This window comes from Thamnophis elegans, chromosome 3 (assembly GCF_009769535.1).
Source record: "Thamnophis elegans isolate rThaEle1 chromosome 3, rThaEle1.pri, whole genome shotgun sequence".
NCBI lineage: Eukaryota > Metazoa > Chordata > Lepidosauria > Squamata > Colubridae > Thamnophis > Thamnophis elegans.
The window spans coordinates 122,143,879-122,288,057 of record NC_045543.1 but is presented as its reverse complement, the minus strand read 5'-3'; the positions used below and the strand labels follow the sequence as shown (position 1 = coordinate 122,288,057).

The following is a 144,179-nucleotide window of genomic DNA, read 5'->3' as shown; positions in this document are numbered from 1 at the left end:
TTTTTTACACTTATAACTGTTACAGTATTCCCATGTTCATGCAATCAAAATTCAGACTGGCACCTGGCATGTATTTATGATTGCTGTAGTACTGTATCCCAAGGTCATGTGATCACCTTTTGTGACTTTTTGATAAGCAAAGTCAATGGGGAAGCCATTTTGGCCAAAATTAGGGAAAGCTCAAAATATTTTACAGGTAACATTTAATGCCTAAAAGCAAGCAAACTCTGATATAAATTTTATGAGTTTGGAAAAAAGAACGTATAAGAAAGAGGTTCATTGTATTATACGTATGGTCTGGTAAAGTTATTCCACATTATATCAAGACTCTGAAAAAATGGTCGATAATTGACCTATTTTTAAAGATAATAGAAATCACACATTGAAACATAGAAAGTTGATATACTCTTATTGTTTGCAATCAGACAGGTAGTTTCTGGAGAACAGGAAGAATCTGAGTATTTCCATATGGTAGAAAATATACTGGAAAACTGGTTAAATGGAAAAGTTAACCAATGGAGCAAAATATGATTTTTACTTCACTGGTTTCAACATATATCAACAATAAAGGCATAATGATTGTCTAGTAGACATTTCCAGACTTCTAGACAATATAATTAAAGGTTGTAAGTATTTTGTTTCTGCATATACTCCATAGCATTATTAATGCATATAAATAAAATGGGGAGTAAACCCATCTACAAGAAGAAGAAATAATTAGCCTGGTCTAGTTTATCTTTCCCACTGCAGTGTATATATTGCCATCTAGTGGCTAAATCGTTTTAAACAAGTAAATATGTCTTATTAATTCAATGCTTCCCAAACATTTTCCTTTATTACCCCAAAACTGCTTATTAGAAAGTCTTATCATATTTTGAGAGTCAATCCCAAGTCCCTTCATTCAGCACCATCACAACTTTGAGTGGTCATCGAACAAAAAGTCATAACTCAGGGAATATCTGCATTATAGAAACAATATCATTGAACCAGTGGCGAAATTCTATTTTTCCCATGCCTGTTCTGTGGGCATGGATTGGTGGTGTGTGGTGGGCGTGGCCTGGTGGGTGGGGTGTCATGTGATTGTGTGGGCATGGCCAACTTTTTTTTACTTTTTAAATAATTTTTTAAAGTTAAAAATGCTAAAAAAGTTTTTAAAAGTTCCAACAATCAGCTGTGTGACTATCAACCGTGCCTCACGATAGTCCGAACTTTTTTTTAGCATTTTTAAACTACCGGTTTGGGCAAACCAGTAGCATTTTTTTACTATTGGTTCGGGCGAACTGTCCCGAACCGATAGCATTTCACCCTGGCATTGAACAACTTTTATGTCATGTTAACAAATTTCCACTGGCAATGTCACCAATTTTGTCTAATATAGGAATACTTTGGGAGATATTCAATATATTTTGGTACATGTGGCAATACGGTAAGTCAATTTAAATGCTCCTATTGTGATGGGTAATGTCTTTGTGTCGTTACCCCCCAAAGTACCCACTTTTATCCAATTTTCGGTAATTATCCTGGCTTGGGAAACACTGCACTAATAAAATAAAATTATCTACTGGGCATCATTTATTTCTTATTGTTAATAGGCTTATTGCAACCAACTACTACTTCCTTCCAAGTAAATGTGTGTAAGGTCAGAAAACAATAGTAGGATACATGATAGGATAGAAAGTAAGTTATTTATCTACTCAACCATGAGTAAGTATCTACAAATCTCAAAAGCAGTTTTAAAATGAAAAAGTCCTTGTTTGCAAAATATTTAACTCAGTACTAGGATGACAAGATGCAAGAGGCTTTTCCTGGAATGGCTGGTAATTCAGGCCACCACCTGCACACACAAAATACTGTTACTTCTGTTAATTTAGGAGTTTTCTAAAAATTACTTGGTGTCAACTCTTCGGTTTATAAAAAAAAATTCCTAAAGAAATGTTTACATACATTGGGTCTTTAGTTACAGTTAGTGCTCAACTTACAACAATTTGTTTAGTGACCACTTGAACTTACAACAGCAATAAAAAGTGACTTATGACCATTTTTCACACTTACAACCATTGATACCTCCCATGTGATTTACTGCACATTCAGATGCTGGACAACTGGTTCATATTTGTGATAGTTGCTGTGTCCCCGGGATCATGTGATATCTCTTGCAACCTTCTGACAAGCAAAATCAATGGGGAAGCCAGATTTACTTAACAACCAAGTTACTAATAAGTGCAGTGATTCTTTTAACAAATGTGGCAAGAAAAGTTGTAAAATGGGGCAAAACTCACCTAACAAATTTTTCACTTAACAACATAAATTCTGCTGAGCTCAATTGTGGTCGTAAGTCGAGGACTACCTGTATGTACTTAGGACAATTTGCAAAAAGAATCGTACATCTAGTTTTAGATTCAACAACCAACCCCATGTTTCAATTTTAAACAACAAAATTTAGAAGCATGTCAAATGAAGGACAGCAGTTTCCTTAGAATCTATCAGATCTACTGTTCTCTCAACTTGGCACTGTGACGGTAGGAAAGAATTCTTGCTCTGAAGTTTGCGTCATATTTTTTGGCACATTGGAGCTAATGGGAAGAAAATGGTGAAAGAACAGTGTCTATAAAGAATGAGTTGCTTCAGAATCTCTTCTATCATGATTTTGACCCTTCATCATCTTTCTCCCTGCACTCTGAAACTCTACCTATAATTTTAAAACCTATCTTGATGACTTCATTTTTATGCCCCAGGAAAGTTAACTGACAATATATATTCTTATATTAGAATAGATTTTATCTTCTCTAAAATCCCTAGGCATATGTGCATTTATTATTAAATTACATTCTTATTTAACATTTGGAGAAGCTGAAGTTTTTTTAAACTAATGCAATCCGAAGGGCCCCCTTGTATCTATTTATTAACTAGAAATACTATGTCCCACATGAAAGCAATTAACAGAAGATGTATACTTACTATAAATACACTTTCCAGTATTGAAAAGGAATTGGTCATTAGCACCCAGTAAACCACCATGGCTCCAATAAGGGACACCAGTGAAAATAAAAGGCTAGACCATTGACCAAAAGATCCAAAGTAATATTTGCAAACATCTGGGAATTCCCAAGTTGAGGTATCTACTGAAGCTGAAAAGAAGAAAAACAAGATATTGATTTAATTCTGTGCTACCGTATTTTTCAGAGTATAAGACGCACCGGAGTATATACAGTACCGTATATACTCGAGTATAGGCCGACCCGAATATAAGCCGAGGCACCTAATTTTACCACAAAAAAACTGGAAAAGTTATTGACTCGAGTATAAGCCTAGGGTGGGAAATGCAGCAGCTACCGGTAAATTTCAAAAATAAAATAGATACCAATAATGTTTTTGAATATTTATTTCAAAGAAAAACAGTAAACTAGCGGTGTATTCAATGAAATACTTCACTCACCTCATGATGCTGATGTCCCGCTGTGATGATGATGTCCCGTGCAGCCGCGGGAGCGATGTCCCGCCTCCTATGACACACGGCACAGTGATTCCTATCATTGGATCACTGTACCAGAGGAGGTGGGACATCGCTATGTGGCTGCTTGCCATAACAAGGAGGAGGTGGGACATCGTTGCAGAGCGGCAGGAGGGGGAGGAAGGGGAATCGTAAGACAGCCCTGCATTACATTAGAACGTGAGGGGGGGGATGGTGCGGTGCGCGCTGCGCGGCAAACTGACACAGAGGGAGGGGAAACTCACAGGGGCACTGGGCCATTCACGAGTGTCACCCAGCGGCATGGCCCCGCCCCTTTTTCTCCTCCATTTTGGGCAAATTTTTCACTGACTCGAGTATAAGCCGAGGCGGCTTTTTTCAGCCCAAAAAGTGGGCTGAAAAACTAGGCTTATACTCGAGTATATACAGTATGTGTTTATGTATGTATTTATAGATACATTTATAGATTTGAGAACCATCAAATATTTGACTTGTATATCTATCTATCTATCTATCTATCTATCTATCTATCTATCTATCATCTATCTATCTATCATGACTTATTTAACATTTAGAAAAGCTGAGGTTTTTTTTGAACTAATGCAATCCCAAGGCCCCTCTTGTATCTATTTATTAACTATAAATACTCTGTCCCACATGCAAGCAATTAAAATAAAAATGTATACTTACTATAAATACACTTTCCAGTATTGAAAGGGAAATTAGTCATTAGCAGACCCAGTAAACCACCATGGCTCCAATAAGGGACACCAGTGAAAATAAAAGGCTAGACCACCAAAACTTCAGCTTCTCTAAATGTTAAATAAATCATATAATTTATATACATAGGAATACCAGTCAAATATTTGATGGCTCTCCAATCTACAAAATGTACATAAGGGACTAATTTAACATTTGGAGTTGTACATCCTGCCAAGTTTGAGATAGTCAAGTTCAGAGGTGGTATTCAGCAGGTTCTGACCAGTTCTGGAGAACCGGTAGCAGAAATTTTGAGTAGTTCAGAGAACCGGTAAATACCACCTCTGACTGGCTCTCCCCCATTTATTCTCTGCCTCCAGAGTCCCAGCTGATCGGGAAGGAATGGGGATTTTGCAGTAACCTTCCCCTGGAGTGGAGAGGAAATGGAGATTTTACAGTATCCTCCCCCTGCCACGCCCACCAAGCCACGCCCACAGAACTGTTAGTAAAAAAAATTTAAATCCCATCACTGGTCAAATATATAATCTGATAAAATCAGAAATGATGTAGGAATTGCTCATTAAGAAGTTCAGGAACATTTCACTTATTATTGGGAGACAAACTGTTCATTGCTACTTCCCTTTTCATATATTATTTTTGGAAAGACCTGTGTATTCTAAAATACGCAGAGAAGAAGATAGTCCTGTGGTCAGTAAAACTGCACATCACTGAATCATGTTCTTAAGTGTACCAGGAGGCTCACACCTACTTTCATGAAACATATATATTTACTAAAGTGGTACTTACGTATCATTGACCTGGATTTCACAACTCTGTAGCAACAATAAAGAGTCAGCATGCCCATCAGCGGAATAATACAGATTCCAGTAGTAAATCCAGCCTGTTTGAAAATTAAACATTTAACTAAATGCTTATGCAAATTGTGGCATTAATGCAAACTCTTATGCCACAATTTACCAGACAAAATTTGTCCTAAAATAGAGACACAAAATTGTGTTACCTGTTTTATTCCCCAGGGAATACTTAATATAGATGTACCCATCATTGTATTCCAGATCATGAATCTAAGTCAGGGGGAAAACACAAAGAACAACCATAAGAAAACTTGCACGATATCTGAGGCTAATTCCAATATTTAGACTGCATTTCAAAATAGAATACTTTAGATAAATAAATGCAAGCAGAACACTTCACATACATTGTTACTATACTGGAATTTTTGCCAGAACCATCAGTAGAGCTATCAATTTTGCAAGCGGTGCCCAAAGGACTATACACATAGATTTCTTCTGGAGCAGGAAGAACATGATCAGGAGCCACCTAACAAAAGAGAGGAACCCATGACATTAGTTCAGACTAAATCTTTAACATTTCTTCACAAGTCTAGATATGGGAAGTTGGGTTATAGTCATTCTGACAATTTTCAGACCTACTGCTACTTTTTTGACTCATAAAAAGGAGTCCATCCAGGCTCAGATTAAATCCTACTTTCTTTTCGCTTTGTTTGACACAGAAAGAAATTGGTCTATTTATCTCACTCCAGAAATTTGTCAGTTCATCTAACTCCAATGGGACTGCCCCACTTGCGCAGGCACAGGGGAGATACTGCAAACCCTGTTGGCCAAGGAATTCTGCCTGGTGGGGTTCAGGAGAGGAGCCTTTACTGTTATGGCTCCCCTCCTTTGGAACATTGTAAGCCTCGAGTTGAGATTTCTCTCCCCCCCCCTCTTGGCCTTCAAAAGGGCCTTGAAACATGGCTCTGCCAAATGGTCTGGTACCCTGATGGGACACGTCATATTGGAGATCTTTAATGAACTGGAGAAGAGTCTACCTCCACCCCAGAGGTGACATTCAGCAGGTTCTGATCTGTTCTGGAGAACCAGTAGCAGAAACTTTGAGTAGTTCAAAGAACCGGTAAATACCACCACTGACTGGCCATCTATTCCTGCCCCATTTATTCCCTGCCTCTCGAGTCCCAGCTGATTGGGGGAATGGAGATTTTACAGTATCCTTCCCTGCTACACCCACCAAGCCACGCCCACAGAACCAGTAGTAAAAAAATTTGAATCCCACCACTGCTCCACCCATTTTGTTTTTGCTTCCTTCCTTAGACATCATTGTTAATTTTACTGTTAATATTATCATTTTAATACTTTGCATTGTTATTTTATCTTGCTGTAAACCTCTTGGAGTCAACTGATGGTGAGATGGGAAGCATATAGATTTAATAAATAAATAAATAAATAAATTTAGACTAAATATAAAATTACTCAGTCCTGGCTCAGATTAAAACTGGTAGACCTCAATTGCCATTAAGACTAAATATAAAAATTACTCAGTCCTGGCTCAGATTAAATACTGGTAGACCTCAATTCACAACAGTTCATTTAAGTAACCATTCAAAGATACAACAGCATTGACAGTTACGATCTTTGCAGCATCCCCATGATCATGTGATCAAAGTTCAGATGCTTGGCAAACTAGTTCATATTCATGACCTTTGCCTGTGTCCCAGGATCATGTGATCAACTTTTGCAACTTTCTGACAAGCAAAGTCAACAGGGAAGCCAGATTCACTTAACATCCAGGTTACTAACTTAACTGCAGTGATTCACTGCACTTAACAACTGCGGCAAGAAAAGTTGTAAAAGGGGACAAAACTCACTTAACAACAGAAATGGAGCAATAAGTCAAGGAGTACCGGTACTTTTTCTTTTGTCTGACACAGAAATTGGTCTGTTCAACTTTACGTTGAAAGGATTTGCTCTGCTTTGAAATCGGCTTCTCATATGTTATTACTAATGAAATATGAAATTATTTATGAAGTCACCTTTAGTAATTTTATGTAGAGAAATATGCAGATTCTCATACATCTACTTTTTTTATAATCCATTTTTTGACAAACACAATCAGACATTACATCTTTCTTTCCAATATACAAATTGATTTTAAAAAAAACAAGCTGAAAGGACCACTCTTAGGCCATGCAGAAAAATCAGATTATATCTGATAGAGTATTCCTAGTAGAGATTAAGTAATTGAGAAAGCATCCAGGTCTGTCATGGCTTTTCTAGCTAATATAGTTCAACTTTTATTCACCAATGCTCTGTCAGAAGGCGAAGTGAGTCTGTTGTAGTAGTGAATCCGCTTGTTCATTGCTGAAGCTTCATCTGTTACTCTCTGTGCATCATCGCTGACCCTGACAATGTTTGTTGGTTCTACGTGGAATGGCCTAAAATAAAATAAAAAATTGAATACTGTTTAAGTCAGGATTAATAAGGGGTCAGTCTATTACTGCAAATTGTAACAAACAGCTATCCTAAAAAGAATTTTTATGCATTTATATCTTTAAAATGACAAGCACATTAAGTTACTGAAGTTCATTATATTTTAAAAAACAAGCATGTTCCCAGATATCTCAATCACATAAAGGTCCATAGATAATTATTTTAGAAGGTTCAGATGTTATTTGTGTAAGCTTTCTCATATACAGTTGTCAGGCACGGCACACTGTCCTTTTTTCATGATCTTAAAACCCAATAGCCTCATTCCAAAATATAATAAAGATCTCTGCAAAATGCATTACACCAGGGCAGGGGTAAAATGAAATTTTTTTGCCCACCAGTTATGTGGGCGTGGCTTGGTGGTGGTGAGTGTCATGTGACTGGGTGGGCTTGGCCAACTTTTCCCCACTTTTTAAAGCATTTTTTCCTGCTGGTTCTGGCGATTAGGCAGGAAAAAAATGCTTTAAAAAGTGGGTGGGGGGAAAGCTTCCAACGATCGTGCGGCTCACAGCTGATCCGCACGATCATCAGAAGCTCTTTTTTTCACTTTTTAAAGCACTTTTTTCCTGCCTATTCGCCCAAACCAGCAGGAAAAAAATGCTTTAAAAAGCAGCGGGGGGGGGGGGGGAGGGAAGCTTCCCATGATTGCACCGCTCACAGCTGAGCCGCACGATCCTTGGAAGCTTTTTTCGCTACCAGTTCGCAGAACCAGGGACAATCATCCCTACCGGTTCGGCCGAACAGGAGGATTTCAGTCTTGCACCAGGGATGTTAAAACACGGCCAGATGCGTCACGCGCTGGCCACGCCCCCCTGGTTTAGCAAAGGGGGGGGAGTTGTGATATGTCATGTGATAACATGACGCCATGAGTTTGACACCCCTGCATTGCACTGTCAGGATTGACCACCATAGTAGTACTGACACAATGCTCTGAATTCCAAACCAGGCCAATGTTTCTCAACTGTGGCAGTTTGAAGATGTGCAGACTTAAACTCTCAGAATTCTAAGAATTCTTGAACACATATGTTCAACCTGCCAAAGCTGAGAAACACTGAATCAGGCAATCATTTTTATAAATGGATTGCACATGGTTAGAAGATGAGCGTGAGACAGAAAAATCAGTTAATCATATCAAATAACTATGAGCAAGTAAGTCCTACAAGCCAAAGAATCTTGTAAAGTTGGACTCTCAGTTAACGTTATATTTTTGGCAGCCTAATTAAAAAGGCTCAATTGCTCTGGATTATTTGCGTGAATCTACCCACCATCTATTATGACAGAACAAGAGCAAAATAAAAATGACACTCTTGTGTTGGCCACAGAACATACAGTTCAGTGTCTCTCTGGCTGACCAAAATACCATTAAGGTTATCCCTGGAGCAACAAATAATATACATATATGGTCTGTGTTTGAGGAAATGGAACAATCTACGTTAACATTTTGAACATGACGGATTAAATGTCATTCCAAAAATATTATCTTAAAATTCTTCCAATATAAGGTAATGCAAATTGTTTACCCCAAACAGCCTTATACAGTTTGCCACTGATTTCATAGCATAACCTCTCCAAGTAGGGCTCACTTTACAAATACAAGAACAATCATGCCTAAAATGATGTCAGCTGAGACACAGATTTCCTAGAATATGGCCAACTCCAGCCTACTTTCAAGATTCCTATGCTTCTTTTGTGCTTCTCTTCTGTAGCTAACTCTTCTGTAATTTCACACCTGTGAATGTCTAACTTGATTAATCACATCTGAAGCATAGAGTGATGTCAAAGCCCTCCTATGCAGTTTGGGGCTTGCAAAGGGTTTTTTGGGCATTTGCAAATCATCCTCTGATGCTGTAGCAATGATTCAGGAAATATACATGTGCAAACTTGCACTTAATTTGGCTTTACAATAAGTTTCAGGGCTTTGGATGCCTTAGATTTCCGTAACTTTTAACTGCTAAAAGCTGAGTAAGTTTTAAGAAATCTTCCTTGTGTATGCAGAAAATTAGATGACTTTGAAACAAAAATACGTGTAATCAATTTCTAAGAGGATAGTTATAATGCTGATTTCCTTAAATTATGATAGAATAACAGAGTTGGAAGAGACCTTGGAGGTCTTCTAGTCCAACCCCCTGCTTAGGCAAATGATTATCCATCATCTTCTTAAAAACTTCCAGTGTTGGAGCATTCACAACTTCTGGAGGTAAGTTGTTCCATTGATTAATTGTTCTAAGTGTCAGGAAATTTCTCCTTAGTTTTAAGTTGCTTCTCTCCTTGATTAGTTTCCACACATTAGTTCTTGTTCTACCCTCAGGTACTTTGGAAAATAATTTGATTCCCCCTTCTTTGTGGCAACCCCTGATATATCGGAACACTGCTGTCATGTCTCCCCTAGTCCTTCTTTTCATTAAATTAGACATACCCAGTTCTTGCAACTGTTCTCCATATGTTTAGCCTCCTATCCCCTAATCATATTTGTTGCTCTTCTTTGCACTCTTTCTAGAGTCTCAACATCTTTTTATATCGTGGCGACCAGAACTGAATGTAGTATTCCAAGTGTGGCCTTACCAAGGCCATTATAAAGTGGTATAAAATTATATTTTCATATAGAAAGTCTCTGGGAACTACAGTCTCAAGTCCTTAGACAGGCCCCATTTTGGGGAAGGCAGTAATTCTCTGGTTCTCCTGCCACAACCACTGTGTCACAAAAAACTCATAAATCATGGTTTGGAAGACTACAGTAGCTGGCTTCATTCAGCCCAAAGCAAACCTACCACATTGTGGTTTAGAATATTGCATGAAACAGCACATGTTGCACTCAATGTGCAGGTGTTATTAAGCTATAATGTTGCTTGTTTGGTTTATGATTTAGCTGTTTTATGAAGTAGCTATTGTGATTAGTAAATTTTACAGGTAAACATTTCATATAAACTCAGCTATTGGCTGTGTCTGCACAATATGCTTGGAAATTGTTACAACAGCAAAAAGCCATATTAGGTTATACTCCCTTCCTGCATATTAATGTATTCTCCAATCAAGATGTTAGGTTTATCATAATAATTGAATTCTAGCTATTTTTTAGATTCATTTATTATAAGTTATATCTTAGGACTGTGGAGGGTACAGTATTGAGTTGAAGATAGGTAGCTATTTGCTGTATCAATGAAACAGAAAGCTCAGATTGCATTTAACTTCAATTCAACATCACAGTCTGCCTTATAAACATAGCAAATGGGATTTATTTAACAAATTGTTTTTAAAACTCTGGCTCAGGTTAAACAGAGAACCCAATCATTCGCTGAGTATGCATAAAACAATAGGCTAAAATATGGCTTGGCAATGTAATCCTAGAAAATTGGACATGGTTGTGATTTGGTTGTGTAAAGTCAGACACTTAGGGCTAATTCAGTAAACTCATCACACTGATTGAAAGTTGGAAAGTTGGAACAATTAATGGTTGTATTCGGGCAGGAAATGCTTCTGCGCATGTGCAGAGGATCTGTGATGACATCTGGGCTGGTGTGTAGAGTCTCCCACCACCGCCACTACCGATTTGCCCAAACGCGGCGAACTGGCAGAATACTATCTCTGGTTGTATTGTATTTTACATTCAGCAGGTACCCAGATGGAACATAGTTGCTACCCTATACTGATTAAGGCAGTGATGGCAAACCTTTTTCACTTCGGGTGCCAAAAGCACATGTGTGTGCATTATCATACCCATTCATGTGCCCTCACCTATAATTTAATGCCCCCCGTGCTGTGCCCCCTGCGTATATGAATGTGACCCCCTGCTGCCCCACGCATGCGCACACGTCTTTCTTGGAGCCCGGGGAGGGAGAAAATAGCCTCCCTGCCCCTCTGGAGGTCCTCTGGAGGCAGGAAATGGCCCGTTTCCCGACTTCTGGTGGGCCCATTTTTCACCCTCCCCAGGTCCCTGCAGTTTTCTAAAAGCCTGAGGAGAGCAAAAACAGTCTCCCCCACCCCCCAGTGGTCCTCCAGAGGCCAGAAATGACCCATTTTCAGACTTCCGGTGGACCTGGTAGGTCAGTTTTTCACCCTCCCCAGGCTCAAGGCTTTCTAAGAGCATGGGGAGGGCAAAAACGTCCTCCTGCTCATTGAAGGCCCTCTGGAGGCCTTCTGGAGGGCTTCTGGAGGCTGGAAATGACTTGTTTTCTGACTTCTGGTGGGCCCAGGAGGTCCATTTTTCACCTTCCCCAGGTCCCAGCAGTTTTCTTGGAGCCTGGGGAGGGCAAAAATGGACTCCCCTATGCCCCCCGGAAGTCCTCCGGAGGCTGAAAATGCCCTCCCAGAGCCTCAGCACGAGCCCTATACTTACCTGGTATTGCATGGAGACTACTGGGAAGGGAAGGGCAGTGTGGGCGGGCCAGCTGAAAATCAGCTGGCCAGCGCAATCATGCATGCTGGAGCCTAGCTAGGACAATGGCACATGTGCCCGCTGATATGGCACTATGTGCCATCTGTGGCACGCGTGCCATAGGTTCGCCATCACAAGTATAAGTTATCACTATACACTTAAATTAAGATATAATGAAAGAGCATAAAATGAAATAAATAACATTAAGATGAAGGTATTATATAACCAGGTTTATTTAAAAAGATGAATACTGCTAAACTCCAACTATCCATATTACTATTGAAATCTATAAAAACATTCCTTTTCACCTTTTGCTTTTCAGATCTTCTGGGTTGAACTGAATATTAAGGATTCCGAGATCATTTCATCACTCCCACAGGAATTAGAAGAGGAGTAGCATCTTCCTCCATTAGAGAAGAATGTTTTGCACTTTCTATGTTGCTAAAAATGAAATTGATATATTGTTAGAAGGGATTGTCTTTTCATTTCTATAAAGTTTCCTCATACAATGAAATAAAGTTGTAGAATTAAATTTCCCCTGAAAACACACATTTATGTGTGACTTGATTAAAAAGGGGCTGTTTCCCTAATTGTATACTCGGAAATGAGAAGGAACTTTTTATTGTAAGGTGTTTTTTTTATAAATGCACCCTATTGCTGAATTCTAGCACAGAAATAACTTTTAATAGCATTTTTTTAAAAAAATAGGCTAAGATAGTTGGATTCATAAATGTGCATTTAATAAAACATTGGGAACATTTGTACAGCCCACTAAGCCATAATGGCTGGATTCACAGCATATTAAACTGAAACCAAGGGTAAACCCTTTTATAATTTAGCACAAGATGCAAATCTGTTGCCAACTTTAAAAGACCGAAGAGGCAATACTATTACTTTTCATACTCCAAGGTTAAGATAGAACCTGACTGGGTTTATAATAGTGTTCTTGAACCCTGGCAACTTTAAGATGTATGGACTTCAACTCCCAGAATTCCCCAGTCAATACGCTGGAAACTGAAGAATTTTAAAATTGCCAGGTTTGAAAAACACTGGTTTATAGCAAACCTAAGTGGTTCCTCAGTGGTCTGAGGGAAGTTCAGAAATTGCAAGGTATCAGTGAGGCAAGAACTTCTGGAAATCAGAAAATCACCAGACATAGGTTTGGTAGAATTGCTGCCTTTCCAAAAACCAACACCAACGTTAATCTGTTTTCAATCACAGTGGAAGATTGGTGGCAGGGTGTCTGTGTTTGGCGGGAGGAGGGGGGGGGGTTAATTCTCTTAACAAACGTCTCACCTAACAGAAATTTTGGGCTCAATTGTGGTCATAAGTCGAGGACTACCTGCATATGCATATTTATTATTGACATTCTAGAAGCCACTGATAACATTGTTAGGCTACCAGGGAAATGATTTAAAACAATATAGAAATGCATTGTTACATAAATAATTGTTACTTTAAGCGTTCAGTGGGACAAACGTGTCTCTATATTGCAGTTCAAGCAGTGGGAAATCAACTCTATTGCTTTATAATGAGAAAATTATACTTACTATTAAAAGAGTTGAAATATAAACTGTGAAGGGTACAGTATCTAGCTAAATGAGTTGAAAATAGTAGCTATTTGCTGTATCAATGAAACAGAAAGCTCAGATTGCATTTAACTTCAATTCGACATCACAGTCTGCCTTATAAACATGGCAAATGGGATTTATTTAACAAATTGTTTTTAAAACTCTGGCTCAGGTTAAACAGAGAACCCAATCACTCGCTGAGCATGCCTAAAACAATAGGCTAAAATATGGTTTGGCGATGTAATCCTAGAAAATTGGACAAATAATACAGATCTAAGTATGATTTGGTTGTGTAAAGTCAGACACTTAGGGCTAATTCAGTAAACTCATCACACTGCTTGAAAGTTGGAAGAAACAATTAATGGTTGTATTCGGGCAGAAAATGCTTCTGCGCATGTGCAGAGCATCTGTGATGACATCTGGGCTGATGAGTAGAGCCTCCGACCACCGCCACTACCGGTTCGCCCAAACGGGGCGAACTGGCAGAATACCACCTCTGGTTGTATTGTATTTTACATTCAGCAGATACCCAGATGGAACATAGTTGCTACCCTATACTGATTAAGGCAGTGATGGCAAACCTTTTGGTGCCAAAAGCCGTATGTGTGCACTATCATACGCACTCAAGTGCCCTCACCTATAATGCCCCCTGTGCTGTGCCCCCTGCGTATATACATGTGACCCCCTGCTCCCCCCGCATGCGCAAACACCTTTCTTGGAGCCTGGGGAGGGCGAAAATAGCCTCCCCTGGCCCTCTGGAGGTCCAATGGAGGCAGGAAATGGCCAGTTTCCCGACTTCCGTTGGGCCCATTTTTCACCCTCCCCAGGTCCCTGCTGTTTTCTAAGAGCCTGAGGAGAGCAAAAACAGTCTTCCCCCGCCCCCCAGTGGTCCTCCAGAGGCCAGAAATGACCCATTTTCAGACTTCCGGTGGACCTGGTAGGTCAGTTTTTCACCCTCCCCAGGCTCAAGGCTTTCTAAGAGTATGGGAAGGGCAAAAATGCCCTCCTACTCCTCGAAGGCCCTCTGGAGGCCTTCTGGAGGCTGCAATGACCTGTTTTCTGACATCTGTGGGCCCAGTAGGTCCTTTTTCACCTTTCCTAGGTCCCAGCAGTTTTCTTGGAGCCTAGGGAGGGCGAAAATGGACTCCCTTATGCCCCCCGGAAGTCCTCCGGAGGCTGAAGACGCCCTCCCAGAGCCTCAGCACGAGCCCTGTACTTACCTGGCATTGCATGGGGACTACTGGGAAGGGAAGGGCAGTGTGGGCGGGCCAGCTGAAAATTAGCTGGCCAGCGCAATCATGCATGCTGGAGAGCCTAGCTAGGACAATGGCACATGTGCCCGCTGATATGGCACTATGTGCCATCTGTGCGTGTGCCATAGGTTCGCCATCATGAGTATAAGTTATCACTATACACTTAAATTAAGATATAATGAAAGACCATAAAATGAAATAAATAACATTAAGATGAAGGTATTATATAACCAGGTTTATTTAAAAAGATGAATACTGCTAAACTCCAACTATCCATACTATTGAAATTATAATTAAACATTCCTTTTCACCTTTTGCTTTTCAGATCTTCTGGACTGAACTGAATATTAAGGATCCAAGATCATTTTCATCACCTCCCACAGGAATTAGAAGAGTAGCAGCATCTTCCTCCATTAGAGAAGAATGTTTTGTACTTCCTATGTTGCTAAAAATGAAATTGATATATTGTTAGAAGGGATTGTCTTTTCATTTCTATAAAGTTTCCTCATACAATGAAATAAAATTGTAGAATTAAATTTCCCCTGAAAACACACATTTATGTGTGACTTTATTAAAAAGGGGCTGTTTCCCTAATTGTATACTCGGAAATGAGAAGGAACTTTTTATTGTAAAGTTTTTTTTTTATAAATGCACCCTATTGCTGAATTCTAGCACAGAAATAACTTTTAATAGCATTTTTTTTAAAGGCTAAGATAGTTGGATTCATAGATGTGCATTTAATAAAACATTGGGTATATTTGTACAGCCCATTAAGCCATAATGGCTGGATTCACAGCAGATATTAAACTGAAACCAAGGGTAAACCCTTTTATAATTTAGCACAAGATGCAAATCTGTTGCCAACTTTAAAAGACCGAAGAGGCAATACTATTACTTTTCTTACTCCAAGGTTAAGATAGAACCTGACTGGGTTTATAATAGTGTTCTTGAACCCTGGCAACTTTAAGATGTATGGACTTCAACTCCCAGAATTCCTCAGTCAATATGCTAGAAATTGAAGAATTTTAAAATTGCCAGATTTGAAAAACACTGGTTTATAGCAAACCTAAGTGGTTCCTCAGTGGTCTGAGGGAAGTTCAGAAATTGCAAGGTATCAGTGAGGCAAGAACTTCTGGAAATCAGAAAATCACCACACATAGGTTCGGAAGAATTGCTGCCTTTCCAAAAACCAACACCAGCCTTAATCTGTTTTCAATCACAGTGGAAGATTGGTGTCAGGGTGTGCGTGTTTGGGGAGGTGGGGGTGAGGGGGAGGTTAATTCTCCAAACCACTCAACATTATTTGATTGTACAGAATCTGCAGCTGGTTCCAAAATGGCAAAGAATCTTGTATACAAGCTGCAGAGATACACTACAGAGAAACATCATTTAAAACCTCTAGTGCTGTTGGCTGTACAGGTAGTTCTCGGCTTACAACAGTAAGTGTGTTCTGTACAAAGTTATAACGGCACCGAAAAATGTGACTTATGACCGTTTTTCACAGTTACGACCTTTGCAGCATCCCCATCATCATGTGATCACAATTCACATGATGGCTCATATTTGACAAATGCAGTGTCTTGGGATCATGTGATCACATTTTACGATTTTCTGACAAGCAAAGTCAGGGAGGAAGCCAGGTTCACTTATTTACTAACCAGATTCACCGGGTTACTAACTTGTCAGCTGCAGTGATTCACTTAACAACTGTGGAAAGAAAGGTCATAAAATGGGGCTAAACTCACTTAACAAACATCTCACCTAAACGAAATTTAGGGCTCAATTGTGGTCATAAGTTGAGGACTGCCTGCATATGCGTATTTATTATTGACATTGTAGAAGCCACTGATAACTGGTGGCCCTCCAACTCCGACGGACCTTGGATGAAGCAGATTATCTAGACCCTTTTCAGTCTGGTTTCAGGCCTGGTTACTCCACCAAAACCGCTTTGGTCGCACTGACTGATGATCTCTGGTGGGCCAGGCACAGAGGGCATTCCTCTGTCCTTGTGCTCCTTGACCTCTCAGCGGCCTTCGATACCATCGACCATAGTATCCTTCTGCGACGGCTGGAAGAGGTGGGAGTAGGAGGCACCATCTTACGGTGGTTCTCCTCTTACCTCTCCGACAGGTCGCAGTTGGTGTTGGTCGGAGGACAGAGGTCGACCCCTAGGCCCCTCAATTATGGGGTGCCGCAGGGGTCGGTCCTGTCCCCCCTCCTATTTAACATCTACATGAAGCCACTGGGCAAAATCATCCGCTGGCACGGGATTAAATATCACCAGTATGCGGACGATACTCAGTTGTATCTGTCCGCCCTGTGCCAACTCAGTGAAGCGGTGGAAGTGATGTGCCAGTGCCTGGAAGCTGTTAGGGTCTGGATGGGAGTGAACAAACTTGCACTCAATCCTGACAAGACCGAATGGCTGTGGATGTTGCCCCCTAAGGACAGTCCATCCAGTCCGTCCTTAACCCTGGGGGGAGAAAAATTGCCCCCTCAGAGAGGGTTTGCAATTTGGAGGTCCTCCTGGATTCGCACCTGACCTTGGAACACCACCTGTTGGCTGTGACCAGGGGGGGGGCTTTGCCCAGGTTTGCCTGGTGCACCAATTGCGGCCCTATTTGGATCAGGAGGCACTTCGGACAGTCACTCATGCCCTCGTCATCTCAAGACTGGATTACTGTAATGTGCTCTACTTGGGGCTGCCCCTGAAAAGTGTTCGGAGACTGCAATTAGTCCAGAATGCAGCCGCACGAGCGATTCTGGGTGTGCCAAGGTACACCCATATCACACCTATCCTCCGTGAGCTGCACTGGCTGCCCATTGGCCTCTGAGCACGATTCAAGGTGCTGGTCGTCACCTTTAAAGCCCTACATGGCCTAGGATCCAGGTATCTGTGAGACCGTCTTCTGCCACATACCTCCCTCAGACCAATAAGATCGCACAGGATGGGCCTTCTCCGGGTGCCGTCAGCGGGACAATGCCGGCTGGCGACGCCTAGGAGTAGGGCCTTCTCTGTTGCCGCTCCGGCCCTGTGGAATGAGCTGCCCCCTGAGATCCGGGCCCTACCCACTTTCATGGCCTTTCGCAAAGCCTTTAAAACCTGGCTTTTCCGGCAGGCTTGGGGCTGTTGACCCCTTGATTGAGGTCCAGCCCCTCCTGATTGGGTGTTTGTTGTGTTTCCCTTTTTAATCTTGTTGTGTCCAATTGTTTTTAATAATTCTTTTTAATTTTTTTCATTTCTGTAAGCCGCCCGGAGTCCTCCGGGATTGGGCAGCATAGAAATCTAATAAATGAAATGAAATGAAATAACATTGTTAGGCTACCAGGGAAATGATTTAAAACAATATAAAATGCATTCTTACATGAATAATTGTTACTTTAAGCATTCAGTGGGACAAATGAGTCTCTATACTGCAGCTCAAGCAGTGGGAAGTCAACTCTATTGCTTTATAATGAGAAAACATTATACTTACTATTAAAAGAGTTGAAATATAAACAGTTTTTAAAAGAGAAATGGCAGGCTATAAATGAACATTCACATTCCAGAACAGAAAGGACACAGCATATTTTAACTGGAATAAAAACAAAATACATACATCAATTAAGTTAAGAGGAAAAAGCAAGTCATAGGAATCAAAAAGTGACTAAAAAACTGGAGTTGACTAAGTCTCTGGAAAAGTTACCCTGACTTTATTGAGCACTTTTTTTAACTGGAGAATTTATATGCATGTTTCTACAAAAAGAATAAATAGGATTTACTAGATCTAGGCTAGAGAAATCTAATTAGTGACTAAATTTGAAGTTTTCTATATCTTTGTGCTGCCATCTGTTATGATAGATTTTCTGAATGTTCACAAGTAAAATCTATTAACCCTAAGAAAAATTACTGCTTGGTTCAACACTAATGTGCACACACAGTTTGAATTTATAGAGGATCTCTCTTTTTTTTGTACAAAATTACTTTTATAACTTCCTAAATCAGACATGCCAAACTGTTGGTTCTTCGGGATCAGGCATGGCACACAGCCATTATGTGAACTTCTCTGGCTATTCAAGGCTAAGATTAATGTATCAAGAAACAGATATGCATCTTACACTACTGCTTCTTGCACATTTCCTAAAATGGACAGATTGATGTTCTACTGCAAATTTGCTGGGTGGAAAGGACTGGCTGATGAGTATACAACTTTTAAACACGTTTTTCTTTTTCATCCTTATTGCAACACAGAAGCATGGAGAGGTATGTCAGAAAAAAAGATTCCTTGAAATTTGGGATCATACTGATGGACAGCAAAGAAAACCTGTTTTTCTGTTCCACGTATTAAAACATTTTGGAGGTTATTTTTGTATAAAGGTTCAGCTTTTGCTTGAGGCACATTTAAGCATGATGATTCCAGAATTTTGAGTCTCTGTTATTTAAATCAACTTTAAGGGATTGAAGCCATCTGAAGAAATTCTTTCAATTATGCAACCATTTTTTTTTTTGCCTTGGCCCTTTGTGTCCAAAGTTCCAATACATTGTGCTGGGGACTCGAAAAGCTAAGAAAGCTTTATATATTTGCCATTAGGAAAACATGTACTGAAATTATGGTCTCATCTCAGACTTGGTTTTGTATAATGTTCCCTCCAGGGGAATGCTTCTAAATCCATATTTCTCAAACTTGGCAAAGATGTGTGGACTTTAACCCCGAGAATTCCCCAGACAGCCATGGGGATGGGAATTGAAGTCCACATACCTAAAAATTGTCAAGTTTGAGAAACACTGTTCTAAATTATTTTACTTCAACTCATCTGAAAGCCTAAGCTTCCTTCTGTCCAAATTACAGACACTCCACACAGTAGTGCGACATCACTACAGTGGTGCTGTGGCTTACAACACAATACATACAAATTATATAATGTTTGTTTTCTCTAAAAACAATGTCTTGGTATCACTGCACTAGTGAGTATAATTTATTCCTCTCAATATGAGTGGAAAGGTTGGATTCAGAGACTCATCACCTGGAATTTAGTCCAGTTTGAGCATTTTTAAATTTGTCTATACAGACATGCATGTCACCACAGTTCTTCATTGCCATAAAGTCATTTTTAAAGCAGAATGCTCCCTCTTGCCATCTCATCTGATAGATCAAGCCTGAACAATAACCAGGAAGAACTGAAAAACCACTGGCCTGAACATTTGTCCAATTTACTCAACAGACTGTCCACAGTTTATCACAATGTGTCACAGCGGATTCCTCAGCAGCCAGTCTTAGATGCCTTGGCTTGCCTTTCTTTATTGAATGCTGACTCTCTGTAAACCGCTTAGAGAGGGCTGAAAGCCCTATGAAGCAGTATATAAGTCTACTGCTATTGCTATGCTATTGAAGAGATCAGGAAAGAAATCTTGCAGAGCAGCTCAAATAAAGCAACAAGACAGGATCGACCAAGCCTTAAACCCAAATACCTTGCAGGCATTCCAAGACTTTTGGTTCACAAAAGAGACGCCTTATGACTTCACTGACACTTTCACTGTGGCTCACTATAAAATAAGGGAAGCAAATCAGACTGCAGAAATTTCAGAGGTATCTCACTATCCATACCCACTCAGCTATCCATCAGAGACAAGATCTTTGCTGGCATTCTCCTGAACAGACTTGCCACTGTCTCAGAAAGGAATGTCCCAGGGGAGTGTGGCTTTCGGTTCCACCACAAAACCGCAGTAGACTAAAGCGCGCTCGACGAAAGCGCATACCTGACGTCATCACAGCGCGACGAAAACATCACGCTGTGAGCGGTAAAGTTAAAATTAACGTGAAAACCTTACCCTAACCCACCCAAACCTAACCCTAAACCTAACCCTAACCTAACCCTTACCTAACCCTAACCTAACCTAAACCCTCCCTTAACAACGCTAAACCTAACGCTAACCCTTAACCTAACCCTAACCCTAAACCTAACCTAATAACGTAACCTTAAACCTAACCCTAACCCTTAACCTAACCCTAACCCTAAACCTAACCCTTACCTTTACGTGAATCGGCTTGCTTTAAAAGCGTTTTTTAAAGCACCCTTTTTTCTCCGCGGTCATACGCGCTTTAATTGGGTGCGCTTTAGTGGACCGCGGTTTTGTCGTGCCACGTGGCTTTCATCCAGAATGGAGTACAACAGACACGCTATCTATTGTGAGGCAAGTCCAGCAGAAGTACATCCAGCAGAACAAGCCCCTTTACTCTGTCTTTATTGGCCTGACAAAGGCATTTGACATTGTAGACAGAGAGGCTTCCTGGATCATCCTGAGACGTTGTGGAAATGGAAATTTGTGAAGTTCATCCCATTATTACATGACAGAATGATAGAGCACGTTCTTTATGAAACAGGATTATGTGCTAGCCCCAATCCTGAGTGGATGGCTCTCTTTTTGGCCTTTGCTAAACTGCCTCCACAGTCTTTCAAGAAACCTTCTGACTGTGTGCTCTCGTGCACAAAGACAGCAATCTACAGTTGTTACTGAATAAATTCTCAGATGCTGATATGCTCTTACGTCTGATATCAGCCTAAATAACACTGAAGTACTAAATAACAAACTTGTAGAACCAAAGGTCACTATTAACAACACTATTAACAACAGCCCAGCTGACAAATGTAAACAACTTCAAATAGGTGGGAATCATCATCTCAAACAATGGGTCTTTGAACAAAGAAATTGACTCCAGGATCAGCAAGGCCAGCCAGGCACTGGGGCAGCTGCATACTAGCGTACTCAACCAACACATATCTCCACAAAGCTAAAACTCTACAAAGCTGTGGTTATCCTTTTTTTCTATATCCATATAGGAAAAAAGGGATAATGAAAATAATTGGAAAAAATTCACATATATGCTCTCCGTTTCATCCTTGGCATTCTTTGGCAGGACTGTGTCTCCAACTTGGAAGTTTTGGATCATGCAGATCCACCAAAACTGAATCCTTAATTAACAGAGGTCAGATGAGATATGTGGGACATGTCAATGGAGCAGATGACTACCATATGTGTTGCTAGATGCTCTATAGTGTGCTAGAATCTGGGAAGACATCTTGAGTTTGACCATACATATGGATGGAAACTGATCAAGGAAAGATTCAACCTAGAAATAAGAAGATTTTCTGACAGTGAGAACAATTAATCGATGGAACAGAAGTTGCCTTCAGAAGTTGTGGGAGCTTCATCACTGGAAGCTCTCAAGAAGAGACTGGACTACCATTTGTCAGAAATGGTGTAGGGTCTCATGCTTGGAGGGGGGTGTTGGACTAGAAGACCTCCAAGGTCCCTTCTAACTCTGTTAATCTGCTAAACCCTATCCCACTGTGACAGCAGCTGAAGGATCTAGAAACTGCAGCAGCTGGGGAGCCCTGTCTTATGAAGCCCCCAATGATTTTGAAAACAGGCATTGTCAAAAACTGAAAATTGTGAGCAGCATAATAGAACAGTTACTACACCAACAGTTACTACAACAATGGACTTCCAGTGTCCCCATTGTGCGAGAGTCTGTACTTCTAGACTGGGACTGCACAGCCAACTCCGGGTCCAGAGATGGACAACACATGTCTCCTTTGCACTCGGACTCTACCATATGATCTAATAAAAGCACATTAACTAGCACATTTCCTCCTCCTCCAGAGGGACTACCACTGTAAACTAAACTAGCAGCAACCAATTATGTGCCGACAAGTCGTTTTCAATTCTAGCCACCACACAGATTTGCTTCATGAAAACTAGCGTCCAATCACTAAAGTATGCTATCTTTAATACTACTACTGAGCACAATGCAACACAAATATTCCCAAAGATTCACTTATTCTCAATCGGAGAATTAAACACAGAGCGTATCAATTCTTGTAGCCACCTGTGATTTTAAAAGCTCTTAATTTGGGGCTAATGCCTTAGCTATGTTGTTCAATACCTTTTTTTGTCATGACGTGTTCGAAATCAATTTTATCGGACGGTACGACGAACTGACACCCAGAACATTAAATCACCTCTATCCAATGCAGGCTCTCTATTTGGAAGTGTATGCATTTTTTTTACCGAGTCTGGAGCTTGATTGTCGCCTCGTCTTGGCATCTCCCAAAAACAGGAAGAGCTATTGCTATTGTAAGCACAATGGGTCGCACGCTCAGTCTCCGGCCTTATATTAGCACTTTCGGCACGCAGCTTCACAAATCCTCCACGATTGCCATGGAAAACATAGGACTTTACCTTAGAGATAAAAATTAGAATTGCTCACTCTGCCTGTATGGAGTTAAGCGGCTACCGTAGAGATAGAAATTGTAGACAACCCATGCCATTTTCTCTTTTACATAGTTAAAGAGTTCAGTAAGTATTGCATAAGAGTTAATGGAGCATTAGGCGTCTGTTGAGAGTTCATTTTTAAGAGAGTTTTTCTCAACAACTGTAAATACGGTAGTTTTCACCAACATAGAAAAAATAGTTATATATTCCTTTTATTACTCTTTCCAACAGGTTAAGAACGTTTCAGAAAAATCATGTAAGGAAAGTCAGGACCATCAGGGCACAGCACAATTAAACTAGATTTTATGTAAAGAGAAAAGCTGGCAAAAGAAAGATCAAACTTGATAATGGCTTTGGTCCGGGACCACATTTAAACAACAACCTCTCATCCTGTGTAAGAGAGAATTGGGCAGTGAATTGCAACATTGTCCCAACGTTTACCCTTCCTCTTCTAACTTGATCAAGAGTAAAGCTATTTTTAAGGAATTGGAAAGAATTCAGAAATCATGCTTGATATGCTTTCCCTGATTTTATTATAATAAATAATAATTCCAATTTTGTTGTTTGTTAAAAGGGAAGATAACTATTTAGTTTTAATGCATACAGCCTATGTAACTTTGTGCAATTGATTTCATAATAGAATATCAGTACTATTTTTCCCCATGGCAAGATGCTAGACAAGCAGTCAGGCTTAAGTCCTGCTCACAAACCTTCAGTAGAGCAGTTGATTGATCATTGAAAATAAACACCAAGAGTTAGGTGATCAAATATGTCAATCAATGCACTATTATGTCTGCTAAGTTTCCAAAATAAGATAAATGTATTAAGTTTCCAAATTGTTTTATTCAGGAACATTATTAGAATTCCCCAGAAAATCCTGATGGTTAAATATAATTTAGTCTGCATCACAAAAGACTTGGAAAATTGAATTATATCCAGTAAAATTGTTGGACTAGATTTATGAAATTGTAGTGCAAAAAATTAAGAGAGATCACAAGTAATAAAATCTATAGTAACCCAGTTGTAGGTTTACTGTTGCCAAGACAGCACAGCCTAAAGTTGAAAAGGCACTTTATTCTCCTAGTGTTGTCCTGAATCTGACTTATTACAAGCCTGCTAAAAACTAGAAAAGAGACTACAGAAGGCTTCAGACTCATGTTCTCCCCTCCCAAATATTCCAGACTATGTGAAGGCAAGTCACATTGGGATTCTGGGAAGGGATATATAGAGAATATTATGGTCCATTAACTATCCACTGTAAATGTCTACTTGCTAACCTATCCTCTGCAGCAGTTGATCCAAACGAATCACACATTACAAATAATCCATGCAATGGATAGGAACAGGAATGAGTGCAAAGTAGTGTTTTTAAGAAACCTACAGTAAGACCATCATTATCAATCCATCCCATCATTATGCATAAAGTAGAGGTAATGCCCATATTTCCTAACCAGCAATTGGGGAGTGGAAACACTGGGGAGAGGTGCAACTACATGTAGGTTAGGATAGTATCACGCTACTGGTGCCGATGGAGGCAGAATTGAGTGGCTCTTAGACTTGATTTGCCGCAGACTGAAAGAAAGTACATTAAAGTGGCAGTTTGGGTGAGTTTTGGGGAAGAAGAGAAGGACAAAAAATGAAAGTGGCTATATAGAAGGGGAAAGGGGGCTGGCATGGGAAGAAGTATTACGTTTACTAAAAGCTGTCCCCCTCAACATTAATCTGCTTGTTTGGGAGGGGGAGTTCGTCCATAAGAAAAGTCAGCATGAGAACGGGAACCACCGTGCTCTTGGGGATTGGTATTCCACGTCCACCGAAATCCAGTGTTTATCAACATGTCAGTCTTCTTTCTGCGGACTCAATCCTAGCTGATGCAGAGACCATAACCCAATGTAGCCAGGCAACATATATTCAGGCAATGAACACATTCAGTTTTGGAAGATACTGCCCAGGAATGCATTTGCTCAGTTCTTCACGGCATAGCACTTTCTTTGTACACCTGGCAGGTTAAAAGCAATTCAACATTTAATTTCATTCTGTTATAATTTTCCAAAATTGTCAAGTTCTATGATATGAAAGCAAACATCTATTCTGTTATTTTCAGAATATTGCCATAACAACACAAATATTTTGTTTCCAAGAAGTTTCCTTTTCAAGTTTACTTGTTTTTAGAGCCTTTCCTCAGCCTGGTGCCTAACTGAACTTAAATAGGTGAATAGGAGTCTCTTGGTAGCAAAAAAAAGCAGCATATAAATTTAATAATAAAATAATAAGTTATAACCTGGAGATTGTGAGATATAGAGGTTACTATATATCATAGTACTTTTAATGGAGCCCTTCTCTTCCCAAATCATGTAGTCAGTGAGGAATAAATGCATCTTTGATCAATTGAAACAGTGTGACTGAACTCCTAGGTCAGCCAAATTGGTCATGAGAAAAACATCAAGAGTACAGACTGAGGCAATATTCTCAACAGTCAATTTGTGATTAAAATCCTTAGTTGGGCAAGAAAGAAAAAAGCTGCTAATAGCTGCTTAGGTATGTCTGCATCAGATTATAATCTTGAAGAGTTTAGTACAGGTAGTCCTTAACTTACAACAGCTTTGACTTTACAATAGGGACCATTCAAAGCAATGGTGGGTTATGGATCCCGTTCCAACTGGTATGGTTGGAATGGGCCCGGTGTCATCCACATGGACGTGCGTAGCGTGCGCACATGCATCTTATTGTCCAGCAATGCCTCTGCAACACTCCAGCTGCTCAGTGGAGCGTCATGCAGGCACTGTATGCATCATGCGCAGAAGCGCCAAAGACTTTAAAGACAGGTAAGGAGCGAGCAGGCAGGTGGGCCCTCCGGAGCACCGTACCGGAATAGTACCCAGTGCTCTGCGCAGGCTCTGGTATGCCCATACTGGGGTACTGCTTGCAACCACCCATGGCTCAAAGTTAGAATACACTGAAAAAGGGACCGTGACCGTGACCATTTTTCACATTTATGACCATTGCAGCAGCCTCATGTCATGTGATCAAAATTCAGATACTTGACAACTGATTCATATTTATGACCTTTGCAGTGTCCTGGGATCATGTGATCACCTTTTACAACATTCTGACAAGAAGTCAATGGGGAAGCCAGATTCACCTAACAACTGTTACTAACTTAACTGCAATGATTCACTTAACAACTGTGGCAAGAAAGGTCATAAAATGGGCTAAACTCACTTAAGAAATTTCTCTCTTAAATTTTGGGCTCAATTGTGGTCATAAACTAAGGATTAATTTACTAAAACATTTCTATAATATATACTAGTTTTGTACATGGGAAATTTAATTGTAAGAATATGCATTAACAGTTAAAATGATTTTTACAGTATTTGAAAAAACAATCTGATGTAGAATTTAATATGGAAACCATTTTTGTATTAAAGGTCTACTCATGTGTACCACAGCCAAATTTTAATTTCTTAACATAAACTCTTGGATGATTTCTAAAGGATAAATTATTAACTGACTACTTAAATCTATTTTTTTCATTTTGATATGTTTCATATGGTGTAATATTGTTGACAACACCACATTTAACTTGAAATGTAATAATTTGTGATGATGCAAATGATGCAAAATCTGCTCTAATGCATAGAAGTAAACTAGCATTATCCCAAACATTTGTAATTGGTTTAATGATTTTAAACTTATTGTCTTTTTATTTTGAGCTTTCATACTTCTGCTTTTTTTCTTTAAAAGGTTTCAAATATTGTACAAAACAAAGTGTAGAAAGATTTCTGACCAGCTTTTCAACTCAGCACGGCCATGTTGATTGGCCATGATAGGAGCTGACATCCCTCATAACTGTAAGTCATTAGGCTGAGAATATATGCTCTTTCAGAACTATGGTATTATAAAAAAGGCTGGAAGTTGATATTTTTAATTTCTCTTTCTATACAACTGTTAGAGAACTTAGAGCTGTATTATAAAAAATACTCATTAGGAAAACTGAATATAAAAATGACAGTAAAGTATATGAAGTCAGCATACAACACTGTTAATCACTTCCCAAGAAAACTATTTTAGAAGTGAGAAAGATGAAGGAAATTTCCCAAAACAAAAAGTTACAAGGTCAGCCTTTAGTTTTTAACCTGTATAATTTGAAGTACAATCTACTCATCCTTGAGTCCATTGTTAACCCAATTACACTGGTGTGAAATTTGCTATCTTCCTCATTGATCCTTATTTTAATATTATTTCAAGTCACTTAATTACCACCCGAATAATGGTAATCATGTAATGAAGTCTAATACTTTGCAGAATTCTTGAACTCTGCAGATGATCTAGGAGTCCTTAAAATTAGAATCCCTTTATATGACAGCCCTGTGAATTAAACAAATATTTCATTGGGGTTAGAAGCAAATAAAAAATTATATAAATTTGAGTAACATTTAGGTAAAATATAATTATAATTAACTTAAATTTAAAACTTAGTAACATAACAAAATCAAAATTTAAATCTTTTTTAATGGAAGGATGAGATGCTTAGTTTTGCATAATGTCTGAAATAGCTACGCTTATTTGGATCTTTGTTCTTTATAGAAGCAAATATAGAAAATCTTGAATTGGTAGTGGTTTGTCCAGAGAATACTTCAGCCTTTCCTCCTCACTGTTGTTCAGACAAGTCACTAACTACTCAGGTACAGCAGGAACAAATTTTGATTAGATCCATTGCATAATTGGCGAGACTCTCTCAAAGAAACTGTGTTGGAGCTTTCCAGTAGCTTTGCTTGAACACAACTTATGTAGCAGAATAAGTTTGATCATACTCGGCTTTTACCTGTACAGTATGGCTTATCCAGGCAGAGTGGAAACAAGCATGTGCAGCAATCTACCTTTGTATACGCAAAGCATCAGGCTGCACAAGTAAAACTAGAGACGTGTCAAAACTTTCTTCTCCACTTCTGCACATAATAGTGACCCATATCTAGATGTGTGCTTAGTTCGGATATCGAACCAAAATGTGTGTCCAGACTTGAGACCAAAGGTGTAGGAAAGGAACACATGTCCTAAGCAGTTTTCTTTCAGAAAACTGAAAGAAAACCTAAGGCTATTGAGGTAGTTTGTCCACTGTCTCCTGCAACCCTTCCCTCAGATAACAATGTTGTTTAAAGTGCAATACAACACATCCTCCTGGCTGATCTCCCCAGTTGCCCTAAAGAGAGATGGGGAAAGGGACAAGTGAGCAGGCCATTATTAGGACTGAAGCCAGGATCCCAGGCGTGGCTATGGGGATGTAGGGAAAACACAGCAGTGGAAAAATTGTTGGGTAAGCTGGCACTCAGCTCCAGAGGAAGAGGCATACCAGTCTTGTCATAAATAGTCACCTCTTTAGAACATTTAGGATTTTTGCAGGTCTTCCAAACAAGTGGCTTGTTTTGGATTCATAGCAAAGCACTTCTTCTATTTTATGCCCACTCCTACTAAAAATATTTTTCCAATTATGATTTCATAGAAGCCACTGCCCCACAAACACGGTTGTTAATCCAGTTAATTTACTTAACCTTTAAATAATTTAATCATATAGATTACAGATTGAGTTGGAAGGGACCTTATAGGTCATCTAGTCCACCACCACCCCTCAAGCAGGAGACCCTATTCCGTTTCTGACAAATGGCAGTCCAATCTCTTCTTCAAAGTCTCAAATGATGAAGCCCCCACAACCTCCAAAGGCAAGCTGTTCCATTGATTGATTGTTCTGTCAGAAAGTTCCATATTTCTAGGTTGAATCTTTCCTTGGTCAGTTTCCATCCATTATTCCTTGTCTGGTCTTCAAGTGCTTTGGAAAACAACTTGACCCTTTCCTCTCTGTGGCAGCCCCTCAAATATTGGAACACTGTTATCTTGTCTCCTCTGGTCTTTCTCTTCACTAAACTAGCCATGCCCAGTTCTATAATCATTCTTCATGTTTTAGCTTCTAGTCCTGATCATCCAGGTTGTTCTTCTCTGCACTTTTTCTAGAGTTTCAACATCTTTTTTATAGTATGGTGACCAAAACTGCATGTAGTAGTACTCTTAAGTGTGATCTTACTAAGGCTGTATAGAATGGTAGTACCTCGATTGTATCCCTATGTTAATGCAATTTAGGATTGCATTGGCATTTTTGGCTACCTGCTGGCTCATATTTAGCTGGTTGTCCACTAACACTCCAAGATTTCTCTCACAGTCACTACTATGAAGACTGGTTTTACCCAGTTTATATGTACTTTGGTTTCTCTTACCCAAGTGTAGGACTTTACTTTTCTCTACATTGAATTTGATTTTGTTAGATGGGCCCAGTGTTTAAGTCTGTCAAGATCCATATGAATCCAATTTTTGGTACACAACGAAACACATTAGTTGTTATTTGTTACATCGAGCACTAGTTTAAAAAAAACAGTTAAGAGAATCCCGTAGACCTTATAGTTCGCTAATAAATTATATGATGAATGAATATAATGAGTAATTATATAATTATGAATAACATCCCCGTAAGCATTCAATTTTAAACCCGTAAGCAAAGGGAACCCTCGGCCACACGACGGGCATGCCTTCCTTACACATCGACGAGGCTCGGGGTGTGGGGGGAATGCTCGAAGAGCAAAATCAAAAAATTAACACGCCGCTCACCCTCCTATGTCCCCCTCCGCGGCCCTTGGGGAAATTTGCTCCCAGGTTTGCGAAAAGCACGAAGGCCTGCTTGAGACCCACCCCCCCTCCCGCTTCCCCAATTCCCTGGGCGCTTCGGGCAGCCGGCGCAGAGACAATTAAAGAGGCCGCGGCAGCTGCAGCGGCGGCGACGGCTAGTTAGCAACGTCTGGAGCACGTGTCGACGAGGCGCTACGTCGCCTTAAGGCTCGCGCGCCGTTAAGGTGGGGTTCGAGGCTGTTCTACGCTCCAACGAGAACCAACAAGGAGCGAAGGAGATACAGCCTCGCTGCCTTTGGGCAGGTCTCTTGTCGCCGGGTGGCCTCAGAAGGGGGAGTGGAGCGGCTGCCAGGCAGGTTGCCTGGTTTTTGGGTTGTTGTTTTTTTGGCGGGAGAGGAGCAGCAGGAGTAGATGGCAAAAAGGGGCCTTCTGTTAAAGGCAGAGCGGCGACTCCGAGTTGGTGGGAGGAGGTCTCCCTTCGGCCATATTAAGGGCTGCGCTTTGCCTCTCCTCGGTTTGACGCTTCGGCTGTTTTTCTCTCTTGGCAGGAAGACGTGGAGTTGGCCGGCGCTGCCATGGGTGACGAGAACTGGGATACGGAGTTTACAGAAGATGTTAGTAGAGAGGGAAGCCGGGCCTTGCCGGTTTTCCAGCCCAGCTTCCAGAAGCCGGTGGGTGTCTCTGGAAGTTTTAAAGCGTGCTTCGTTTTTCCAATATTTGGGTCAGATGCGCGCTGACTTACTCAGACTAGTTTTTACAACGGGTGGGGAGGTCGGTTGAAATTTGAAGCCCAGTAGAAGGATTACTGAACAATTCGTCAAGTCGGGGAGGAATAAGTTCTAATGCCTGGTTCCCTGTTATAAGTTTCCTATTAGAGATTCACCCAGTCAAGGGACGCTGGCGCCTAATGTTAATGATATAATTATCCACACTTCCTCAACTTCAGAAGGTGGTGGTTTTACTATAGGCAATATCCCAGAACTCCAAACCTGCTTTTAAAATGTTCTGGAAACTTCCGTCCCAAATTCTGGGATTTGAATGACTTTGAGTGGCATGTGGTTATATTAGCAAACCATTGTAGATTACTCCTTTGTAGTCTAAAGTGTTCTAAATCACTTTGCCACTTGATTCTCCTCCTTTGTGGAACAAAGAGTAATTTTACACCTGCTTTCTGTTTCAAAACAAATTGCTTGATTAGAGGTTTAGATTATAATTCTATTCAATTTGTTTGGGAATGAGCCATGATTCCAAGTAAATGACATTTTTTTTGGCTATATAAATTGCTGTTTCTAAGCCACTGCATTGTTACCAGTAATCACAGATGGATAGGGAAAGAGAAAGTGTAATATTAATTATATTCTCCAAGCTGGACTACTTAAGGAAATAATTATTCAAAATGTTAAAAGCCAAATTCTGTTTAAGCCAGATGTATTTATTATATTTACAAGATAACTGACTTTTAGAAATTTCTTCACATAACTGTTCCTGTGTGGTCTGATTCTTTACTTCATCTTGTAGGGCAGCATATCCATGAGAACAAATGAAAGCTTTTGCAATTTCACTCAGAGTATAAAACAGCCAGGTATGTGTTAAAGAATATAATAATGCACGTTTTGAAGAAAAAAAAAGATGGTTGCAAATAATGAAGTTTTAATACTTGCAAGCCCTTATATAATATGGCCATGACAGTCCTTTTATGACAAGGTGGTCTCAAAATTACATTGTACACACAAGCCCAAGAGTTGGGAGGGGTGTGATATTTAAGTTACTGGTTAGTATTGTGCTGTTTCCTTTCAGTTTTAAAATGAAATCATTTTGGTTGAAAGAAAATTCATCTGAAGAGTTAGAAAGTAATATATCTTTGTCGAAGATGCATAATGTTTTATGGACTGTGAGATGTATTTGGTCTTCAAGTGTATGTTGGAGATTGTCTATCAAATGTAATAACTCGGTGGCAATTCTGATTAGTATTAAGTACAGTTACAAAAATGAACTTCCTTTTATCACAATTGAACCTTCTAGAGATTTGCTGGAGCTGTGTCTAAGGTTGTTAGAGGACATATGGAGCTTCAGTCCTGGTTCTGTAATTTATAATCAAGAGAAGAGAGAACATGTATGAGAAAATGTGTGGCTAAGTGATTTGTTCATACCACTGAATTGATAATGTTTTACTTAAAATTAATCTCAAAATAGTTTAAAATTCAAACAAAAGAAGCAATAAAAGAAAAAAGCAGAAAAGACATTCTAAAATATCACAACAACAGTAGCTTATTAAAATGCTATGTTTGATAGCAGAAAGAGAATAAAATGTCATTAGGTGTACCTTTCTGCTGAAGGCATTTGAAAGTTGAGAAGTCACTGCTGAAAAATCACTCCTGTTCCCAGGGAGTCCCAGAACAGGCCTCTAAAGAGGATGTGAGTAAGAACACAGAACTTAGGATGTGAGTAGGAACACAGAATTTTGAAGGAATTCTTAATAATGAAGGGGTTGTAGATTAAGAAACAGAATTTCCTCTTTTTTTCTGTGATTGCAGTTGCTTATTTTTGGTTTAATAGGTGTTGGGCCTTTGATTTTTCTGGTCATGATAGAGATTGGGAAAGTGGGGAAAGGGTTATATATGAATATACCAATGAATCTGGTGAATCGAAAACTTATGTGCTGCTTCTTTCCATACCTGGAAACTAAATGAAGTGTAGGGGAGGGGAGGGCATGATCTGCGGATTCTAATTCTATGCATCACAGTAAAACAGAAATCAAGTTACTACCAGCATCTTGTCTTTCCAATTTAGGCATCTTGCCAATTAAGAGATTGCCTTCATGTATGGCTCCATAAATCACAATTGTCCTGGATTGCAGAATCATGCACACCATGTTATTGTATTCTACTATGCATGAGTCCAGGGTGCGTTAAAACATTGAAGTACATCAATTCAGCTTTACAAGCAAGCTATGAAACAAGTAATACAATGATTTTGTATAAAGGAAGGAATACATGAGTTTGGGATGCTTGCTAGTAATTAGCCAAAGTTTAGTTAATGAAAACCAATGTATCTAAATTATGGTTTTGAGTACTTTTTTAAATTGAGCTTTCTATACTCTACTCACATATTATCCAAAACCTAATGTTCATTTAATGTTGGTACAAATGTAAATTCTCCACTGCACTTTGCAAACCAGGGTTATGGCACCAGATTGATATAGCCAGCTTATTCAGCATACAGATACTAGCAATAAATATGTGGACAAGATGCCTGTGTGTAAATATACTTTAAATGATATATGCAATCTATATACAGAAAGTAGTTGCAGAATCTAACTTAATTTTAGAAATTCCAGTGAGTCTTAATGTAGATGATGGCTGCTGATATAGGAAAATCAGTGTAATCAGTGCTGCAACTAACTATACCTAGATCCTTCTTTTACCAGCATTGAAACTTCATCCATTGAACCCTAATTTACTTGGAAATAAGCAGTAACTAGCTGGGTAACCATAGAACATTGGAAAATGAAACAGGCCGAGCAATTATACTTAACTTGTAAATGATTTTACATGTGTGAAAAAACTGACTAGAAATGCACTTAACCATTTAAAATATTTATTATTATTATTTATTTTTATTCTTTTTATTAGGTATCAGAGAAAACCGTAATGGTGAAGAGAAACAAACAGGTGGATTTGGAAGTGGAAGAATTTTTGGAAACAGAGGTATACTATAATGTAAAACTTTTATTTGTCATTTACAGAAAAGATTATTGATAGTGTTTGTTTAATGTGTTTTAATAATTTTTCAGTGAGGCCACTCCCTTGCTAATCTACATTTTTGTGCTTTATTTTTTTAAAAAAAAAAACTTAATATGACACTTGGTATTTTTCTCTTTCTTTCTTCCCTTTGCCCTCCCCTTCTCCCCTCCCCAGTGTCGCTTTTTGTGAGATGGGTGGCCATATAAGTTTTATAAATATTTTTTTAATTTGTATATAAAAATATTTTAGAGACAGAAAAAGGGAGCTGATTTCTTAAAGTTTGAGTACTTCTGATAAAACAATATTTAGTGTAAATCATAAATGAGACATATTTTTGCATTTGTGTTTACATGTTGTATGAAACTGAAAATACTGTTTCAAATTGTGAAACATTCCATTCCATTGAGTTTGGTGAACTGTTTCAGATTGTCCACAGTTCGACCTAAACAAATCTGCAGGGAATCTTGGAAGATCTTATGGGGTGAGCAGCGCTAGGCTGGTGTGTGCCACTCCTCTGCTTTTTCTATGTGCTGACCATCTCTTTTCTCAGCATCTTCCCTTCCTTGTCTCCCCTCAGCTCCAGTGATAGCACAGACCCGTTGGCTCACTTGTCCTCCCTCTCCTGTCTCTCCTCCACTGTTGCCAATGTCCCTGCAGGCCATTTCCAGAGAACCCCATCAGCCTTGCTTTCCTTTGCTTCTATCCCCCTCTTGCATGGAAGAACCATAATAGTCTCTGTATAAAGTAGTTTTGCTTGTGAACACATATCTCATTTTAGTCATTAAACTCATAAAACCAGATGTTTCTGCATGAAATGTTTTATGCTCAGAATTTATTATGTAATTAATTCCTTCTGTTCCATCTAAAAGAACTGGCTTTATTTCCTGTTTTAATTTACATGGTTTTGGTGTATGTGGAAAAGAATGTAGATTTTAGAAAATATTTTCAACTCTAGAAAATATGTCCAAATAAATATATCTACTGCTCAGAAAAAATCATGACCTAAATAAATAATACAAAATTAAGAAGTCAGAAAAAAGGATAATTAATATGGGTACTACTTTAGAAATCTGATTTTCCATAGTTATTTAATTTTTATATAGTTTGAAAAAAGAATATCATTGTCAGCTAATATTATTATTAATTTTGTATAACTATACTAGGAAATGGGTTTGAAGAAAGAAAATCTTCAAGTTTTGTAAGAGGTAAGATTACAAACCTGAATCAAGTAATAATTTCCAATCCAGCTAACAGTAACCCTCTACGGTGGAATAAAACAATTAAAATTTGAATGTTACTAGAAAACTTGCATCTAATATTAGCTGTATCACAGCTAAAACAGTAAAATTACAATTGAATTCATGATGATCTATGTTCATTATCATAGGCAGGCATAGTTGGGTTAAAGCTACTTTATGAACCACGGTGACGCAGTGGTTAGAGTGCAGTACTGCAGGCTACTTATGCTGACTGCAGTTTGGCAATTCAAATCTCACCAGGCTCAAGGTTGACACAGCCTTCCATCCTTCCAAAGTGGGTAAAATGAGGACCCAAATTGTTGGGGGCAATAAACTGCTTAGAGGGCTGTAAAGCGGTAGTAAATCTTAAATACTATTGCTGCTTTAGCAACGTAAGGACATTTTCATTATTTTTAAAAATGTTAACTAACAAAAATATTTTCCCTTTATTAGAGATGGTCTTCAATTTCAACCATAATGGATCCTGCCCACTATGGTCGCAAGTTGTGATGGTTGTTAAGTGATATGGCCACTTGATCCCCTCAATGACTCTTATCCCTGCTCTCCCCTATGTAGTTTTTAGGTGGAGAATAGGGTACTTTAGGTGAGGGACGCAGTGTAAACCCTGGTGCAGGCCCAAACCAATCTGCCCTGGTCCTCCCCCACATCCTAATGTACCCCTGTGTTCCACTTCTCACCTCTTGGGGTCCTTATACGCCTAGGGCCGTGATGGTGAACCTATGGCATGAGTGCCGGAAGTGGCACACAGAGCCATCTCTCCAGGCACACCAGCCGTTTCCCATTACTCTTCTGGGTTTTGGCGCGCACATGCCAGTTGGTCTTCGCGCGTATGGAAGCATCGGAAACCAGAAGAGCAGCTCCCTGGTACACATGCACACTCCAGGAAGCAGGTCTTCCGGTTTCTGGCACATATATGCATGCTGGCCAGCTGGTCTCAGTGCATGCATGTCTGCCAGAAACCGGAAGACCAGGTGACCAGTGAGCATGAGCATGCTGGAAACCGGAAGCTCAGCTCGTGTGCTGGGGAACGGCTCTTCCGGTTTCTAGTGGTCCTATGTGTGTACACCGGGGACGGTGAATTGCTTTTCTAGTTTTCCGTGCTCCCCCACCCGCGTGCGTTCTGTTTCAGCACTGGGTGCTGAAAAGGTTAGCCAACACTGGCCTACGACATGCCTTTTTACCCCACTAGTCCCATACCCTCCTCCCCAATACCTGTCACTGATTCTTCACTTAACTATATGTTTGCAGCTTCAGAGCTTGTGGGGGTAGGAGGGTAGTCTGCTCCATTCCTTGGCATTCATGCAGACCACATGCCTGGAAGTTAGTGCCATTTTCTGAGCGGTTTACAAATGTCAGAATATTGCCCCCAACAATTTGAATTCTCATTTTACCAACCTCAGAAGGATGTAAGGCTGACTCAATTTTGAGCTTGTCAGGATTCAACTCGGCTGTAGGCAGGGCAGAGTTAGCCTGCAGTACTGCATTCTAACCACTGCAGCATGACAGCCTAGATAATTAGATAATGATCTCTAATGATAAAAATCTTTGTGGTAGCATTGCACTTTATTGTAATTTTGTTTTGTTTTTTCTTTTAAGAAGCACATCTGGTTTGACTCATACCCATTTTGCATGTTGGGGAGTAAATAGTACTTTATTAAATGTTTGAAACTGTGCTCCAGGTGGTCCTTTTCCACTATATTGGATAGAGGCTGAGTTCATACACCAGATTAGCATATGATTGCTGTATTGCTGAGTTACCCAGTTACATAGTTTTGAATAATGCTTTTACTCATTAACCAGCTCACAAAGCATAGTTTACAAACTCCAGTTTACAAATTAAACCTGATTTGGTTACCACTGTTAGTTTTTATTTAGTCTTTCTGAAGCAAATGATTTCTCCCCCACATTAGGTTTTCAAAGAATGAATGATGACAATAGTGTTCTTCGTAGACCTGGAAGAGGATCATTCAGAGGTGATAGAGGAGGATTTGGGCGATTTACAAGTAAGTATTATAGTTTGGAATAATTCAAACATTGCGTGAGCCAGAAATTTCTAGAAATGAATGGTAATTAGTATTGCGCCTAAGAAACATTTACAAATGAATACCTGCTAAAAATATATGTGCTAAAAAAAGTAGAAAAATATTGGACTGGAGTTTTGAGGCTTAAGAGCTTGAGAATTGTTGTAACATGTTATGTTAGTTAAAATGTATTGAACATCTTTTCCATGAAAAATGTAGCATGTAAGACTGAATAATCTTTGATTATTATAGCAGATGATGCAAATATGAAACAAGATGGAAGACAAAATTCTGTCGGCTTAGGTTTTAAAAGAAGAGGCTTTGGTATTCCATCAGGTAAAAATTAATGTGAAATTTTTTTATGTTCATTTTTTCTGACTTCATCTGAATAAAATTATTGGCAATTGATATATTTAAAAATGCAAAATAGTGGAACAGAGATGAGATCATAGATAAGTTCAAGTTTTTGTGAATTTGGAAAGAGAAATCTGGTATAATGCAGATGTTCTACCACTACAGTTTTCTTTATTCTTGACCATACATTTTCAAAGTATGCCAAATAAATTAAAGTACAGAAACATCTCAACAATGTAAATGAATGTTGTAAACTAATTATGATTATAATTTGTTTATCACAGTCAAAATCACATTATTAAAACATATGCATTTTTTCAGGTGAATTTGAAAGTAGAAGAGAATTTGAAGCCAGAGGTAAAAATAATTTTAGTTTATGTACTACCTATTGCCCTCTTATCTGCTTCTGTTATTTTATGTTATTTTCAGCAGATATGACCTTTGTTATCTGGAAAGCAACAATTTAGATGATAGAGACTCTTTTTATAAAGAACACTTGTGAATTCAGTTTATTGCTTGATTTTTGAAATAGAGATTTAACACTAGAAATTTGTGATATTTCTGTGTGTGTGTATTATTCCTGAACATTCCTTTTCTGTTTCATTTAAAATTCTTAATTTGAGAATGATCCATATAGCTCCTATATAACTTCAAAATTCAGTTCTGCTCTTTGTAACTTAACAATTCTTTTAACAGGGGACTACAAAGAAAGCAGTGAAGAAGCAAATGTAATGGGAAGAAGTAAGTGTGTTTTGAAAGTAAACAAGTTTTAAAGTTCCTTCTATGTCCTATTTTTTCCCATCCAAATCATTTTTTATTTCATCAATAAAGGGATATGGAAATCAGATGGTAATGCAGGAGAGGTGGTATTGTAAATATGTTATATTAGAAAGAATGAAAGCAGATAAGTTTTTGGCTTCACATACAGAACTTTTTGAGAATCAGAATAACTTTCTTGTATTTGCAGATCCAAAGGTGACATACGTACCACCACCACCACCAGATGATGAAAATAGCATCTTTGCACATTACCAGACAGGAATAAATTTTGATAAATATGATAATATTCTTGTGGAAGTTTCAGGGCTTGATCCTCCACCAGCAATATTGGTTAGTGAATGTTTAAAATTCTTGAGAAAAATAAAGAGCTGAAGAAAACGATAGTAGTTTTTAAGCTCATCAGAGTTTCACAATTTATCAATAAGCTTTGTAATTAATTGGTGAAGAAAACAAGGTATCTAACTTATTATACATTAGTAACTTGAGGGGAGGGTTAAGGTTGTGCATGAGATAGGAAAAAAATGTTTAAAACCAAAACCAAATTTTTGCAGCCCACATCTTTTATTCCATTTATTCCACTTCCAGTGTTCTAGTGCTGCAGGATCCATATGCCTAGCCCAAATCTTTCAAATTTGTCCCTCCTTTTCCTTCAACTTAATCATCTTCCTTCATGGTTTTAAGAGTGTCTTCCCTCCCTTTCTCCATGCCAAATTATGGGCCTAGCAACAGCAATAGCACTTAAATTTATATACTGCTTCATAGTGCTTTACAGCCCTCTATATGGGTCCTCATTTTACTCACCTCGGAAAGGTGGTAGAAAGCTAAATCAACCTTGAGCTGATCAGGGTCAAACTCTTGGCAATGAGCTGAATTAGCCTGCAATACTGCATTCTAACCACTGCACCACCATGGCTCCTATTCCATATTGCAGTGGCCAACCTGTCTTCAGTGATGGGCTGCTGCATGGTCACAAGGGTTCGGCGAACCCTTAGCTCTGATCGCTGGCTGGGCCTGCCCACCCCCCCCATGTTCTATGCTACCCATTTATACCTTACTTTCTGGCTTGTTGGCTGTCCCAGCTGTGTTCAGCACTGCCCCTGCTGTTCTCACTGGAACTGCCTGAGCTGATTAGGATCTGGTTTGACGCTTCATTTCTGTCTCAAAGGGGCCCATGTGAGTGAAGCGCACGTGCACACCCACAACCAGCAAAACCTTGCAGCCCACCTCAGCCTGTCTTCCTTGGAGGCAGTACAGAATGTACAATACAAAATAGAAAATACCTACAATCAATAACTTCTGATTAAAAATGAAAATATATAATTAGTGCAAGCCTTGTCATTAAAATTAACATAAAATGGATTGTTGTTTGTTCTGATTCTGTGAAGAATTTTAGGCTTTTTTTTTAGCTTGCTTTATGAGGCTATGCATGGGGTTATGGTTTGAAGTAACCCATAAAACATTGAAGTTGTGATATGCTAGTGTTTTAAAATTATACTTTCAGCTTTGCTAATCTAGTTTTCTATTTAATCCATTTTTAGAACTTTGAAGAAGCTGGTCTGTGTGAAACCTTAATAAAGAACATAGATAAAGTTGGATATTTTAAACTTACTCCTGTGCAGAAATATAGTATTCCTATTGTGCTGGCAGGACGTGACTTAATGGCCTGTGCACAAACAGGATCTGGAAAAACAGTAAGCGCACAATACAAAATTCTGTTGAGGTTTGGGGTGGATTTATTACTATTTCATTTTTTTTTATTTCAACATTTAAAGTTTTTAAATTAGTGACTTGGTCCTTTGTATTAATATTTCATTCTCAACACAGCTGCAGTTTTCATTTGTGAAATATTTTATTAGTGAAAACACTAAAATTGAAATTAATATATTAGTTATGAAAGTTTATGATTGAATAACAACTTTAATTAATTGGAAGCATTTTAAATTAAAAAATAAGAATATTCTTGATATTTGATGTACTTCTTTAGTAAGCTAATATAAAATTCTTAATGTTTAAATTAATTCTTTTAGTATGACTGGACCATCTTTGTGGCACAGTTTTCTTAGTACTGTTTGTGAATCCCTTTTCATGATAATGAGATTTATAACTAAATCATAGTTCTTTGACATTAAAAATTAAGAAATCCTCATTGTTTGAAAGTAGATGTTGGACCTTTATATTTTAGGGTACTACTTAATTTTTTTTAAAATAAACATCCAAAATTGAATTAGAAAAATGTACTTTTATTTAACTTTGTCATGTACTGGAAGTGCAGCATTTCTAAATTGTAATATATTTGCCCTTTAGGCAGCTTTTCTTATACCAATTTTAGCTCACATGATGCGAGATGGAGTGACTGCCAGTCAATTCAAAGTGGAACAAGAACCAGAATGTATAATTGTAGCACCAACTAGAGAACTGATAAATCAGATCTTTCTGGAATCAAGAAAATTTTCATATGGGTAAGTGTGTAAACTAAATCACAATGGCTGAGTGCTCCCACTAAAGAAGAAGTGCTTATACGTATCTACTCAATATGTATCTAAAGTTAAAATGTCATAATGGTTGCGAACACTGGGAACCTGTCTTGGATTGATACAGTGGGATGTATTTGCTTAGTTAAGCGATTTTCCATCTTTCTGGGAGTAACCAAAGTTGTTGCTGATTCATGTGCAAATAATCAACATTTTATTGTTATATGCAGAGGTAGTTCCAAATCCTGGTGTTACCAGTTCACTACGTTCGCCCGAACCAGAAGTAACCTACCTCTAGTTATATGTAATAGAAAAAGCTGAAGCCATACTTAGAAATAATAAAGAAATTATAAGTATTCACAAGTTTATAATAGTGCAGACTGGGCTAGAGAAAGGTACACAAATGAATCTGGCTAGTAAAAAATAGTATTTATATATATTCTTACATAATTGTACTCCTATATTATCTTAAAATAATATAATTGGGTCCACTACTTAATTTTAAATTTGGACCATCAAATGTTGTGGCTTAAATATTTCAAACAATCAAAGCAATATAGTATTAGATCTGTTACTATATCACAGAGATTTAAGGCTTCGTTATTAATAGTAATACAACATGTGTTCACTGTTTCTAACTCTATATTTTAATTATATATTTTCTTGTTAATTAGAACTTGTGTAAGACCTGTTGTGATTTATGGAGGCATACAAATGAGCCATACAATTCATCAGATAAAGCAAGGCTGTAATATATTGTGTGCTACCCCAGGAAGACTTTTGGATATCATAGGCAGACAAAAGGTAATAGCTCTGGGTCACCATGAATAGAGTGAACATTAAACTTTATGACTGTTCAAACTTCAGAGTTAACACTGTTTTATTGCAAGGGTTAGATACAATTTAAAACAAGTTTTTACTGAGGAGGTTATGGAGATGAGTTAACAAATTCCAAATTGATTCACAAAAAGGTACTTGATATGTGATAAGGCCAGTGATAAAATACAGATTTTGTTAAAGCTAAAAGGGTGAGAACAGATTCTCACCATTACAACATAGTGCTGTGATTTTTTTTCAAGCTAGGTAACATGATTGTTCATAGAGAATTATCTGTAGAGATTCTGACTCTCCGGAATCTTTACTGTGTTTGCTAATCCTACCATCCAAGTTCATTTAACATAAACACTTAAATAGATTTGATACTTATCTGGAATGTTGGACATGTAAAATTAAAGGGAATGAAGAACCATAGAATGATTTGTATATGAAGGAAGGGAAGGGCAGCATATGAATTATGGATAAAATGAATCTTTAATTATTAAATACTTTTATTTTTAAGAAATATAAATCATAGTCTCAAAAACGAACAGCAAAGTTTTCTCTACTGACAGTGTAACTGAAGGAGGTTACGTTGGTTGCTTCATTTCTGTACTTAAATGGTTGGCCTATGCCTCTTCAGTATTCCTGTGGTATGGTAGATACGTTGTAGGTGTTAATATAGCAGCATCTAGGTATAATTAATCGTTTGTGTGAGATGTCTTTTAAGCAAAATACGGGAAAAGATGTAAGGTTTTATATCTATATTTATATTTATATTCCATATAAGTTTGAAGACTAGTTTGAGTTTGTGCAGCTATCACAATTATGCATTCTTTTTTTCAATTTTTTCTTTTATATCTGATTTTTTCTAAAAGATTGGGCTCAGCAAATTAAAATATTTGGTGTTAGATGAAGCTGATCGTATGTTGGATATGGGATTTGGCCCTGATATAAAGAAATTAATTTCATCTCCAGGCATGCCCTCAAAAGACAATCGCCAAACATTAATGTTTAGTGCCACTTTCCCTGATGAAATCCAAAGGTATGTATTAGCAATTCATTTTAAAAATACAGTTTACAAGGTGTAAATTTCAGATAATTTATTCCAAGTGAAATCACAAATACACATGCTACCTTGCTAAAATTTTGAATCACGATTGCTAGGGTTTTTACATCTACTTTATTTAATCTTGGAGGAATTGACTCTTCATAGAAAGCAGCTTCTGAGTTAAGTAATTGTTTGGAAGGGTCCCTATTATTTTTACAAGTCATATTTGGACAATAACTTTGCAATTTAAATAGTATATTTATAGAAGTGGCTACTGGTATTTTTACATACATTTTACTAACTACAAGTAGTCCTTAATTTATAGCCGTTCATTTAGTTAGTTACTGTTTGAAGTTAGAATGGCACTGAAAAAAGGGTTTTACATTTTAGGAGCCATGGTAGTGCAGTGGTTAGAATGCAGTATTGCAAGCTAATTCTGCCTACAACCAGGATTTCGATCCTGACCAATTCAAGATTCCGAGGTCAGTAAAACGAAGACCCAGATTGTTGGGGACAGTATGCTGAAACACATTTGTTAATTTAGTAAACTGCTGGAGAGTGCTGTAAAAGCATTATGGAATGATATATGTCTAAGTGCTAATTTTAAAGTGCTATTGCCATTTTCCACACTTAAATTGTTGCAGCATCCTCATGATCAAAATGTGGATGCTTGGCAACTGGCATATTTTTATTAAGAGTTGTGGTGGCACAGTGGTTAGAATGCAGTACTGCGGGCTACGTCTGCTGACTGCCGGCTGTCAGCAGTTCGGCAGTTCAATTCTCACTGGCTAAGGTTGACTCAACGTTCCATCCTTCCAAGGTTAGTAAAATGAGGACCCAGATTGTTGGGTCAATATGCTGACTAAATCACTTAGAGAGGTCTGTAAAGCCTGTGAAATGTATATAAGTCTAAGTGCTATTGCTATTTTGGTTGCATGTCCCAGGGTCATGTGCTCACTTTTTTGATTGAATAAGCAAACTCAATGGGGAAGCCAAATTCCCCAGCTTAATAATCTTGTTACTAATTTAACAACTGCAGTGATTCACTTAGCAACTGTGATAAGAAAGGTTGTAAAGTGGGGCAAAACTCACTTAATTGTCTTGTTTAGCCACAATTTTGTTTTGCTTGAATGTGGTTGTAGGTTGAGGATCACCTATATAAAAACATTAATACTGTCGATCCTTCTCCCTCTGGATGCCCTACTTCAAAATAATTTAATTTAATTTTACGGAGGCATGGTGGCACAGGCAGCTGAAGGACTCCTGCATCTGCCAACCAGAAATAGTCGATACTCTGTCAGTTGTAGTCCTGCTAGCATTGCAGGATGGGGTGAGGTCCCATTCCTTGCTTCCAGCTCTTGCCCTGCCCACCCAGCAGCTGAAAACATTATTGTGAGTAGATAAATAGGTGCCACTTTAGTGGGAATGTCTAGCTGTGCAGGAAAAACAGATGCTGGACCTGTTCGGACATGAGGTGAGGTCGGCAAAAGAGTCCTGGAAGATGTCATTAACCTGAATGCCATTAGTCAGATGGTGCATGTTGGTTTTCCCCCATGGTGCATCATGAATAAATGTGCAGGTGGGAAACCAAACTGTCAAATGCATTAAACATAGATGCATTTTATCTAGACATTTTTGGTCAAGAAAGGTTTGTGCCACCGCTCAGAAGGTCCTGTAATTCATTATACTCCAACATGTTTCAAGCTCCCTTTCTTCAGTGCAACTTTGCTTCTTAGGACTTGATGATATCCAGGCTGTCAAGACTATTCTGTGAAGTGTAGTTCACCTTGATATATGCATGCCATATGAAATATATAAATAAAATAAAACTTAAGTTTTATTTCATTGTTTAAAGGCTTGCTGGAGAATTTTTGAAGACAGACTACTTATTTGTTGTTGTTGGACAAGTAGGAGGAGCATGCAGTGATGTTCAGCAGACCATACTTCAAGTTAAGCAGATGACAAGAAAGAGAAACTTGTTGAAATTCTTAATGAAATAGGTACTTGAGGCCTTGTAATTGAAATATATTTTTTAATGTTACTAATTATTAAATTGATACAAAGCTGCCAAACGTGTAGTGTAGCATATCATTGTTCAATAATATAATATGTTCAATATGGATTCTCCACAATGTTCTTTTTCTTCTCCTGACCAGTTCATTGTATAGTTCTAGGGTGATCCATCAGTTTTTAGGAAATAAGTTTTCTGTGCTAAAGAAGGTTGCAGGCTGTTTCAAAAAGTTATGTAACGGTTGTTATTATAACAGAACCATAGGAAAACCCCATTTTATGAATGATCACTATAATGTCTCAGAACAACTATCATCACTGAGATGAAGTTGTGGGAATGAAGTTGAAGGGAGTATGCTAAGTAAATATCGGAGTATTTATATTTACATTTTTGAAGGAGAGTAAAACATTACTGTCCTGCTTTATAGGCAATGTACGAACTATGGTGTTTGTGGAAACAAAGAAAAAAGCAGATTTTTTGCAACTTTACTTTGCCAAGAAAACATATCAACCACAAGTATTCATGGGTGAGTAAATTGTGGAGTAGGCAACATTTTTTGTAACACTGAAAATGGAATTTTAGAAGAAATTGGTGGTCATGGATGGCTTCCATATTGGTTGCCAAGGCCAATTATGATAATTCTGCTTTCAGAGGTTAAATTGGTAATTATGTTTCTTGTCACTTTTTACTAGCCAAAAATATGATGTTGCCCTTTTCCGGGGAGAGATGGAGATATTTCCAAGTACTTGGTTGCAGCTATTCATATTTCTCATTTCTAATAATGGTTAGGCTCTAAATAGAACCCAATGAATTCTTAGCAATGTAGAAATAAATGTTTCTTTTTAAAAAATTAAATAATTTTAACAGCAGGTGGGTAAGGAAGCTAAGAGGGGTTGTGGTGCCTTCCATTGATCTAAACCAAAAATAACCATGAGCTAGTGATTTCCAGAATATTAAATCATTTTTTTCGTCTTCCATTGAGTCGTTTCAATTCCTAGGGCCTGAGGTATTCCACATTCCTTGTCTCACTACTGTCACAGGGCTACTGAAATGCTTAATTAAATTGTGAAATTGAAAAAGGTAAACAAAACAAGTTATCTGTTAAAATTGATTTGCAAATTAAAATTTTTATTCTATTTTTAGTGACCGGGAACAGAGGGAAAGAGAAGAAGCACTTCATTATTTTCGTACTGGAAAATGCCCTGTTCTTGTTGCTACATCTGTAGCAGCAAGAGGTCTGGATATAGAAAATGTTCAACATGTTATAAATGTTGATCTTCCTTCCACAATTGATGAATATGTTCATAGGATTGGACGAACTGGACGTTGTGGTAATCTAGGCAAAGCAATTTCTTTCTTTGATCCTCAAGCAGATAGTCCTATTGCACAGCCCTTAATAAAAGTGCTCGCAGATGTAAGTGTCTTTCATTTCCCAATTTTTAAATAGTTTTTAAACAGACAATAGTACATATGTAAGTAATAATGCAACTTTCCTTTTTAAGGCTCAGCAAGAGGTTCCAGCATGGTTAGAAGAAATTGCTTGTGGTTCAGGTGGGATTGGTTTTAGTAATCCAAAGGGAAATGTGTTTGCAGCTGTTGATTCCCGAAAGGTAACTTTTAAATAAACCTGGTTCTTACCTAAACAGTGGTTAAGTATTGTAATTTTGAAAGACCCCTGGCTCCAAACAAATTCGGAACCTTAAAATATTTCTCAAACTAAGGTAGAGAAATATTTGTGGCCGTGGATATTGGAATAGGCATAGATGAGGAAGCAAGCATTATAGAACAAGAATAATAAGGAAAGTGATGTATGTGGAAGTAACCATTTTTAAGGTTCTTTACACATATATTGTTAAAGTGGTCGGTTAAATGATAATATAGGATATACAGCAAATATTAAGTATTCTTAATTTTGAAAAAAAACAATTGGGGCAACTGGACTAGAAGTCTGATGGAAAATAGTAATTTTTAGGGCTTTTATAGACAAACCAAATGCATTACTCTATCAGTGGAAGCTGATTGAGCATCACAATACAGAAATGGGACTTCATAGTTCCTTGTATTTCAGGCTATCTGTGAAAAATGTTGAAAGGTTGTCAAGTAGGTTAGAGAGCAAGAATGTAAAAGTACTGACGTGGCATTTAGGGCCACAGGCCACATGCAGCCAGCGGGCAGTCCCAGTTTGGGAACATTGGAATTGGGGTGCAGGGGTGGTGCAGTGTTAGTGGCAGGAGTGAGGCAACATGTCAGGACAGCAACGGCCTTCCACAACAGTCCTACTTTCTCATGTGGTGCCTTGGGACAATTAATTGCCCACCTCTGTTCTAATACAATCTTGAAAATAAAGATAGCACACTGTTTCCTGGCAATATACAATTTTCTTTGTTTTATCTGAAAAATCTGAATTCCGTTTCATGTAGGTTTTCTGTAACAAAGACAATCATCACAGTGGAGGATTTGCAGCATCGAATATACTTGTAGCAGATGAGTCCTGGGATTAAATTCTACCCCTGGCAATAGAACAACGTTGTACTATACAAAATCTTCTAAACAGAGTAGTTTTGGGAAAACCTGATTGGATTCTGGCCAAATGTATTTGATTGTCTATAATTTCAGTGGAATTTACTTCTATGTGTTTAGGATTATTATATGTTTAAAAAAACTATTGATGTTGTTGCCTTTCCCTGTTAAGAAAAGGTTAATTTCAGGCATTTGAGTTCCTTATTTAGCAAATTTAAGTTTAATGGTTGTGTGAAATAACACAATTTGTTGTAAACGACTGTTATAAATGACTGTAGAAATGATTACTAAAAACTTGTAATCATGTTCTGTGCTGTGGATTTATAGAATCTAGCTCAATTCTGACAGTGCTATTGGGAATTGTTGATTTAATAAATATTTTAGGATTACATGATATCAACTCTAAAAATACAAACTTTCTTAACATTTATCAGTTATTGATCTGCAACCTACACAACATACATTGCATTCACAAGGCAGAAGAAGTGTATTCAAGCAACTTGGAACTAAGGAGAAATTTCCTGACAGAAAAATTAATCAATGGAACAACTTGCCTCCAGAAGTTAGGAATGCTCCAACACTGGACATTTTAAAGAAGATGTTGGATGTCCATTTGTCTGAAGTGGTGTAGGGTTTCCTGCCTAAGCAGGGGTTTGGACTAGAAGACCTTCAAGGTCCCTTCCAACTCTGTTATTCTATTCTATTTTGCTTTATGCTGGTTATTGTAAGCAAACTTATTTGGAGTTTACTGAGTCATCATCCATTTCTTAGGTACAACAACGTTGCATAGGCCTAAATTGCTTTGTGAACAAGAACTATTCAGATACTTTTAAATAATTGGTATATTTAAAGTTGAAGGGTACATTTTTGAAATGATCTTGATGAAATCTCCAGACAATTATTTGATGCACTGAAGTGGCTCACTACTGCAGTGAATTTTTCTACTGTTGTTCTTCAGGGACATGTAATTTCTCAATAAATTGATGTATCTGAGGCAGAGCACTTTTTTTCCACATATGTAAGAAGATGAAAGTAGGCTGATGGAGAAGATTGGGGATAATTGGTAACATGTAAAGTCACCTTGCGGTGAGATGATCTGCAAACAAATTTAATAAACAGTAAGTGGTATATTGGCCAGTTTAGGACTTGATAGTCTATCTCTTAATGAGAAGAGGAAGAGTATAATTCTGAAAAAAAAAGATGCTTCCTTTTCCAGTCTTAGTTGATAGTTCTCAGAAATGAAGACAGTAAAGAATGGAGTTTAGGGCCATTAGTTTAGGGATTAAATTTAAAGCCCAAGACATGACAACTGAAACTAATGAGATTAAGTTGGCAGGAAACCTACAAGTAGCGAACAAGGTAGCCTTTACCCCTCCCTTTTTTTTGTCCTGCGTTGCTCAGTTTGATCATTTTAGATACCAAAACTATTTGCTCAATTTAATGATTACCAACTTTGGTACGACATTTTCAGTGAAACACTTAACTCACTCTTAAAAGTTTTCTTTTACTCCAGAGATTTTGTATTTAGCACCATATACTCCAAAGACATCTGAATGTTTTAAGAAAAAATCTGGAATAGTTTGAAAAATGAATTCCTAGATAATTGGAACGTATTGTTCTGTTTCACACCAATTTCAGAGGAGTCTGCATCACTAAATTAAAGAACGTAGGTGATGTGACTACTTGCCAGGTAGAATTTTGAGGGTATATCCATCCCAAGCAATCTGGAACTTCGGTGGTTGACTATGGTCGGAGATTTAAAAGAGGGATCTGAAATGTTTGGGTCCCCTAAAAGATAAGCTTCAGCTGTGATACAAGTTAATTGGACACCCTTTGGCTTTGGTTAGCATGACTAATGAGATGGAGTTATAGATATTTAGAGAACTGCTTTCCCTAAGAAAGAGTTAACGATTTTTTTAAAAAATTGTGCATTGTATTATGGAGTATTTGGGGTTTGGATATGAAAGTGTTATTTCGTTAGGATTGCTTATCTTTTTTCAGTTTGTGGATGAAATAAAGATTGTTAGCATGGGCACCTGTTGGGAGGAGAATCTGTGTGGAAACAGCATTAGTTCATGGATGGTCTTAAGGGTAGAATAATCTGAGAGTGATCTGATTTGCAGAGGATGGTAAGCAAGGGCTGCTGGTGCAGAAATGGGTGCAATTGGCAAAGCCCCTCCTATGCATGGCTGCTACCTTAAGCAGGAGCTGAGAACATAAGAGGACCCCTAAATTACAAAACCAGTTCTGAGCAAGGGGGGAAATACAAACTCCAGAGCCAGTGGTGGAAAATCTCTGAAACCAGGTTGAGAAGATCCAAAACCCATAATCATTCAACGCGACATCATGTGACTACATTGTTTAATGATGGCAATCCTGGCTTTTCCTGTGGCAGCCATAAACAAATCCCACCAGTCGATAGGCAATGATGCACCCTGCTCTAAGCCATCCCCAACTTGGTCCAATTTGAAGCATCTCAAAAATGGTCTGCACAATTAAGAGAACAACTGATGTGTGACCTTGTGCTGTTTAAAAAGCCTCCAAAGCATTGTAAGAATGGCAAGGCTTGTCACTCATGGCCTGGCATGGCCAGTATGCCAGTGAAAGTCAGCTGAGGGCAGCAGAGCCAGTGGATTGCAAGCTGGCAGAGGTGGCTCCAACTTTTGTGTGTGGCAATGGGATGGCTGGTCACAGTGTGGGGCTTGAAACAGCACTCTTTCTTTGACAGTGGCACTGGGACTGAGGAAGAGGCCCGGAACCAGTGATGGCGAGCTGAGACTTTGAGATCCCTGGACCTCTACTTCAGCTGGGGCATTGAGCTACCAAGGATCACCATTGTGCAGGGTAGTCAAAAGGGGAGAGATGGGGGCTGCAGATAGGCAGGAGAGGGACTTGAAGTGCCTAAGCAGTCATGTGGGCAGGCACAAATTTTGATCGCATAACCTCATGGATGCTGCAACAGCCAAAACTTCGAAGAGTGGGAAAAAACACCATTTATTCAGTGCTGCCGTACCTTCAACTGGTCACTAAATGAATGGTCATAAGGGCTACTTATACACACAGACTCTACATATTGCAATTTACACTGCAAGAAGGAAATTGATATGATGCAATTCTTGTGCCATATCCGTTATCACATGTTGGCGATCCTATTTTATCAACAGCCACACAAAAAAGTGCTCCTAAGTTTTGTCCAAACCAGTTCCTTAGATTTTGAAGCCATTATGTTCTTCTGCTTGGATTTTGTTTGCCTTCAGTTTTTCCCTGGAGGATTAAGTGAAATATGCTGTATTTTTCCTGGTATTACATCACATGTTCAAAATATTCTAACTTTCTCTTTTTTATGGTTTTGATTATTTCCCTTGGCCTTCCCAGACTTATCACCTCATTTTTAATTTTGTCAACCCAGCTTATACATAACACTTGCCTGTAAACCCACATTCATCAACATTTCAAATACTTATGGATGCAATGCCCATAGGTATCTAACCATATTCTGTGAAAAAAGTGTTACTTTTGTTTGACAGTATTTTGAAATTTATATAAATGTACAAACTCTTGTTAGCAGTAATGAAGTCATATCACTCTGCCATAATATCATTTTATTTAATTTTGCCTCAGTGTATAGTACAAACCTGGTTGTTTAGTTTAGTATATTATGCGCAACCAGTTGATGACAAAAATAAGATGTATACATAATTAAGTCTAAAGACAAAAATCTTGAAATCAATTATCCATCCATCCATCCACCCATGGTACAGTAAATGTAACTGGGAGAGGCAATCCCTCAACTAACCTGGCCCCATGCCATGTAGGGTTTTAAGGCTCAAAACCAGCATCTTAATTTAAACCCCGGGAGCAGATGCAGCTCATGAAGCTGAGTGTAATGTGTACCATTCTAGGAGCACAGATAACAGTCTTTGCCACTGCTTTTTGCACTAATTGAAGCTTTCAGATACTCTTTAAAGGGAGCCCCACCTAGAGTGTATTGCAATAGTCTATTCAGAAGGTGACTATGGCATGATTAAAGACTCCTAATAAAGGAACAGGCACAAGCAATCCACATACTAGTTTCTTTTGTATATCCACTGTAGCATCATTTTCCATTTTATTCTTTTAGGTTGTAATTTTTAAATCCACTTTCAAATCAGTCTCAATCTTGTTAAATAAAACTTATTCCTCTTCCATAACATCTTTTAAACACAGTCTGTCTATAGAGGCAGAACCTCTTAATGGCTGGGTCAATTCAATATGTACTACAATAAAATATTTCTGGGTCTGGAGAGCGAAATGTTTGAGAAACACTGCTATAGGAAGAATACTGCAGAATCTGTGCTGATTTTCTTTTCCCTTTTGTGCTAATTATTATTTTTCTTTTGGTTATGCTTTCTATCAATTTGTGTGAACTGGGCATTGACTGGCCTATGCTTTTCCTTGGGTTCCTTTAAAAAAATTAATGTTACATTGACTATCTCCCGTTTTCTGACACAGTCCCAAGTTCCATCTCTTTTTCTAGCAGGCAGCAATGTCACTTTTGAATATTTGAAGTCCAGTTGCCTCCTGAAAAAAAAAAAACCTTTGGGACAACCATCAAGACTTGGTTGACTTCTCACAGTACAATCTCTGAAATGTCTTAGCACGTCTCCCTTTGGTAAAATGTCTGGCGCCTCTCCGGATTTTTGCATACAGTGAGATAACATTCGAGTCATTTCTGAGAACTTTCCCGGGCCGAACGCCTGTGAACCGAATGCCATCAGCTGGCCCGCACATTGTGGATAATGATGAAACAGGCCCCGATTTCCCCGAAATTTAATGACACGAGGGGCGGGGGGGAAGCCCTTGGAAGAAGCGGAAAAAACAGGCGGCTTCTCGCAAGGTTGAGCCCAGAGGCGGGACTTCAGCCGCGGTGGGAAAGCCTCACATTTGAGGCTAAGTCATTTCGCCTCCCGGCTGAGAAAAGTGAAGCCGGCTCTTGCGGCGGTTGGTAGGTGAGTAGCCGAGATTGGAACAGTATTGATGATCGACTGGCTATCCGGGCGCTGAATGGGGCGGGATCTTTCACCCGAGTCTTACAGTTTTCTTACGCGTCCGGCAACCGAAGCCAAGCGACGCGTCCCTGAACTCTTAATAGCGCTCAGAGAAAGCGACCCGGCTCACTTTTGACTCTCAGCGCTTCCAAATAATTCTTGCTCACTTCCTGCCTGTGGCTTAATGCCCCACCACCAAGCCACCCCCCTCTTTTCTTCCGATTCCCCTTTTTTGCATGATCCCTTTCTGCATATTTTCCCCCTTTGCTTCTTGCTCAAGTTTTCTCGAATTCAAATTCCCTCGAATATAATCTCTTCAGAGAAACGGGTTTTTTAATCTTGCTCCTCCAATGCCGGGCGCTTTCCTTTTCTCTCTTCTTCTCCCTTCCTCTACCTCTTCCTGGACTTGTCCGAGAAAGCCTCTATTTCCAGAAGGTGCTCCAAGTTCAATTGTAGTCTTGGAAAGCTTTGCTTGCATCTCTCCATTTGGGCGTTTGAAGCGGTAGCAAACTTCGCACATCCTGGCCATTTCCTTCCAAGGTTGGATTCTTGATTTATCTTCTGAGGAGGAGGAGGAGGAAGAGAAACTCTGAAATCTTTTAAATTGTAGCCCAAAAGATATTTTGAAAAATGAGCATGAAAACTTACCTCTAGCTTTGTTCTGAGTTGCCCAAGGTGTGTGTGTGTGCCCATTTGACTGTTCCTCGATTTTTCAAATTTGAAACGGGAATTCATTTGGGAAAACTTGGACTGTATTTATGGGTGGTAATTTTGGGAATTACAGAATTCTTTATTTATTGTCCAAGTGTGATTGGACACACAGAAGGAATTTGTCTTTGGTGCATCATATGCTCTCAGTGTACATAAAGAAAAATAAAATAGAATACATTCATTCAAGAATATTAAGATACGACACTTAGTGATAGTCACAGGTTACTAATAAACAATCAAATCATAATAGGAAACAAAACAATATGAATTGTAAAGATACAAGCAACATGTTTATAGTCATAAGTGGGAAGAGATAGGTATTAGGAAGGATGAGAATAATAATAATAATACAGTCTTAGTAAATAATTTGACAGTGTTGTGGGAATTATTTGTTTAGCAGAGTGATTATAGGTAGCCCTCAACTTAGTACCATTCGTGTAGTGATGGAAGTTACAATGGCGTTGAAAAAAAGTGACGGGAGTGTTTTTCGTATTTAGGATCCCCATGATGAGGTGGTAAAAATTTGGGCACTTGGCAAGTGACATATATTTGTGACAGTTGCATTGTCATAGGGTGGGTCACATGGTAAGCATTTGTAACCTTCCCATCCAGTTTCCAACAAGCGAAGTCAATGGAGAGGGGAAGCCAGATTCACTTAATGATGGCATGTTTCAGTTAACAACTGCAGTTAACAACTGTTGCAAAAAGGGTTGTAAAATGGAGTAAAACTCAACCAGCAACTGCCTTGCTTAGCAATGAAAATTTGGGGCTCCCTTGTGGTCATAAGTCGAGGACTTTTTCAACACATCTGGAGGCCCTGTGTGTGGAAGAAGGTGCTGTAAAAGATTCTTCCTGAGGTGGTTTTCATATTCCATTAATTTGGCAATTCCGTTTATGAAACAGCTCAAATAAATTTAAAACCATTCCAGGTCAACTCAAGAATCAACAAATAAGAAACAACCTTTTATCCAGCATTTCCCAATACTATTTATTTCAATAAAAAGCAGCTTTAAAAAAAAAATCTTTACCATATTTTTCAGAGTAAGACGCACCGGAGTATAAGAGACACCAAGGTTTTGAAGAGGCAAATTAAAAAAAAAGTTTTAGCACTGTGCAGACCTCCCAACGGACCCATTTTTTAATAGTATGAATAGCCTTTAGGAGGTTTGTAGAATGCCTGGGGGTGGGGGACAAACAAAAAATGCCCCATTTTTCACAAAAACTGGCCTGTTTTTTGTTTTAAAAAATCGCATGCATAGCCTTTAGGAGGCTTATAGAGTGCTCTTGGGGGTTGGGGGGGATTGAGCAAAAAACAGCACATTTTTGGCTCATTTCTGCCCTTCTCAGCCCCCAGGAGCTCTCTGAAAGCTTCCTACAGGCTATGCACAGCCATTTTGGTGAAGGGGGCAGGGTTTGGGGAGGCAAAAAATGCTGTATTCAGTGTATAAGACGCACCCAGAATTTTCAGCCTCTTTTTTGAGGGAAAAAGGTACGTCTTGTACTCCGAAAAATATGGTAAGTTCTCCAGAAGAATTTATTGGGAAAGATCTTTCAATGACAGAGTTACAGTTGGAGGGAAAGCAGGCACGTCAATATAAATCATTTTACGAAGTATAAATCTTGTACAGGTAGTTCTCAATTTACAACAGTTCATTTAGTGACCATTCAAAGTTACAACAGTGCTGAAAAAAGTGACGTATGACCATTTTTCAGACTTTTGACCGTTGCATCATTCCCATGGTCATATGATTTACATTCGGATGCTTGACAACTGACCCACATTTATGACGATTTGCAGTGTCCTGGAGTCATGTGATCCCCTTTTGCAATCTTCTGACAAGCAAAGTCAATGGGGAAACCAGATTCGCTTAACAACCATGTTACTAAGTTTAAGAACTGCAGCGATTCCCTTACTAAATGTGGCAAGAAAAGTTGTAAAATGGGCCAAAAAGTCACTTAATAAATTTCTCACTTTGTGAGTGCGTGATCAGAAGTCGAGAACTACATGTACTGTGTATGCAATCACTTTTTCTGATTTTTTTCTTTTTCTCTTTAAAAGTGTTTACCCATCTACCAACACCTAGGTAGCAGAAGCGATAACTAGATTTGGAGGTTTATTACAATTATTTGATTAGTATTAGACATGTAAATGGAGCAAATATTTCAACACATATTTATATTAACCAATTACCCTGCCCTCTGCCAGCAGACACTTATAAAACAAGTGACAGCTCAGAGTTTTGCCATATCAATCAAGATATAACTTATTCAGAGTTAGCTCATACAAACTCCGTCTCCTATGAGGGAGTTTCCTTCAATTAGAACTTAAAAGTTGAGGCACAAGACACCCACCCCCAAAGAGCAATGACTCTGGAATCTTCTTGAGTCAGCACAAAGCTATCCCACTGATTATTTGTGGAAGACATGAATGCAGAACGTTATTCTTGGTCCAATCCCAGCCTACCTCAAAAGCAGCCTCTATCCATATTTTCCTGCTTGGCTTCCAAAGGAATATTTTTCCTTTTGGCTGACACAACCTTGGTGCAACAGTCTGCAATGTAGCCTTTGGAGATCACCTTGGCTTGTCCTGCCCCAGTTACCCTGAAGGTCCTATGAGCACAGCCCCAAGTCCCGTGATGGCAAAGCTATGGCACAGGTGCCCGAAGTGGCATGCGGAGTCACGTCTCCTGGCATGTGCTACGTCACCTGTTCCTTTTCCAGGTTTCTGGCACGCATGTGTACGTGATGATCAGCTGACCTTCATGAGGCAGTGCCAGAAAGTGGAAGAGCTGGTCTTCTACTTTTCGGCGTAAGAATGTGCACCAGCCAGCTGATCGTTGCCCATGCATGTGTGCCTATAACTGGAAGACTAGCTGCCTGGTGCACTTGCGTGTGCTGGCAATTGAAAATTCATTTTCCAGCATGTGTAGGCCCCCTGGGCAGCTCCTCTTCCAAGGTGCGTCCCAGATGAGCATGCATGCTCCCTTTTTGGCACTCAGTGCCGAAAAGATTCACCCTCACTGCCCTAGTCCCTGCCACTGATTTTCAGGGCCAGAAGGGGAGCTAAGGACTTGCGCTAGGTCAAAAGTCATCCTTCCCATTTCTCTGGGCAAGCCCTGGATGGCAAATGCAATAGGCAGATAAGTGGCCCACGGTTCTTCCAGAGCAGTGTTTTTCAACCTTGGCAACTTGAAGATGTCTGTTAAGTAAGCTCCGCGTTGGGAGAGTGAGTGCATTCAGAGAAGCGTTGTGAGAGTTGTGTTGGAGAACACACAAACCAGCTTACAGAGACACTGCAGTTTGAATAGGCCTTTACTTTTGTGGAAATAGAGATATCAGACTCCATCAAACAGTCCAAGTCATACACGGATAAGACAATCAGTCATCAATGTCTTTCAGTTAAGGCAGTGGTTCCCAAACTTGGCAACTTTAAGACTTGTGGACTTCAACTCCCAGAATTCTCCAGCTAGCTCTTCTGGCTGGAGAACTCTGGGAGTTGAAGTCCACAAGTCTTAAAGTTGCCAAGTTTGGGAACCACTGAGTTAAGGGATAATCCAAATAACATACTCCATAAACATACAAACAGTCCGGTACTCAAAGTTTGCTAGCAGTTGCAAAACTTACAATAGCTCATGGCACTTTCTAACAGCCAGCTTCCAAAACACTCAGATCAGATCAGCCCAGCATCTAACAAACAGAGCTAACAATCATTCTGGCTCCCTCTTATGGTCGATTGAGGAAAACAGCAACCAATCACATTTTACAGTATGATTTAAAGAAACAGGTACAGCATTGCTATATGATTTATATATTGCCGACCCAACCGTTAGATTATATTCCTAACAATGTGCATTCCCCCTGGGCAGCTCCTCTACCAAGGTGCGTCCCAGATGAATGTGCACGCTCCCTTTTTGGCACTCAGTGCTGAAAAGATTCACCCTTACTGCCCTAGTCCCTGGCACTGATTTTCAGGGCCAGTAGGGGAGCTAAGGACTTGCAGTAGGTCAAAAGTCATCCTTCCCATTTCGCGAATGCTGGCTGGGGAATTCTGGGAGTTGAAGTGCAGACATCTTCAAGTTGCCAAGGTTGAGAAGCACTGTCCCAGAGCAAAACAAACAAACGAATAAAAAAATTCCCCATGATAAAGCAGAGGCAGCTTTACTGCTGAGATCCCACAACAAAATCTTAATCTAAGGATGCCCACATCCTCCATAAAAATCCCCAAACATTATTTATTTCTAGTACAAAAAAGACCTGCTTCCCTCATAATCTCTGTAATTCTGGGGATTATTCTTTTTGCACTAGACATAAATAATGTTTGGGGGTTTTTCTGAAGTTTTCCACATGCTGAAAAGCATATGAGATCAGCTTTTATGGAACTATGTCTGAACTTGGTAGCTAAAACAATTCTTTCTAGCTAGCAGAAATATAATAAAAGTCCCGAGTTTTATCTTTTTTTTTCACTAAACCAGCTTGTTGTTTTTTACACAGGAAAAGGGAAAAGGCATATTAAAAGGGGCTTGTATAAGCATCCAAATTTTGTCCTAGAATTAAATGTATTATTAGTTTAGAACAGTGTTCTTCAAACTTGGTAGGTTTAAGATATGTGTTTTCATTTTGGATGTGGAATTATATGTGGAACATATAATAATATTTACAAATAGATGAGTTTGGAAATTTCTTATATCCAATTTGAGTTCCTTTTAAGGTGAAATTTGACTTAATTGCTGCTATCAGTTTATGATGTTCTGTTAAGAGGAGAGTCTAAGTGAACGTTTCTTTGCATTTCCTAGATTCTTCTTCTTCTGCTCTAACGGGGAAATATTTTATATTACAATTTTGTAACATAAATATGTACACATAACAAAACATGTTATTATTTTTCTCCCATCCTCACTCGCAGAATGGACAGATTGCTTAAACATTGATGGTTTCCTGGGTTGTTTTTCTTTGCAGCCAAGCACTTCCCCAAAAGTTTCCAACTGCAGATTAAGAAGCTCAGCTCTGCAACCTTAGTTAGCCCCAGCTGTACCTGTAATTGACAGGACTGTTTGGTTTCACACCATAGGTTTTGTCTGCCTTCTAAGTGGCTTGGGGCCATTCAGTAGTTTAGAACAGTGTTTCTCAACCTTGGCAATTTGAAGATGTCCGGACTTCAACTCCCAGAATTCCCCAGCCAGCGAATGCTGGCTGGGGAATTCTGGGAGTTGAAGTCCGGACATCTTCAAGTTGCCAAGGTTGAGAAACACTGATTTAGAACAGTGTTCTTCAAACTTGACAGCTTTAAGATGTGTGTTTTCATTTAGGGTGTGGATTTAAAAAAAAACATATAATAATATGTACAAATAGATAACTTTGGAAATTTCTTATATCCAGAGGTGGGATTCAAAAATTTTAGCAACTAATTCTCTGCCCGGTTGGTGGGTGGGCATGGCCTACTTGGCCTTCTGCACCATGATGGGGGGGCATTTTCACCCTCCCCAGGCTCCGGAGGCTTTTCTCAAGCCTCCGGGAGGGCAAAAACGGAATCCCCCAGGTTCTGGAGGCCTTTGGAGGCCAGAAATGGGGCCGTTTCCAGACTTCCGAAACTTCCAGGAAGCCCATTTTTTGTCTTCCCAAAGCCTCCTTGTGGGCCGTGCACTTACCTGGCATCAAAAATGGACCTTGGGGAGACTCCTGGGAGGGACTGGTGAGGGTAGGCGGGCCAGCCAGTCCTTGCAATTATCAGTTCGATGAACCAGATGTAAAATTAGTATTCGGTTTTCCCGAACCGATCCATACTGGCTGAATCCCACCCTTGGTTATATCGAATTTGAGTTCCCTTTAAGGTGAAATTTGACTTAATTGCTGATATCAGTTTATGATGTCCTGTTAAGAGGAGGATCTCAGTAAACTTTTCTTTCCATTTCCTAGATTATTCTGCTGTTGCTGCTGTAATATGAGAAATATTTTATATTACAATTTTGAACATACATATGTATACATAATAAAATATATTATTATTTGAAATAAACCACTTATGTAATTTCTGCACTGTTACCAAAGTTCAATGCAAATAAGTTGAAATAATTTGGCAAATATTAATTTTTAAGTGACAAATTAGTATTATAAATTATGGTTATAATTATAAAGTAAGAGATTATAAAGTAAGATCTATAATAATTTTGATTTGAAATTATGGTTTAATGTAACAGTTATAGCTGTTGTTCCATTTCTGGAATACTCCGCATAATTAAGCAATTCAGAAGTCTTACACTGTATTAATATTAATTAATTTTATTTCCCAAGGATTTGGGGATAATATACCTTTTGAAAGAGGTGGAGAAACACTGTCTGAAAAAGGACAAAGTGACCAAGGCTTCTTAAAAGAAAATAAATAGTGTTTCCTGCATGTATTTTCTAGGAAAAATAAGTCCCTAATAATATTCTTTTGTTTACTTGTGACTATAAACATCAGTATTACTCTAAGAACTGAAGGGCATTGAAAACAAGGAGAGATTATTATTATTAGCAATTGAAGCCCACATAAAATGTTCTAACTGTGGGACAGAATTTCTGCAAGTTCATTAATTAACATGACCTCAATATATTCTAATAACCTATAAAAAGTTCTATTTATTGACTTTGGAAACATGAATTTTTAATTGAATTATCTCCAAAGGAGCTTGAAAGGCAAGTCATTAAAAAACACTCACAAACTTTAATATCCTATCAACTGTTGCAGCTCCAGAACAATTTCCCTAGAACTTTGAATCTTAAAAAAATCTGAGGAAAAATAGCTCTCTCGTAGGATGCAAGGCCCTTTATAGTGTCTTCTGATACTTATGTATATAGACAGATTATATTGAAGACTGCCGGTGCCAATTCTCTATCACCCCAAAGTACAAGTAATTGTAGCTGGTAAGTCAGCCCCATGGGGGAGTATGTGAAAACTGAATGAGGACTTATTATAGGTAAAGACTGAATGTGGACAAAAAGCGACTGTCAATAACGAAAAATTCATGTAAAGCTGTATTAAATGTTTTGGGTCAAGAGACCTATTACTTTTCTTAATCAAATAATAAAGGAGGGATAAAAAAAATCTAAACGTACCAACTAAGAAGTAAAATCAGAAGTTCTGTTCTCAGATAAAAGGATAAAATTTTATATACTCTGTATATATGTGTGTGTGTGTGTAAATGTTACCTAATGACTCACCTATACATTAATACAGTCATCTTTAGAGCCAAGGTGGCGCAGTGGTTAAATGCAGCACTGCAGGCTACTGCTAGATCAGCAGTTCAGCGGTTCAAATCTCACCGGCTCAGGGTTGACTCAGCCTTCCATCCTTCCGAGGTGGGTAAAATGAGGACCCAGATTGTTGGGGGCAATATGCTGACTCTCTGTAAACCGCTTAGAGAGGCCTGAAAGGCCTATGAAGCGGTATATAAGTCTACTGCTATTGCTTTAGAAGAGAAGAGAAGAGTTGGAAGGCACCTTGGAGGTCTTCTAGTCCAACCCCCTACCTAGGTAGGAAACCCTACACCACTTCAGACAAATGGTTGTCCAATCTCTTCTTAAAAACTTCCAGTGTTGGGGCATTCACAACTTCTGGAGGCAAGCTGTTCCACTGATTAATTGTTCTAACTGTCAGGAAATTTCTCCTCAGTTCTAAGTTGATTCTCTCCTTGATTAGTTTCCACCCATTGCTTCTTGTTCTACCCTCAGGTGCTTTGGAGAATAGTTTGACTCCCTCATCTTTGTGGCAACTCCTGAGATATTGAAACGCTGCTATCATGTCTCTCCTAGTTCCTTCTTTTCATTAAACTACACATATCCAGTTCTTGCAACCGTTCTTCATATGTTTTAGTCTCCAATCCCCTAATCATCTTTGTTGCTTTTCTCTGCACTCTTTCCAGAGTCTCCACATCTTTTCTACATCGTAGCGACCAAAACTAAATGCAGTAAATGCATAAATGCTTTAAATAAATGCTTTAAATGTTCTAAAAGACCATAGGAAGCAGGTTGTATTCCTGTGAAGAAGAAAAACTCTTTTTCAGATCCTGGCCTTGAAATACATGTTATTAGTACCAAAATATTATCTTGCAGGAAAATGAGGCACAATGTTTATTGCTCCCTCCCATTTGCCATTAAATTCAATTGAGATAATTCTGTATATTAAACTATTTGATTTTCATTCTAATATTTGATCATACTTAATAAAATACTGTACAGTAGTACCACTGGCACAAACGCTTCTCACCCTGACTAAATCGGGTTCTGACCAAAATGCACAAATATTTTGAATCTGGTCATGAACACATACTTGATCAAACATGGCTGCTGCTGATTTTCCCCTTCTGTGCCACTTTTTTTATAAGTGCCAAATTTCGGATCATGACCAAATCGGGTCCAACCAAATTTATGGAACAAATTATGGTTGTGACCAGAGATTCTACTGTTTGTAGTAAATATTACAGGAAACTTAATTCCAATTTACAAATAAGAAATTGGCGGGAGGGGATTAGAACATTTGTGGTGTATTGTATGTATGTAGAATCCTGTCTTATGTTTTGTGTGAGTGTTATAAATGCTTGCGTGTTATGAATTCAATTGGCAGAGAACTACTAACATTTTATGCAAAAGAATCTAACAAGAAAACCTTACATTTTATTACAGAATGTTCAGCCTTTGCAAAATGAGCCACATTAAAGCATTCCTTTTTGTGCTTTGGAACTTGACAATACTTTGCAAATTCTGCTTAACTGGTAAATTGAATCTTTTATATTTTTCTTACCCTTGAGTTGCAATGCTAAATAAATTTGGAAAAATGATTACATTTGGTGATATTTAATTTTTAGAACTGTTAGGATCAGGTAATATTTACAACCAATATATACAACCAATTTCATTGTATACATGATGTATAATGACAATAAAGGCTATTATTACTAATATAAAAGTTGGTGGTATATCTTTCTAATAGTGATTGAGGCTAACAGCCCAGGTAGTCCTCGACATACAACCACAGTTGTGACTGGAATTCCAGTCATAAATCATTGTGGTCATAAGTCAAGGCACCAAATGGGTAGACCCAACTTTTTCTACTGTTTATATGGCAGTTTTATGGTGGTCATAAATGCAAGATCACTCTCCCAAATAGTTTTGCCATTAACCAACTGATTGTAAATCAAAGACTACCTGTATAGGTAGTTCTTGCATAGGCCTTGTGTACCAAATATGCAAAGCTACAATAGTGCTGGAAAAAAATAATTTCAGAACCAAGGCCTTAGCAGTGTGACTCTTAGTCACAGGTTCACCACTACAGTCACTCAGTGTATGTTGTCCTGTGCCTGCTGTGGTTTTTTTTTCCTCCCATGCTCACTTGCAGAGTGGAGAGATTGCTTAAACACTGATGGTTTCCTGAGTTGTTCTTTAAAACCCAGCACTTCCCCAAAAGTTTGCAACTGCAGATTAACAAGATCAACTCTGTAACCTTAGTTAGCCCCAGCTGTTAGAATTAAACAAAAGGTGATTAGATAAATGAATGAATATACGGTAATGTAAACATGTGTATTAATAGTAGAATTATATGGACTGGAGGAATGGAAAGAACATGAATAGATGTATGAATAAGAATTAAGCTTTAATTGAAATGATGATATTAGAAAAAAAATGAAATAGATATATTTAAAATGCTTTAAATGATTGTTATTGGTACCAGAAGTGTATATTGTGATATTGAATCATGAAAGAAAAAAAGAAAGGATGGAATTTTAATATAAACAGATGCAAAGAGCTAAATAATGGAAATATGAATAACAAAACAGATGGAAGATGGGAAACAGAAAAGAAATATCATTACCACGCCTTTGAAAATAATAGTAAGAGGAGGGGGGGAAGTTAAAATAGAGAGAAATAAAAGGGGAAATATATGTATATCAATATATTAGGATATATGAAAGAGTAAGAGGAAGGTTTAGAACTGAAGAGTGATAGTAAAAGATATGGGTAAATAATATGAAAGAATTAAAATGAAATGTAATAACTATGTGTAATAATAATGAATACCAATAATAAATATGTCTGTTTATATTGAAATGTATGATACTCAGGTATCACACCATTCATGCAGTTATATGTGTAAACAATATAAAATAAAAACTTGACATAAAAAAAACCCTCTGTAACCTTAGTTATTTGTTTCACACCATGGGCTTTGTCTGCCTTATAAGTGACCTGGGAACATGCAGCAGGCAACAGCTGGCACGAGTGCATTCCTTTGGATGTGTATTTCTTGTTGTGTGCCTGCTTATTTTTTTTGCAAGCCCTTCCTCTCAAATGAATATAAATGCATGCATTAATTCCCCTCTAATTATCCCAGTACCCAAGTGAACATTTCAAAGAAGGGATGGGGGAAGGGAGAAAGGAAAGCCTAGTTGGGTGTCATGTGATTTTCCATTTAAGGACCTCGTCTACCAACTGAGTTGCAGGTCCCGATTAAGGTTGGTAAACAAGGACTGCCTTAAGCAGTGTTATTTAATTGAATCCCTGGTAAAGAATAAGAATATTTTTGATATTTGGAATCTATTTCTTGGAACTAATTGGGGCAGAAGGAGGAATTTTCCAAAGAAAATTCAAAGCTGATAGACTTGGAAACAATATTATTTTCTAATAAAAACAGTGGGATTATAGTAGGAGTTAAGTATAATGTAAAAGCTAGTCATATTTATTTAAAACAGCTCTCCCCTTAGAAATGAAAGGAGCTATTGTGAAGTAATGGTTAAAGACTAGAATTGAAGAGTTTCTCCTCAATCATAGAAAGTGACTGAATAGTTTTGGGTCCCTCCTTTTCTCTAGCTCAACATACCTCATAGGTTATTGTTTGAAGATAAAATGAAGAAAATTATTCAGGGAAATACTTGTGCTTTTAGTATTTAGACGACCATAAAGCAATTAAATAATGCCTGATGACAGCTTTTCTTTTGTTCCATTTAATTACAGCTTTGCCACAGAAACCTGAAAACATTTCTTGCATTTATAATTACAGTTCCATTCTTAATTGTAGCTGGACGTCTGGAAGAGAAATACCTGATAAAACAAAATGCAGTGTCAGGTAAATGGCAATTGGATGGTGATCATGGAGTGGAATCAATTAATGGCCATCATCTATACAGTGTAGAGATTATTCATATGATGATCATTCAACCAGGAGTGTCAAACTCGATTTCATTGAGGGCTTCATTAAGGTTGTGTTTGACCTGGGGGGGGGGGGCAGAATGGGCATGGCCATGGAGCGCATGGCCAGCTCAACATAACTCCTATTGGGAGTGCCTGTGGCAGCCCAAGTGCTTTGGCAGTGAAAATAGGCTCTAAACTCTGTTTTTGGCTGCCACAGCCTCCTGCAACCCACTTCCAGTGAAAACAGAGTTTTCCGTTTTAACTGGCAGAGGGTTACAGGAGGCAGTGACAGCCAAAAATGGACTTTGGGAGCCCGTTTTCTCTGGCAGAAGCACTGTGGGCTGGTCCTTCAGTGTTTCCAGGCCACCCTGCAGACCAGATCTATGAGCCCTGTGGGCCAGATCCGGTTCCTGGGCCTTCAGCTTGACACCCCTGCATTAAAAAATGTCATCTGATGAGACTCAGGAGATGCATCTTCTGTCAGAGACGCTGCTTTTTGGAACACATCTTCCCAGAGATATGAAGATCTGAAAAGCTGCTGTCCATTAACTTTGCCTTGGAGACCTGATTCTTTTCCCAGACTTTGGGCTGGACTGAATGTAGACTTCTTCTGGGTGGGCTTTATAGGTTATAGCAGATGTTTGGTCACCTGGGATGTCCATCTTTCTTTTTATTGGCTCTTATCCAGCCTACCACTGCAGCCAGACATTGCTTCAGGTTTTGCACAGCCTATTACTATATATCTATAATAGAGATTTACTTCAGTGATGAAATTCAATCCCCCCCACCATCGGTTCTGTGGGCATTGCTTGGTGGTGGTGGGTCATGTGACTGAGTAGGCATGGCCAACTTTACATCACTCACAGTAACCCAACAAGCCATGCCACAGAACTGACAGAAAGGTTCGGCTGGCCAAATCTTCTAGCATTCAACCTGGCTACTTCTCGCCTCCTTCTCATGTGTGCTCTGTGTGTATGAGCCCAAAAAGAAGAGAGAAGCAGCCACATTGAATATTGCAGCAGAGAGAAGCCGAATCTTTCTCCCTCCATTCACAGCAGAGCTGCTCTGCCCCTTTATCCCCCCCTCCCTTCCAGGATGTACCTTAAAAACTGTTTTGAGCAGCTCCTGTGCGATGCCGTCCCTCCGGCTGCTCCATTCTCCTGACCGGGTCTGGCCATGAGCAGCACTGGCAGGCATTGGGTATGCATGTGCGATCGGAACATGGTGGTGGCTGCGCACATGCACCCCATTGCTTGCCGGTGCTGCTCGTGTTTAGACCCAGCCAGGAGAATGGCAGCAGCCGGAGGGATGGTGTCACAGAAGGCAGCCGAAAGCAACCACTGGAGGCTTCTCAGCATGAAAGGCGGCTGAGCCTTGCCGTGTCCCACCCCAAGGCACAAAGGTAGATGAGTGAGGTGAGTGGAAAGCGGGGGCAAGGCCGGAGCTGTGGAATGGTGCATTCCCCTACCTGGCTGAGGTGTGCAGTGAGTGAGTGTTTGCTCTGAGGCAAGGCTGGTGCCGGGGAATGGTGCATTCCCTGACCCAGTCAGCATAGGGAGTAGCTCCGGGATGAGTGGGCAGCAGCTCTGGGGAATGGTGCATCCCTGGACCCTGGACCCTGACCCAAGGTGAAGGGAGAGCGGGTGGCAAGCATTCCTTAACTTTGGTGAGCTGAATGGGTGAGGCAACTGGTGAGGTGATTAGCTGGGCCGTGTGGCAAAGGCAATATATATAGGGTAAGGGTGGATGGGTGGGGTGAGCAGCGGGAAGGGGCGAGTGAGTGGCCGGAAAGGGTAAATGGCGACTGGACAAGCGGGTGACTGGGCAGGCATGGGCGGGGCCAACCAGAGGTAGTTTTTACCAGTTTGGCAAACCAATTCAAATCTTCCTTACCAGCTTGCCTAAACCAATCTAATATCACCCCTGGTTTGCTTCTGTTAGAAAAATTTAAGATGACAAGAACCTTCCACTCTTTACATGGAACTATTGATGGAATCTTATTTACCTCTTAGGAAATAAAATGCCAGAGGAGAGAAATTCCAGGCAAAATGGGGTTTTGTCACATCTGTAAATGAAAGGCAAATGTTGCCTAATTTTTTCCTAAATTGTGTCAGGTCTGAAAAGCTCTATGATTGATTCATGGTAAAATTCTTGACCTTTGACTTTTTTAATTCATATTTTTAATATAACAATCTACTTTTCTTTAGATATTTAATCAATGAGACATCTAGAGAAAGAAACGGTGTAATGGAAAATGGTTCATGTATAGCAAAAGATATTTCATCTTTGAGTTATGTTACACAAGTACAACTCTTTGGAGAAGAAGCATTCAACTTGACTTCCCAACTTGTGAAAGATTTAGGTAAGTCAACTCTTGATTTAATAAAAGACTTATTTCTGACAGATCCTCAGTGCTCTCTGAGCTTGTTTTCTTGTAGTCATTTCATTACTCAAATTAGGAACACATCAATCCTAATATTGAGTGGGACTTGCTGTCAGTTTATATTCCAGTGGCTTACTCTGTCAGTATTGATAGGGGTGATCTTGGATGTTCTTTAGTTGAGTTGTTTACTGTTAGTGTGTTTGGCCGTTCCTTGATTGGGGTATTTTTGTTGGTCTGATATTAATCTTGGAGCTAATCTATGCTCATCTGGATGTTGATTGCTGATGGGGGAAGTATTTTGGTTTTTTAGTTCCCCTTTTGGCTTGTTGTTTGTCTCTTTTGCACAGTATGTTTGTTTATGTCTATTGATGGTTAATTTGTCAGAGTTCCAAGCTTCTAGAAAGAATTTGTCTTTTTTGGATTTGGCTTGGTCTAGGATGGTCACAATTTCCCAGTTAAAATTATGGTTAAGTCAAGAAGCCAAAAAGGGAACAAAAAGACCAAAATACTTCCCCACCAGCAATCAACATCCAGGGTTAACTTCATGTTTAACATCAGACCAACCATCAACAAATAAACAATTTCCCAAACAGAGCTACCAAGCAAGCCAACAGCCCAAAAAGATCCTCCAAGACCACTCCCATAAACACTGACCCAACAATGACAGGGCAAACCACTATATATATATATATATATATATATATATATATATATATATATATATATATATATATATATATATATATATATATATATATATATATATATATATAAATAAATAAATATATATATAAATAAATATATATATATAAAAATTGAGAGCAAACCCCACTCCTTACTAGCACTGCTGATGTTATCTTTTTTTGGATAATGAAATATCTCCAAGAAAAACAGTCAAGGTCAGAGAACGCTCATTTCAACCCTGACTGCAAATATTCTCCTTACTCATTCATTTAAAATATTTTTGTGTCCCCTCTTCTTAAACAGAACTTTGGTAACTCTCAACAACAAAACCAATAATTATGAAATCAGAAACCATAAGAACAAAACACAACATTGCAAACATCCCCTGGGGATGTTCCAGATATTCTCATTCTATCTCAGCATATGGATAAAAAAGTGTGGACTTGATGTGAAAAGCTAAATGTTGGGAGAGGTTTTCAAATCATCGTGGGTTTCCATAAGGTAGTAATCCACAGAAAAAAACATGCTTCCAAGGTTCCCCATGATGGCAAGATATAAGGGAAAGTGTGCCTACCCAATCCAATCTGAAAAGATGGATGGATACTCTCAGGGAGAGGCAGTCCCACAAGTAATTTGGTACCACGTCAGTTGGGCTTTAAAGATGATAACTGGACACCTTAAATTGTACCCATGGCCAATGGAGTTCACACAACAGAGATGTATCACTGGTGAATCTAGGAACACCAATATTGCTCACATGGACCTTTTTTGTAAACCCATCAAAAGTTATCTCAGACCATGTATTTATCATATTATTAGGGCCCTCCAAAAATATAAAAGTGTGTGTTCTGAATGAGTGTGTCTGTGTCATGGTACCTCTTAATTCTGAAAATAGATTAGCCTCCTGTAATTCAAGTCTGGAGGCTAAACCATATGGTGAAGGGAGTTAGACTAGATCTAGTCTAACAAAGAGAAGGATTAGGGATGATACAATAGCAATCTTCCAGTACTTGATGGGTTCTCACAGAGAAGAGAAGATTAATTTATTGTCCAAAGTATCTGAGGGCAGGAAAAGAAGTAATGGGTGGTAGATTATTAAAGAGAGATCCAACCTAGATCCAATTAAGGAGAAATTTCCTGACAGTGACAACAATCAGTGGAGTGGCTTGCCTCTGGAAGTTGGGGCAGATCCATGATTGGAGGTTTTCAAGCAGAGACTGGACAGCCATTTGCCCAGAATAGTATAGGATCTCCCTACTTTGGGTGGCGGTAGCACTAGAAGACTTTCCAATCTTTTTATTTTATATTCGAAGTTGTTGTGCTTTAGTTACGTTTGTAATTTAGTGAGTACAGATGTGATGTTCAAAATATGTTAAATATATTTTTTGTCTCCATTAGAAGGATTTGAGTTTGTTGTTACTGCAATTATGAAATGAAGGAGTTGATGCAACAGTTCCTACAAAGGGAGTCTGTGATGCAAGATCTGTCTTTTTGATATGGGCACCATTTGCCCATTCAAATGTGACAGGGTTTATATTGCAACATTACATCCACAGTATTGCCAATTTTTACTTCATTGCATTCTCTAGTTGCTATTGGGATGAAGTATGATCATGGATATCTGTGCACCCAGATGATTTCTAAAACTCTGAGTGGGATTTAACTATGGGTTTGAATGACATTTCTCTATGAATATCTGGAACACTAGGCAGAACAAAGATAAAAATATTGCAGTCCTTAGTTGATACAGGTTTGTACTAGGTGAATTTAGTCACTTTGTATAGTTCTTAGGAACGATTGCTACATACCTGGGTTTCTTGTCTAGTCGTTTCACCCCAAATCAGGATATTTTTTGTTGCTGACTATAGTTAAATTGTGCGTTAACCTCTGAAAGTTTACCACTCATTTCTCAATTCTAGTCAAACCTGATCCTCCAGAAATAGTGACAATAGAAGGGATGAAGGAAATGCTAAGAGTTGACTTGAGAAGACACCCCAAAGAACCATCTTATGATCCTTTTATGTGTGAGATTTGGTACCAAGCCACAACAAAAGATATTTCTGTAAGTCAAATTTTAATTGATATAAGTTTTACCAAATCAATTAAAAATAGAGTAAGTACTTCCTTAGATGATGGCATTGAAAATGAGGCTCCCAAATATTTTAATTTATATCACCAAGTGAGAATAAAGATAGTGGTTTCCCGACCAAGCTATATGAGATAAAGAGTATATTTGCATCATTTTGCATCATAGTATCAGACAAAGTAAATCATGATGAATATATTCCTATTTCTCTCTTTTTCCCCTCTGGATGCCTTTGAATGAAGATCAACGCCACTCAAATATTAGATGAGGACACATTCCATATTTAGCATTTGTGATGTGATAATAGACTTATGGTAGTAAGCTAGAAACTAGAAACTAGGAACCACCTTGGAAATTTTAAAGTCCACCTCTCTGTCCAGTGCAGGAATCCACTATTAGGCCATCCCTATGAAATGGCCAGACTCTTTTCAAATACCTTTAGGAAATTTTCCCCTGAAATCTATGTACTTCTTTGTAATTTAAATCTGTTTTTTATTATACTGTTTCTTGGAATAATTCTGTTATGTCACCTACATGATATTGCTTGAAATACTTGAAAACAGCTACCATGTCTGCTTGCAGTTTCCTCTTCCCCAAGGACTATACCCATTGCCTCCAACTGACTCCCATCAATGTTCCCTCTAATTTTTTTCAGTGTGAGCAGAAAAGTATAGTGTTTGAGCGGCATATTTTCATGCCTGAGCACCTGAATTTTTTTAACAGATGTCACCTAAGACAACAACGAAATCAGTGTTATTTGAAACTCAAAGTTATGTTTATTCAAGGTACCCGCTTAATTAAAAGTGTTATATAATATCAGTATCACTTAACAACGCTACTGCTTAGCAACCAAAATGTTGGCTCAGAAAGTCTGGCTTTTGAAGCACGCAAATCTTAAAGCTGTTGTTACAACACCCTCGCACCCCTAACCCTTTAGAAAAAAAAAAACAGGGGTCTTCAAACCTGACAGCTTTAAGACTTGTGGACTTCAACTCCCAGAATTCCTCCTCCAGTCATGTTGGCTCAGAAACTCTGGCATTGAAGCATGCAAGTCTTAAAGCTGTCAAGTTACAAGATCCTTGCACCCATAACCCTTTAGGGAAAAAAAACACAGGGATCTTCAAGCCTGACATCTTAAGACTTGTGGACTTCAACTCCCAGAATTCCTCCTCCAGTCATGTTGCGGCGACGTCATCTGCGTGGATCTGCTCCATCTTTGGATTTTTTTCACAGGGGGCAGGGCTGCCGCTGAAGACGCCGACGAGCCCCCCCCCACCAGAATAACTGCTGCTGCCTCCCCCTCCTCCTCCAAGAGGACCACCACATATGCTGCCCGGCGCTGTGGCTGAGGTGAAGCTGCCAAAGCTCCCGCTGGCACCACCTCCACTCGGAGCACCTGAGCTGGGCACCGCATTTACCCCCTGCCGCCACCTCATCCTCTGCCGTGCTTTTGAGAAGGCATGAGGCCTTTTTTTCCTGCTCCCGCCCCCTCCGCCGCCTTTCTACTAACTCCCGTGGCCTCATGGCTCCTCAAAAGCACGGCAGAGGAGGAAGGGGGAGGGATAACGTGCAGGCCAGCTCAGGTGCCCGCGTGGAGGGGGAGGCAGGGGTGCTGCTGATGGGAGCTTTGGCAGCTTCATCTCAGCCGCGGCGTCAGGCAGCAAATCCAGTGCTGTTAGAGAAGGAGGAGGAGGAGGCAGCAGATATTCTGGTGGCGGCAGGGGCTTTGGGGGGGTTACTTCAGCCGCAGCGCCGGGCACAAGCGGCTAGGATTGGCCACCCAGAAAGGACCTCCCCGGGCTTGCTTTGCTGAACACAGGGGCGACTGGCTCTAGTTTGAGCGGCTGCGGCCGGCACAAACTACCGTCAGTCGCTCCGTGCTCATCAAAACAAGTCTGCGGAGGTCCTTTGTGGACGGCCAGTTCTAGCTGCCTGCAAAGGACTTCTCCACGTTTGCTTTGGCAGAAATCACTGCACGGCAATTAGAAACTGCTGCGTGAGGTTTTTTTCCATGTGCGCCGCCGCGTAGCCGTGCACCTTAGAGGGAACAGTGACTCCCATTATGGTTACTTTCCCCTGGGCATGTTACAGTTTGATAGTGTCTAACTTAAAATGTGGTGCCTAGAACAAGACCCAGTATTCTGAGTGTGGTCTGATCAGTCCAGAATACAAGGCCCATTTTTGGTTGGTAGAGTGCTGTTGGTGCGTTGGGAGGCTGGAAATGGACCACGCAGGACAGTTCCTACCGGTTCAGACTGGTTCGGCCAAACTGGTAGTGGTTTGGCGGCCTGGGTCGCTGAACCGGCAGCGACCCAGGCCTGCCACACCCCCGACCTGATTCTCCTGGCGGCACCATCTTGTTTTTTGCTTCTGCACATGCACAGAGCAATTTTTATTGCACTGCACATGCACATGCATGGGGCGCGCCCACAAACAAACTGGAAGTAGTGACTGCTGGAATCCACCCCTGATATAGGGGCCTCTCAGGGCCTCCGCGCAGCCCATTTTTGGCTAGCAGAGGCACCACAGGCTGGTCCTTTGATATTTCCAGGCCAGCCTCAGGGGCCAGATTTAAGCACCCCGCAGGCCGGATGCAGCCTGTGGGCCTTGAGTTTGACACCCCAGCTTTAGGCTTTCTAATTTTCTTTCTGCAGGTAATAGTTATTTACTGACTCTTCTTGATGATTTCAAGCATTTTTCATTTTCTGTAACACTCTTTTTAACTTTCAGTCAATCAAAATATTTCTGTGTATTCAGAACTATCTCCTAAGGTGCTGTCTGAGTTTGCTTGTTTTCTTGCAGATGTTTCATTACCCAAACTAGGTAACATAATCAATGCTCATATTCACCTGCAAGAAAACAGCCAAGCTCAGTGAGCACCAAGCACCCTTCATTTCAAACATGAGCTACAAATGTTCTCTTTTATTGGTATTTCCTAAATTGCAGTCATCCATCCCCCCCACCCCCATTGGTATACTATTGTACATCCAATATATAATTTTCAATCGTCCTGTGTTTTGTTCCTGAAGATTTTGTTTATGGGATCCTGCATATTGCTATGATATGATGCCATTAAGTTGCTGTTCACTCTTAACAACCGCATACATATTTTTTTTCTTGGATGATATGACCCCAGCTTGCTCTTTCTGCTCCTCTGATAGCGCATCCACTGTTGCTATAATTGAGTCCATCCAACTTGCTGGTGATTGTCCTCTTCTTCTCTTTTATTATTGAAATATACTCCTGTGAAAGTTATTGCTTGCTTGATCTTTATTTATTTACAAGCTTTGTATGCTGTGTCAAATCTAGTGAAATCTATTGTGGATGTGGGACTGTGCCCCAATTTCTCTGTTGCATGCTGAATCCCCAAATAATGTAGTCATTTCTTTCCACAGTTTTTAACTTTTACAACCAACTCTTCCACACTGGTGAAGATAAAATTATAGAGAGCTGATCTCCTTGTTTTCTCTTTAGCCAGCTAAACAATGAAACTTTGCACTTTGATCCTTTAATATGCCAGTCCTCCATTCCATTGGTGATTGGGGGAATGACTGTTGTTCAGTAAATGCAGGAATGATTGAAAATGAATACAAGTAATTTTAGAATTAAATTATTGATATGGAGAGGATGGTTAAAATGTGGGTAAAGCAGAAAATAAGAATGAAATATTTGTTCTAAATGTTATAAAATAAAAGTAATTGGAGTAATTGGAAATATGAAAAAATAGTTTGGGGAATTTGGAGTAGAGTTTGAAAATAAATAATAACATTAATTTGAATAATTATCAGAGGCCACCCAAGCCTGGATGTTGATTGTACAGCTCAAAAGTGTTTATGCCTCCAGCATAAACCTGTCCACAGGCAAATCTGTCAGTAATGTTTGACAAATGATAAGGAAGTGCTACAGTTCTTATCATTCGGACTAAGAAACCCACCCCCACTTCTCCACCACAGCTCACTCTCAATTAGTGAAGTAAAAGCTTGTCTTATATAAATAAAGACAACATTTTCCATTCCCAACAGACTGAGCTTTCATTAGCTGAAAAAGAAAAGCTGTGTCTAAGGAAATCAGGATGTATGACAACCTTTATTTACAATTTTGTTTTTATTCTTTTTATCATGGTTATCAAAACAACATTTTTATTTATTTATAGTTAGGCATCTATCCACATCCAGTTGAAAGAAGATAGATGAAATCAAACTTTAACTCTCACTGTGGAATTTTACAAATTATACAGTAGTAGTTCGGTATAAGCTTTTACCATGATAATTGAAACAACAATTCTATTTATTTTTAGGCCTACGCCAATGTCCAGATTAAAAAATATGAAAGAGATAAATCTTTAAATCTCACTGGCCTGTGGAATTTTACAAATTATACAGTTGCTGCTCGGTGTAGGTCTGTTTGGTCCAGTCACTGGAGTGATTGGAGCAACAAAGTAACAAAGAGAACGGAAGAACAAGGTAAGAAAAACAGAGCTAGGTTTGGCATAGTGATTTCATTTGCAGATTTAAACATCTCTGGTCATGGTTAATAGCAATAGCACTTAGATTTATATACCGCTTCTTAGTGCATTTACAGCCCCCTCTAAGCAGTTTACAGGGTCAGCATATTGCCCCAAACAATCTGGGTCCTCGTTTTACCCAACTCGGAAGGATGGAAGGCTGAGTCAACCTTGAGCCGGAGAGATTTCAACTGCTGAACTGCAGCTAGCAGTCAGCTGAAATAGCCTACAGTGGTTTTTTTTTTTTGTTAGTTGCGAAGTCGTGTCCGACCCATCGCGACTCCATGGACAATGTTCCTCCAGGCCTTCCTGTATTCTACCATCCTCTGGGGTCTATTTAAGCTCAAGCCTATTGCTTCAGTTACTCCATCCAGCTACCTCATTCTCTGTTGTCTCATTCTTCTTTTGCCCTCAATCCTTCCCAGCATTAGGCTCACCAGTGAATCCTTCCTTCTCATTAGGTGGCCAAAGTATTTGAGTTCCATCTTCAGGATCTGGCCTTCTAAAGAGCAGTCAGGGTTGATCTCCTCTAGGACTGACCCGTTTGATCACCTTGCAGTCTAAGAGACTCACAAGAGTCCTCTTCAGCACCATAGTTCAAAGGCCTCAATTCTTTGGCGTTCAGCCTTTTTTATGGTCCAACTTTCACAGCCATACATTGCAACTGGGAAAACTATAGCCTTGACTATACACACTTTTGTTGGCAGTGTGATGTCTCTGCTTTTTAGTATGCTGTCTAGATTTGCCATAACTTTCCTCCCCAGGAGCAAGTGTCTTTTAATTTCTTGGCTGCAGCCCCCATCTGCGGTGATCTTGGAGCCCAGGAAATAATAAATAATAAAGGTTAAAGAACTATCAGTCATATCTTGGTCACCTCCTATTTGGATTACTCTAATGCACTCTGCATAGGGTTGCCCTCAAAGATCACACAGAAACTTTGACTATTCTAGAGTGGAGCAGCATGCATAGTAATGCAGACCCCTAAGGTTACCCATTTAAAAACCTCAGTTGTGTGAACTGCATTGGCTTCCAGTTTCTTTCCAGATACAGGTCAAGGTGTTGGTCATCACCTTTAAAGCCTTATATGGCAAAGGAGCAGGTCTACCTGTGCTATCAAGTCAGAGAGTGTGAGCATGCATCTAGTCCCTTCCCCTAAATATTGACATTTGTTGGGAGCTGGACAGTACGCCTTTTCCATGCCTTCCCTATGGACTGTTCTTCCCCTGGATGTTTGGCAGGCTCCTAGCCTTCCATAAAGCTGTGAAGACCCCTTTTTTTCCTCAAATGCTGGGATAAGATTGGATAATTACAGATTAGATGTTTGACTCGAAGCTGGGGTCTTTGTTGCTTTTTAACATTTTAACATTGGTTTTATAGTTTTAATATGGTTAGATATATTGTTTTAACTTTTCTTGGGAGCCATGCAAAGTTGATTAGAAGATTGGTGGCTATATAAATTTTTCAATAAATAGATAAATAAACTATAAACTATTTAAACGCCTGCATAAATAATGGCACATATATTGTATATGTACAGTGAACTCAGCTTAGTTGGGTCTTAGCTGAAGAATACACACATACACACAAATACACACACACACACACACACAGTCTTCACTGTTTTTTGGCAGTTCCAGGAAGGGGGAATCGGCTGAAATCCCTGCTTCCTGGAACTGCCCAAAAACGCGCCATGCAGAATGGAGCATTTAGAGGCTGAAAACACAAGGAAGAGAGGCCAAAATCATGAGATGGAGAGGCCAGAAACGTGAGGCACGGAGGCTGCGATGGTCTGTGGCAATCCCTGCAGCCTGGAACAGGTCTAAAATGCGATGTGCGGAGGCTGAAAATGGCCAAATGGTGGGGCCGATGAGTGGGCAGGGCTACATTCGGTGTATAAGACACACACAAAATTTTCCCCTCTTTTAGGGGAGGGGTATTGCCTCTTATACTCCGAAAAATATGTGTAGTGTGCTTGTATGTATACCGTGTTTCCCCGAAAATATGACATGTCCTGATAATAAGGCCATGCCACATTTTTCTGGTGGGCAAAAATATAAGCCCTCTCCTGGAAATAAGCCCCCTGGACAACCCCCACCTCTGGCCAGGCAGAGTGCCGCTCACCAACCTAGCGGTATCCCAAAGGTGCCAAGCCATGGGAAACGGGGGGAGCAAAGGTGATTGTGTTGCTTGGCGCCTTCGGGATACCGCTAGATTGGTGAGCTGTGCTGTGCCCAGCTGGAGAGGGGGGGTGCCGGGCAGCTGCTCTCTTGCTAGCCGGCTCCCAAAGAGCTGAGCACAGCCTCAGGGGCGAATGGCTGGGTTGCGCTGTCGCAGCAGCACAGCACAGTAGCCATGAAGCGACCACGTTATGAACAACCACACAGAAAACCCCCTTTCCAGCCGTGCACAGCACAATTTACTGACCTAGGGCTATTGCCAAGCCGCGGGAGTGCCTGTTCTCCACTGCCTGGCTCCCGCTGCTTGGCACCTTCAAAATGCCAGTGAATGGCGCTCTGCATGGCTGAAGAGAGGGGTTGCATGAATGGCTGTTCTGCTCCCGTTCACCTCCTAGCCTCACAATGTCCTGGACCAGCTCTCCCTGCAGAGCCAGAGCACCTCTGCTGCCACCGCCGCTGCTATCCCAGCATGGCTTTTTTGGTGGCTCCCAACTGAGTCTTCCTGCAGTGGCCGCTCTGGGCATACGCTCTATGGTTGTGGACTGGCTGCCTGCAGAACATACTCCCAGAGCGTACAACCATAGAACGTATGCCAGAGTGGCCACTGCAGGAAGACTTCGTTTGGAAGCCACCAAAAAAGCCATGCTGGGATGGCGGCGGCAGTGGCAGTGGAGGTGCTCTGGCTCTGCAGGGAGAGTTGGGCCAGGGCATTGTGAGGCTGGGAGGCGCGTGAGCGGGAATGGAACCCCCCTCTCCAGCCATGCAGAGCGCCATTCACTGGCATTTCAAAGGTGCCAAGCCGCGGGAGCGAGGCACATGCGCGTGCGCGCACACACACACACACAGAGTACAGATGGGTCTTGTTTTTTGTAAGTATATATTGCAGCAAAAAATGGAACTGTGGGGTAATGTACTAGAGTCTATGGTCATCTGATTCTCCCAAGAGCACTTCTTCCCAATTGACTTCCTTTAGAGCAACTTGTTTGGCAGGTGAGATGTAGTTCTTTCTTAAATAGCAGAGGGGCACAGAAGTGACCTTGGAGAAAATACACAGACACCATTAAAATAATATGGGCTCAGGATGCCAGGTGTGGGGAGGACAGGACACGAGAAATAGACATAAAGTAGCTTTGGCTTGATTCTTTCTGGTATGAAAGGAAGTAAAAGAGAGACACCATTAGTTTTCAAGAGTACTAGTATTTCTTCTGGTGTCACCTTGTCATCACCTTGAAGGGTTAACATCTCTTTTATTTGGATTAAGTATTTCCAATTATTCGGTCATGATGGTCTGACATATCCAGTTACTAGAATACAGCTGAAATTGCCTCCCTGGGAAAGAACAAAAAATGGAGTGTTATTGTGTTCTTGTTAAGTGCAATGTCTGTTTGCTGTTAGAGAAGACTAACTATTACTTAACTTACAAAAGGAAGCGATACCTATCCAAGTAATCAGAAAGAATCACTTCTTTTCATATTTTACAATTCAGTTTCATTTGTTTTTAACAGCTCCTTTGAAAGTAGACTTATGGAGAGTAATTGAAACTTGTCCTAATGGAAGCAGAAATGTGCAACTTTTGTGGAAGGTAAAAAATATCAAGACATTTAAAGATTCAATTTTTTTTAATGAATATACTGGTTTATTTCTCAGTAGAGTCTTAAAAACTATATATGTAGAAACTTTAAAGTCAAAATCTACCTTATCTCCTTGCTTGGATTTACTTTCCCAGTGAAAGCATAATTCATATCTATTGACTTTGGAAAAGGAATGAATTTAAATTTCTTATTCCAAATTCCTTTCAACAAGTTATTGGTTTATTTTAAGAATCAAGAAGGGAAGAATTGAGAAGAATTATCTAAGAGGGCATTCATTTCTCATTGAAGCATACAGCTTTTTAAAAATGAGAAACAGGAAATATAAGGAACATACCGATGGTTTTCAAGGTTTATCAAAAGCTGAGAAATCCTGGTTATTGGGATTTCTTAAAATGAAATGGTGATATTCACAGTATCATGCCTAAAGCTAAAAAGACTAAGATAACATTTTGTGTATATAAGGAACATACCGATGGTTTTCAAGGTTTATCAAAAGCTGAGAAATCCTGGTTATTGGGATTTCTTAAAATGAAATGGTGATATTCACAGTATCATGCCTAAAGCTAAAAAGACTAAGATAACATTTTGTTTAAATAAAAAATAGTTTAAAAAGATCCTCCACTGATTGATGTTTTAGAGATTATGTAGCTTTTCTGCAACTGCTGATGAGAATATACAACTAGTAACTACTAGTCCTGGAAGCTGGTAAAGGTGTGGTTGTATGTAGTGATGTCGATACAAATGGGCCTCATTGGAAAACCTGTTCAAGTTGATGATGATGTTGATTCCTATGATTCTGGTACTTTGCATAATTCTTCCAAAGGAAGCTTTTTTTAAAAAATATTTTTTTAAAAAATTGAGGTTTATTATAAAATACAAGAAAACAAAAATGAGAAAATAAAGGGAAAGGAGAAATGGAAAAGAGTATAAAGATAAAAAAGGAAAAGAATACAAGAATACAATAGCAGAGTTGGAAGGGACCTTGGAGGTCTTCTAATCCAATCCCCTGTCTAGGCAGGAAACTCTATACCGTTCCAGACAAATGGCTATCCAACATTTTCTTAAAGACTTCCAGTGTTGGGGCATTCACAACTTCTGGAGGCAAACTGTTCCACTGATTAATTGTTCTAACTGTCAGGAAATTTCTCCTCAGTTCTAAGTTGCTTCTCTCCTTGATTAGTTTCCACCCATTGCTTCTTGTTCTACCCTCAGGTACCTTGGAGAGTAGTTTGACTCCCTCTTCTTTGTGGCAACCCCTTAGTTATTGGAACACTGCTATCATGTCTCCCCTAGTCCTTCTTTTTATTAAACTAGACATACCCAATTCCTGCAACCGTTCTTCATATGTTTTAGACTCCAGTCACCTATTCATCTTTGTTGCTCTTCTCTACACTCTCTCTAGAGTCTCCACATCTTTTTTACATCATGGCGACCAAAACTGAATGCAGTATTCCAAGTGTGGCCTTACCAAGGCATTATAAAGTGGTATTAACACTTCGCGTGATCTTGATTTTATCCCTCTGTTTATGTACCTTAGAACTGTGTTGGCTTTTTTGGCAGCTGCTGCACACTGCTGGCTCATATTTAAATGGTTGTCCACTAGGACTTCAAGATCCCTCTCACAATTACTACTATTGAGCAAGATGCCACCTATACTGTACCTGTGCATTTCGTTTTTCTTGCCTAAATGTAGAACATTACTCTTTTCATCATTAAATTTCATTTTGTTAGATAGTGCCCAATGTTCAAGTTTGTCAAGATCCTTCTGTATCTTAAGCCTGTCTTGACTATTGACTATTCCTGCCAGTTTGGTGTCATCTGCAAATGTGATGAGTTCTCCATTTATTCCCTCATCCAAATCACTTATGAAGATGGTGAAGAGTACTGAGCCTAAAACAGAGCCTTGGGGTGCTCCACTGCATAACTTCCCTCCATGTAGATGCAGTTCCAATGAGGACTACATGTTGAGTGCGGTTACGAATCCATCTGGTGGTGATGCTGTCTAACCCACATTCTTCTACTTTATCTAGTAGTAGGTTATGGTCTACCTTATCAAATGCCTTATTGAAGTCCAAGTAAACTATATCGAAGGCATTCATCTGGTCCACTAATTTTGTCACTTTGTCAAAGAATGCAATAAGATTAGTCTGGCATGATCTGTTTTTGACAAATCCATGTTGGCTTTTGGCTATTACTTTGTTTACTTCTAGGTGTTCACTAATTCGTTGCTTGATTATCTTTTCCAGAATCTTTTGTGGTATTGAGGTTAGGCTGTTAGGTCTAAAGTTTCCTGGATCTATTTTTTTTCCTTTTTTGAAGTTGGGAACTACATCAGCTCTTTTCCAGTCCTCTGGCAGTTCCCCGGTGCTCCAGGATCTCTGAAAGATATAGTTCAGTGGTTCTGAGATTTCGATTGCCAGTTCCTACAGAACCCTGGGGTGTAATCCTTCCGGTCCTGGTGATTTGAACTCATCTAGGGTAGACAGTTGCTTGCTTACCATTTTCTTCCTTATTTCAACTTATGTTCCTAATCTGATTTTTGTGGTGCTGTTTTTGGTTGGACTGTTTTATCCCTTTGCGTAAAGACAGATGCAAAAAATGAGTTAAATAGTTCTGCTTTCTCCCTGTTGCTTGTCACCTTCTTGCCACTTTTTCCTAGCAATGGACCAATTGTTTCCTTAACTTTTTTTCTTGTTTTTAACATGTTGGAAAAATTTTTTTTTGTTATTTTTTACTTTTGTGGCAAACCTTTCTTCATTGTGAGCCTTAGCTTTCTTTACTTAATCTTTACAGGCTTGGGCTATTTGCTGATATTCTGCCTTAGTTATGTCCCCCTCTTTCCACTTTTTATACTTAACTTTTTTGTCTTTCAATTTGTCAGAGAGTTCTTTATGCAGCCATGCTGGTTTCTTTTGGGAGCTGTTATTTTTCTTCTTCATTGGTATTGTGCTAGACTGGGATTTTATAATCTCATTTTTCAAAATTTCCCAAGCTTCTTGAGTTGTTTTCCCCTTGAGGATTCTCATCCATGGAATTCTTCCCAAGCTCTCTCTAAGTTTATTGAAATTAGCTCTCTTAAAGTCCAAGACTCTAGTTTCACTTTGTCCTACTACTTCTGTTTGCATAATGTTGAATTCCAATATTGCATGGTCACTTGCCCCCAGGGTTCCTATGGCTTCAATGCCTTCTATCATTTCCTCTCTGTTAGTGAGAATTAAGTCCAATATGGCTGATCCCCTTGTTCCCTTCTCTACCCTTTGGGAAACAAAGTTGTCTGCTAGGTTCGTTAGGAACCTGTTGGATCTTCCACTTGGTGCAGAGTTTGTTTCCCAGTTGATGTCAGGGTAGTTAAAATCTCCAATTACTATTGTGGTGTGCTTCCTACATACCTTAGTTAGCTGACTAGCAAAAAGTTCATCTACCTCCTCTGCTTGGTTGGGTGGCCTGTAGTATAGACCTATGGCAATGTCATTTCCTCCCCCCCCCCAACCTTTAATATTGACCCAAATGCATTCAAGATAGTTCTCATCATTGTTGTGCTCTATTTCTGTAGAGATGTAATTATTTCTTATATATAGTGCAACTCCACCTCCTCTTTTATTTGGTCTATTTCTTTTAAATAATTTAAATCCTTCTAGCTGTATGTTCCATTTGTGGGTTTCATCCCATCAAGTTTCTGTAATGGCAACAATACCCTATCTGCCCTCATTTACTTGAATTTCTAATTCACCCTGTTTATTCCTCATACTCTGCACATTGGTGCATAGATATTTGAGTCCATTTTGATTGACCCTGTGTTTACTGTCTACATAACCTGTGATATGCCTGACTGCCCCTATTTTCTTGCCACCTGTATGATTCATGCACATGGTATAGCACTCATGATTAAATGCTTGATTTTGTTTGACAACAGGAGTGATAATCTTACCCGCACAAACATCAATGTTACATGCACTGATAACCCTATGAGTTTTAGATTGCTGGGGACAGAAATGTTCTGTATCAATTAATTCTCTGTCCCCGCTGTTCAGTTTAAATGTTTATCCAGAAAATCTGTGAATTTAATGCCAAGTAACTCAGTCCCCTTCTTGGATGGGTGCAAACCATCTCTTTTGTACAGTTTTTCATTGGATCCGCTGCAGGCATCATGACTAATAAACCAAAGCCGTCCCTTTTACACCACTCCTTTAGCCACACATTAAACTCTGCTACACGCTGGCCCTTCCCTTTTTGTTCCTTACATACTGGTAAAACCTCTGAAAAGATAAGCCTACAACCTACACTACTAAGTTTATACCCCAAGCTCTGGAAATCATTCTTCACAGAAAATACATCTTTTGGGGACAGAAAAAAAAAACACTGAACTGATTTTTTAAAAAATGCAATAGACTACAGAAAATGTTTCAACTTCAACTGTTTGTTTTACATTTCTATAACAGCAAATTAATTAAAACCTAAAATTAAAGTTTCATTTTTTTTCTTTTTTTAGCATAAAACCCAGAATCGGTTTCCAATTGGAAACAAATTGTAAGCTTGGGATCTAAATTGACTTCCTAACAGTACTGGAGGGATAAAAACCCCAAATGTTTGCCTTTTAATTTATACTGTTTAACTATTTAGGTTTTAGCAGTGATTGTTTTTTTAATGTTTAAATGTGTTTTAATCATTTGTAGATTTGTATGGTACATAATTACCTGGAACTATGAATAAGTATAACTCTGCACCTAACATGTGAATGCTTTTCAAGTGCCTCCTTTACTATTGTGTGCATTATTCATGCATGCCATTTTTAGGAGTCCAGTCCTATACATTTTTAATCATTTATTCTTCTTAATTGCTACTATGTATTGACCAGGAATGTAAAGAATTCCCATCTTCAGGAATAATAACTGGCTATACAGTAAAATACATTGCAGAACATGTCAACGTTACCTTTGAAGGAAAATACAATCAGAATGAGCCCATCATTCTCAACCTGACAGAGGACGCCTACAATATCAGTTTTACTGCTCATAACAGTGCTGGAGATTCTCCTGAAGCTACTATCAGAATTCCATCAAAACATGAAGAAACAATAGGTATGTTTATGCAAATGTACACAACACAGACTAAGAAAGGGCTTTCAAAATACTGCATACAGCATTACTCCTTGTGCCACTAGTACTTTGTTGCAGTGCATCTGGGAGAGAGAAAGAGAGGGAGACAAAGAGACACAGAGAGTGAGAGAGAGAAAGAGAGAGAGAGAGAGACAGAGACAGAGAAAGAGAGACACAGAGAGAGACAGAGGGAGACAGAGGGAGACAGAGAGATAAAATGAGACAGAGAGAGACACACAGCGAGAAAGAGAGACAGAGAGAATGAGACGACAGACAGACAGACAGACAGACAGAAAGAGAGATGCTAAATATACGGATTCTTATCAGAGAATGACAAACCATTTCTGAAAAAGCTTCCTAGGAAAGCTGCACAGGCAGTCTCCAGGAGTCAAGAAGTAAAAAATAAAATAGTAAAATAAAATATATGCATGTATTTATTTATTTACCAGGCCTTCTATGCTAATCCCATAGAAATGCAATTATCTGAGGGAAATTATAGATGTAAGAGACTTATGCAGAGCCTTTGTAGAAAGAGCTAAGACTTAGTTAAAGAATACAATATAGGATTTGATTTCTTTGCTCACATAATTAGCTATAGGATAACATTTAGCGTGTGAAAAGTTGCTTTGAATTGCACCTAAATGTTCCTGTGAACATGAGTAACACTGCACTAGAAAAAAGTAAGTAAGGAGGGAGGGAGGGAGCAGAAGTATTGTTTCCAAGACATAAAACACAGTATAACTATTTTAATTTGATCTGCAGTATCAGTTTGAAGTGAATGTGTAAACAATCTCTGTGGTAAAGGTTAATGTAGTTTTCCTGAGAAAGGACACTGTCTTTAATGTCTATAAATATTTTCTCAGTGTAAATCCTCCTGAATGAGAATTTTATTGCCAATTTTGTCCTACTGCTTTTCTTTTGAACCAATTTTTTTCTTCTTGTCTGTATCTGCTAGTTGTAAATCATTATTCATACTCCAAATGACATGGTTTTCCCCCCCAAAATATATATATATCTTGAAACCCTACCTTTAAAACTTTGTTCCTACCTGAAGTGTCACATGATACTCAGTTGATTTATGAATGAAGGCAAATATACATGTCCCAGGATAATGTTGCAGGATCCAATCTGAGTTGGTCACCAGGTCCAGAGGCTTATCCTTCCAAGCTCTTGAAGGAAGCCCATCTTTAGGGAACTTATCTGTCTCTTGAATGTGTGTGCTGGGATGTTCTATGTATAGTATTTATGTGGTGCCTGGTTGTGTGTGGGTTTTAGTTGTTAATTGAGACTTTGATGGTTGGCTATAAGTCAATAATTATTTTTTCCTTGTGCTGCCGTGCCCTTGGCTCTTCAGCAGCTGGTAAACTGGTGGTAAATAAGCACTCTGATTAATTGACAGGAGCTTGTTTCCAGGGTTCAGTCATTTCTCTGGCTATTTTTGTCCATGCTCAGTCAACAGTCTTAATAGTTGCAAAGCTGAAAGCATGTTCTTGTTCATTGCAGTATGGGGCTACCAATGAGTTTTTGTCTCTTCATCAAACCACTCATTTTGTTGTTGAAATCTGGTGGCTAGCTTCCTTCCTGTTTGTCCTATATAGTCACAGGGCAATCCACACAGGAAATCTGGTAAATTACATTAGAAGTTTGTCCCATCTCCAAAGGAGCTTTGTAATGCATAATTTGTCCTCGCATGGTAGCCTCTGGGCTGTAGGCAATTTGCCCCACTTGCAGAATTTGGAAGTGCGTTCTATTGCTTCCAAAATATTTTTGATGTATGGCAGGGTCTGCCTTAAAGTTGCACGTTCTTTTCTTTTCTCTTCCTTTCTCTCCTGTCCATGTTGTGGTACCCATTCTGCCTGAATTATTTGAATATGGGACCTGTTCCTCAGTGCTTTTGTTTGCTGGGTACTGCAATGGATTTTCACCCTGACATAGTAGTTTCTGATGCAACTCTTTTTATGTGACAGTGGATGGTTATTGTTGATATTGTTAATTCACTTATTTGAACTCCTCGCTGCTGGGTTGACATCTATCCAGATGTTGACTTCATCTCATTGAAATCTGAATCATGTTTTGGAAATATTTTCCTTTGCTTACAAGCTGACAAGGAAGAATATTTTACTCTTTTTAGCAACTAAGAATACATCTATGGCCACTCTGCATCCCCCCTCACCTGTGGGCTTATTCATTGCTACATTCCCTGTGCAGAACAAAAAGTCTGCTGGTCTCACTAGGCTATTGTTCTGACCTAGGCTTCCTAAGAAAGCATAAATCACAATCTTAGTCCCAAAATAGCAATAGCAATAGCAATAGCAGTTAGACTTATATACCGCTTCATAGGGCTTTCAGCCCTCTCTAAGCAGTTTACAGAGTCAGCATATTGCCCCCAACAACAATCCAGATCCTCATTTTACCCACCTCGGAAGGATGGAAGGCTGAGTCAACCCTGAGCCAGTGAGATTTGAACAGATTTGAACAGCCGAACTGCAGAACTGCAGTCAGCTGAAGTAGCCTGCAGTGTTGCATTTAACCACTGTGCCACCTTTATCTTATTTATATGGCTGTAAATTATGGTCATTAACAGTCCACAAGGTTTCACAAACAAACAGCTTCCGCTGTTCTTCTGCCTCGCTGATGTCAGGCTCCAGAGGCAGCAAATAACTACCAGATGGCCTTGGTCACCTCTCTGCCTCTGACCTAGAGCCCTCGTCTGAGCCTTCCCCAGACTTCAGGACTGTTCCTCCCCAACTTCCTCACTGTCTGAATCTGCCGCCAGCTCTGCTGGCCGCTGGCAGGCCACAACAGCTATCTTCACCGTTGTATGAACTATAGTATATCCTAATGGCTAAAAGAAGAATAAAGACACTCCATTTGGTGGTTTCTGAGTTAGTCAATTTCTTGCAGATATTTCATTACCCAAACTAAGTAACATTATTATTTGAAAATAGCCAGTGTCAGAGATCCCTAAAAACTGCATATTTCAACCCTGAGCTATAAATATTCTCCTTTATCGTTGACCCATTTAATTTGGCAAATTAGGGATACCCTTCATTTGATGCTTCACCCCTAGTATGACAGAGAGTGCATTCTCATTCAGTGGGGCCCGTTGCCTATTTTCTATCACAGAGAGCTAACAGTCATTCTGGCTGATTTAAAGAACAGGTATAGCATTGTTACATGATTTATATATTGCCAATCCAACCGTTAGATTATATTCCTAACATTCTCCCCTTTGGGTAGGAAAATATATAAATTTTACAATCTTAATCCATATTCCTCACAACAACGTTTATGCTTTATATTACTTTGGGCCTTAGTAAAATGATCTGCAATGTTATTTTCAGACATACAATACTCCAGTGTAATCAGTTTACTATTCACACTTTGCCTTACGTTCAGATATCTTATATCAGTGTGTTTTGACCTAGCTTTTACAGCAAGATTGGATGCCACCTGAATTGCTTCTTGATTGTCTTCATAAACAACAATAGGCTTTTGTATGTCAATCCCCATATCAAGTAGGAGTTGTTTATAACAAATCAAATCTGTACATAATAATGACAAACATGAGAATTCAGCCTCCATAGTCGATAGACTTAAATGTTTTTGTCTAATAGACCGCCATCCAATTAGTGCCTTTCCCAGAAATACAACAAACCCTGATGTTGATTTCCGTGTAGATACATCTGTAGCAAAACTTGCATCAGCATATGCAGTCAAGCTCAGATCTTCTTTAGGTTCTAAATACAATGCATAATGCATCGCTTGTTTAAGATATCTTTTAAGATATTAAGATATCCTAACAGTGTCCCACTTGCTATCTTTTCAGTTGTTTCTTCCATGTGGTTAGAAAGCACTCGGCTCTTCTTGCAAAATTTGCAAAAGATATAATGTTTCATTTGGGAGGAAATTGGAACAAGTCTAATTGTCTGAACAATATTCAAGGAATATCTGTAATTGTTTTGTGTGCCTTAGTGTTACTGACCCACAAAACCTTTAAGAAAAAGAAGTCACTCAGAGATTTGTCTCTTTTCTTACTTACCAGGGAACAATTGAATGATCAAACATTTTTGTCTTAAGTATGACATCAGTAAAATGACTAAAAGAAATTAGTGTCTTTAAAAATCCGTGCCGGAGAGGAGGAGCTGACGTTGCAACGACACAATGTGCGATCTTGAAGTTCCAAGATCGCAGTCGATACTTTTGCCGCTGGACGGTCCTATTGGGCCTAAACCGTCCCAGAGACAGTGACAGGGAAAAGTATGTCCTGCTGATCTCAGGGACACTGCAAAGTCCCTGATAGATCCAGAAGAATATCTTCTTGCCGGCGACAGAAGTGCAGCCATTGAAGCTGTTGAAGTTGGGAAAGCTCTGGAACAGGAGGAAAACGGAAAGAGAAAGGGTGTCCATCTGGTGAGGAAATATTATCATAAAAGAGGCTACCCTCAAAAAAAATTAAAGCTAAATTAAATTTGAAAACAGAAGAGAACAAGCAGCGAAATTAAACTACATTAGACAGTGTGTTATCCTTTTTTTAAATTTTCTTTTACGGATGTAACTTTTGCAAATGTTTCCTATTCTTTAAATTGAACGGATTAGTTTTTCTTCTACTACTTTTTATATTCTTTTTTTTATACCTATGGATTAAAATCTTTTTCCTTATTTTTATAATGCTGGATTGGATGAGGTTTTTTTTTTTTTGCTTCTTTTAAGAATTTTGTTTTTTTTTTAAGCCTGTAATATAAAGAAGATATAAAAGGAATACAAAGAGGGCTATAATAACAGAGGGAAAGGAAGTAGCACTGCAACTTGGAGGCTGGAGGCTTGGAAGGCTTGGAAATATTGTCTATTCTTTTTTCTCTTTGATCATTTTACTTTGCATTTCAAGGTTCCTCAGCTTGTTTACAGAGAGTGATAGTGAGAAGAGCATGGGTTATTTATACAGGTGCTTTTTGGGAGCTTTATTGGCAGCTGGAGTGGAGTGAAAACAGACCTTGTCTTGAAAGATTATAAATGAACTTGCTTTAATTTTAATAAAAAGTTTTGAATGCCAGAGTGGCAGTCTTTACAAGTTGGAAGAATGGCGCAACATGAAAAAAAACCCTTAACATTGCAAAAGATTATGTTTGAAATTCAAAAATTATTAGAAGCAACAGAGAAAATTGAGAAGAGATTGGAGAACATAGATCATACAACAGTAAAATTTGATGGAAAAATTGAGAATGTTCATCAAATGAAGAAAGTGGAGGTCAGAGTTCTAAAAACTGAAGGAAAAAATAAACAAAGAGACAAGAAAATTGTTGAAACTGACAGTGAACTAAGTGTGGTTGGAAATGGAAAGAGTGGAATATGGAAAGGGGAGATAGATGGACTGGAGCTCTACCCCAGATTTCAAAGTATAGAAGAAGAAAAGAGAGAAGAATTGATGGGACTAAGGAGAGAAATTTTGCCAGAAGCACTAGTGATAACCAAAGATAAGCTGATCGAAGAAGCAGATGGAGGGTTTTGAGCTTATACAAGATATGCAATAAGCAATAAGTTGCGAAAAGAAGTCCATACAAAACTTACTAAGGAAATAACCAGAATACTAATGCCACAAATGGCAACAGACATGAGACTGCCCTATTACTGGAAAGACAAAGGTTGATGTAATGAAAGCTTATAATAAAAAATTAAGTCAAATTTAGTTAAATTTAGGGTATTATGCATAAAATGAAGTGATAATGGATACAGTTAAATAATTGATTGATAGTGATAATAATACATACACATACACACACATAAAATTTGATATAAATTGCAAATGGTGACTGCGAAAGGAGGTTTAGAAACTCTGTTATTAAATATAACAATTTTTTATTTAGAACATGTTATAAAGATGTAATGTTACTGGATGATTACTGGGAAGTAATCATTGTTGGGAAGAGCTAATGGAATGCCATTATGTGGTTTGCTTTACATGGTATCGGACCTGGGTACTTGAGAGACCGCCTCCTGCCAATTACCTCCCTACGACCAATCAGATCCCACAGATTAGGCCTCCTCCGGATACCATCAGCTAGCCAATGTCGACTGTTGACCCCCCCGGGGGAGGGCCTTCTCTGTGGTTCCTCCGGCCCTCTGGAACGATCTCCCCGTGGAGATTCGGACCCTCACCACCCTTCAGGCTTTCCGCAAAGCCGTCAAGACCTGGCTGTTCCGGCAGGCCTGGGGCTGATGAGTTCCCAGCCCCACTTGAATTGTTGCGATAGTTGTGTAGCTTTTAATCTGTTTCTTGTATCTTGTTTTTCTCTTGTTCATTTTTTTGTATCTCCCCCTTCCCCACTTGTTTGTTAGCCGCCCTGAGTCCCTCGGGAATAGGGTGGCATACAAGTATAATAAACATACAAACATACAACATACATGCTTTATATTTTATATAAAAGGATGTAAAAACAATTATAGTCAAATGAAGATTGAGGTATGATGATAGTAATATATAAATATACTTGATTTAAAATATATGATTTGATATGAATTGTAGGTGATGACTGTAGAAGGGATGCATGGAAGTTTTTGTAACCAATCGACCGACTTTCTACAATTTGTAATGGAAGATGGTTTTGTGGGGTTTTTTTTGTGTATGGTCTGTTTGTGTTTATTAAAAAAAAATCTTTATTAAAAAAAAAGTGCCAAAGAGATATGCAACAGCTTAATGTCCTCATCTAAGAGATCAGCTGAGTTGATTTTTTTTTTTTGCATTTCCCGTTCTTAACTTTTCACTATCAGGATTTGGCACAGATTCTGTATGCATGTAAAAATGTTTCCTTCCCATTAGATCCATGCAGTCTTGAGCATTTAGAGAAAGGTCTCAGTGAGATGCTGTAATCACCTCATTGTTGTTCTGTAATTGGAACATTTCTCACTCTCTAATTGGAACATTTCACTCTTACTGTTTATTTATTGCATCTTGTAGTGATAATAGGTACAGGTAGTCCTCGGCTTACAACAATTCATTTAGTGACTATTCATTGTTACAACGGCAGTGAAAAAAGTGAGTTACGATCATTTTTCACACTTACAACCGTTGTAACATCCCCATGGACATTTGATCAAAATTCAGACAGTTGGCAACTGACTCATATTTATGACGGTTACACTGTCTGGGAGTCATGGGATCACCTTTTCTGACTTTCTGACAAGCAAAGTCAATGGGGAAGCCAGATTCACTTAAGAAACTATGTTACTACCTTAACAACTGCAGTGATTCACTTAACAACTGTGGCAAGAAAGTGTGTAAAATGGGGCAAAATTCACTTAGCAAATGTTTCACTTAGCAACAGAAATTTTGGGCTCAATTGTGGTCGTGAGTCGAGAACTTACCACTGCCATGCATTGCCAGCTAACAATCATTGCTTTAATTGCTGTCATTTACTCTACCTAGTTAACTTTGACAATTATTCTTGTAGAACAAAAAAGAATTACTCGTCTGAAGGCTTCTGTTTTTAAAGAGGAATTGGTTTTGAAATGGGATTCAACAGATTCTGAAATAAATGGTTATATTATAGAATATTATGATAAGTTGGAGAAAGACGCAAGCAAGAGATCTTGGGATAGGATAAAAAATACCACAGAATGGACTTCCCCCAAAGGTATGATTTTAAGACTAATTGCCATTACTATGGGAGATAGTGCTTCTAAATGTTGTCTTTGTATTTCCAGTATGTTTTTTTTTCTGCTGTGTCCTATTTTCCCTTCTCATTTTTCTGATACTAAAGATTGCAGGACATTGAGAGATTTATTTGGGAATTAGCAAGCACACACATATCCATTGTGCTACTTCTTCTTTTTAAGAGTAAGCAATTTCATGCCAAGTACAGAGAAGGAGTAAGAAATTAAGATGTTAAAGACATGAGATAAGAAAAATGAAAATAAATATAGTTAAGTCTAATTTGCACCTATGCAATTATGCATCTCTATATTTGCAAACCATCCTGACTTTTGCCATGTCCTTCCTCTGCCTTATACCTTGTCTTTTGTTCCTTAAATTTCTTAATAAACCTGTCAATTGCAACCACACCTTTCTCTTGACCAATGGTCAGATAAGCTTAATTGTGCCTTATTGTAAACCTACATTAACAAAATTTGAAAATCTGAAAGTACAATTCTTCTGCTATTAGCTTTACAATCTGATAATTTAGGGAGAATCCCCCTGAGCTTCTTGCTATGCCCATTATGCTATGTTTCCTCTTATTTGACAATTCCCTAGACAGCATCTCATTGCTCCATCTCCCATGGCCATTTTCACATTCCATTACAGTAAATGTTTGTTCAGTAAAAGAGCAACAAAGATAGTTAGAGGGCTGGAGGCTAAAACATATGAAGAACAGTTGCAAGACTCGGGTACGTCAAATCTAATGAAAAGAAGGAGTAGGGGTGACATGATAGCAGTGTTCTAATATTTCAGAGGCTCCCACAAAGAAAAGGGGTTCAATCTATTTTCCAAAACACCAGAAGGTAAGACAAGAAACAATGGATGGAAACCAGAATGCGGCCGCGCGAGCGATTGTGGGTGCACCTCGGTTCACCCACGTAACACCTATCCTCCGCGAGCTGCACTGGCTACCTGTTGATCTCCGGGTGCGCTTCAAGGTGCTACTTATCACCTATAAAGCCCTTCATGGTAGTGGGCCTGGGTACTTGAGAGACCGCCTACTGCCAATTACCTCCACTAGACCGATTCGATCGCATCGATTAGGCCTCCTCCGAATCCCATCTTCTAGCCAGTGCAAACTGGCAACTACCCGGAGGAGAGCCTTCTTGGTGGCTGCTCCATCCCTTTGGAACGAACTCCCCGTGGAGATTCGGACCCTCACCACCCTCCAGTCCTTCCGCGCCGCTGTAAAGATCTGGCTGTCCCGGCTGGCCTGGGGTTAAGATTGTAGCACCACTCGAATTGTGCGATTGTTGTGTTTTCTTTTTAACATGCTGTATTGTCTATTGTTTGTCTTTTCCCCCTCCCTTTTTTGAATTGTGAGCCGCCCTGAGTCCCCACAGGGAAAAGGGCAGCATACAAATAAAGGCAAAACAAAAACAAACAAAACAACTAATCAAGGTGAGAAGCAACCTAGAACTAAGGTTAAATTTCCTAAGAATGAGAACAATTAACCAGTGGAATGGCTTGCCTTTAGGGATTGTGGGTGCTTCATCACTGGAGGCTTTTAGGAAGAGACTGGACAGCCGTTGTCTGGAATGCTTGAGCAGGGGGTTGGATTAGAACAGTGGTCTCCAACCTTGGCAACTTTAAGACCTGTGGACTTCAACTCCCAGAGGGAGTCTTAAAGTTGCCAAGGTTGGAAACCACTGGATTAGAAGACCTCCAAGCAGATGTGGGTATCTACTGGTTCAGCCGAACTGGTAGAGGTATGGCGGCTTGGGTCGCTGAAACTGGCAGCAACCCAGGCCTGCCACGCCCCCAAACTGGTTCCCTGGGCGCCACCATCACCGCCGCCATCATCGCCGCCATCTTGTTTTTGAGTTCTGCGCAGAACAATTTTAAATGAACTGTGCATGTGCACGCGCAAATCAGGTGCACGAGCAAACCCGCAGTAAAGCTGGCCGGATCCCCCCCTGCCTCCCTTCCAACTCTGTTATTCTGAAGTATTCTGAAGATTGAGCAGATTGTCCTCCGTTGCTGCTTAAATTGAGTTATGCAATTCAGTAGGCACACCACACTTTTGACATAAACGACTGTTTTGAATGTATTGCTTCATTAATTATGTTCTGCTCCACTGCAAACATAGTTCTGCAGTTCCAAAAGTACCTTAAACATCAATCAAAATGGGAAGGACTCCAGTCTGTTCATAGTCTCTTTGGCTTGGGATTCACTTTCCACAGCGGGCATTGGTCTTACTTAGTTCCAGGGAAAAGATTAGACAAACATCTTCCCAGGCTGTTGTTGATTCTTCAGAAACTAATAATAGAAACTTTTGTCCTGGGTTTCTCTCAATTTTAAATGCTTTTGGTTTTATTGTGGCTACTTTTGTACTTAAGGGTTTTAGACTTCCATAGATCATTTACGAGATTTCCGCTTAGCTGCTGCTTGGTGCTGTGGGAACAGCTGGTTTTGGAAAATATGCATGATATAAATGCATACTCATATGAATAAAATTAGTAAGAATATAAAGTTAGTCCTAAATGTAGCAATCTAGTTTAGAAGATGCTTGTTCATCTTGATTCATGCTGCATATTCTAATTCCACCATGTTCAGCAAGGAAATGAATATTTGGAAAGCATTTTTATGCTAGATTGGTATGTTATCTGTGTGACAGATGTAATACAGAAGCAAAGTGCATTGGGGGTGGGCAGAAGAGGTCAAAAATACCCTGGTGGTTGCAACTACATAATTAAAGTTCCTCTACTTTTTACATGCTATGGCACATTTTATAGCATGTGTAAAAAAAAAAAAGCCGTGGCTTTAATTACACAGTCATGACTGCCATTTTGATTCCCCTCCTCCCCAAGTATGGATCTTGGATTTGGGAATACTTCAGAGATGGTATTCAGCTGGTTCTGACCAGTTCTGGGAAAACTGGTAGCAGAAATTTTGAGTAGTTAAGAGAACCAGTAAATACCACTTCTTGATTGGCCCTGCCCCCATCTATTCTCTGTCTCCTGAGACTGAGCTGATCGGGAGGGAATGGGGATTTTGCAGTAACCTTCTCCTGGAGTGAGGAGGGAGTGGCGATTTTACAGTATCCTTCCCCTGGCATGCCCACCAAGCCACGCCCACCAAGCCACACCCACAGAACCGGTAGTAAAAAATTTTGAATCCCACCACTGGAATACAAGGGTAAAATCTTTACTAGTGATCTGAATCTCTCACTGTCATGTTTTTTTTCCTGCCTTTCTTGGCAGTGTAGTGTGAAAGTAGCAATTAATAGAATTCTTGCTAGCAACCTTGAAAGAAGGGTAACGTTCTATTACGTCTGTTTTCTTCCAGGAACCTTGAAAAGGTATAAATTCTATACTTTTTCAGTATACCCTTTATGTAAAGATGAAATAAAAAAACCAACTTCCATCAGTATCTACTTCCATGAAAGTGGTACGTATATACAGTGGTGCTGTCAGGCCTGGAGCCATCTCTAATGGGAGTCTTCAAGGCTGCCACAGCGGTGGCTGGGCAAGCCATGGGAACGGGAGGGGTGGGATGGAGATAGCGTGGGGTGTATAATCATAACATTATTTTCCCTGGGAATCAAGGACGTCTCACCAGCACCTGGGGAAGCGTGACTGGAAGTTAACCAGAGTTGGAACAGTGACCGGATTGGACCACGTGACACACATTTGGATTGAGGGGAAGGAACTTTAACTTTACTTTGGGTGGGGAAAACGTGGGGCTTTCAGATTCAGGTTTTCCCCAGATGTGCCAATATGACATCTCTAATAAATCGATACTTTGAGGAAGATGCATTCCTTGGAGTTTTTATTCTATTGGGGGTGTTACTTGGAATTCTGACAGGTCCTGGGTTGATATGGAGTAAATTCATAACAGCTTTAGCTAAGAACTTGCATATATTTTTCAGCAAAAATTATTTTTCCTATATTATAAGGGATTAAAAAATAAAAAGGAAGTCTGAACTTTCTTACCTCTGAAAATAGTGGAGGATCACTAGGCAATCAAAGCTTTCATAGGCGGACTTCCGGTTATATATATGTATGTGTGTGTATATATGTATACACATACACATACACATACACATACACATACACACACACACACACACACACACACACATATATATATACACACATACACACATACACACATATATATGAGCAAATAGTACAATGCTAACAATTTTAATCGTAATATTTATAATTTTACTATAATGATATGAGTTTGATTGATGTAATTTATGCAAAATCCCAAAGGGGGAGTATGAAAAACATTCCAAAAGTCAACAAGAATTGAAATATTAAAACGGGCAAGAGAGGATGGATAGAAATAGAATACCTACTAATATAAGATTTATGTTATTAAGATTTAGAATAGAGGAAGAAATGAGAAAGGGGGAAAATATTATTATGCATATCTCTATATAATATTCTAAAATCAGCGTGTAAAGGAAAGGATCAGAAGTTGAAAGATGAGTGTATTATGTACAATGTTACTATAATGATGTTAGTATGATTAACGTAACTAAGATTACTAAAATTGTTAATATTATTACTATTATTATTATACTATTCATGTATTCCAATACTTACAGTATGTGTGTGTATGTATGTATGTATGTATGTATGTATGTATGTGTATGTGTGTATATACATATATATATATATATACATACATACATACATACATACATACATACATACATACATACATATATATATATATATATATATATATATATATATATATATACTTAAAGTCACAACCCCTGGTATGCCCAAGTATGGGAGGAAGGTCACACTTCCACTCTCTGTCATTAGGCTCGTCACAAGAGACCATCCAGACAGAAACCCAATATTTTTTACTGTTGCCTTTTTGTTACATTTGCTATATTTAGCAATATAGGTTCGATTCCCAAACTTGGGTATGGCTAGCTGATGAGAGCTAAATAGCTTGAAATAGATCTATACTAGTCTCCCTTTATTTATTTATCAGCATAAATATAGCATATATATATATATATATATATATATATATATATATATATAGATAGATAGATAGATAGATAGATAGATAGATAGATAGCATATAGCATATAGCATATAGCATATAGCATATAGCATATAGCATATAGCATATATAAATATCATATATGTATGTATGTATGTATATATGTATGTATATCTTATATAAATAAAAATGGTTGTTTGTTCAAAATCGCTAATCTCCGAAAGTTCTTCACCGATTGCTTTGAAATTTTGACACAACATTGCATTCGAATATTTTTATATATGTATATTATATAGATGTCATACCTGTGACAAGTAAAAACATGATTTTTTGTAAAAGCATGCTTTTTTTGAAAACCAGTGTCATCTAGTGGACGTAAAAGCAATACACGCTATACTAAATATTTCATGATTCCATTTCAATGTTTCCAATTGCATTGTTATATTGAATTTTCATAGTTTTTGATTTATTTTCATTTTGATTTAATTATTTTGTGTAACATTGCATTGGAATTGAGCTGTGTCGTTTACCATAGCGTTCATTTAGTGAGTATAGTATATTCAGAACAGTTTGGCCTCTCTCCAGCTACGTCCTGACAGTCCCTTTATATGTGTGGCTGGACTGCGGCTGCACCCTTTCCCTTTCCGCCCCTCCTCTGACAAGCTTTGGCCATTTCCGCCAAGGGGAGGCAAAGCCCTTCAGCTTTCCTCTCCCCTCCCCTCCCCCCAGGCCTTTGCTGTCACCTGCGCCATCCCTCGGCCACCTCCCCCTGCCCTTAAGCTGGCCTACCCCCGGCCAGCCCAGTGGAGCTCCAGAGGAGGCAGAGGCGGAGCATCTCCTCAGCCCGTACGCCCGCCCGCACTCTCAACTCCCTTCACAGCGAGCCAGCTATGGCCTCGCCAAGGTGGCTCTGATGGGGCGGCGGCAGTGGTGTCAGCCTGAGGTGCAGCGGGTATGGGGCAGCCCCTGGGTGCCCCGTGAGGCAGCACACTGAGAACTTCTCTGAGATCCTGGATGTCTCACTCTCCCGGGCCACCGACTTGGGGGGCCCGAGTGCATCTCCTCTGAGGAGATACTCAACAACTTCCACGAGGCTGACAGCCCCGGCGCCGTCTCCTCCAACCCTCAGGCAGCCCAGCAGCCCCGAGTCCTGACCAACGGCTGTACCGACCTGCCGCCCCACTATGCCCAGACTGGGCCACAGCAACGGGTGGCCGGGTACAGCATATATATATGTAGATATATATATGTATGTATGTATGTATGTGTGTGTATATATATATATATATATATATATATATATATATATATATATATATATGTGTGTGTGTGTGTGTGTGTGTGTGTGTGTGTGTGTATATATATATATACACACACACACACACACATACACACACACAAAACATTCATAGACAATAGCATCCAAATGAAACTGTTACCTATATCATATATGAGATTTAATTGTCACATTTCAGTATCAGCCACCTTTAAGGCAGGAATTTTCCAAAAATTTTCAATTTAGTCTCTCTTTATATATATATTAATATTATCTTCCTGGGCCAGTGAGCTATTTTGTTCTGTATATAAGTGGCACATGCCGTTTCCAAAGTATTAAAACTCTGTTGTCTGCCTTGGTCATTTTTGTTGGAAGAACCATTTCCTAACCAACTGCTAAGATATTTTGAAAGTGTTAAAGTTACTCTATATGATTTAGTCCCATCTACAGGCCCTCAAGCTGAAGTGGAAAATACTGATAAAGATTATGCTGTCTTAACATGGAAAGAAATTCCAGAAGCAGAAAGAAATGGAGTGATTATTAACTATACTATAATTTATGAAGAAGGCAACAAACGTTTGGGTATGTATAGAAACTGAAAAAAGAATAGCTATTGCCAATGTTTTAACTTCAGATGCATGCCTCCTTACTCTGAAATAGTCTTTATTTAAACTTGGTACTATTCTAAAATCATTTCTCTTAGTATCTCTGTCTCTGTCTCTCTGTATCATTTAGCTATCTTTGTTCAAGTTAACCCTACTTAATCCTAAACCTGTTCTAAAGATATTGTCAGTGTTCCAGTGGTGGATTTCAATTCTGTTTGAAAAGTCCCACGTGGAACTCCTTTCATGTTCCTTCTTTTGCTGTTTGAACACACTGCGTGGGACGCGCTGCCTTGTCTGTCATAGCTGCCTCATTTCCAATTGGGGCAGGGATCAATGGAGAGGGACGGAAAAGATGGATTTCTTCCCCCCCCCCCCCAAATTGGAAATGAAGTGGCTGTCAAAGACAAGGGAGCGGGTCGCTTGTTCAAACAGCAGAAGAAGGAACATAAGGGGAGGATTCGTTGCACAAGCCCATAGACACATGCTGCTCTCTCCTCTGACAGCCGCCTCGTTTCCAATGAAGGGGGTGAGGAATCCATGTGATTTCCTTCCTCTGTGATTCCCCACCCTCCCTCCATGCACCTGCCAGCCAAAACCTCCTGGAAGGCTTCTGCTGGCGGGTGAGCGGGCAGGGGGGGGCAGGCCATGGGAGGGACCCTTCCGGTACCAGGCCCCCGGAAGTCCCGGTATGGGAAGGCACACTAAATTCTTTCAACTGGTATGTGCATGCGGGATAGGACCAGCTAAAACCCACTTCTGCAGTGTTCCAAGTAACACCCCCAACAAAAGAAAATGCCATGGCTTGAGCTTCTTCAAAGTTCCGTTTTATTAGATATGTCATATTGAACATATCTGTTTAATATGACATATCTATGTCATATTGCCGGGATGGCGAACCTATTGCATGCGTGCCATAGGTGGCATGCGGAGTCATTTGTCAGGGCACACGAGGCCGTTGTTTGCCCTCCCCAGGCTCCAGAGGCTTTATAAGAGCCTGGGAAGGGTGAAAACAGCCTTCCCCGCCCCCCAGAGGATGAAAAACAACCCTACAAGCAAACTGGAAGTCATTTCCAGTTTGCTCATAGGGTTGTTTTTTGTCCTCCGGAGCCTTCAGGAAAGCCTCAGAAATCTGTTCCTGAACTTCCGGTTTGCCTGTAGGGCTGTTTTTTTGTGCTGCGGAGCTTCAGGGAAGCTCCTGAAAGCTACGGAGGTCCTCTGTGGGGGAGCGTGGAGGCTGTTTTCGCCCTCCCCAGACTCCTATAAAGCCTCTGGAGTCTGGGGAAGGCAAAAAAAGAATGCAAAAAATGGAAGGCTCGCGCCTGTCGTGCACGCATGCACGCTGGGGGTTCGTGTATTGCATTATGGGTGTGGCATGCCCGCACATGACCCCCCTGCACTCCCCCCTCTTATAGCACGCAAGCAAAAAATGGTTCGCCATTGCTGTCATATTGAAAACCGCATCTGAAAGTTTCCAGGTTTTCCCACCCAAGTGAAAGTTCAAGTCCATGCCCAGCACCCACATGTCCATCACATGATCCAATCAGGCACCATCCAAAATTGGAGATGCCTCCCAGTTACACTATCGCAGCTGCAGGGCAAGACGTCCTTGACTCTCTGAGAAAGGAATGTTATTTTGACTATACATCACCCATACTCCATATAATCCCCCCTCCCATTGTAGAAATTGTGGGAGGCCTGAAGACCCATGTAAAAAATGTCTTCCAGGTCTGACAGCAGGGGTGGGTTTCAACCGGATCGCACCGGTCCCTGCGATCCGGTTGGTCGCCGAACCCGGAAGTAAGTAACTTCCGGGAACGGCTAAGCCCCCCCCCCCGCGCGCGCCCGCACACCCACGCCCGCTCCTTACCTGTTTTTTTACAATTCTGCGCTTCCACGCATGCGCAGAACGCATACAGCGCCTGCGCGATCCTCCAGGAGCAGCTGGAGCATCGCGCAGACGCTACTACGCATGCGCGTGCCGTGCGCGTGCACGCGTGCACCGCGTGCGTGCGCGAGGATGCCGCCGGCCTCGTTCCAACCGAACCGGTTGGAACGGGGCGAGAAACCCACCCCTGTCTGACAGATATATTCTGCTTTCTTATCTCTACTGAACATAATGCAGAAAGGGCTGTACATGAACCCCCACTAAGATACACCACAGCCCGGAATAATTTGAGTCGGCTTCTAATTCTTTTTGGTCTTATGTTCTTTGCTTCTTTAATATATTTCCTATTATCTTTGGTTTCCTAATTTTTTGCTAAAGCTTGTAGGAAAGGTGTTTGTGCTTACTTAAGGATGGTCTTAGCTTGCTTTAAAAATGACAAACTGAGAACCTCTGCTGAAAAATATCTGGCTTTATATCCCCAAGGTGCTTTTTCAAAAGGCAAATGGACTTTGTTTTTTGGGACAACCATGACCTGAGCTGTTCAGACATGTTTCACAGAGTGGTGGTTAAGAGGAAAGCAAAATGAAAGGCAGAGCAAGGAAAAGGCCTGTAGAAAGAGTTTTTCGGCATAATTGCTGAGGGAGTTTCCTGCTCCTTTTATTATAAATCACATAGAGCCTGAAGCAGCATAAAAGCACTTGGAAGGAATGAAGGATGAAAGAGGCTTGAAGGGATGGCATCTCTTCTATGCTGGGTGAGGTCACCACTTAACCTTCCATTTATGTCTTAATAGAAGAAACTGTGGACCGCAGTATCCTGAAATACACCGTTAAGTCTTTGCAGCCCAACACCAATTACAAAGCTTGGATTATGGCAAACACCATCGCCGGAGGAACAAAGGGAAATGAAATGTACTTTTTGACTAAACTACTTAGTAAGTTATTCAAGGCAAATCGTTTTTCTCTTCATATATCATTTCTACTTAAGACATGTTTGTGTTGTTTTTAACTAGAAAGAATCCAAGATGAGTGAAAATGAGACAATGCTAATCTTCTACAATTGGAAAAGCTAGAAACATTAAACAGAGATGTTTTTAACATCTTGCTTTTACAGGATAATGAGCTCTAAAGATTTTGTAAAATATTATATTTTAGTCACGATAACCAGCTGAATTAGTTTGAAGTAAGGAGAAGCCAGAGCCATATCCTTAGCTCAGTTATCTGCACAAATATGTATTTCTCACTTGGATGCAACTTCATGGAATCAATCCCATTGATTTCATTGATCCCTGTCTAAAATGTCGCTAGAAACTTTTGACTTAAATATTTGGAATTTGACATTTTAATTTGCTTTCCTCCTTCTCTAGGTACAACAGACATTATTCTTGCAGCTGTCTTTGTTGGAATACTCATGGCAGGCTTCTTAAGTTTTGGACTATTATGGGCTCTAAAATATAAAATGTGAGTGTATTTTTAAATGATTGAAAACAAAATGTCAAAAATCAATAATATGGTCCAGACCTATATAAGTATTTGTTTTTGCTATTATTTAATCTAATATATAATCTCAGTCTTCAGTAGTTCAAAGTTGTTGGGCTGGGTTTTTTTTTACTTCCATCTGTGAAAGTGCTGGGATTATTTTTCACTTATATTACTTGGTGAAGCGAGTGCTGCTTAAATTACTAGGTTCAGCTGAAGCTATGTGACAAGGCTTGTTGCAAATCACAATCCAACCTCTTTGCCTTTCCCCCTTTCATTACTTACATGAAACTCCTTCTTAAACACAATCTAAACTTTTCATTTTTCTGGTTGCAGTTTTCAACTGAAGACGCTTTGAATGATTCAATACTTTATATTTCCCAAGTATAGCATTCCCACATACAACTTTCCTTGGGCAAATATTGGGTTCCATAAGTTATATACAAAATAATTTTAGGAGCTAGCTTTAAGCAGGGAGCAGGTGAAGTTTTCCCCTTCCATTTTCATTGGCACAGTACCTTGGACATATTGGAACTTCTTGGAATCAAGATCACGTGAAGTGTTAATACCACTTTATAATGCCTTGGTAAGGCCACACTTGGAATACTGCATTCAGTTGGTCGCCACGATGTAGAAAAGATGTAGAGACTCTAGAAAGAGTGCAGAGAAGAGCAACAAAGATGATTAGGGGACTGGAAACTAAAACATATGAAGAATGGTTGCAGGAACTGGGTATGTCTAGTTTAATGAAAAGAAAGACTAGGGGAGACATGATAGCAGTGCTCCAATATCTCAGGGGTTGCCACAAAGAAGAGGGAGTCAAACTATTTTCCAAGGCACCTGAGGGTAGAACAAGAAGCAATGGGTGGAAACTAATCAAGGAGAGAAGCAACTTAGAACCGAGGGGAAATTTCCTGACAGTTAGAACAATTAATCAGTGGAATAGCTTGCCTTCAGAAGTTGTGAATGCCCCAACACTGGAAGTCTTTAAGAAGATGTTGGATAGCCATTTGTCTGGAACGGTATAGGGTTTCCCGCCTAGGCAAGGGGTTGGACTAGAAGACCTCCAAGGTCCCTTCTAACTCTGCTATTGTATTGTATTGTATTCTTCAGAGTGTTGGACTATTGCATACATTCCCTCCAAACACCAATTGAAATATTATTGTATTGTATTATCATATTATATTATCATATTATACCATACCATAGTATATTATTTTATATTTTATTATACTATAATTTATTATATTTATTATATTATCAAGAAGGGAATACCAGTACCCAAAGTTCCCTCAGAATAGTTACAACACCCCAAATATTTCAGCTTAGGAGGACTAAATAAAATTAGGCAATCTTTATTTATTTATCTAAAAGATTTATATGGATACTCAGCTCGCAGTTACTCAGAGTGGCTTATAAGGATAAGACCTCAAAACCTCAAACTCTGCCACCCCCCATAACAAGATTCCAATAAGCCACTTGATGGGCTCCATATCAGACTGGCATCTCCAGGCGCGCAGACAAATAGCCTTTCAAAAGACTAACAAGGTTAGGGCCGCTCTTCTCTCTGGAGAGATAATGTTCCACGGGGAAAGAACCGTTATAGAAAAGAACCTCCTTCTGAGTCCCAGTAGATGGACCTCCTTAATGGGAGGAAGCCATGATAGATTTCATTAGATCTGGAAGCAAATCAGCAACCAATGCAGCTTCCACAAGAGGGGTGATGTGTGCAAATCTAGCCTTGCACAAAGCCATGCAGGTCACCACATTTTGAACTAACTGAAGCTTCCAGATACTTTTCAAGGGCAGCCCCATGTAAAAGCATATTACTTATTTCATTTAGAGCACCATGTAGATACAAGCAACCATCTGAGTAGTTACTCTTCTTTCTGTTGTTGCCATTTCCATATGGACAGTAACAGTAGTAGAATTATTGGTCCCCCCCCTTCCTATCTACTCTACATTCTGTTTGCTGATGGTTATTTCCATTTTCACTAGTAAAGGAAGCTTAAATTCTTAGAATCTACATTTTTCCTGTCTCCAACAGAAAAATGTGACTAGAGTATGGATAAATATGAGCAGGGCTGTTGGTTCAGGAAAGGGTATAATTGATGCACAATCTGAAATTGTGCAAAGGCCCTCTTAGAGACGAGTGCCACATGCTTCTCAAGCAGGAGTTGCAAGTCAAGGAGAACTCCCAGATTATGCACCAGGAACATCTGGGGCAGTGCAACTCCATCCAGGATCAAAGATGACAATTCTCTATAAACCAGAACCCAATCCCCCAAACCATTCTGTTTTGCCAGGGTTCAATTTCAGTTCATTGCTCCTCATGCAGACCTTATCAGCCTCCAGCCTAAAGAGGGAAGTTGTCAACATGGCCTGAGATATTCAGCTAAGTATCATCCGCATACTGATGGTATGTCATCCCATAGTGATGGATGATCTTATCCAGAGGCTTCATGTAGACATCTCAAGACTTGACTACTGTAATGCGCTCTACATGGGGCTGCCCCTGAAAAGTGTTCGGAGACTACAATTGGTCCAGAATGCAGCCATGCGAGCGATAATGGGTGTACCGAGATACACCCATGTTACACCTATCCTCCGCGAGCTGCACTGGCTCCCAATCGGTCTCCGAACATGCTTCAAGGTGTTGGTTATTACCTTTAAAGCCCTACATGGCTTAGGACCTGGATATCTACGAGACCGTCTTCTGCCACATACCTCCCAGTGTCCGGTAAGATCACACAGGATGGGCCTTCTCCAGGTGCCGTCGACTAGACAATGTCGTCTGGCAGCTCCTTGGGGGACGGCCTTCTCTGTAGCTGCCCTGGCCCTATGGAACGATCTACCCCCAGAGATCCGGACCCTGCCCACTCTCTCGGCCTTCTGTAAGGCTACTAAGACCTGGCTGTTCCGGCAGGCCTGGGGCTGTTGACCTCATGACTGAGGTCCAGCCCCATTAAAATTGAATGCATGATGCATTTTTTTTAACCTGCTTCTTTCTGATTTTACATTTTTTTTATTCTTAGAGTTATTTTTATGTAAGCCGCCCAGAGTCTTTCGGGATTGGGCGGCATATAAGTTCATTAAATTTACAATTTACAATTTACAAATAGAAATGGAGGAAGTACCAAAGCCTGTGAAGACCTATAAAGTAGGGGCTGAAGGTCAAGCCTCTGGGTTCCATTCTTGAGATGTCATCAAATGCAAGAATTGGAGAACTAAATCAGTTTGCTTTTGTTTTATCAGGATAAAACGAATTTGCTGGCCTCAGATTCCACATCCTGTAATAGCAAGTTGTCCTGCTGTATCTCAGGTAAGGATTGATTTTTGCTGGGCCACCAGGCTGTGAGGAAATGACTGTGATGGTCCAGAATCTTCCCTAGTCCTAATGCAACGTGAATCTCCTTGAGTGCTGCAGCCATGGACTTTACTTTGTCAAATCTTCTTCATCTCTGATCGTTCAGAGCCACTACTATTGGAGATAACTGGGGAAAAAACATAGGCAATTTTGCATAGAAAAAATAACTAAGTGTAATGTGAACTGTAATGTGAACTCTACAGCTAATAGCTAAGTGTAATGCAAATCACTGTAAATGATGAGCCTCCAATTCATTTTTAACCATAACTATCACAGTCTGTAAGTCACAATGTGTCTCTTGTCAGCCCTTGAGATGTGTAGCTATGAGATTGGATCCATTAGAAAATAGCCCCTAACCAGGGATGGGATTCAGCTGGTTGGATCAGTTTGGGCGAACCGGATGTTAATTCTAATCTGAGAATTTGTAAATGTGTTTTTATTTTTCCATTTTCATTTCGTACAGTCACATATATACTGTGCATAACCGGGGCCATATAACATTAAACAATAAACACAGCCATTCCTCTTGTCAACAGTACCCCCCAAAATACAAACCCAATGTACCACTTCGACCCTCCATACACCCTTTCTTTCGCCCCCCTCCAACTTTCTTGTTAATTCTAATCTGGTTCGCCAAACCAATAGTTGCAAGGACTGACCCCACCCATCCTGCCCCTCACCTCCCAGGAGTCTCCATGTGGCCAGTTTTGGATTGATTTGATTTAATTGATTTAACTTTATTTGTATGCCGCCCTTTTCCCTGAGGGGACTCGGGCGGCTCACAGTTCAGAGGGAGGGAAGGACAAAACAAGTTATACACATGAAGACAATACATCGTTAAAAAAAAGCACAACAGTCATACTATTCGGGTGGGGTTGAAGTCTTTAGTCCCAGGCCTGTCGGGACAGCCAGGTTTTAAGGGCTACGCGGAAGGTCTGGAGGGTGGTGAGGATACGAATCTCCACGGGGAGTTCGTTTCATAGGGTCGGAGCAGCCACCGAGAAGGCTCTCCTCCGGGTAGTTGCCAGTCGACATTGACCGGCTGATGGAATTCAGAGGAGGCCTAATCTATGGGATCTTATTGGCCTAGTGGAGGTAATTGGCAGTAGGCGGTCTCTCAAGTACCCAATGCGAAGTAAGTGCACGGCCCCCACAGAGGCTCTGGGAGGGTGAAACACGGGCCTACCGGAGGTACCAGAAGTCTGAAAACAGGCCTGTTTCCGGCCTGCGTAGGGCCTCCGGTGCCCAAGGGAGGCCTTTTTCATCTCCCGGAGGCTCAAGAAAAGCCGCCCCCTCCCCCTGCCTTGGTGCAGGAAGCCGACTAGGCCATGCCCCCATGGCCATGCCCACCCAGCAACCGGGCAGAAAACCGGTTGCTAAAAATTTTTAATCCCACCCCTGCCCCTAACCATTGCATTGGTTGTCCTTGGTGATGCTGCCACCTCCTATTCTTCTTTCTCTACCTTGCCTTTCTTCTATAAATACAATTCGCCTTTAGACCTGAAGTGTGAGCTTGCAGTATCGTCTGTTCTGGCCACATTAGCTAAATTGCATACAGAGGCTAGTGAACAGAACACACGAAGAAATGACCATATCATGTAAGTAATTAGAGGGCAGAAGGTTGCCTGGAAAAATGAAATCTTTGCTTGCCTGATGGAATGAAGACAACAATGGTTCATAGCAAGCAACCATCTGAACAGTTACTTTTCTTTCTGTTGTTGCCACGTCCATGTGGACAGTAACAGCAGTAGAATTATGTTTCTTTTTGTTCTCCTATCTATATCCTCTTTGCTGATGGTTTCACTAGTAAAGGAAGTTTACATTCTTAGAATCTGCATTTTTCCTGTCTTCAACAGAAAATCATATTGGGGAACAGATCTTGTGAGGATGACATCAATATTTTGAAAGTAGATACTTGCAGGGAGAATGAGTTGCTGAATCCAGAAAACTGCTTTAAACAAGCCAATGCTACTGCAAAAATTACCGTTGCTGGTCAAGAGACTTTTTGCACCGGAGAATACAAAGCTCTAGAATGCTTTCTTCCAGTATCTTCTTTGAACCACGACTTCTTCAACAATCAACCTCTTCTAACTATGAAAAGGGATTCTGAAAGTTCTGCACAAGAAGAAGTGCAATATCAGGAAAATTTGCAGGAGAAAACTGAATTTAATTCATATTTGAAAAACTCTGTTTGTTCGAGAGAGTTCCTGGATTGTGAGAATGTAGAACAAAATACAAAAGAACCTGAAACCCCACCTGCTTCTTTGGCCTGTTGCAGTGCTGGGGATCCTTATGTAGCACCAGAGACAGTTAAATTACTCTCTAAGTATTAATTGCAAAATGTTTTTTTTATTAAAAAAAACTTATGGACATCATGCTTGTAACTACTGTTTTACTAAATAGTAAGCATGTAAGTTCTGCATGTTTATTTAATTAGAGAGCTGAGGTGGCGCAGTGGTTAGAGTGCAGTACAGACTTGATTATGAGGAAGTATAAAATATTCACATCACGGGGCCATGTTTCATGCTTGTCCTGTTTCCTAATAAAAATATAATGATGTTGAATAGAAAAAAACATGGTCTAAGTAACTTTAGCTATAGAGGAAAATGCTGTTAGGAGTTGAATAACATCCACACTTCCTTACTTTCTGACCCAAAAAGCTAGTTAACCAATTGGTTAAGACATCAGGCTAGAAGCTAGGAGACTCCTAACAGCATTTAACTGCCTTGGGCCAGTCATTCTCTATCAGCCCAGCCCACCTCATAGGGTTGTTGTGGAGAAAATAGGAGGAGAGAATAATCATAGGTATGTTCACTACCTTGTCTTATTTATAAAGGAATAAAAGAATAAAATCTAATAAAAATAAATATATATTTGTTGGATAGGCTTTTGCTGCAAATACAAAGCTACGCGTTCTTAAAATTTTTGTTTCATTATTGTACTCTAAGATCTCAAATATGTCACGCATGGAGGGGAAAATGAAGTCACATAATTGTCAATCAAAACTATTGAATGTGTTGTACAGATTGGTGTAAAGCTGATGTAGAAATAGAAATAAATGTATAATTTGTACTTGTATTCAGTGGTTGAAATATTTTTAACCGATCAAAAAAAAAAGTAAAACTAAAAAGATCACTTTAAAGAGTTAGCAATAGCAATAACAATAGCAGTTAGACTTATATACCGCTTCATAGGGCTTTCAGCCCTCTCTAAGCGGTTTACAGAGTCAGCATATCGCTCCCACAGTCTGGGTCCTCATTTCACCCACCTCGGAAGGATGGAAGGCTGAGTCAACCTTGAGCCGGTGAGAACTGGAGAACTGTAGATAAGTCAGCTGAAGTGGCCTGCAGTACTGCACCCTAACCACTGCGCCATCTCGGCTCAGTTCATATACTGTATGTCAGAGTTCAAGATTTCTTGGGTGAAAGTTGTTTCTAGTAATGCCATAATGCTTTTGCCTGAAGAGGTGATTCTCAAAAGTGTCCGTCTCTCTGAATGTTAAACTATTTCATCATCTACCCAGTGTTGAAATGAACTAGAGTTTCTTGAAACAGAAAGATTAGGAGAAAAAATGTCAAATGGTTGCAATGAAATGATAAGGGTGTTTAGAAGCTCTGAAGTAGCTAGGAAGCCACTATCATATCTGCTTATTCCGTTTTTCACTTGACAAAACACTTCCTTATTTTGCATATTATTTACTGCACTGCTGGACACATCTAAAATGAAGATCTGTTAATAGCATTGAAATCTATAGAATTGTGACTGTGAGATAAATATGACTTTCTCCTTGATAAAGAGGAGAAAGGATAAGATCTGAATTCTCCATCTCATAGATTGCATTGCAGAAATGTTCAGTGTGGCAAGTAAAAATATCTTCACTATCTCCCAAGGAACGATTCATGTATGTTAGATTACATATCTGTATCAGTTTTTGTTGAGAACAGAAATGCTGATTTTGACCAAATGTACAGTATTTCATCTTTCCCCCCCTCCTTTGGCTGATATTGAGGAACTGGATGGAACCCTTGTGTTTTTTGTGTAAGCAAAAGATGGATTTGACACATACAAACTGGTATGGAAAGGGGTATATAAGTCTAAGTGCTATTGCTAAAGATTTGAAAATAACCTATTTATGAAAAAGTCTGGATTTATTAAGTTTGGGCTATGGTTAAATGTGGAATATAGTTCAGTGGAAGACTGCCATACTAAATTAAAATTTTGCATTGATGAAATGTTGCATGGTTTCCACTTTTTAATTGATTGTTTATAATCATATTTTTCTTAAGTATATTACTTATAAATGTATATTGTTTTCCTTTGTTAATTTTTTATTTTTCAGGTTTTTTTTTCATGCTTTGAAGCAAGACAAAATTGAAAGAAAACAAAAAATTAAAAACACATCTATCATTTTCCTTGGTAATCTCTTGACTATGAAATATCTTCCTTGCTAGTTATGGTAGGACTATGCCTGGTCTTTTTTATTTTCCCATGCCTTTTGGTAATGTGCTAAATGTTGATTTAAAAAAATAATTGCAGTTTTTTTCTTTGATGCTATTTTATTTTGTAAAACATCTTAGTATGTTTTAACTGTTTAAACTGTAAACCTGTTCCTTCTTAAATGAGAAGTAGTATCAAAATAATTTAAATAAAATAACACTTGTCATTTGGTATAGTAGCATTCAGCGTATGCTTTTGGATATTATAGAAACAAGTTTTGTATATTGTTTAGAAGCTTTTTCAATGTATTTTGACACATGTGTGCAGCCTTAATCCCTCCCACTAATTCGCAAATGTATAATTACTATATTAGTAACAGTAATTCTTATATTAGGGTAACAAAACATCTCAAAAGAAAGTAACAATGGAAAAATACATGACATTAAATGACATAAATTTATTTTATTATTTTAAAGGCAATAAAAACATAATAAAAAGCCAACAATACAAAAAACATAATAGCTCTTTTATCTAACAAGTTTGTAATTGTTTATAGATGGATTTCAAAGAAATATGCAAATGGCAATTCAGGAAAAGACTGAAAGCTACAAATTTAAATACCAATAAGTGTTTTCACATTTATACAGTAACAAACATGCATTCACATTATGAGGAAGGAGTATTAGGACAGCTTTCTGGAAGGGTCAAAGACCTTGATTACTGGTATATTATACAAATTGAATTGGCCATAATGACCAGATTTCTCAGATCAAATAATGAATAATGAATATGTACATCTTCATTGCAACAGCAGCAGCTTGATTGTCTTATTCATACTTTTGAGACTTATTTTGCTTTCATTTTAATTTAACTCTTAGTTTCTTAGCCACCAGAAGACAATTTATACAATAGCTATAAGCATAGGTCACTTAGAACTGTTCTCTCCGATTCACGGACAGAAATTAAGTCAGCATTATATGTTCACTGAAATCGTTAAAAAGATGAAGCAACAATGTCTGGCAATGGCAACGTGAATTTTTCCTGGTAACCAGGTAGGCATGTAAACAATATGTGCCAAATAAGTGTACTGTAGGCCCTTTCACTTCTTGCAAAAGGAGTGCAAAGAGGATTTTGGCTGCTATAAATGTTCAAATAAAGATAACATAATTCTGTGAAAACTTTGTGGCTACTTTCAGTAAATTGCACTATTAATAGATTAAACTGCAAATCAAATACAATACTTTTCAAAATGAGTAATTTCCTATTTCCTTAGTCTAAATCTAGGACTGAATGCTCTTCAACAATATTTGATAAATGCAAGCGCTGTTTATAGGCTTCTATGAAATATGTCCTGAGTACTGCCCTAGTCCTTTCACATCAGCCTTAACCCTCATTTCTTAAACGAAACAGATTTCCCTTCCACCTTTGGCTTCTTTTGTTTAAAAAAAAGAGCTATTTTAAAGAAAAATCATTTATTTTTGGTTTTATGCTTTTCAGTTAAGAGCTGGGTATAAAGGCATCTTCTTTTACAATTGTCCACAAAGAAGGAATCTGTTACATGGAGGGATCAAGAAGTAAATCATAAAGATTAATCTTTCAGTTTACAATACCAGTTGGTTGGATATGTATCTAGTGCAGTGTTTCCCAAACTTGGCAACTTTAAGACTTGTGGACTTCAACTCCCAGAGTTCTCCAGCCAGAGAGCTAGCTGGAAAATTCTGGGAGTTGAAGTCCACAAGTCTTAAAGTTGCCAAGTTTGGGAAACACTGATCTAGTGGATAGAAACAATAGTATAGGAAGCAGGACTGAGGAAGGTATATTGATCAAGATAGGTATCTATTGAATTAGTTTGCAAAAGTCTATAGTCCTAAATCAGTGCTTCTGTGTGGACTTCAGCTACCAGAATTCCCCAGCCAACATGGTTCTTGAAGCCTATACAGCTTAAAGTTGACAAAGTCGAGAAGCACTGTTCTTAATGCTACTTTATCATGCAATGGAAAATGAGCATTTCCAGATTCCTTTCACCTTAACAATTCCCAATTTTAGAACATACATGCTCAATTGTAATTTACAATTATTAAATCATTTTATTTTTTACAATTGGTAATTAGACAAAAAATAGAAAATGATCAAGCTGCCATTTAGGATTTAATAATAATCAAAAGCCCAATGCTGGGGCACCATTTTTAATCAGGCATAGTGATATTAGGATGGTGCAGTGGTTAGAATGCAGCACTGCAGGCTAACTCATTGCTCTCTCTCCAGGAATTCCCTTCTCACCAGGATCAAGGTTGACTCAGCCTTCCATCCTTCCGAGGTCAGTAAAATGAGAACCCAGATTGTTGGGGGCAATATCTTGACTCTGTAAACCGCTTAAGAGAGGGCTGGAAAACACTGTGAAGCGGTATACACGTCTAAGTGCTATTGCTACTTCATGATGTCACAAATTAGCCCATTTTTAATTAGCTAGTTACATAGGAGGCCATGAGCATATCCACAGTCGTCGTCATTGGGTTGTCCACAGGGTGTGGTCAAAAAAATTAAAATGGCAACAATACATATAAAAACTAGGCCTTGCATTGCTGGGGTCCACATCTTGTCTTTTTTGATTACATCCTGTGAATAGTTCTACCTGATGAAATATTTTTTTCAACTCTTAATGGATATTTCTGTAAGTAAGCAGCTTATTTATTCACACAGCCTCTACATCTATTAATAACTGCTTTGATATATACTAACATTTAAGGTTTTACCTGAGGAAAAGTTCAGAACAAAAAAGCAGAAGACCCTTAAAAAGTCATTATAACTTTTGGATTTTCTTCCTTTCCTATTAATCTACCTTCAAGCTTAAGGCATTAAGAGCAGCATTCTTATTGATATGCAAGGAAGCTATGATTATAAATCTCAAGACTAAACAAATACTTTCCCAATCAATATAAATTACTTTCAGATGTAATAAAAATAAACCTGGAATACCTGTTTCTTCATTGTATTAAAAAAAAAACAGGGTACAGAATAATTAAAAATGTTGTATATGTTACCTAATTTATTGTCACAGGCAATTAGAATTTTACAATCCAACATTCAATTTATTTGACGAATTTTATTAGCAGAACTGAACCAAGTCAACTTGAGTGGATGTTCACAATAATGGTAAAACCAAGGGCTACATATCATGATATAAATTACAACAAAAAGAATTGTGTTCCAGTTCCAACACCGGGGTAAATGCTTAATTTAAAAAAAATAATTGGCATGATAGGTAATTGTTTTGAAGTAATGAAGAAATTGAGGCTTAAAATAAATTGAATTTGTAAAAATATATTTATGCTGAAATATGTCCCGTGACAGTCTTATGTTTTTCCAGCTTGGCAACTTTAAGATGAGGGGGCTTCAACCACAGAATTCCCCAGCCAATTTTCCATTCATTGGAAAGCTGCCAAGTTTGAAAAAAGTACTGTTCCAGCAAGAGTCATATGGCTGATGGGTTTTCCTCCTTGGAGTTCAGGAAAAACACCAATCTTGAAGGAGGGAACTGAGGCTGAGTGTCTCGGCTTCCATGATCAATTTTTTCCATGGGAGAATCCATCTTTAGGAAACAAAGCCCAATACACTGAGACTTGCTCAGATTGAAAGCCTCTTCAGCGAAACTTGGTTTGAAGGCCATTAAAAAAAATTTTAAGCCAGCTTGAAAGGTGGTACTTTAATTAAACAAACAATAAAACCAGCCCCTTTTCCATCCCTTTGCTAGCCGGGATTTTTGAGACATTGTCACAATGTTCTGCTCATTTTCCAGATTAAGATAGTAATTGTGAACTTGAGAAAATGCTCTGCATGCTAGCAATTATATTATACTGTATACGGAAAATGAGAATTAACCATGTAAAGATTTTCCACCTAAGAATCTATGAGATTAATACAGGTGGTCAAAAGATTGGAGAAATCCTAAGGAAGTAATACAATTCTGAGCACCATTCTTATATATTTGTTACATCGTGATGTAATTTTTTTTTGAGTAACACCATGTCATATAGCATTCTCCAATTTAGATAATGGTGTTTTTGTGTAATGTTAATGAAAGCTCTTGGTGCATTCCACAATTAGAATATAGAAATTCTAAAGTTAATTGGTGACTTTTAGCTTCTGTATTTAAGAGGAAAAATGTTCAAAATGCTTTGCTTATATGGTAGACTGAAAACTTTCAAAAATATAAAGGTTCAGAGAAGCAGCTAAGAACTGCTATTAAAAAAACATTGAAAGGTGCTTTCACCTACAGCAATGACATTTAATTTGATGTAAACAGATACAAAATAATGGACTGACTACCCATAAGATAGGGAGTCAATAATTTCTCCATTATGCTTGGAAATTTTTCGTCCAAGATTTGAGAACAACTTGGCAAGAACTGTGGATTATGTTTACAAATAGATTCATTTTCATCAATTAACAATTTCTGCTCATTTTCGAGGATTCAGTGTAGGATAATTTCAATGAATAGGCATCAAACTGTTAATTTTCAAAAAGTGATTTGAATTCCTGAGAAAGAGAAAACAAACTCAAAAGCCAAATCATAATAAATTTGTGATTAACTAGGTGTGCATTGACTTCATTTCCAAGGATGACAGGTGCAAAAAAAGCAGAGTAAGATCAGGCCACTTTAAGGCTATGGCAAGAATACATCCATGTTCAGAGTCAATTTTACACTTGAAACTTTGAAAATGATTAAATATATTTGTGGTTATATTTTGAGCTTGTGTTGTATAACTTATCAGCTTGTCTACTGTATAAATGCCAGATAATACTGATAATACACTCCTGAAGAAAAAGAGCAACATGAAAATGAACATGGTGATGATTTATAAAGTTTTAATATATACACATACTGAAATTATTTAAAAAACCCCAATCAAATAAGCTTTAATTTTTATACTTTAGTGTTCCTGGACTGCATCAAAAGACATTCAGGCTAGTAATTCATTGTGGGAATTATTTTTAATAAACTAGTATGAACCAAAGGAACTGAATAAATTTCTTCATAGGTAGGAGAGAACTGAACTGAAAAACAGTCCACAGCTCAGCATGGTGTCTTCAATAACTCAGCTGCATAGTTTCCAGCCTTCATAATTATGCACACAATGTAATGCCCGAACCTGGCATTTAGCAGTTAACGAAAGAATGCTATATATTCCTCTTTAATAACAATTGCCCCCTAATTATGATTATATGGTAATAAAAATAAGCATACACTCATTTAACTTTATAGGATTGAGTTCCAAATGTACTATTTACATTTCTGCAGATGTGGCTCAAAGTGCAAGATCCAAAGGCATGAAAATACTGGCAGTCAAAAGTCAACATGAAATATTAGCAGTCAACTTTTTGACATGATGATGATTCAATTAGTTGATCATTCACTCAATTAATACAGTCCTTATCTGACACAAATAACATGCTACAGTCAGAGAAAGAGCCCAAGCAAACAAAACAGTTTTAGTTAGTTAATTATGGGGCTATCCTAGACCCATGTAATGTTTATATTCTGCCTGAAGCATTTATGTTTGGCCAGATAGGCAGTAAACTATTTGCTTCTGGATAACTCTCACTGTAGTTAGAACACTATTTTTCAAATGTCGGTGCTAGACAATCACAAATGGAACATTCGTAATGTACAGTTTAACCTCTTATGGTCTTAAGTGCAGGGCAGTATTTGCAATTATCAACTCCTGGCGTGTATGAAAATGAATGTAGCTTTATATTCTACATTAAAAATAAAGTGGAATGCCCAGGACAAAACTGAAATGTAATAAACATATCAATGAAGTTGAATATATGTAGTGCTTGAAGGAAAAATTCAGTAGACGTCTAGAAATTTTCCTTTAAAAGTCTATTCAAATTTCCCAAATTCCACCTTGTCCAAATTAGCTTCCATAGATGAGCCTGATTTTCACCTGAAGCATGGTTTTAAAAAACTATTTAACTTATCAGAGCAATGCCAAAACAGTATTTTCTTTTCACTGGGGCATATAACCACCTTGCTGTACAGTCTGTGGAAGGTAGCTTTTGGGCACCTCTTCATTGGTTACCATATCTGTGTTGTTTTCAAGCTGCCCAGCCTGTTCCATTAGGTTAGGAGAAAATGCACCTACGAAGTCCATTCCCTGTTTATCTGTGTCTGGGCTAGATTCCCCCATTTGTGATGCTGGAAGCCTGGTAGTATCTTCCTCACTTACTGGAGAAATCTGTTCCACTTTTTCAAAATCTGTGGCAGTGTCATCCCAGCTACCATTTTGCTTGAAGTAACGATGCTTGGGCATTGCACTGTCATTTACAAGCAACTGTTGGTCCTCCGGCCTCTCCTCTAAATCTAAGAGAGGCTGTGTAGATTCAGACCTGGCAAAGACTTGCACTGAAGGAATTTGATCCCGGTAGCCACTGGGTATTACAGTTGAGTACTGGACAGTGCTGGAAGTGTTCTGAGCAGGTTCCCCTTCATCACTATCGGAAACACTTTGCCGAGGAGAAGACATGCAGGATGAGCCTCCTATTCCACTGCTGTGACCTTCTGAGGCATTCTTCTCTTTTCTAAGCAAGTCAAAAGGCTTCAGATCTTGGTCTGAAAGGGATTTCTTGTCCTCAGCTTCAATTTCTACAACACTGACATCAGTAAAACTGCCCTCTGGATACATTTCCTCTTTTGAATTAAAATGCTTTAAAGAAAAAAAAAAGACAAAAATGTCATTATAATTATCTGGGATGCAATTTGATTTTAAATCAAAACTACATTTATTTGCTGTGATCTTTAGTCTGCCTTCATCGTTCTTTTCTTTCTGTCAGAAAGTCAAGCTTCTTCAGTAGTAAATTAATGGGAGTGCCTCCTTGGCCTTTCAAATTGGCCTCTATCTCACTTACATCTGCATTACTAAAACACGACTTGACAATGCAACTTTTCACATACAGGTCATACAAGACATTCTGTTGAATATGCATTATATTCCGTATGTGCCTGACAATTCTGCATAATATATAGGATTTGTCCTTTTGATTTAAAAAAAATTAGATTATTATATACTGAAGCTTCTAACATATTAGGATTGTTTTTAAAAAAAATATGCAGTGGAGCAAAAAAGTATTTAGTCAGCCACCAATTGTGCAAGTTCTCCCACTTAAAAAGATGAGAGAGGCCTGTAATTGACATCATAGGTAGACCTCAACTATGAGAGACAAAATGAGAAAACAAATCCAGACAATCACATTGTCTGATTTGGAAAGAATTTTTTTGCAAATTATGGTGGAAAATAACTATTTGGTCACCTACAAACAAGCAAAATTTCTGGCTCTCACAGACCTGTAACTTTTTCTTTAAGAGGTTCCTCTGTCCTCCACTCATTACCTGTATTAATGGCACCTGTTTGAACTTGTTAACAGTATAAAAGACACCTGTCCACAACCTCAAACAGTCACACTCCAAACTCCACTATGGTGAAGACCAAAGAGCTGTTGAAGGATACCAGAAACAAAATTGTAGACCTGCACCAGGCTGGGAAGACTGAATCTGCAACAGGCAAGCAGCTTGGTGTGAAGAAATCAACTGTGGGAGCAATAATTAGAAAATGGAAGACATACAAGACCACTGATAATCTTCCTCGATCTGGGACTCCATGCAAGATCTCACCCCATGGGGTCAAAATGATCACAAGAACAGTGAGCAAAAATCCCAGAACCACACGGGGGGATCTAGTGAATGACCTGCAGAGAGCTGGGACCAACGTAATAAAGGCTACCATCAGTAACACACTACGCCGCCAGGGACTCAGATCCTGCAGTGCCAGATGTGTCCCCCTGCTTAAGCCAGTACATGTCCAGGCCCGTCTGAAGTTTGCTAGAGAGCATTTGAATGATCCAGAAGAGGATTGGAAGAATGTCATATGGTCAGATGAAACCAAAGTAGAACTGTTTGGTGGAAACACAACTCATCATGTTTGGAGGAGAGAGAATGCTGAGTTGCATCCAAAGAACATACCTACTGTGAAGCAAGCACGGGGGTGGCAACATCATGCTTTGGGGCTGTTTCTCTGCAAAGGGACCAGGACGACTGATCCGTGTACAGCAAAGAATGAATGGGGCCATGTATCGTGAGATTTTGAGTGCAAACCTCCTTCCATCAGCAAGGGCATTGAAGATGAAACTTGGCTGGGTCTTTCAGCATGACAATGATCCCAACACACCGCCCAGACAATGAAGGAGTGGCTTCATAAGAAGCATTTCAAGGTCCTGGAGTGGCCTAGCCAGTCTCCAGATCTCAACCTCATAGAAAACCTTTGGAGGGAGTTGAAAGTCCGTGTTGCCCAGTGACAGCTCCAAAACATCACTGCTCTAGAGGAGATCTGCATGGCGCAATGGGCCAACATACCAGCAAAGGTATGTGCCAACCTTGTGAAGACTTACAGAAAACGTTTGACCTCTGTCATTGCCAACAAAGAATATATAACAAAGTATTGAGATGAACTTTTGATATTGACCAAATACTTATTTTCCACCATAATTTGCAAAAAAATTCTTTCCAAATCAGACAATGTGGTTGTCTGGATTTGTTTTCTCATTTTGTCTCTCATAGTTGAGGTCTACCTATGATGTCAATTAAAGGCCTCTCTCATCTTTTTAAGTGGGAGAACTTGCACAATTGGTGGCTGACTAAATACTTTTTGCCCCACTGTATATACCATAAAAGAAACTAATTGCATTTTTACACTGAGTTGAAGATTTGGCCTGGATTCCAGTCAAGTTCTTCATCAAGTGCAACAGCCTCTTTTCTCCATGTAAACTCTAATTCAACATTAGGTTGACAGAATGGAGGAGGAGGAGATATTTTGCTTTTTTTCAATTTCCCCAACCAACCCCAAACTATGTAGCTCTCCATAAATCAACCCCCGGGAATTAGGGAAGGATGCCTTTCCCATTCCTTTGTTATGTTTTTGTTAATTAGCCTTATAATCTAATTTTGTTTTTTGTTTTCCTTTTACCTTAGCTGGTGTCTGTGGTGACCATTGAGCAATTACACTCTTTGAAGGATCAGGCACATTAGGCCAGATGTGTTTCTTAATCCTGGAGAAAAATAATAGAAAGACAAGCAAAAAAATGAACAAGTGACATTCAGCTCGGAATTTTATATGTATTAGCACACACATACACAATAGTCTATTAGTGTCAATGCAGCTCCCCCCCTTCCTTTGCTCAATCAAGAATGACACGCAAAGTGCTGAATATGTGGTACTATACGGAATAATACCACTAAGAATACTTACATATCTCGTTTGCTGAAACAAACTAATACACCCACTAAAGTAACTAGAAGAAATGCTATGCAGACAGGAACAACAATTGCTTCTATTTCTCCATCCTCTGAAAAAGAAAACGCAAAAGGAAATCAGCATATTTTATTCAAATGTTTATTAGTTTACCTCAAAATAATTTTAAAAAACTCTAAAATCTATTAATTGATAATGAAAATAACAAATGAATCATACCTAACCTTAATCATAGTGTTTAAATTCACATATTGTGTTAAACAAACCAAAAATGACAAAAACAAATCACCCAATTTGTGAATTATGCAACATTCCCAGTGTACATTTTACAGAACAAAGTAATAAAATCATTTATACAGGACTTTCAAGTGGTCTAAAAAAGGGAGGAATTCTAATGGGTATTTGGGAAGTATTTCATTCCAAGCTGATTCTTTTCAAAACTGGAATATTTATATGCAAACCTTACCAAATCTATTGGTAGAAAACGTAAACTGAGAACCAGCTGTCCCCCCACTTTCTGTATATGCCGTCATATGCACTATATACAAAGTGTTACTTAATAAGGATGATAGTAGGTACTCCGTTTTTGAAGGGTCCACAGCCACAACTAGAAATTAAAAAAATGAATTGTCAATATTTTACATTAAATTTATCCAAACTAATTTTCTCTAACCTTAATTCAAATAAGAACATTTAGACCTGATCTCAGTATAGTCCAACCTTCATTTCTAATTTTATTAGTTCTGTCAAAATATTCTGTGTTAATATTACTGCATATCATAACAAGCACAAACTAGATTGGATTAAATACAGTGGCGTCTCAACACCTGTTGATAATTTGTTCTGGAAGACGTGATGAACATTAAAACTGATGACTTACCAAGAAAACCTTGTGACTTACCACATGACCCACTATTTTGGCTGGAAGAAATAGCAAGTCATGGGCCAGCCAATGTCAGCAAATTCTCCCTTGCACGTCAATTACTGAGAGAAAACTGAGTGCTGGGATAAGATTTCTGCTTCAAAAATGTGTCGAATACTGATTTAAATGAATTTTGAAGCAATCGAGTGCCTAGATATGATTGCACATTTTTATTACAATTACTTTGCATTATTTCATTTATTTATTAATTGAATTTATATAGTACTAGTTACACATCTCGATGTGTAACTATGGACAGCTCATAAAGTTAAAAAAAATACAAACACAGCAAAACAATAGAATAATTTAAACAATAAAAACAATATTAAACCATATAAAAACTGTATCAGGAAATTCAAAATCATAGTTTTGGATCACACTTCCCCTGTTTTAGTCAATATAGCCACTGTGCAGGCTCTACCATGTTTCCCTGAAAATAAGATAGGGTCTTTTTTTCTTTTGACCCCCGAAATAAGTCCTTGGCCTTATTGGGGGGTGGGGGGATCTTATTATTTTTGAGGTGCAGGAGGTGGCAAGCGTAGTCACCTCATGGCTGCTGCTGTGTTGCAATATTTTCAGGTGAGGGCTTATTTTACCGCATGCACTCAAAAGCCTGATTGGGCTTTTTATTTGGGTAGGTCTTACCCAATGTACTTTGGGTAGTACATTCCTGGCTTTCCATGCCTATCACAAAACCATGTTTTCAGGGCCTTGTAAAAAGTTAACAGGATCACTATGATCTCCAAGGTGGTGGTTGTGGTGTAGTGTGATGCAAATGATGTTCCATACAGTTGAAACCATGACAGAGAAAGGTCTCCTTCTAAGCCTCCACCCAAAAAACATACTCCCTGGCTGACGGAACCTAAAACATGACTTGCTCCCAGATCTGATTGGATTACATGCAATTGAAGAGAGGCGGTCCCTCAGATAACCCAATCCCATGGCATGAAAGGCTTTATAGATTATCACTAGCATTTTGCATTATACTCAGAATAAAATTGGCAACCAAGTCCACAGAATGAAGGTTTAATATTTGCTGATTGAGAGGTGCACATAACATGCCTATGCAGCCAAATTTTGCAACAGCTAAAGCTTCTAAATAGCAGTAGCAATAGCAATAGCAGTAGACTTATATACCGCTTCATAGGCCTTTCAGGCCTCTCTAAGCGGTTTACAGAGAGTCAGCATATTGCCCCCAACAATCTGGGTCCTCATTTTACCCACCTCGGAAGGATGGAAGGCTGAGTCAACCCTGAGCCGGTGAGATTTGAACCGCTGACCTGCTGATCTAGCAGTAGCCTGCAGTGCTGCATTTAACCACTGCGCCACCTTGGCTCTAAATACTGACTCTAAATACTGTTCAAGGGCAGTCCCATGTAGAGTGCATTGCAGTAATCTTTATAAAAGGTGAACCATGCATGAATGATGAGCCAGGAATGTCACAACATAGTACAGGGCTGTTTGTGAATGAGAGTATTTGTGTACAAGAAGAACTGACAAGTAAGGTTCACCCACAAAAATCTAGATGAATAGTAGGTGGCAGCTAGAGTTAAGTTTTCTATATCCCTTTGCTGCCATGTAGTGATTTTTAAAAAAATTTCTGGTAAAGCCTAAAGTAAACTTAACTTTGAAACCTTTGCCTAGGATATCATTCAAATAACTAAAAATTAGCAACACACTTACCTCTTTCATCTCCAGTCGCTGTTCTATAAGAAATGGTATAGTTTTTGATAAACCCATTTTGTTCTTCCACTGAAAGAGGTTCCCATTCTAAAACAGCTTCAAACTTTCCAAGTTTCTTTGTTCGAACAGAGGGTCCAGTAGCAGGCACTATAAACAAACAGTACTTTAAAAGTTTTTTCGCTGAAGAGCAACAATTAGTTTTCTTATAAGCATATTCTATTATGTAAGCTACATAACCACAGAACAGAAGGAAATGAGAAATTACCTGAAGCTGGCTTCGGGGATTTGTCTGCAGATGCAGTAGAGCAAAATGCTGAAGGGACATCCTGCTAGAACTATATTTGTGAAGGAGCAGCACTAGTTGCCACTATACCATCAAGCAGTTCAAGGTTCTTTTGGTAACTTGTAAATTTGCCTATGTTTGTATTCACTAAAAGCATTACAGTCTAATAGCCTTGCTTAATCTTACCTGGAGCATCAATATTCACCTAGGCTTTTGTTTTGAATATATGTTATGGCATCCCATTTTTCTCTCTTTTTCTCATTACTGTCATATTTTATGATTGCAGCTAATGCAGTTCCTATAGCTTTACTTTTTATACTTCACTTTTGTATCAATTTATTATGAAAATTATGCAATATTTAATAAGTAATATAAACCAATTACTGCATTGTGGCATCCTCAAGAAAGCACTTACCATGGTAGTAAACTTACCATCTTGTTTAAGATAGGCCTGCGTTGATTCTCCTGCTCCTTGACCACCAATATATAATGGATACACTGTTATTATGTAACACTTGTATGGCTTTATGGTTCCTAAAAAAAGAAATTTACAGGTCCTATTTACCTAAATTAAAAATGCTAACACTGTTAAGAAACAAGAGATACACTCTCATACACGTATTTCCTCATAGAGAGAAATGTAACTTAATTTTGTAGTAATTATTTTTAGAGACATTTGAAAACAAAAGTACAATACAATAGCAGAGTTGAAAGGGATCTTGAAGGTCTTCTAGTCCAACCCCCTGCCTACGCAGGAAACCCTATACCATTTCAGACAAATGGCTATCAACATCTTCCTAAAGACTTCCAGTGTTGGGCCATTCACAACTTCTGGAGGCAAGCTATTCCACTGATTGTTTTAACTGTTAGAAAATTTCTCCTCAGTTCTAAGTTGCTTCTCTCCTTGATTAGTTCCACCCATTGCTTCTTGTTCTACCCTCAGGTGTCTTGGAGAATAGTTTGACTCCTTCTTCTTTGTGGTAATCCCTTAGATATTGAAACACTGCTATCATGTCTCCCCTAGTCCTTCTTTTCATTAAACTAGACATACCCAGTTCCTGCAACCGTTCTTCATATGTTTTAGTCTCCAGTCCCCTAATCAACTTTGTTGCTCTTCTCCGCACTCTTTCTAGAGTCTCAACATCTTTTCTACATCATGGCGACCAAAACTGAATGCATAGATATTGCTAGGTACAGCAGCAAGAAGTTGCTTCCGCATTCGAAATGCTTGAAAACTTTCTACTTTTTTCAGTTGTTTTAATATTGCATGAAAACTGCTTTAGGATTATTGTTATCCTAAAAGGCAAGATATACATTGTAATCAATGTACGTAAAGCTTGAAGACAACTTGCATTTCTCCAAATTGTCAGAATTGGCGATACAAGCAGTCTTGAACTATGACAATAATGGTCATAACTGCCCTTTATTAGAACATCTGTTAATGAGTAGGTGATGTGATTGACCTAACAACGTTTTTGCAGCATTGTTAAGCACTGTTGTTAAGTGAATCCGCAGTCGTTAACTGAACAAAGGTTTGCTATGAGCAGTGTTTTCCCCAAAAACATTTTCCTAAATTTGGGATTTCCCAATTTTTCCATTTTTATTTGTATTGGGCTAATGGTCTGTCAATAACTGATACTGTTCCTTTGTATAAAACAAAATCCAACAATATAAATTAATTGGAAATGTGGATTTCAAGAATTTATCACTTGACAGTATCAGAGAAGGATATAGGAATATTTGTTAAAAAAAAAACTTCCACGTGAAAGTCTCTCCCTTACCAGCTTCTTTACTTAGAAGCTAAAATAAAAGGAATGACATCCTTACAACTAAAATATATTCTAGCATGCTTCATGCATAAGCTTTAAATAACAGCCTGCTGGGAAAAAAATCTTATTCAAGCTCTAAAATTCTAAACCAATTTCCAAATCTGTTCCACAAGAAGTTTCAAAATTATAGGACACAACGTGTTTTATTAATTTGCCCCCAATGTTATTTTCTGAGCACACTGCTGGTATCTGCAGTAAAGAATCAAAACAAAATGTCTTTTAGATTCAATGTACTGCAAAGTGAGAATTTGTGGGAATTTGAACAGCAGGGGAACATACTCCTTATGTCATAACTAAGTCACATTCTCTCTGACAACAGAATAGCAATTTTAGTTGTTTTGTCAGAATGTCATTCAGGAATTATTGTATTGAGGGGAAAAAGTATTTGTAGCATGAACATTCTTGCTTCCCTGCTGCAATTTTAATTATTTATTTACTATTTTTTTATGCTGCTCATCCCGTCCACAAGGTGACTCTGGGCAGCTTTCAGGTTATAAAAAAAAAGGAAAACACAAACCTTACTAATTTCCAACTCTACAATATGTTGGCTTGCAGTTTGTCTCCAGGTTAGAAGTCCTAGCTTACATGGAAAAGTGGTATATTGGTTCAAAAATGCTGAAGTGTTAAAATTCACCTTTACTGTTAGTTAGGAATACTGCTTATGTTTGACTAAGGCCAGTAATCTAAGAAGCATTAGATTCAATTTCTTTTTATAATACATTTTATAAATTTATTTGTATTATTTGTAAATGTATATTATTTCTTATTCCTTTTCCCCACTTTGTATGTGTTTTACCTTAAAAGGTATAGCATGGTGGGCAAAGCACATAAAGAATAAGAATTGGTTTTATTTTTAAAGGAAATAAGGGCATCTAAAGAATTCTTCTCTCCATTTTATAAATAACAGATTATTTTCTAAGGTTACCTTTTAAAAATGTTCTCCGTTTTGAGCCAGGTTCCTGCTGCCATTCAGTAGGACAGCTTAAATTGCTACATGCTTCTTGCCATTCAATTATGTATTTACTAACTGACTCTTTGGGAGGTGTCCAATTTACCCAGAGTTTGCCATCTTCAGGAAATGCAACAATATTTTTCACAGGAGCTGAAATTAGGAAATAAACAACAACAACCCTTAATTCTACAAAAGATATAAAGTGAAAATTCTAGCATTCTACAAAGTTCCTAATTTTAACACCAAAATTCAATTGAAGTTTCTTGTTTGAAATATAATACAACTGGTCATATGAACAATCGAATCCCAACATATTTCTGACTAAGTCAGAGTGGATGTCTACAGTCACAGATAAGAAAACATTAGTAGAATAAAATTTCAAGGTTTTTTTTTAACACTTAAAGCAATAGAGAAAATTCAGATATTAAAGCACTTTTACTATTCTCATCTGACAGTCTCTGTCCAATAGTTTAAAACATGTTTATATTCTCATATCTGGCATCCCTGTAGCAGCAAATGTATTTTAGGAAAAGAAAAGTTAATATGTGTTGTACAGAATAGCTATTGAAATTTTATTGATTAAATTTCTATGCCATCCAACTCATTGATAGAGCAACTTTGGATGGCTTATAATGTAATAAAAAATAAAATGTACTAAAAACAATTAAAATTAGAAAAACTGAATTAAAAAGCTAAAAACCAAGCTGATGGGCAGTCTGGGTGGGTGGGTGGATGGGTAGAGATTTTCTCTAGCCGGATAGTCACTCCCAAAGTAGCAGGTCTGTTAGGACCTTTGGCTAAACAGCAGATCTAAGCTTTGAGGCTCTTCCAGAAGGCCAGGAGTGTGGGGGCAAACCTTAGCTCTGATGGGAAAATATTCAATAGGGTGGGGGCCAGCTGGACCCTGCCAACTGATATTCTTTGGCCAACAGGATTTGATTCGAAGGCCTTTTTCACTGGAACAAGTGTCATGGGCTAGTCAATGGAGGCGAGAGAGTTCTTCAGATATCCTAAACCAGGGGTGTCAAACTAGTGGAGGCCGCATCCACCCCAGCTCCACGAATGGGAAAAATGTCACAAAACGTCACCTGATGGCAATGTAACACGTCAAGTTTGACACCTATGTCCTAAACCCACACCATATTACTATATCATAAGCCAGTTATTCAACTGAAACATTAAGATCTAATTAGGATAATTGTATACACAAGAAGTATATTTAAGATACCTTAATGGAATATTTTATCTATTAACTAACAGAACTAATCAAAGTAATTACTACAGCTATGTTATTGCAATAAAGATGAACTTTTTCCTTAGAATTTATTTATCTTTGAAGAAAATTGAAGAAAAATTTTTAAACAGTCAATTCAAACAGAAGATAAAACTTTTCTAAATAACATATGAGTTTGACTAACTGAAAGTATCAAGTTTCTCCTCTTATTTTCCCCACAGCTACTCTGTGAGGAGAGCTGGAGTTAGAGTGAGCTTCACCTAGTCTAACCCAAGGTCACCCAGCTGACTTTCAAAATTCTAAGGCAGGACTTGAACTCACAGTCTCTTGTTTTCTTGCGTGTTTCCTTAACCACTAGGCCAAACTGGCTTCAATAAGATTTGATTGCTCCCATAAGAGAAACAAAAGTGGTCTATTGTTAACGTTCTGGAGAAGAGCCTAATGCAGGGAAAGATTGAGGGCAAAAGAAGAAGGGGACAACAGAGAACGAAGTGGCTGGATGGAGTCACTGAAGCAGTAGGCATGAGCTTAAATGGACTCCAGGGGATGGTAGAGGACAGGAAGGCCTGGAGGAACATTGTCCATGGGGTTGCGATGGGTCGGACAGGACTTCACAACTAACAACCTTTGTTAACGTTAATATTTAGATTCCCCCCCCTTCATTAAATTATTTGAAAAACTTTACCTTTTGAATTAGTTGCTGGAATAAGCAAAACTGATGTAGGAGATTTACCAATTTTGTTAAATGCTGTAATGCTCACATCATATGTCCTGTTTTCTACGTTTAAAATCAGTTTGGTTGTATTCAGAGTGTAAAGTCTAGTTGGAAAAGAAAGTGGCGGTCTTCCTGAAATAGATACTTCATATTTCAAAATGACTCCATTTGCTTCAGAAGGACTCAACTCCTGTTGAAAAGTAATTTATTTTATTCAGAGATGATATATGAAGAAAAGAAAATGCTTTATAGACATCCAGATGTTCACCCAACTAACCCAGCATTTTTGTTCCAAACTAGCAGTAGGTTATAATAAATTAAGAAAGCCAATTCTCAAACTTTTTACCCCAAATCCTTGTATAAGCACCTTTGTCAGGAAGAGAATAGGGAATCTTACTGCATGAAAAATTAACTTAATTTGCAGGAAATGCTCTCAAAGGCTTGTAGACTGGATCTAGTATTTTTATCTATTTTTCTATCCTAGGAAAGATCAAAACAGTAAAAAAAGTCACCTAAGAAATCAAATACTTTGTTTACCAGAATGGAACTCAATGCATCAAATGGAAAGTGTACTACAGACTGAATTGGAATATCATAACAGGATGTCCATCTTTGAGGTAGTCAAGACAAGAAGCTTAGCCAGAATAGCTCTACTTTACTACAAATTACATTAACAGTATCTTGCAAGCCTGTTTTTCTTTCCAGTTGTCTTTCCAGTAGAGAAGGTTCCTTCTGAGACATTTGCCATGTCCTCATTTCTTCTGTGGACTAAGTTGCCTCTTAACCAACTTGTCCTAGTTGTTTCTCTTTCCAGCCTCCCAAAGGTATTCCCATCCACCATTACATAGACTTTGTTCCCAAAATATCACTTTCTGTTATTCGTGTTGTTTATTTAAGACATTGGTAGAAATAATATTCATCAATATTTGGACACTGAGTCAGATAATAAAAAAACAGAATTAGCAATATACATTCCTAATATATAGGAATGACTTGAGAATGTTTACAAAGAAATGTGTTATATATTCAATTTTAATGTTACTGTTAATGTCTTAGAGAAGTTAACATGCAGTAATATGGTAATTGATGTCTACCTGAAACAGAGCACAATCCAATAATGCATCATTAACTCTGCTGTTTTTAACTACATTTTATTAAATGCTAAAACCTGATTTCCTTTCCAGGTTCAATAGACAATCAACATCAATCATGTTCTTTTGTGTTTTTTTCAAGAAATCCCACTCAGAATATGATCCAAATTCTTATGAGATTTCTCAAACAACCTTTTAAGACTTTTACAACCCAACCATTCTCCCGAAGCTGCCAAAGCCAGTCCAGAGAAGCAAAAAGATTGGGGACCCCTGCTTTAGGGAGATTTTAAAAGTTTCCCCCACCCCCTCCCAAGTTCATGATTTGTTATTTTATAGTTAACTGAAGAAAATGATTAAACATATGGGGAGTAGATAAATTACATCAAAAATCTAATTGTCCTGACCTTAGCTAGTTTAATGTCATTTAAAAGGCAAGTATAGTCCTCAGATCAATGCACATCTCTTATAGCAGTGTTTTTCAGCCATGGCAACTGTCTGGCTAGGAAATTGTAGGGGTTGAAATCTATCCATCTTAAAGTTGCCAAGTTTGAGAAACACTATTTTACACTATGTTTTGTTTTTACTATTTATATCTGTCCCAAAGGATATTTCATGAAATTGTTGCCCTAAGCTGTAGCAGTGCTATACATTACAACACTGCATATTTACTTGCAATATATTAGAACATGAAAGATACCTATTGTTGCCAAGAACATCTAAAGCAAGACAATCATGATATATAATTTTTTCCTACCTTCCAAAGAAGGCCTAATGTCCAATTTCTTGAATCAGAAGTTTCAATGTTACGCCAAAGAGCTGGTCCTTTCGATGGTTCTAACAGACGATAAAATTCAAACATCTAGATTTTAGAAAATCTCACTATTCATTTTATTTAATGCATATTTATCAAAATTAAAAAATCTCTCTTAAATCAATTTGACATATGCTTCATTATAATAATGCTTAGTAATAATGCCAGATACAGGTTACATATTGTAATGTTCTATTGGTATTAAATATCCTATAGTAGCACTTAAGAGTTATTAAAAATGTTCTAGACTTCCACAATACTATGCACCAAACAGCCAGTCCTTTTCTCTGCATAATTTTTGGATTATTTATTAATATCAGTTTTCAAACTAAAGGAAAAAATGCTGTATAATTTATAGATGGTGGAAAATCTCAGCCTCTACAATTTTTATCCATAATATCCAAAAAATTATTATCCTGTAACATTGTAAGAGTTTGGGTTATATGTCCTGCATTTTCCTGTTCCTAAAAGTCATTTTAATCCTTTATTCAGACAGTCAGAACCCTCTTGAACTCTAACTGAATTTGAAATATATAATCTTCAAAGGAATATCATGGTTAATATTTTTACATAACCAATGGAGATTGTTAACAATTACTAATTTCAGAGATAATATTAATAATATGTAGTATCAGACTTCCCACGATTGATAGTAATTGATCATCCATTTTTAGGCTCTTTGCTCAAGGGATTATAGATCTACTTTTATGTTCTTTTTAGGTTACAGGGTAACTTGTGCAGACATGTAACTATTTCATGTTTTGACATTGTGAGACCAGGTAAACAAACAAACAAATATTGCTTACTGTCTTCAGCAGTGAATCCAATTACTTCATTCCATTCACTCCAGTACTTTGACGAATGAATTGCACAACACAGTCTAATTTGATATTCTGTATTTGGTCTGAGTTCCTGGAGAGTAAAAGAAGTTCTTGTCGAAGCTGTATCTTCAGGTGGAATCTGAAATAAAGTTGAATTTCATAAGTGTTATGATACTCACTCACTATGATACTCACACAGATTTTAAAATTGCCGTGTTGTATTTTCTCTTTCAAGTCTTAAAAGGGCATTTACAGCCATTTGCACCATCCTGTAGTTTCATCATGTTTTTCTTTTGCCAGAAACAAGCATTTATTTCCAGTTTCTGGCAAAAAAACATCAATCAGGGAAAATGGTTTCGCTTAACGTCTGCCACAAAAAGGCAATAAAATTGGACATATAATGACCCACTGACTGACCACCACAATTTAGGATCATAATTCCAGGCTCAAATGCACGTATGTCAAGGATTATCTGTACAGTCATGTGAAATAGTAAATACACTGCATGTAAACTTAAAAAAAAATCAATATTGGATATTAATATTTTATCTTCATCCAAACAGTAAACAAAGATAAAGGTGATGTAACTGAGGTATTTATTGCAATCATTTATTCAACAAAAAATTAAAAGATATATTCATTTCTTTTTGCACAAATGATAAATACACCTTGGTTCTAATATCTGGTAGAAGTAATCTAAGTAGGCATTTCTTATAACTGCCTACCAATTTCTTTCATTAGTCAGATCCCCCCCTCCCCCCGCAAAGCCTCCATGCAGAATTGTTTTCAGATGTGCAATACCTGTGGAGTTTCTTCCACGCACAATCTGATTCTAAGACCTTTTTTGAATCAGCCGTTAAGTGTACCAATTGTTCACTACGAGTTGGTTTTACCAAAAACTGGAAGTAAATGCAAATTATCAACAAAAATATTGCCAAATGTGGTCATGTTATCATGGGTCACTGCAAACAACCATAACTGCAGTTTGGTTGATGAATGCCTCAAATGTGACCATGTTACTCTGGGGAATGGAAGGATGTCCATCATAACTCTGAACTGAACAGTTGTTAGTTGAGGGCTATCTGTACAGTAAAACAGAAATTGTCATAATAAAAAATAGCCATAGGATTACCTCATTCCAATCATTGCTCTTCAAGATCTTATATTGAATTTTATATTTCAGTTCGTGAGGTTCATTCAAACTGTTTTCCCATGACAGCATTAAGATTTTAGGAAATTTTCCTGAATTGAGGGACAGCTTGTGTGGAGGAAGTGGTTTCACTAGGAACAAAGGGAGGAAAAATGTTTATTGTTGAATATACAGATTCAATTAATTTCGACCGCCAACATTTTGCATTTAGAACTATATACTCTTGACATTTTAAGATTTTGGCACATGCACAAATGTGCTCATAGCCCCTGTTGAAAATTCATTTAACTAAATGTCTTTTTTAAAGATTAAATGAAGCTGCATGAGCCTAGAAAAAAAAACATGCAGGTAGTGTAAGAAGCTGTTGACAAATGTTATGTACAAAAGGCTCATATGCTCTGAGTAATATTCTTCTTCAAATCCAGACTATCTGTGTGGGGAGGAAGAGATTTCAAATATCAAGTGAAGGAATTAATGAGAGTCCTCTAACATTAATTCATGGAAAAGAGCATAGTTACCACAAGTTATGGGATCAAATTCAATGTGGTCAGATTCAGCTACTCCAAGTTCATTTTTGGCTTCTACCCACACTTCCAAGGTGACAAAAAAAACCACAACAGGAATGGTACAGGAATTATTACTATCTTGAGGTATACAATCAGGATGTACTGAAGTTGGCCTATATAAAGAAAATAAACAAGCTTTGATACATTAAATGTATTAATATCTTGATGTCATAATGTATTTACAAGGACACATTCACATAATCTGAGGCATAATTACCCTGTTCCCCCCATAATAAGACATCCCCAGATAATAAGCCCAGTTGGACTTTTGAGAACATGTGCTAAAATATGCCCTCCCCCAAAATAAGCCCTCCCCGAAAATATTGCAACACAGCAGCAGCCATAAGGTGACCACACTCACTGCCTCCTGAACCTTGAAAATAATAAGAGCTCCCTGAAAATAAGACCAAGTGCTTATTTCGGGGGTCAAAAGAAAACAAGACCCTGTCTTATTTTCAGGGAAACATGGTAGTAACAAGCAAATATCATAGAACTAATTGAAATTTACTCTAAGATTAACATCAAATTAAGTACGCTTTTACTCAAATTGGAACATTACTTGGAACAAACTGTCATAACTGCCTACAGTTCACAGGGTGACCCCACAATTTCTGGCTGCATAAAATATTTCAGGTTTGCAATATGAAACCATTAATTTGAGAAGGTCAGAAGTTCCTTTAAAAGTAATCAAACACATTAAAAAATTAGTGGCTCATTTTAAAATATATTTACCACCTATGCTTTAAAGTATAATTAGTGCTCAATAATGTATCTCTTCCAGGTTCCCAGGAACATCTTTGAATAAAGGATGTTGCTTGTGTCTGAATCACAATGCAGCTCAAATTTGTAGGTTTCTCGGGAGGATCTGCCAAAAAAACAAAAACAAAAAACCAAACATAGCAGAAACTAGTCCAAAATTTGTGACAAGAAGAAGATACATGCAAATAAATGTTCCATCCCTCTTACTCCATTTATCCTTGTCAAGCTTCTGTGGACTGCTTAAAGTCACTTCTATAAAAGAGCATGGACTGGAATATTATGGGTAATCTGCAATTTCCAAGTCCCATTCCTTTCTTCTATATCAAAGATCACAGCTGGGAACTTGATCCAATCCAAAAAGGAAATACTTTCAAGACTCCTTTATATTTTCTTGCATGAGCATCTTTTCATTAATGTTAAGTCCAGCACATCTAATGCCATAATTGAATTAGAGTAATGATAGCAAATATATGGAAATTGTCCATGTCTTTAAAATATTAAATTGCATACCCAAACCCTGAAGTAGTGATTTTTCACTAACAATTATAAAGAAAAATCATAATCACGTGCCCATCTAACCACAAACGCTTTTGTACCTTACTAATATTTCAATGTTTTTCAGAAGCTTAAGATGACTTGAAAATTCCACATTTTTAAAAATGTAAACATACCGGATTTTTCGGAGTATAAGACACACCGGAGTATAAGATGCACCAAGGTTTTGAAGAGGCAAATTAAAAAAGAAAGTAGGTAGGTAGATAAAGGGATAGAGAGGGAGAGAAATACAGTAGGTAGGTAGGAAGAGAGAGAGTGTATAGATAGGTAGGTAGGTAGAGGGATAGAGAGAGAAATATAAAGAGATAGAGAAATACAGTAGATAGGTAGGGAGAGAGAAGGGACAGTAGGTAGGTTGGTAGGTAGAGGGATAGAAAGAGAGAGAGAAATACAGTAGATATGTAGAGAGAGAGAGTAGTTAGGTATGTAGGTAGATAGAGGGATAGAGAGGGAGAGAAAAAAGAGAAATACAGTAGGTAGGTAGGAAGAGAGAGTAGATAGGTAGGTAGAGGGATAGAGAGGGAAAGAAAGAGAGAGAAGTACAGTAGAGAAAATAGAAATACAGTGGATAGGTAAGTAGGGAGAGAGATAGATAGATAGATAGGTAGGTAGATGTTTCCAGGTGTATTTATCCATGTGCTGGAGAAGGAAATCGCTGACAATCTGCAGCACCTAACACTTTGTTTCTGCTGGCACAGCACTTGATCAATGTAATTCTCATCAATCAGTTAAAGAGCTTTCCAAAAGGAAAAAAAAACGTTTTTGCACTCTGCAAACCTCCCAAAAACGGCCCGTTTTTCACAAAAACAGGCCTGTTTTTTTGTCAAAAAAATGGCATGCATAGCCTTATGGAGGCTTATAGAATGCTGCTGGGGCTGGGGGGGGGGAGGCCTGTTTTTTTTCTCATATCTTTCCTCCCCAGCTCCCAGAAGCTCTCTGAAAGCCTCCATAAAGGTATGCACAGCCATTTTGGTGAAGGGGCGGGGCTTCGGGAGGCAGAAAATGCTGTATTCGGCGTATAAGACGCACCCAGATTTTCAGCCTTTTTTTTGAGGGAAAAAGGTGCATCTTCCACTCCGAAAAATACAGTACTTTCTCATAATATATACTCAAACTGTGTAAATGGACAAACATATTTTCATGTTTATATGGTACTTAAATAAATGAAAAATTATTTAGCCTTTCTCATTACATTTGCCAGAATATTTGTTATACTGATTTGCCCTCTTTTGAATTCAAGTATAACTAAAATTTAAGAACATGCAATGAGAAGATCTTAAAAGATAAGTAATTTACTATATCCTAGCATTAGAATTTTCTCCACGTTGCCAGACACAGAAAAATTAAAGGACATGACTTACAGCCCAGTTGAATTTGAATTCCATAGATGTTCTGTACCAAACCGCCAGGTAACTCAGCGTTGCAAGTCAGAGGAGAAACCAATGTAGAAGTATCACTGAATGTTACACTAGAAATAGTTTTATTTATTATGCTGTATTGTTCTTTAGGGACAACTGTTGTCTTTGTTTTCCAAATAACTTGCTCGGCACCAATTTTGCCATGACGACAGTCATCAAGCAAAATGCAAAATGCTGTAAAATTGGAACCAATGGACAATACTACCGGTGACTCTGGGACAATATAGCCACATATGTTCAGGAAGCCATCTGAAACTGAGAGAAATGATTACATTTACTTTTCCATTGGTGAACATATTTATTATTACTATAAACAACAAATAACATAGAAAACAGCAACAGCCTTCTCAAAACTACACTAAAACAGTCAACTTTTCTCTTGGCGGGGACAGGGCGATGTATGACATAAAACACTAGTCACTCTCAAATCATAAACAGCCAGAAACAGAATATTCCCTCACAAATTGGTGAGTTTTAGGCTTTTTATTAATTTATCTTAGGCTTTAAACAAAAGAAGCTTGATAATAGCTATTGTATTAATGTCTATTTAAATTTTAGCATTATGCTAGGAATTAACATGTTTTTAGGTACAAGTTCTAGAACTAGTATAGTATAGTTTTACTATTATATAATTAGAATAAGGCCAGTACTTAAAGAATGTAATGAACCAACTGCATAGAAGTATTATATTTCCTTTGAGATAACCAGATTAAACATCTTAAATGAGTAGACCTACTGACACTGAGGTAAGTGTAGCACAGAAAGACTGAGCTAAAACTTCACTTGATCAAACCTACCAAGGGCAGATGCAGATTTTCAGTGGTATTTTCTGCAAATGCCATCATATCACTGCTTTTGGCAGCTCATCAAAACATGACAAAAAGATTGTTCTTAATTTGGGGGACTCCAAATAAAGTTAAGAACTACTAGAGTCTCATGGGCTTAAACCAACCTGTCTGGTTATTCCCCATCACTCTTGGATGACTAATTCTTTTATTATTCCCTTGCTAAATCCAAGTCATAAGTCAGTTAATGTCCTTTGATTCAATTATTATTAGTCTGTGCTGTCTCATGTTGTTACATTTTGTCTCAATAAATTTGAATTAGTATCTATTCAAAAGGTTTCAATCCACAAATAACCAGCACACCAGAGTAGAAAACTCTGAACCTATACAAATTTTTTGTTGATACCTACAGTCTTGTTCCTAAGTTTCAAACTAACACTAAAAACCACTAATGTAATTTAAACACAATATTAAATCAGTCTCGTTCATCAATGCTATAATTCATCATTGCAGACTTACCTCCAATTTGTAAAATGCTCAGAACGTAGAAACCTTGCATTGACATGCCCCATTTTGAAAACATTTTGATCCAAGTCACTGTAAAACAGTTATGCAACCTCTTTTTACAATGGTGAATCAGACATTTATTTTTATGCAGGTACTGTATCTCCTAGTAGGTAAGTTCAGCTATCTTAAGCGTGACAGACAGTTCAGTCAAAATCAAACACACACGCAAATACTGGAAGCCCTTAGTTAACAACCATTCATTCGGTGACTGTTCAAAGTTACAATGAATGAGTGCCAGTTATGACCTGTAATTTATAAATATCTGAAAGTTATTAACAAAAAAAAGGGAAGATTTCCTTTTAAATCTAAAAGTTAAATTTTATTGAATCCCTGTTGTTAAATATGACTTTTCTTGGACTTTGCTTTCCCATAATGCTTTTTTTAAATTCTAACCAACTGGATTGGGACTATAGAATATTGTACAATATTAGAATATTGTAACCGGGTTAAGCTATTTATAGTGGAGTGTAATTTCACTGACACCTTGCTGGCACCTGCTGGCACTAGCCTGTAACTACAACTGTAAAGCTGAGTTTTCTGACGGTAGTTGGGGCTCTCTCTGAGCTTGTTTCTTGCAGAAATTTCATTATCTAAACTAAGTAACATCATCAGTGCTATTAAGGAGTGTTGTTTGCTGTCTGTTTATATTCTGATGACTTGCCTTGTCAGGGTTGGTGAGGGTTTCATCCATACTCCACCAGCAATCAGCACCCAGATCAGCATAGATTAACTCCAAGGTTAACAGCAGACCAACAATCAAGTAAACAATACCCCAATCAAGAACCTGCCAAAGAGCCAACAGTAAACAGTTCAAGCAAAGAATCCCTAAGACTACCCCCTGATACCGACAGGCAAGCCACTAGAATATAAATTGAGAAAGCCCCGTTCCTTACTAACACAAATGATGTTACCTAGCAAACTAAGAGAGCACCAAGGACCCCTCATTTCAACCCTGAGCTACAAATATTCTCCTTTATTTGAGTTTTCTGCTTGTGATATAGATAAGTCAGTCAATCGGAGTAGTCTCTAACTGCGAGGGGGGTATTTCAAATATGTTCCGAAATGTAAACTTCAAGAAGGCACTTTTCATTATTTTGGTAATTTGTAAAAAAGTTAAAAGAATTCTGGATTAAACACATATAGCAATAGTACTAAGACTTATATACTGCTTCATAGTGCTTTTACAGCCCTCTCTAAGCAGTTTACAGAGTCAGCCTATTGCCCCCAACTGTCTGGGTCCTCATTTTACCCATCTCGGAAGGATGGAAGGCTGAGTCAACCTTGAGCCAGTGAGATTTGAGCTGCCAAACTGCAGCTAGCAGTCAGCTGAAATAGCCTGCAGTACTCCACTTTAACCACTGCGCCACCTCGGTTCTATATTCAGAAAATTCAAAATAAGATAAATATGCAGTCAAAACCAGAGATATTTCTGATGAGGCTGATGGATAAAAATTGGAAAAATGATAAGATACTTTGTTCTTATATATTATATTGGCAGAGTTGGTGAACTAGACAGCCTTGATTAGAGAATGTCCTTTTGGACATTTCGGGGAAAACAGAAAGGAAAGGAAATTCTGGCACAAGTTCAAAAATATATTCAAATCTCTGTGAATCAAAGTAGGTAATAACAGAACAAGTCCGTATCATATGAACAAATGTCCTTTATCCATTTTACTCTACCAACATAATGAAGTTACGTACAATAAGTAAACCTTTTACTGAATTAATAAAATCATAAGAAACAGTTAATATTATATTGCATCCTTAGCTGTATGGAATAGTATAGAATAGAATAGAATTTTTATTGGCCAAGTGTGATTGGACACACAAGGAATTTGTCTTGTTAATCTAGGATTGTGATGGCGAACCTATGGCATGTGTGCCACAGGTAACATGTGGAGCCATCTCTGCGGGCACACAAGCTGTCGACCAGGTCAGCCTTATTGCGCATGTGCACGTGCCTCCCACCAGCCAATTTTCGGGTCTCTGCTGGGAGACATGCACGGGGGTAGGGTCATGCACACATGTATGGAGGGTCATACACACATGTGCAGGGGGTGAGGGGATGCATCCTCCCGCATCCCTTTTTTGGTCTCAGGAGGCTTCAGGGAGGCCTGCTAGCACCAAAAGGGGGAGTAGGGGATGTGGTATCCCTCCACCCCACCCCCCATTTTGGTGCTAGAAGGCCTCCCTGAAACCTCCTGGGACCAAAAATGGGGTGGATTGCTGCCGGCATTACTGCCAGTTTGGCATGCAAAAAATTTATTCCACTAAAAGTACAGTACATTACTAATTTTCTCCGTCTTGTAGAATTGACACTAGTAGTATTATGGTATAATTATAATTATTAATTCTGAATGATAAAGTGTGGTGAAGTAGATTTATTCTCTAATAAAATTCTTCCAAGTGATATGATATACATGTAGATGTAGATCAGAATGCTTCAAGTATAGAATGAATCTTTTGCCATTATTTAAGAGATATGATACATTCTCAATTCATGGCAAACTAGCATTTCCTGTAGTGTGAGCAGTTAAATAACTAGCACAGTGATGACGAACCTTTTTTGGCTCGCGTGCCAAAAGCGGGGAGAGTGCAGGGAGGTCGTGCGCGAGCATGTCACACCCATAATGCTTTGCGCACGACCCTAACGCGCACGACCAGCACTCGCCCCATTTTTGGCGTGCTTTTTTAGCCCTCCCCAGGCTCGAGGTTTATAGGAGCCTGGGGAGGGCGGAAAACAGCCTCCCCCTCCCCCCAGAGGCTTCAGGAGCTTCCCTGAGGTCACTTCTGGTTTGCTTGTAGGTTTGTTTTTTGCCCTCTGGAGCCTTTAGGGAAGCCTCCTGAAGGCTAAAACCGTTCCCTAATTTCCCTAAGGTTCTCTAACTTCCGGTTTGCCCATAGGGCTGGTTTTTCGCGCTCTGGAGGCTTTAGTGAAAAATAGCCTCAAAAGAAGGCAGAAGTCAGCTGGCCAGCATACACATGCGCGCTGGTCTGCTGACAGGGCAATGCCTCATGTGCCAAGACAAATGGCTCCGTGTGCCACCTGTGGAACGGGTGCTATAGATTCACCATCACGGAACTAGCAGAAGCTTCTTACATGCAAACCAAGAGTCTGTATAGAAAAAAGTTAAGACTGTTTTGCACGTCATGGTAAACAAGCCATAGACATAATGACCAAGCAGCATTGGCATGTTTGTTTCTTCTCAGCATGCCAAAATTGCTGAAAATTCTGGTTTGCATATGAAAATGCTTCCATTGATTCCTGGCCAACCTCACTTCTGAAACTAATATTTTTATTTGACAATGTAAACATCTATTCCTTTTTTTAAAGGACATGAAAATCTCTTCCGGGGGGGGGGGAGATGACTATTTATCATTAATATTCAGATCAATATGTGAAGGATGTTTATTATAGTGTAAGAATTATACATAGGTCTTATGGATACCTTATAGTAAACTATTACTAAAACTTCTTAAAGAAACAAACATAGGGCAATTATGTTCTTAAACTGCAAACATAATATAATCATTTCAAAAAAAGCCAAATCCTAAGCAGAATTGGATGTATCTGAGCCATTTTTTCAATATAGTTAGGCACAGCATTATGTTTGCATAGGTATGCATGCACACCTAGTCTCTTTCAGGGCCACAACTTTATCAAAGCACAGAAACAATAGCAAGCAATTAAAAGATAGCTAAATCTAGTTTGCATGAAAACTCTTTCTTCCTATCTATCCTTCCAAACCACCATTGCTTTCACCACATTCATCCACCAATGCTGTCATTGCTCCTTAAATTTGTTACCTCTCTTCTGAGGATCTTCACACCATAATTTAAGCGTTCTTTTTACTTTTTCTAATTTTCCATCCAATTTCTCACCTTCAGTAAATATTGCAGCAATATTTAGACATATCTTCATTATGCATAATACAATTGCATCTAAAATATTTCCCTCTGCATTATATGGTTTAAAATATGCACAAATCATGTCAGCCAAGATTACATAATAAATATACAAAAGATGCACAGTCACATTCCTAACTTGAATACCTCCAACTTCACAGCAATTTATTTTGCATTTATGCATAAATACATTAAATGTGGGCTTGTTTGTTGGTTTATAAGGTTATCCTGAAGAGGGGCTACAAGGTTGTAAAAAGAGAGTATAGTATTGCTGAATATTTGTTGAATTTATTTGCTGCCTACCTCACCGTGGGGCTACTCTTGGCGGCTCACAAGAATAAGGAAGAAAAGAGAATGAACAAAAAATAATGCAGCAATTAAATAAACAATGAAAAATAATACATTACAAAATACAACTACAGGATATGATTGCCAAAAAAGAAAGCTGGATGGATAGAGTGCAGAGAGTAAGGGGAAGGGAGGTGGATCTGCCATCAATGTAGCACCTACTTCCAGTATGAAACTCCATTATTTGGATTCCAGGCCAACTGGTCTTTAGGCTCTTGTGGAAGAATAGGAGGGCGGGGAGGGCAAGATGCTTCAAAGGGTGAGCGCTGCAGACTTTTCTTCTGGATCCCAGCAGATGGAATTCTTTGACTGATGGGATCCGAAGTAGGCCCTTCCTGTTGGCATGAGTACGCCAGGCCTGTGTAAAGCTGTTCTTCTATTTCATATGTGGCATAATGGCTAAAATGAGTCAACATTGACTGATGTTGTTCTTAGAGTTAGCAGGGAATGCTCATGGGAATGGCTAAGACAAGTAGTCTAGTCTAATTTTTGCCACTAAAAAAAAGCTACATGAAATTTATGCCATTTATTTTTAGAAGCCAACCCCATGTTGCAATGTTTGATTGCCAATACTTTTTTTCTGACGTTGACTATAAGATACCTCTCTTTCGTAAATATTTACATTTGCAAGCATTCAAGTGGAAAAGAAGAATGACTTTGCAAAAGATACTTATTAGGTATTTTATAATTTCTGTGAAAAAGTAACAAGATGTTATATGAAACAGGAAAAATAACAACAACAAATGCTTCCTTGTATATGTTTGAGAGCAATTGAGGAATTTCCTGAAGAACATTGTTCTGGCTACTGTTACTCCTTTCTACTACTATTTATAGAAAAGTATTAACTTAACCCCATATGGTGCAGTTCAACTATTACATAAAATAAAGAGAAATGTTCAGTTATAATTAGTGCTTCAAAGTTTATTAAAATTGGTAGACATTATATACAGTACTGCCAATTACCAAACTCTTTGTGACTTACAATACATAATAGCTATTTACTTGTAACTTTTCCTCTATTGATATAAAAAATACAAGGTCAAAATTCAGGTGCTTGGCAACTAGCATGTTATTTATGACAATTGCCCTCTCCCAGGGTCATGTGATCACCATTTGTAACTTTCCCAGCTGCTTCTGACAAGCAAAATTAATGGGGGAATTCCTTTAATGACTGCATGATTCACTGAATAACTGCAGTGATTCACTTAATTGGCAAAAAAGGTTGTAAATTGGGGCAAAACTAACAACTGCCTTATTTAGCAATGGAAATTTTGAGTCAATTGGTCTTAGGTTGAGGACTACCTGCACACTGCAGCGCATACATCTAATTTTGCATTATTCCATGTGGTCCTATGAGATACAGCCCCAAGCCGTGGTTTCCATTTGCAAAAGACCATACACATACAAAAAAAGCAGATCACTGCAATTGAGAGATAAGAATTTTAAAGCAGTTTAGGGGGACAGAAAGAGAGGCAGCACTACAGACAGCCATGAAAGAATTCAAGCTATTTGGGATCAAATGACTACAGGTAAACCTTGACTATCAATCACAATTGAGGCCAGAATTTACGTTGCTAAGCAGGGCAGTTAATTTGAGTTTTGTCCAATTTTACAATCTTTTTTTTTGCTATATGACCATGAATTACATGGTCACTAAACAAATCTTGCTTCCCCTATTGACTTTATGGGAAGCCAGCTGGGAAGGTCACAGCATCGCAACCACTGTAAACCCATGCTGATTGCCAAGCATCTAAGTGCAAGGAAGGATTGCAAGCCACTTCTTTTAGCACTGTTTTAACTTCCAGCTGTCACTAAATGAATGGTTGTAAAATCATCAAACATCTATACTTTATTTTGCAGAACAGATTTTGAAAAGACGCCAGGAAAGGAGAAATGAACTGAGGATAACTTCAATATTCAGAATCAGTTATTCCTTCCAAGCCTGCCGCACATCAAATCTAGAATGCCCCCCCCCCCTAGATAAAGGACAGTCTTTTATTTCAGAAGCCTTCCTTTAGATCCCCCCCCCCCCCCCCAATTTTCTTTCCTTCTTTATTTTAGTCATTTAGCTTTTCCTGTACTGGAGAGGCAGGAATTCCTCTATGATAAAGAGATATGCCAGAGGAGAGATCTAGGGTAAGCTTCCTTTCTGGATTTCGGATTTCACACCGCACCTCAGGATCAAAGCTCAAGAAAGAGCATCCCAATTTGTACATTTTCTTAGGAAGGATGCACTAAAACCCACATGTACCCAAACCCACCCACACCAATTCACACCAAGGACAGCAACTTGCTTCTTGTAACTTTGAACCTTGTCACACTTTTTCAGACATGATTAGAATACACTTTGGTCAAGTTTCCCTTTCCTTTCTTCGAATTTCCCTGCCCAGAGTTATCAACCTAAACCAGAGGTCCCCAAACTTGACAACTTTTAAGACTTGTGGACTTCAGCATAGCTGGCTGGAGAATTCTGGGAGTTAAAGTCTACAAATTTTAAAGCTGCCAAGTTTGAAGACCTCTGACCCAAACTTTTAAATCCTTATGAAACTTAACCCCCCCCCCCCCCCCGCAAAGATCTGCCCGCGTTTCAGGCTTGTCCTTTTATTTTATTTTTTATTATTTAAGGAAAACATGGTCCCCGCAATTCTGACCCAGGGACTCGGGGCTGGTTTATTTAAGTTCAGACCGAGGAACATTGCCCAACGCTGCTCCGAACACAAGATAAACTAAAAAGAGTGAGGTGTGAAATCCTCCCCAACACCTCTCCCTCACACACTCACACACACGTACATGCCAGAAAAGCACACGGGGAAAACAAAAAGCGCTGGGAAATTCCCCCCGACTCCTCCCCGCCCCCCGACCCACTTTTTGCTCCCATCAGATGCGGATGGTTAGAAAATCACGGCGCCAGCCTAATCCGGAGAGCGCAAAATGGGCTCCGCTCTTGGACCGACCGACCGAAGAAAATGCATATATAAAATGCAGCAGGCGCTTCTCATGGACATCGAGGGTGAACTGTGGACTTCCTTCGGGCCCTGCGGCGGCCCAAAGGAAGTTTCTTATCCCCAAGGAGCCTAAGGAGGAGGACCAGCGGGGGTCGAGGGAGGATGGGCGACTGCCAAATCCTCCTCCTCCTCCTCCTTCTTTCGGCCTGGCTCGGCGGCTGCCCTTCTTCTCACACCCCGCTTTTCCCAAAGGCTTAAGGGGAGCGCGGGGGGGGGTCAAGCTCGTGACACCCCCCACCCCGCCCTCCACTCCGCCACTCACCGCTTCGCCTCTCCTCCCAGGTACTTGCGCAACCTACGCAAGGCCACGAACCATCGCCCTCCCAGATCAGCAGCGGAGACGCCTTCGCTTGCCGACTTCTCGGCTATAACTGCAACGACGCGGCGCAAGGGAAGGCCGCCATTGGAGGACCCGGTGGTCACGTGGGGGCATGGGCGTGGCAAACGGTGGGGGAGGCGCTTCCCGTAACGGGCTTTTTTTTTTCCCCCTCGGCTGCCGGGATGCCGGGCAATTGGTCCCAAAAGGGAGGAGTGGGGGGGGGGGGGAGCGGGTGAGGGGCGAAAGGGCCCCGGAGTGGGGTCTGGGGAGATCGAAGCGCCGCTTCTTAGCGGCTAGTTTATAGGTAATATGAGGGGGTTGTAATACTGTTGTACGTGCGCAAAGAGACGGCGCTCACTTCATCGGGCGCTATATGGGAAGAAAGCCTCCTTTAAGCCCGATTGTGAATGTCCAATTTAACGGTATGATTATTTACACAGGGCTGACTTGGTGCAGGTAACAAATTTGCATACGCTGCAAATGAAAACAGCATTCGAAGGGAATGAATTGCTTTATTTAAAATAAAGCGATTTTTTAAAATATTATTTTTAAATACAAATAATACAAACATAGTAAATACAAAAAAAGAAAGAAAAAAACCCCACAAATATTATAGTGCACCCCCACCCCCCCTGGAGACTTACCCCTTTATATTTCTTCATCTATAACAACTAAAAGATATACAATATATTCCAATTGTGCCCTTATTCCCTCCAAAACAAATAAAGGGAAATTTTCAAACAGAACAATCAACAGCTTGCCCTCAGAAGTTGTGGGAGCTTCATGACTGGAAGTTTTCAAGAAGAGACTGCCATCTGTCAGAAATGATAAAGGCTTCCTGCTTGGGCAAGGGGTGGGACTAGATGACCTACTTACAAGGTCCTTTCCAACTCTTATTCTGTTCTATTCTGCTTTATCAATGTCCTAAAAGGAATCTGGATGTCTTCAGAACAGGGAGAGATAGTGGGCAAAGGAGAGGTTTGTAAGGGCAAAAAACAAACACATATGTTTGAAAGGGATAAAAAGTTTGTGGCAAATCATGGAGGAAGGGATTTGATCTGCAATTAAATGAAATTTTATGGCATTAATAAATCTCAGTATGTGGGAGGAGGGCTTACTGCAACTAATAGTGTACCACTAATTAACACCTCCTGAATTAATTAACTCTTTATATTGCACTATATTTTCACAGAAACAAGCGACAAATGGAGCAAAGAGCAAAAGGTTTTACAAATAAAGGAAGTTACCAAAAGAGAAAGAGGGAACAGATGTTTTCAGCTGGCATCCTCCTTACAAAAAAAAAGGGAGAAGAGAGAAATAACTCCACAGAGGTTTAGTGTGTTCCCTGCAGAAGATTCTGGAGCCAACAGATTTTATCCTTGCTGAACAACAGGCAGGCCAAGGGATATTTAGAGGCTCAGGCCACGCAAATTCTGTCCTACTTGGTCCTTGCTGTCTGGGGAAGAAGAGGCTGCTTTAAAAAATTGGAGGCGCTTGTACTACTGTACTTCCTTCCCACTTGAGCCTTACATAGCAGAGAAATCTGCCTTTTATTTTCTTACTGATTTCCAAGGAATCCTAAAAAAATGTTGCTAAAGGCCTCTCATCTGTGTCCTCCCCCTTCTCCGTCCTTTTAGCAACTTTCTAGCTTCATGGAGAGGCAGGAATTCCTCTATGATAAAGGGATATGCCAGAGGAGAGATCTAGGGTAAGCTTCCTTTCTGGATTTCGGATTTCACACCGCACCTCAGGATCAAAGCTCAAGAAAGAGCATCCCAATTTGGATTACATCTTCCTAGGAAGGATACACATCTTCCTAGGAAGATGCTTACATCTTCCTAGGAAGGATACACTAAAACCCACATGTACACAAACCCACCCACCCCAATTCACACCAAGGACCAGTCCCCCTATAAAACCATTTTCTGGATTCCATTTCCTCTGTAGCTACCCCCAAAAACAGATCTTTTTGTTCTTGGGAAAAACATGAATCTCCTTTCTTACAGTATGTCTGGATGTCATTTTTGATTTGTTCTAGTACCACCCCAGCTCATGGAACCCCAAGTTATTCTTCCAACAATGTTGTATTCTCAAATAATTGTTGAGATAGGATTTATCAGAGGGAAAGGGTTCAGGGGTTCCTGGTTCTATTTTGAATGTTGCTGAAGTATTGTTTCACTTGCAACTCTGGCTAAGTAGCAGTTGAGAAGGCTTTATCCATTCAGAAGTTGGATAAATGGATAAGATGGCTCTAACTAGTTATAAAGCATTGATTACCAATATGTTACTTGATATTCCTCCTAGCCTACTTCTACTGGACTCTTCTTATTTCTACATTCACTTTCCTCCTTATAGCCACACTTACTTTTTAAGAAACTTGGGAGCAGGAAAGCACTCCTGGAAGTGAAATGTAATTGAGGGTGAAGGTTTGTTCTCCGAGCTTGTGGGTTGGTTTCCCAATGTTTCAGGCTAGGTATGGGGGCAAATAACATGGATTTTGTTATTTGTTAACTAATATAGTTTATATTTTAATCTGTTTTACATTTTTTTAAGTGATGTTTAAGATTTATTAGCTTTTAACATTCCTAAACTGATAAACAAGCTGGAGACTAGCTCCTGATAAGAAAAGTTTGTTAGTACAAATTGGGGTCTGTCTTATCTCTTTTGTGAACCCTAAACAACCTTTCTCCTTACAATTTATTCCCCTTTAAACCCCATTTTAATAAACATGTATGCTATTATCCTATCCAATTAACTTTCCACTTTCAGATTTTTTTTTTAATATTAACTATAAAAGGCGATGTAAGCTAAAGATCGGGTTTCCCTCTTTGAATGAGGAATCCCTTTTGTCTGAATATTCTGATAAATTGCAATAAAATGATCTTCCTGTCTCGGTTTCTCTCATTGGAAAATATGCCAAGGCAGGGGTGGGTTGCTGCCGGCATTACTGCCGGTTTGGTGCATGTGCAATTTTGCACTATTGAAAGGTAATTCTTAATGTTTTATTTTCAGCATACTAGCTTCCCAATTTTTAAACATTTTAAAAATAGAAATTAATGGGAGTAGATCCCCTTCTGGAAATGTTTGGCACCCCGATCTGCCTTGTTGGGGCCCCTAATTGTATCTTAAGGTTTTATTTGTTGCAGGCATCTATTATGTTTTAGCAAAATAAATTCCTAAGTTACTTTTCCAGGTTCATCAAACCTGGAGATGTATAGGCTGCCTGTGCTTCTCTCCAAATCTTGGGTGCATCCTTCCAAAGATTTTGACTGCATTACCATTTTACTTGGTTTATTTTATGTATATACTTTCTATTGGGAAATACTAAGGGCGGGTAACAAAACTTACTTTTTAACATGATCAAAATTCATTAAATTATTGGAAACAATGGTAAACATC

General features: G+C 38.9%; 4 protein-coding genes across 7 annotated transcripts in view; 2 read left to right on the top strand and 2 right to left on the bottom strand.

Moving 5' to 3' along the window:
- The window catches only part of SLC38A9 (solute carrier family 38 member 9), a 52,038-nt gene extending 29,169 nt beyond the window's left edge, over positions 1 to 22,869 (bottom strand). Inside the window, 10 exon segments of the mRNA XM_032213655.1 lie at positions 2,959 to 2,991; positions 2,994 to 3,128; positions 4,976 to 5,069; positions 5,190 to 5,253; positions 5,388 to 5,509; positions 7,289 to 7,421; positions 12,154 to 12,286; positions 14,981 to 15,114; positions 18,146 to 18,244; positions 22,595 to 22,869. Coding sequence (XP_032069546.1) covers positions 2,959 to 2,991; positions 2,994 to 3,128; positions 4,976 to 5,069; positions 5,190 to 5,253; positions 5,388 to 5,509; positions 7,289 to 7,345 — 505 coding nt within the window. The 5' untranslated portion in view covers positions 7,346 to 7,421; positions 12,154 to 12,286; positions 14,981 to 15,114; positions 18,146 to 18,244; positions 22,595 to 22,869.
- Positions 22,870 to 30,137: 7,268 nt separating this feature from the next.
- DDX4 (DEAD-box helicase 4) lies at positions 30,138 to 46,927 on the top strand. Its single transcript, XM_032213782.1, is given in 20 exon segments — positions 30,138 to 30,266; positions 31,114 to 31,177; positions 33,228 to 33,302; positions 34,502 to 34,543; positions 36,508 to 36,600; positions 36,871 to 36,954; positions 37,294 to 37,329; positions 37,669 to 37,713; positions 37,940 to 38,082; positions 39,291 to 39,443; positions 40,057 to 40,211; positions 40,898 to 41,027; positions 41,918 to 42,084; positions 43,946 to 44,049; positions 44,052 to 44,090; positions 44,529 to 44,573; positions 44,576 to 44,627; positions 45,245 to 45,515; positions 45,604 to 45,711; positions 46,522 to 46,927. Coding segments are annotated over 20 exon segments (1,983 nt in total). The 5' UTR covers positions 30,138 to 30,170; the 3' UTR covers positions 46,603 to 46,927.
- Positions 46,928 to 51,447: 4,520 nt separating this feature from the next.
- IL31RA (interleukin 31 receptor A) lies at positions 51,448 to 105,635 on the top strand. Its single transcript, XM_032214432.1, is given in 16 exon segments — positions 51,448 to 51,609; positions 61,018 to 61,106; positions 63,343 to 63,454; positions 65,727 to 65,881; positions 68,506 to 68,648; positions 72,970 to 73,135; positions 76,859 to 76,935; positions 81,801 to 82,023; positions 89,490 to 89,672; positions 93,023 to 93,124; positions 96,423 to 96,566; positions 99,268 to 99,408; positions 99,841 to 99,934; positions 103,208 to 103,274; positions 105,176 to 105,511; positions 105,513 to 105,635. Coding segments are annotated over 15 exon segments (2,064 nt in total). The 5' UTR covers positions 51,448 to 51,609; position 61,018; the 3' UTR covers positions 105,546 to 105,635.
- A 5,204-nt stretch (positions 105,636 to 110,839) lies between these two features.
- Positions 110,840 to 140,848, bottom strand: IL6ST (interleukin 6 signal transducer). 4 transcript variants are annotated; one of them, XM_032212510.1, is made up of 17 exons: positions 140,724 to 140,848; positions 133,864 to 133,986; positions 133,155 to 133,232; positions 131,794 to 132,105; positions 129,851 to 129,983; positions 129,071 to 129,231; positions 128,535 to 128,683; positions 127,388 to 127,541; positions 126,525 to 126,604; positions 124,650 to 124,869; positions 122,704 to 122,880; positions 120,382 to 120,483; positions 119,667 to 119,813; positions 117,528 to 117,668; positions 117,059 to 117,155; positions 116,777 to 116,858; positions 110,840 to 114,463 (listed from the first exon to the last, which is right to left on the bottom strand). In XM_032212510.1, the coding sequence occupies exons 3-17, from the start codon at positions 133,216 to 133,218 to the stop codon at positions 113,768 to 113,770; spliced, it is 2,715 nt and encodes a 904-aa protein (XP_032068401.1). In that variant the 5' UTR covers positions 133,219 to 133,232; positions 133,864 to 133,986; positions 140,724 to 140,848; the 3' UTR covers positions 110,840 to 113,767. The 4 variants fall into 4 exon arrangements, with proteins under 4 accessions (XP_032068401.1, XP_032068400.1, XP_032068399.1 ...); XM_032212509.1 differs by lacking the exon at positions 133,864 to 133,986; XM_032212508.1 differs by lacking the exons at positions 133,864 to 133,986; positions 140,724 to 140,848 and adding an exon at positions 140,322 to 140,638 and having other exon boundaries at positions 129,854 to 129,983.
- Positions 140,849 to 144,179: the final 3,331 nt, after the last annotated feature.

Excerpts from the sequence above, each read along its gene's own strand:
- IL6ST (XM_032212507.1), bottom strand. Across the intron at positions 129,984-131,793 it reads AATTCAAATTCAACTGGGCT|ATCCTCCCGAGAAACCTACA; the intron begins GTAAGTCATGTC and ends TTTTTTTGGCAG. Across the intron at positions 126,605-127,387 it reads TGGATTCACTGCTGAAGACA|AACCATCGAAAGGACCAGCT; the intron begins GTAAGCAATATT and ends ATCGTCTGTTAG.